Raw genomic sequence first — 144179 nt, forward strand, 5'->3', positions numbered from 1 at the left:
AGTATTGTCTTCTGACAAGAGAAAAAGATAATCTATACTTCAGCGTTTCCGCCGCATTAAAAGTACACACACTACTGCAGACAGCTCAAACTTGTACATCTATCTTCATTGTTGCAGTTCCTTTTTGGAAAATTTGCCCGATTGGGACTATGTAAAGAAATTAGGACACTGACGACATTATCCCTCGTAAGTAAGTAGTCTTGTCATAAGCCGCCTTGTGGTCATAGTGAATAGGGAAGATGCGCTTTCTTTTTCTTTTCATTTGGGACATAAATTATCCTTTTCCTTCACTTTCTAGACATTTCTGTTTTCTGAACTTCATCCAGTAATAGTAGATCGATTTTTTGCGCCTTAGAGGTAAGCTTGCAGACATGACTAGTGGTTAGGTACCTCACATTGAAAAAAAGCAATTGTTGCTAGTTAATAAGACTGTGTTGTTTGTTTTTTGCAGTTATTTTTGGTCCTGAAGAGAGCCCCTTAAAAAGAGGACTCGAATTGTGTCGACCTTGCGTATTTTTTACCAAACAATCTTAGGGCAATTGCTAATGGCTGCTTTTGTGCATTTTGATTGTATTGATGAATGTAAAAAAGTGTTAATATTATTTTTCTTTGTGTATTAAAAAGGACTATTAGTTGTAAATAGGTGATGTTTGGTGGTTATCCCTGGTTTGAGGGACGAGCGCAGCGGGTGCGACGATGGCGCGACGATGGAGCGCCGAAGGCGTGCTTAAGGCAAGCTCGTCTGCGCTCGTTCGCGCTAGGCAGAGCGCAGAGCCAGACCCTATAGATAATACCATCTACCCCACGCGCAGATACGCAAGGGATGCACTAATACATCTTAACAAAGAGTTACAAGACCCTTGTCTACACTCTGTATCCGGGGAACATCCCCACAATCGATGCTCTCACTGCCCGTATAAATTTACACTCACCGGGCCTGAAAACCCATCCCCCATCCCAATGCACATGGCTCTAATCAACTGTAGATCCCTTCCCAAGCACTCATTAGAAATCTACCAACTGCTGGAAAACCATGACCTTGACGCTCTCTTCCTAACAGAAACCTGGCTAGGACCGGACTCTGACCCCGACATTGTAAATTCCCTACCCCCGGGCTTCCTAATTCATCACATGGACCGCCCCAACGGAAAAGGTGGGGGTATCGCTATAATCTACAAAGACCATCTCTCCTGCCGACTGCAAGGCAGTCCCCTCCTAGACTGTGAAAACGTCTTGTTCTCAATTCAAGTTTCCCCATGTAAATCCATGTCGGGCTTCCTCATCTACTGCCCTCCAGGACCCCTAGGCCAATTTTGTGAATCTCTTATGGAGCACACATATACACTGGCTGCTATGCATTCCACCTGTATGATCCTAGGTGACCTGAACATGCATTTCGATAAAAAGGAAGCCAAACCAGCCGCTGACCTAATAGCAGATCTCGAAACTCTCCAATTAAAGTTACTAACCCGTCTACCTACCCACTCACTGGGACATTTGCTGGACCCGATATTCTCTAACATTAACGATCTTACTGTCCTGGACCCTATCCCGGTACCTTGGACTGACCATTTCTTAGTCCCACTAAATTGGCAGCTAACTCCCACTCCGCGCCCTACTACCCCACCCAACAAGCCTACGCGCTCCTGGTCCAAACTAGATCTAGAAAAATGGAAACATCATCTAGAGCGCTCCCCTCCTGAACTTGATGCTAACCCCATTCACGCGGACGCAGAATTTTCGACTTGGATAGGAGATACACTGGATAAAACCCTTCCAAAAAAACTCTCCAGTAAACCACGGGGTAAAGCTACCTCCCCTTGGTTTACGTGCGAAATGCGGCTTCTAAAGAAAGCTTGCAAGAGATCAGAAAGAGACTGGAGAAAAAACTTCGATCCCACAAAAAAAAATGAATATAAAAAAATCCTTCTCAACTACAAAAAAGCACTTAAAACCGCTCAAGTCAATTACTTCGAGGAGAAAATAAGATCATCTACCAACACATCGCGGGAAACGTTTCAAATAGCTAAGAAACTTCTCAAAGTGCCGGAGCCCCCCCCCTGGTAGAGCCGTCAGTTATCCGTTGCAATGAACTTGCAGAATTCTTTAATCTGAAGATTATTAACATCATCAACTCCCTCCCTTCGCCAACTTTGGATGCTTCCTCCGTTGTCGATCAGCCCTATCACACACACCTTGCAACAGCATGCCAAATGTCACACTTCACCCCCCTGACTATTGACACTATCCTTCACATACTCAACTCCATTAAAAGCGGTTGTCCTACTGACCCCGCACCACTCAACATCCTTAAATTAGTTGCGCCCACCATTCTCCCCTATCTGACTAAACTAATCAACAGTTCACTCACCCTCGGCATCGTTCCCCCTAGCTGGAAAAAAGCAATGGTGAAAGCACTGATCAAAAAACCTCATCTAGACCCACTAGAATTAGGCAATTACAGGCCGATCTCCCTGCTCCCAGGCATTAGCAAAATAGCTGAGAAGCACGTCAATTACAGCTTATCTCACCATCTTGAAACCAATGGACTACTGGAACCCTCCCAGACGGGATTTAGGACAGGCCAGAGCACAGAAACTGCAATATTGGCGGTTGTCGAAGAGGCAAGGAAAATCATGGACTCAGGAGGATCAGTGGCAGTGATCCTCCTGGACCTAAGCGCTGCCTTCGACACCGTCAACCATTCAATACTGGTCCACAGGCTCAGTGACCTTGGAATTGCAGGAACGGCCCTGGCCTGGCTTAAATCCTTTCTTGAGAACAGATCTTTCCAGGTAGCAGATGGCAACTTCACGTCCAGGCCCACGGCCATCAGCTGCGGGGTCCCTCAGGGCTCGTCCCTGAGCCCGACCCTTTTTAATGTTTTTATGTCCCCCTTGAGAAAGTCGTCACCCCTTTTGGGATCAAGCTTCTAACCTACGCTGACGACACTCAATTGGTGATATCCTTAAGTCAGCAAGACCACTCCCTCCCTAACCTCCAAACCTGTCTAACTGAAATAACTAAATGGATGAATCTTTCCCACCTCAAGCTGAACAACGACAAGACAGAGATAATGATCCTGGGCAATAAATCTCTCTACCACTCTAAATCCCTATGGCCACCCTGCATGGGTACTCCCCCCGTTCCGAAACAAGAAATTAAGAGCCTGGGTATATGGCTAGACGAAGGCCTTAATTTCTCCGCCCAGGCAAGGAAAACAACTGGAATGTGCCACGGCCTCCTACGGTCAGCGAGGAAAATTCTACCCCTACTCCCGGCACAATCCCGTAAACTCCTAATCCATGGCCTTGTGCTGTCCCGCCTGGACTACGGGAATGCCCTATATCTGGGGGCCCCCAAAAAAGCACTGTCAAAACTCCAGACAGTACAAAATGCCGCAGCCCGCATCCTCACAGGAACCCACCGTCGCTGTTCAGCCAAACCCGCTCTGAACGCCTTACACTGGCTCCCCGTCCAGGAGAGAATACAATTCAAAGCTCTCTGCACTATATACAAAATTCTGCACGGTAAGGCCCCACCAATACTACAAAACCTCATCACACCTCACACCACTAAAAGAACGCTTCGATCCTCAAACTGTAATCTAGCTTCTGTACCAAGAATTAAGAAGGCCCGCTCTGGTGGTCGATTGTTCTCATACAATGCCTCCAAACTATGGAACACTCTACCCCCAAACATCAGAGCCCAACCCAACCTTCTCTCATTCCGCAGAGCACTTAAAACTTGGCTATTCCCGTGAGGTCCACCTACAGCTTGTTCTTTGTCATTTAGCGCTGGGACGCTCACGGACAGCCATGCGCTCTACAAATCAGTAAAATAAATAAATAAAATAAATAGATGCAAACGATTTGTTTAGCCAGGTTGTGATATATATTGTTTTTGTACGTTTGGAGTTGAGTATGGACTATGAATGTGTGATGAATGTGATATGTGAGCAGAAAGTAGGAGTGATGGAGTGAGTGATGTGATTTTGTATTAAAAAATAGCATGGCTGGATAATGTATAATGTTTATTGTCGTCTTGTTTGATAAAGTTTTGTGGTTCATTCATAACGAGTAATAATTTTGAACCTCAAAGTGAAAGAAACTTGTTTGGATAATGATGAAGGCAAACAAGGTGAAAATCGCATTTGGCCAGTGGTTTTTGTGGATATCAAAGAGAAAAGAAAACGCAAACACTGATTCAGATATATCTAGAGTTGTATTCCAAAATTCAATTTACCAATTTTTTCAAAACATATAGGAAAAATATTTACAGGTGTGTCTATAGTGTCCCAAGTGAAACAAGAACCTAAATAACATGAGTGACGTTTTTGTGAAAATAGTTACAAAGTTTCAAGCTATTTTCGTTTTCAAAAGCGACCAATGTTTCATTTTTTTAAGTTGCATGGTATCTATATTGTAGTAGAATACAGTTTGAATGGTGCGCTTTCCCTTTTTCTGTCGACGGCGTTTCGACCCTATTCTGGGTGTAGGGTCTCGTAAGGACCTACAATGGTGGGGACATATGCGGGAAATGGGGATATGTTAGATTTGGCCCATCTATTGGCTGAATTGTTGTAAATGGACTAGAGTTTGGGAAAATACCTGATTGTACAATTGCTGATGTGTAGTACAGTGATTTATAACCCGGGTAGAAGTGAAATAAAGATACACACTAGGGGACCCAGCAGGTTCTGTGAGAGAGAGAAAGGGTAGCAGTGCTACAGCGCAGACCTAATTTACCTTACTGAGACCAAACAACCAGTTTCAAAAAACCACTTACCCCTAGTAAGGGTGATGATTTCAGCAATCCTAATTTATAATAATATTCAGTTGCTCAGTGTTCAGTAGAAGTGGTCGATTCTATGCAAGCGCTTCTCTATCACTCCGGATACATGCTGGACATGCTCCTTTCCTAATGCCGACCTCTTCCATATGTTATTCACTAACACCAGGTATACACTTTTTAGAATCAAGTTTAGTTACAAGTTAACTTTATTTATGGTTCTAGGTTTCTTTTTTCCTACACCCATATCTTCTTAGGAATCCTCTCTTCTATTTGGGACGGGGTTCCACTTAATGTCAAGATTATTGACTTACTATTAGCAATTGCGTTTCAACAAATTACTGTCAATTGGAAAGACTCTTCCAAAATTTCATACAGAGCCTGGTGGTACAATGTTTGCCACAATCATAGAATAGATACTGTCTTTGTATATCCACCTCTAAGGGTTACACAACTTGCTGATATGTGGTCACCTCTCACAACATTTATTGATGATAGCGCCTAAAGATGTTTCTTGACAACACCATCTCAACAGGAGGTTCCCAAACCACCCTAACCCCCTGAATGTCCCATAATTTCTTCTTTTATTTTTCCTGAATGCATATGTCAATTCTATGTTTGTTGACTACATCTCTTTTATATATTATTAGTCCAATTCCTTTCCTTTCTAAGCAACAAATTTGGATTATGTTGTATAACTCATACTATTTACTTTGTATGGTCACCTTGTTTGCTTTTCAATAAAATCACTTGAACTTGAAAAAGAAAAATGAGGTTTGGAGACATAAAATGATTGCCTAGAATCACACAATTTGGTCACGTGGGCCAACCAGGATTGATCCCAGCTATTCCTATTTCACATGTTTCCATTCGGCCAATAGATAGTTATCTCTTTCTCTCCTTTTTTTTAATTTGAAAGGTTTACTTTTTTGTTTTAGTTCTTGGTACATGTGGCTAGAGCATGTGTGAGAAGCAGAAGCCACATGAAGTTCAGCTTTTTTTGGGTAAGAATGTCCAAGAAGACTTCAAGCTGAGCCGGAGCCAGTCATCTGCTTAAGTCTCATTAGAGCTTCCAGCAGCTCTTCCACCTCTCCACAATAACACTACACTGCAAGTCAAGTCAAGTCAATATATTTATATAGCGCGCTACATACCCAGAGGGTCTCAAGGCGCTTGAAGAGGGGTGGGGAATTACTTCTCGAATATCCAGGTTTTAAGTTGCTTTCTGAATGCTAGGTGGTTTTGAGTGAGGCGAAGGTGCAAGGGAAGTGAGTTCCAGGTTTTGGCCGCTAGGTAGGAGAATGATCTTCCTCCCATGGTGGTTTTGTTGATGCGGGGAACAGCAGCGAGGGCTTGGTTGGAAGAGCGCAGCTGGCGGGGGGGGGGTGTAGAAGGAAAGACGTGTATTGAGGCATTCGGGTCCAAGTTCGTAAAGAGCTTTGTGTGCGTGGGTGAGGAGGCGGAAAGTTATCCTCTTATTGACGGGGAGCCAGTGGAGGTTTTTCAGGTGACCAGAAATGTGTTCTTTATGCGGGATGTCTAAAATGAGTCTGGCTGATGCGTTCTGGATGCGTTGGAGTTTTTTCTGAAGTTTTGCGGTGGTACCGGTGTAGAGGGTGTTTCCGTAGTCCAGGCGGCTTGTAACCAGTGCGTGGGTGACCGTTTTTCTAGTTTCGGTGGGGATCCAGCGAAATGTTTTTTTGAGCATGCAAAGAGTGTTGAAGCAAGATGAAGAGACGGAGTTGACTTGTCTGGTCATCGAGAGTGAGGAATCCAGGATGACGCCTAGATTCCGTGCGTGATCCGTCGGGATGGGTGCTTTTCCAAGGGCCCCTGGCCACCAAGTGTCGTCCAAGGCGGAGGGGGAGGTACCTAAGATAAGGACTTCTGTTTTGTCTGAATTCAGTTTCAGACGGCTATGTTTCATCCATTCGGCTACCTCTTTCATTCCTTCATGTAGGTTGGTTTTGGCGATGTTTGGGTCTTTGGTGAGTGAGAGGATCAGTTGAGTGTCATCAGCGTAGGAGATGATGTTGAGGTTGTGTTGGCGTGCGATGGTCGCGAGGGGGCTCATGTATACGTTGAAGAGGGTGGGGCTGAGAGAAGATCCTTGTGGCACGCCACAAATGACTTCAGTGGCCTCTGACTTGAATGGTGGGAGGCGTACTCTCTGAGTTCTTCCGGCAAGGAATGAGGTGATCCATTCCAGTGCTTTTCCTTGGATTCCGATGTTTCTGAGTCGTTGTAACAGGGTGTTATAACAGACTGTGTTGAACGCTGCGGAGAGGTCGAGGAGGATGAGGGCGACTGTGTCTCCATTGTCCAGTAGAGTTTGGATGTCGTCTGTTGCTGCGATGAGTGCGGTCTCAGTACTGTGTTTGGCTCGGAAGCCGGACTGTGAGGAGTCGAGGGATTTGTTGGCTTCGAGGAAGGCGGCGAGCTGGTTGTTGACAGCTTTCTCAATGACTTTGGCCGGGAATGGAAGGAGCGAGATGGGGCGGTAGTTTTTGAGTTCGGTGGGGTCAGCTGTGGGTTTTTTCAGAAGGGCGCTGAGTTCGGCGTGTTTCCAGCTTTCCAGGAAGGTGCCGGAGTTGAGGGAGCAGTTGATGACATCTCGGAGGTGTGGTGCTATGATGGAGTCTGCTTTGTTGAAGATGTGGTGAGGACATGGGTCTGTGGGGGATCCTGAGTGGATGGAGTTCATTAGGCGGATGGTGTCCTCAGTGGTGATTGGGTTCCAGTCATTAAGGATATTCAAGGGGGGTGAAGGTACGGCAGAGGGTTGGGTGGGTTGGTCTCCGTAACGCCAAAAGTGCCTTTTATGAGGAAAAAATAAAAAAATATTCCTGCTCTGCTAGGGAAACCTTCCTTATCCTTAAAGAGCTCCTCCATGTCCCCGACCCCCCAGAAAAACTTCTGGACCCCAAGGCAGCGGAGGACAAATGTGTCAAACTAGCTACCTTCTTCGATGAAAAAATCAAAAAGATTCTCGCCTCTCTTCCCGCTACCGAATCCGATTTCATTGAAGGAGATAAGGACAACTCTCCCCCGCGGATGAATTCCCCCCTGAAATCACCTGCCCCTTATCTGGTTTCCTTTGGCCCGGTTACCACGGAGGAGGTAGCCGCCACATGTGCCTCAATCAAGAGTGGCGCCCCCAGCGACCCAGTGCCCATACGGTTCCTCAAAAAAGTCACCCACACCATAGTGCCCCCGCTGACCGCTCTGATTAACACCTCCTTATCCCAAGGTGAAGTCCCTCCTAGCTGGAAAGAGGCAGTCGTTAAAGGTCTTCTCAAGAAACCTTCCCTAGATCCTGAGGACCTATCAAACTATAGACCCATCTCTCTCCTCCCATGGATTGGTAAGGTCACTGAGAAACTAGTAAACAAAAAACTGTCACAGTTCTTGGAAACTAACCACCTGCTCAAGAACTCCCAAACGGGCTTCCGACCAGGTCAGGGCACTGACACCGCACTCCTTGCAGCAGTGGAGAAGGTCAGACACATTCTTGACACAGGAGGATCAGTGGCAGTGATCCTCCTGGACCTCAGTGCGGCCTTCGATACTGTCAGCCACCAGGTCTTAACTCAACGCCTGGGAAACATCGGAGTGAAGGACAAAGCTCTGAAATGGCTCTCATCATTTCTCTGCCAACGTTCCTTCCAAGTCTGGGAAAGTGACAGCCGCTCCCCTGCCATCCCCCTCCGGTGTGGTGTGCCCCAGGGCTCGTCACTAAGCCCTACGTTATTTAACGTGTACATGGCCCCACTGGAGGAGGTGGTCACCCCATTTGGAGTGACTATCATCAGTTATGCTGATGATACACAGCTGGTGGTAACTCTATCTCACCCCAAGCAAGAACCCTCCAACCTACATGGCTGTCTCTCCAAAATACACCAATGGATGAACGACTCAGCCCTCAAGCTTAATGGGTCAAAAACAGAAATTCTGCTCCTGGGACAAAAAGGGCTCTCTCTACCTCCTAACATCTGGCCCGCCTGTCTTGGTGAACCTCCTACCCCCAAGACGGAGGTCAAGAGCCTGGGAATATGGTTAGAAAAAGATCTCACCTTCAGAACGCAGGCAAAGAAGACGGCCGGCGTCTGTTTCGGCCTTCTAAGGTCATGTAGGAAAGTGCTCCCCCTGCTTCCTTTTAACTCCCGGAAACTGTTGATCCAAGGCCTGATTGTGTCCAGGTTGGACTACAGTAACGCCATTTATCTGGGAGCCCCCGAAGCCACCTTTCATATCCTACAGAAAATCCAGAACGCCGCTGCCCTGCTGCTCACGAACACCCCGGCCAGAGCATCAGCAAAACCCGCCTTGAAGAAACTGCACTGGCTGCCGGTCAGGGAAAGAGTGGTATTCAAGGTCCTCTGCCTGGCTCATAAACTGCTCCACAACGAAGGCCCATCTGGGGCACCAAAGGAACACAATATATCGACTCTATAGTCTTTTGGGGTCGATATATCGACAATTGTTTTCTCTTATGGTCAGGATCTGAGGAACTTCTTCTTTCTTTTTTTGAACATCTTAACACCAACCAGTGGGAAATTAGCTTCACTATGCGACACAGCCTCACCAATATAGAATTCCTAGATCTAGAATTGTATGTGAAGGACAATCATCTACACTCTAAATTGTTCAGGAAACCCACTTCCTGTAACTCTATACTCCATGCGTCTAGCTTCCACCCTAAACACCAGTTACGTTCCATCCCATATGAAGAATTCCTAAGAGCTAAACGTAACTGCAGTGAAGCCAGTGAATTCGACAACTGCATTGCTAACATGAAAGACAGATTTCGTAAGAGAGGGTACTCCAGGACATCCCTCAAGAAAGCTGAATTGAAAACCAGAATCATCCCGAGACCTGATTGTTTGAAGACACGTACAGAGGTTGAGTCCTCTGACCAACATATCAGACTTATAACAGAATTCAATGCACTTAACCACATCACCAAAAAGAGTTTCAACAGACATTGGAAACTCTTAACAGATGATCCTATGCTCAAGGAATTTCTTCCAGACAGACCCTCCATCACATATAGAAAGGGTTTTACGCTGAGAAATAAATTGAGCCCCACAGTTCCCCCTAATACCATAGCACGTGACTGGCTGTCCACACGAGGCCTTGGATTCCACAAATGTGGTTTCTGTTCCATGTGCATCTGGGGGAAGCATGGCACCACAACTTTCAAAGGTCCAGAAGGGACTGTCTATAAAATCAAACACAATATCACTTGCCTGAGTAAATTCGTAGTGTACATAATCGAATGTCAATGTGGCAAGATATATGTAGGCAGCACAATCAGGGCTCTCAAAGAGAGGATCTCAGAACACATGAGAGCCATACAGAAAAGAGACCCCAGATACCCGGTAGCGCTACATATAGCAGAATGCCAACATCAGGAGGATGACATCAAAGTACGTGTCTTTGGGATTGACATGATTCCCCTCAATATCAGAGGGGGGAACCGTGAATTGACACTCAGACGTAGAGAGGCAACATGGATCATGCGCTTACAAAGCGTGGAACATGGGCTGAACTACGATCCTGAGCTTCAATACTTTCTGGGTGACTAAACAGTCACCGTGGGGACCCGTCATGTGTACACACTAACTGAATTTTCCTTTTAGCAATATTTAGAAACCCACAGCGACAAACTGAGACACCGCTAGAGAGGTTCATTACCTTTTGGAGTTGAATGATGCTACCGACTGTATGTACTGTATAATATAAAACTTAAGATGTACTGTGTAATATAACGCTGGAATCACAGCTGTAATCTGGTACATGCAATAATCCATAATATGTGTAAAGTTGTATTACAATGATTTTACGTCGATGAACTCACAAACATGTGGTGATATTGGTGCACTCACACCCTTGTGGTAACCACGTTATCCAGATCACTCTCTTCACACCAGACTGTGTTAATGGGTTCTGGCTCACAATTAGCTGCTGGCATGTGCCCCTTCGTTACCACCTAAGCCACAAAATACTAGCAAATCAGCTGTCACTTGCCACTGAACAAGTAGGGAGATTACAGCCTGACAGCCGCCCGATTTCATTACAATAATAATAAAAAAAAAATTCTTGACCGAATAGCCTTAAAATACGAAAGTATAAATAAATAACTCCTCGTTATAACAGTGGCAATTACGATGACTATACATATTGTATCGATATGCATCACCTCCATTACTAAATACTTTGAGCTAACTGCACATTTTTTCGGTAAAAACATGATAAGTATCTCGTTATAGAACCTTTCTATTATCTTCTCCCCTCTTAATAATGGCGCCCACGCTAGCACAGTAAACATTAGGACATTTTTTATGTCTACTACTTGTATTTAACTATACCTCCCCCCGGGTCACGTGTTCGTACACGAGAGACAACCGCCGGGAATCACCAGAGGAGGGATACCTGATCACGGGTAAGTCATTAGGCTTCCCCCAATCAACCATCCAACCATCTTTCCGTTTTTAACATTTATTTTTGAAGCCCATAGAACCGGGCTCTCACGCACTCATTACGTGCGCTTAAAGTAATTATTTTGCCGTCCACAGCACACCGCCAAAGAGGAGACGCACCCGTTCCCTTCAAGCAGTACTACTGATGGATCCCCTCCTGGCTTCCGCCTGAGACGCAACCGTACTCAGGTATTACTCTTTTCTCAACCTATAGCTGGATATCATTAACAGGATTGATATAGTTATTTAGTACGCCTTGGCATACAAACGATTCAAATCACAGCAACTTTTGCATAATATGATTTTCTTTTTTAACAGAGTGCCAACACTCGATGCTTAACACCGACCTTTAGGCGGGACTTAACGAGTCAAAGTGTCTATCACACGTGTCCCTATTGGATAGACGCTTCCATACCAGTTACTATTCTGATTCTAATTAACATAGTGGTAAGGATATTTTCCACGATGTTCTCAGTCATTTTGACTATTTTTAACAGGTGTCCAATTACATTCCCCTCTTCAATGCCTCCTTTATGAGTTTCTTTCCTTTCTTTCTCCCCCATTCTACCCACTTAGAATTCAACCACGAGGTCCAGACTAGCTTCAACCCTTACATTTGGAGTTGAACTTTAAGGTAATAGAATTATCATACAGAGAGAAACTGTACATGTATGGAGAGAGTCTGTTTGACCTTAACGTATAACAAATACCGCCGTTTTTCCACACTAAACGTCACGTAGACGCTCCGGCTAGATTCCATCACTTATAATTTCACAAATCACTTCACCTTAGAACACTTCCTCTTGGATGCCCAACCACCTCACAAACCTTTGGATTGTAGGATCACTGTGTGCGAGCGAACAATGACCATACACGTATTCCTATATCACCGTACTTCACCATCTGTGCACCACCACACAAGACCGATCACCCACATCCTTGTAGTGGTATTATTCCTATGTCTTGAACGACATCACTAATCACACCTACTTTGTGTGAATAAACACGCACGTCACTACTGCATGTTGGATGCACTTCTGTCACCATATGCAGTATGTCACAATGATATGACGTAAAAATGAACATGCATACATTATTTTTGTACCACCAGCCCTGAAGAGTCGTGTTGACTCAACCGTACACGACGAAACACGTGTCGGCGATTGTGACATTCCTCAAGTCTGGAGAAAATAAACCAACATCTTGCTGTAACAAGAAACACACAAAAGAATCTGCTTCTGTTCATTAATTCTCATCAGTCATTGTACTTTATCTGTGACAACATATTGTAGTTGCGAGAGCTTAGCTTTGTAATGGTTGTCGAAGCTGTTGTGGATGTCTGCAATTTTGTCGTGGAAGAATGAAGCTAGTGAGTCGCAAAGGGTTTGAGAGGGGGTGATGACGTTGGAGTTGGCAGTGGGATTGGTAAACTCTTTGACGATGTTGAATAATTCCTTGCTGTTGTGGGCGTTTTTGTCTAGTCGGTCTTTGAATGCGGTTTTCCTGGCAGTCCGAATCAATTGGTGGTGTATGCGGGTGGCGTTGTTGAAGGCGTCCCTGGTGTTGGTGTTTGGGTCTTTTTTCCAGGCCTTCTCAAGGGAGCGACAGAGTTTCTTGGATTTCTTAAGATCCTCGTTAAACCAGGGGGCGTTTTTGCTGCCTAGCTTGATTTGACGTTTTTTCAAAGGTGCTAGGTTGTCGGCAGTGTTGCTTAGCCATTGAGTGAGGTTAATGGCTGCTTTGTTGGGGTTCGATGAGTAGGCAGGGGGGTTTTGAAGAAGCGATGTGGAGATCTGGTCGATGGTGATTTTGTTCCAGTTTCTTCGCAGGGTAGGTTGAGGATGGTTGTGGGTTGTGGTCTTATTGTAAACGAAGTGAACGCAGCTGTGGTCCGTCCATTGGAGAACTGTGGTGTGACTGAAGGAAATATGTTTGCTGGAGGTGAAGATAGGGTCGAGAGTGTGTCCTGCGTGGTGTGTGGGGGTATTAACAAGTTGTTTGAGTCCGAGGTTGGCGAAATTGTCCAGAAGGGTGGTGGTGTTGTTGTCGTTGCTCTTTTCCAGGTGAAAATTGAGGTCTCCCAATAGGATGTAGTCCTCGGAGGCGAGGGCGTGTTGGGTGATAAAATCAGTGATGCCTTCAGTGAATTGTGCACGGGGTCCTGGTGGCCTGTAGAGGAGGGTGCCTCTGAGTGTGGTCTTGGGGTCGGTGTGGATCTGGAAGTGAAGTTGTTCGGCGCTAGAGAGGTTGACGTCCGAGCTGGTTGAGATGCGGATGGAGTTCTTATGAACGATGGCGATGCCTCCTCCTGTTTGGATGGTGCGATCTTTTCGGATGATCTTGTAGCCTTCCGGGATGGCTATGGTGATGTCTGGGGCTGAAGAGGCGTTCATCCAAGTTTCTGTTCGGAAGGCGACGTCTGGAGAGATGGTGTCTAGTAGATTCCAGAGGTTGATGGCGTGGCTGTGGACCGATCGGGTGTTGAGTAGGATGCATTTTAGGTGGTTGGTGACAGATCGATGTTTTGTGTTAGTGGGTGAGGAATTGGTTTTTGTGCCGTCAAACTTGCGAGAGTTGCATGTGAAGGGTCCATGGGTGTGCCAAGGTGCGGCTTGGGCGCAGTTGGGGAGTCGGCCGGGGTTTAGTGCAAGGAGGGAGGATGAACCGTATGTAAAGCCAGAACCCTCGTTAGACGTTGGCACAAGCTGGTACCAGAGGACTGGGAAGCTAAGCTAAGAGAATCTACCCCTCTCCCTTCCCTGGATCCCAAAACTGCGGACAGAGAATTTAATGACTGGCTCACCTATTCCCTAGACAATCTCATTCCCCACACTAGCACTCTCAAACATAACAAGAGGATCAATCCCGCTCCATGGTACACCCCTGCATTGAACTCCTTACGGAAGGAATGCAAAAAGTCGGAACGCATTTGGAGGAAGGATAAGTCTGGGAATAAAAAAGACGAATTCCAGACATCCATGAGAGCATACAAACTAGCACTCAGTAACGCCAAAAGTGCCTTTTATGAGGAAAAAATAAAAAATTCTTCCTGCTCTGCTAGGGAAACCTTCCTTATCCTTAAAGAGCTCCTCCATGTCCCCGACCTCCCAGAAAAACTTCTGGACCCCAAGGCAGCGGAGGACAAATTTGTCAAACTAGCTACCTTCTTCGATGAAAAAATCAAAAAGATTTTCGCCGCTCTTCCCGCTACCGAATCCGATTTCATTGAAGGAGATAAGGACAACTCTCCTCCGCGGATGAATTCCCCCCTGAAATCACCTGCCCCTTATCTGGTTTCCTTCGGCCCGGTTACCACGGAGGAGGTAGCCGCCACATTTGCCTCAATCAAGAGTGGCGCCCCCAGCGACCCAGTGCCCATACGGTTCCTCAAAAAAGTCACCCACACCATAGTGCCCCCGCTGACCGCTCTGATTAACACCTCCTTATCCCAAGGTGAAGTCCCTCCTAGCTGGAAAGAGGCAGTCGTTAAAGGTCTTCTCAAGAAACCTTCCCTAGATCCTGAGGACCTATCAAACTATAGACCCATCTCTCTCCTCCCATGGATTTATAAGGTCACTGAGAAACTAGTAAACAAAAAACTGTCACAGTTCTTGGAAACTAACCACCTGCTCAAGAACTCCCAAACGGGCTTCCGACCAGGTCAGGGCACTGATACCGCACTCCTTGCAGCAGTGGAGAAGGTCAGAGACATTCTTGACACAGGAGGATCAGTGGCAGTGATCCTCCTGGACCTCAGTGCGGCCTTCGATACTGTCAGCCACCAGGTCTTAACTCAATGCCTGGGAAACCTCGGAGTGAAGGACAAAGCTCTGAAATGGCTCTCATCATTTCTCTGCCAACGTTCCTTCCAAGTCTGGGAAAGTGACAGCCGCTCCCCTGCCATCCCCCTCCGGTGTGGTGTGCCCCAGGGCTCGTCACTAAGCCCCACGTTATTTAACGTGTACATGGCCCCACTGGAGGAGGTGGTCACCCCATTTGGAGTGACTATCATCAGTTATGCTGATGATACACAGCTGGTGGTAACTCTATCTCACCCCAAGCAAGAACCCTCCAACCTACATGGCTGTCTCTCCAAAATACACCAATGGATGAACGACTCAGCCCTCAAGCTTAATGGGTCAAAAACAGAAATTCTGCTCCTGGGACAAAAAGGGCTCTCTCTACCTCCTAACATCTGGCCCGCCTGTCTTGGTGAACCTCCTACCCCCAAGACGGAGGTCAAGAGCCTGGGAATATGGTTAGAAAAAGATCTCACCTTCAGAATGCAGGCAAAGAAGACGGCCGGCGTCTGTTTCGGCCTTCTAAGGTCATGTAGGAAAGTGCTCCCCCTGCTTCCTTTTAACTCCCGGAAACTGTTGATCCAAGGCCTGATTGTGTCCAGGTTGGACTACAGTAACGCCATTTATCTGGGAGCCCCCGAAGCCACCTTTCATATCCTACAGAAAATCCAGAACGCCGCTGCCCTGCTGCTCACGAACACCCCGACCAGAGCATCAGCAAAACCCGCCTTGAAGAAACTGCACTGGCTGCCGGTCAGGGAAAGAGTGGTATTCAAGGCCCTCTGCCTGGCTCATAAACTGCTCCACAACGAAGGCCCACCAATCCTCAAAAACTGTATTACCCCCTATAGACCTACCAGAGCACTCCGATCGGACCACGAAAACCTCATAGTGGTACCCAGAGTGAAAAAAGCTCACGCAGGAGGTCGCCGCTTCTCGGTGCACACAGCGAAGCAATGGAACGCGCTCCCTCTGAAACTAAAAACAGAACCGAACCTCCTCCGCTTCAGGAAATCGCTCAAAACCCTTCTCTTCCCATAAACCCTCCAATTTCCCTGCACTCCTTCTCCTCTTGATTACTAGGTATAGCGCTGGGATACTCACGGGTGACTACGCGCTCTATAAAAACCTTAAATAAATAAAATAAATAAATGCGGGTGGGCTGGGACTTAAGGGAACCAGGGGGTCTGGCGCTGGGCGCGGTCCTGGCGCGGACGGGCGTAGACGGGCTTACCTTTGGCGCACCTTCGGCGCAACTGGGGCGCGACCGCTGCGCGTGAAAGCTGCGCGAGAATGCATCTGTCATATATGGTTGGAGGAGGGGGAGGGGCGAGGGAGGGTCAGCAGGGAGGCGGGGCGGGCTGTGGGGGTCAGGCTCTGAGGCCCCAACAACAAACAACAACACGCGTAAGATGGCGGCAGCGTGGGGAGAAACGCAACTGGAGGTAGGCTGGGGCTCAGGTGACTGTCTGTGCTAGCAGTAGGGTCGCGCTATGTCAATTAGCGTTAGAAAATCGAGCGCTGTACAAACAATGCCCTCAAAGCTTTCCTTTCTGTGCAACAGTGAGCGCCGTGTCAGCAGTCCCCCAGAGGCTTTAGAAATGTCCCAAAAGGAGTAAATATCCCTCGCGCTGCAGCGTTAACCAGAGTAGTGGGTTAAATAAATATCAATGGCAGAGGCAAATCATACAAATGCAAAAATCTAGTGTGCCCGTTTGTAAAAGACTAATTTGCTGCACAACTATATTGCTTCTGAATTGTGTTGCGTGTTTTTTATACTAAATAAACAAAGTCCATCAATAAACTTTAATAAAGCGGTGTTCGTTTTCAAATTCAAAGCTTAAGTGTTTGGTAATAACTAAAGCATATTGACTAGCATGTGTATGATTACTCAGCCAGAACTCCTACTTGCCCTTTTCATCGTCGCAATGAAACTATGTTTACATTCAGTTTGTATAAATCTATTGCTGTTATGTCTCTCACAAATGTGTCTACCGAATTGTTGTTTTATTTTCACAAGCTATTTACAAATCTGTACAGTGATGCTGATTGTTTGTTAAGCCCTGAGTTCATCTCATTTGTCATGTATTAGATTCAGGAACATAATTTGCTTCTCTTGCATTAGATTTATGGTTTTATACTTAGAAAAAGTGCTGGTGATCAAATCCAGTTTATTGAACTTCCTTGCGTTCAAGTGGACCACATGCAATCGTAGAGAAAAACATTAAGAACTGCAAAATGGTTTTAGTATTCAGTACTGATGTAATTTTGTTATGATTGCTCTGCTTGCAACATTATGTTTGTTCAGTGAATGGATTGCCCTATGACCTTATGCAATTTGCAAGTAATGTGCCAGGTCAATTCCTGCTTTTGTAATACTTTCATGACAGCTTGGCATATCGCTATAGTGATTTCTTTCAGCGTACCATCCATCAGCCTTGAAAGGTTACAGGGGCGCCTGTAAATTTGCTGTAGAATTGTTTTCAATATTCTCCATCCCTCTTATGTTGAGACATGCTGGGTTTTCATCTTATAAATAAACTTGTATTCAAAGTAAACCTTACTGTATGTTATTTTGTCTGCAATCTCAGTGTTTTTTTATAAATCTGAAACTTAATATGCTTTGTTTGCTTTTTTGTTTAAAAGAAATTATGTTACCATAACAAATAGGGGCCGATTACGAACTCAGTCGGAAAGCCACCATCACATCATCGGTTTCAAAACTGAGAGCCTCATTACAATGGAGTCTGTTGGTTTTGAAACCGGCCGGACCTTCCGCAGGCTCTAGGAGATCGTTTACAAGTCGGAACCAGCACGTAATCCATATGAATGGTGGTTTACGGCATCTCGATTACTATGCTTTGTTTCCTACAGGCTTTCCATGCCGGGCTTTCTGATATAGAAAGTCTGTCGGAAAGCAAGTTTGGGGGTCCCTATGAGGTCCTCCTTCTTTCTAGGGCCTCTGATTAGGGGCAGAGGGGGAACCTATGATGCCCCCCTGTAGATCCCTGCAGCGCATGACAAGCCCCTTGATTTGCCTGCAGGGATGAACACAAACTCCCTTTTCTATATGGGAGCTAGTACTGCAGCCAGTTTCCAACCGCAGCACCATTTCCCATACAGAAAAGGGAGCAGGTGCCTCCAAATATTCTTCAAACCCACACTCCCATTTGTAATAATGACACTATGGATACTTCTACACATTAGTAACCCCTGCATGACCAGAATAGTATGTTTGTCAATCATGTATTTGATCTCATTTTTAAAATGGTAAAGAACTTAACTGCAATGTTTAATTAAGTTTGAACATAATTAAGCATTGTCAGTTTAATGGAATACTTGTGAAAAGATTTGAGGGGGGGCAATGATTTTTTTTCCCAAGGGAGGCAGCAGTATTAAAAAGTTTGAAGACCACTGATCTAAGGTGTGGCACCCAGTTACAGTACTTTTGAATGATGCTTTTTAGGAAGAGCACAGGGGTTTCAGGGAACCCACTGGCATCTTCTTGCAGGTGGGTGCAGTCGCACACTTCACGCGACTGTGAAGGGATTATTATCCATTCTCAAACAGCAAGTTGCTCTCCTTGCATTGAAAGGCAGCATGGCCGTTTGAAACTACGTCTTCATCTTTCAGTGGTAGGCTATTTAGAGTGCAGGTGGAATCTGAGGCCTGTACAAGGGATATCTAATTTTTGTTATACACTGCATGGTCTCAATCTGTTGCAAGGAAGACCGCTGCTGAATGTAAGATAAATGTGACCTTAAACAGCTATATCACATTTTCATAGTTTACACCTCAAAATGATTTCTGAAGTAAAATGGCTCTATTTGCATGTTCGGCCCCCCATTGTTTGGACTTCTGCTGCTGGTGTTCTGACTCTGTGCATTGTGAACCTGCTAAACTGTAATGCCTGATTGGCATATTTAATGTACGAATAAGCCCCTAATATATGGTACCAAGTGTACCCAGGGCTAGTAAGTGAAATGTCACTAGTGGATGGCAGCACCTTCTGTGCCACCACTACAGGTAGAATGTAAAACATGGCTCTAGGCCTGCCCCTGCAGCCATGGCTGTGCTGGGTATAAACTACCATTTCAACCTGTCAAAATATAGCTTTCAACAAGCCTAAACTTTCCCTTTTGATACTTATGAGTCACCCCACGGTAGGCCTTAAATGCCCATAGGGCAGGGTGCATGGTATTTAAAAAGTAGGTCATGTATGTTTAATGTTTTACATGCCATGACAGTGTAAAACATCCACAGTTGCTTTTCACTGTGGCAAGGCTGCACTCCTATAGACTAAGACTGGTTTACACTATTACATTTCATAAGAGCTAAAATCCATTTAGAATAGCCAGAATAAGGGTTCAAGGACTCATTTTAAACTAAAAACAATTCAATGGTAAAGTTGGATTTTGTTTTACTATTAAGGAACAAACACATTTGGAAGGGTATGTTACCAGACCCAAACGAAAAGCTTTGCTGCCAGTGTCCAGTGGTCAACAGATCCCTGATGGCTTCTCTGGAGTGAGATGTGGATTGCTCCCAGACAGTGTACAAAAAGCTTTGGGTGTGGGGACGTGTCCTTCTTCCTTGAGCAGGATTGCCTTGGGGCTGCCCCCGTCCCTTTTCTGTGCTTCAGAGATGCCTACAATGTCACTGGCAGATGTTGCTCACACCTATGTCTGCATCCCTTTAGTCTTCAAAGTAAGACTGGCTCCAAACTCAATGGGAGGGGCAGCTGTCCAAGTACTCATATTGAGTGATTACGGGTAGGGTTTGCTCATTTCCCTGGACATACGTCTAGGGTAGGGACATGAGCACTCCAAAATGGATGAACGGTTCTTTAATGTTGGTTTTTTGTAGAGGAATGCTGTGTGAGAATATTTACTGCCAGGAAGTGCTGCAAAAATGGATAGGGTTGTTCCCGGGAACTTTTTCCTGATTTGCTAGGGAGTGGGTAGGGGCATCCCACCCACAAGGCATAAATGTGATACACATGCATACCATCTTCACAACCCTACTAGACCTGTGGAAGACAGAAGAAGGACTGCACCTGCTGTTGAGACCTGTAATGAGAACTTCTAAAGGTTGGACCTGCCTCTAAATGCACTTAGGACTAGGAAGTGGACAGTTGGCTGACCTGCTGTGGAGCTCAAGGGTTATAAAACCTACAAGAAGCCTATTTTCCTGGAAGGGCCCACCTGCCCAGTTTCAACTGAACTTACCCTGGACCTTGCTGCTGCTTCTTTTGGCCTAAGCCTGAATTCTTAAGTGCTCTTCTTGAGGTCCTATAACCCTTGTCTTGTGTCAGAGTGTGCTCCTCCTGCCTAACACTAAAACCTGGAACTTGGAAAATGTTTGCAACATTTCTGCCTGGAGAGCCATCAGAGGACGAGCAACAATCTTTCAGGTGATCCGCTGAGGGTATTTCACTGGTGGGCCTGACTCCTCTCTAGCTCCCACTAGGTTCTCCACTTGATGTCAGAATCCATCAATGCTAAGGCTGCTTCAACTTCATCCCACAGTTTTCTCGATGCTGCCCACAATGAGGATCCGATCGATGCCAAAGACCTCTAGGGTGCAGAAACCTGAACTTCCCCCCTTTCATCAATGACATCGATGACTGCATCGTGGCCCTGCCCTCCAGCAACTTGCCAACATTGAGCCCTGCTTTGTCTTCGCCTGCAGTTTTGTTTCAATGCTGACATACCCATCAATGATCTGTCAATATCCAGAAATATTTCTAAGAAAAGAAGGTAACTCTTTGACTGGGATTAACCCAGTCCCTCTATCCAACCTTGCAATGGTTTCTAGTTCAATTTAGCATTCACCAAGTGAGTTTGCCTCTGCACCAGTTGTCCTCATGATGAGTGTCGAAGCTGTGTCACATGGAGCCACAGGGTGAGTTGGTCAGTCTGCCCTTCTTATTATTCAAGAGTAGTGAATCCATGGTAGACCCAGGTACTGAGGATTTTCAAAGGTTATTTTAATTTAAACATCCTTTTTCACTGCTGCCCATGTTCCATAGAACTCACTCAGCTTTACAACAAGAAGTCTAATGGTATTTTACAGATTCTTATTCAATCAGTAAATGTAAATGAGGGTGTGGCCAGGTGAGGCAGGGCAAACACAAATCATAATTATGGAAATGGGATGTAGGATTTGGGCTATGTATGTTATGCATGTATACTAAGTATCTTAGAATGTGAGCATTAAATATATGCAATGTAATGTATTCTTCAATACGGAGGAAAACGTACACTACAGCATGCCAACATCTACATCTGCTCAGGGACAATGACATTTCACACAGCTGTATAATGTGTGAATAAACGCAGGTGTTTTCTGTATTCCACCCCGTAAACTGCTAGATGGTGGCCACAATTAATCATGTAGGAACCAGGCACACCTTTTTTCACCAGGCTTCTTTTATGAATGAATGAATGAATAAATGAATGAATGCACACATATATAGCACATGACTACCCAAGGGCTACCCATGTATTTTCTTGTTGGACACAGAAACCAGTTGCTTCGCGGCATTGAGCAAAGGGGGCAGAAAAAGGAATTTATTTAAGAAATATTTATTACAAATGGCCTGCTGGTGCTGTCATTCCTTCAGCAAACGCACTATAAAAACTGCCTTATATGATGCAAAGACATACAACAAAGTACTAGGGGGAGTGGGGTCTGTAATGGATATATACCCTTTCAGTACACATTCCAATGCCTAGACAAACGCTGAAATTCCCAGTCATTACAGATGTGCTGTGCACTGCAGTGCACACAATGTGTGGGCAGTTTGAAGAATTGAAATAATTTTCCCCTTTTACCTCAGTTTTCCCTTTTAACGCCTGCTTCAAGGGGGCATTATATTTCTTTCTGCCAAGCGCAGTTTGCCTGTCTTAGTTGCAGATGTGGCTGGTGACATTTGTAAGGGGTGGGGATAAATGATCCTTTAATAAGCGCACTGAGCAAGCCACCACTGAGAGGCAGTCTCTCTCTGCCATGGGGAAATTAGGGAGGGTTCTGACATTTATCAGTACAGTAACATTGACACTTGTGGCAAGATATGCTAAATGCTCATTTTTCAATGTTTTTCTATAGTACCTATTTTCTATAATGCCAAAGTGTATAGATTTCACTGGTGCACCAGGTGCATTGACTAGAGCCCAGAGGCTTGCAGGGACACCTGAAGCCAGATTAATGCGGTATCGGACACTTGAAAGAGCTGCCAGGAGACCCATTCTCTTCCTCTACTAGAGCCCATGACACAGTGGCTACACCACTGATAATGTTTGCACTGGAATGAGGCCCAGAGAAGCGTTATATATTGCCTCACCTCCAGGTACAAATAGGCACGTGGCTCACATCCTCTTGTACTCTGGAGACAAGAGGAGCAAAAATATGGAATTATGGGGAGATGTTTCAAATTACAAAAACATTTATGCCTTTTGCCACCAAATGGAAATATAAATAAGTACTGCAGCAGTATTTTAAAGAGTAGGCAATAATAATCATGCTTAGGTATACATCATATTTAAACGAAGCTCGACAATATAAGCTAGCTGCTCAAATTCAGATTTTATGACTCATTGACCCTTGACCCAACCAGACAGGTCGCTCCCCCTCCGCACAGCACTGCCTGTGTGTCCCCTGCCTCAGTTGCCGCTACTGAGGAAGTTCGAGGCCTTCCACTACCCGCAGGCTACCACCTGCGCCTGCGTGGCCAGTGGTTGGCCTTAAGTTTGTTTGTCATTCTCATTCCATTGTATTGCCCTCTCATGGTGTCTGTGACTGCTGTTGTCTGTCTCCCCTTCGTTGCCTCCGTGATTCTGTGCCTGTTTGTTTCTCCCTCTGTCCCCTTCACTGCCCCCGTGATTCTGTGCCTTTTTTCTCCTTCTGTCCCCTTTGTTGCCCCTGAGATTTTGTGCCTTTTTCTCCTTCCGCCCTGTGATTCTGTGCCTTTTTCTCCTTCTGTCCCCTTCGCTGCCCCCGTGATTCTGTGACTTTTTTTCCCCTACTGCCCCGTGATTCTGTGCCTTTTTTCTCCTTCTACCCTTGTGATTCTGTGCCTTTTTTCTCCTTCTGCCCCTGTGATTCTGTGCCTTTTTTCTCCTTCTACCCCCGTGATTCTGTGCCTTTTTTCTCCTTCTGCCCCAATGATTCTCTGCCTTTTTTCTCCTACTGCCCCCGTGATTCCATGCCTGTTTTCTCCATCTGCCCCTGTGATTCTCTGCCTTTTTTCTCCTTCTGCCCGAGATTCTGTGCCTTTTTTCCTCTTTGCTGCCCCCGTGATTCTGTGCCTTTTTTTCTCCTACTGCCCCGTGATTCTGTGCCTTTTTTTCTCCTTCTGCCCACGTGATTCTGTGCCTTTTTTCTCCTTCTGTCCCTGTGATTCTGTGCCTTTATTCTCCTACTGCCCCCTTGATTCTGTGATTTTTTCCCCTTCACTGCCCTGTGATTCGGTGCCTTTTTTCTTCATCGCCCCCGTGAGTCTGTGCCTTTTTACTCCGTATGCCCCTGTGCTTCTGTGCCTTCTTTCTCCTTCTGCCACTGTGCTTTGTGCCTTTTTTCTCCGTCTGCCCCCGTGATTCTGTGCCTTTTTTCTCCTTCTGCCCGGCGATTCTATGCCTTTTTTCTCCTTCTGCCCCCGGAGTCTGTGCCTTTTTTCTCCATCTGCCCCGTGCTTCTGTGCCTTTCTTTCTCCTTCTGTCCCCATCGTTGCCCCCGTGATTCTGTGCCTTTTTCCATCTGTCCCTTCGCTGCTCCCGTGATTCCGTGCCTTTGTCTCCTTCTGTCTCCTCCAATACCCCTGGGGTTTTGTGCACTTACTTCCATTCCCGCTGCTGCGTCCCCGTAGCCCCACCCCCCTGACTGCCCATACACTGTCCCCGCCTTCCAGTTGCTCCTCCCTCCCACATCCCCATATAGGCCGGCCACTGCGCGGTGAGGAGAGCCACCCTTGACCCCACCAGGTAGGTCGCTCCCCCTCTGCGTGTGTCCCCTGCCTCTGCTGCCGCTGCTGAGAAAGTTTGAGGCCCTCCACCACCCGCAGGCTACTACCTGCCTCATCCCTGGTGGCCAGTGGTAGGCCTTAGGTTTGTTTGTCATTGTCGTTCCATTGTATTGCCCTCTCTTGGTGTCCGTGACTGCTGTTGTCTGTCTCCCCTTCGTTGCCTCAGTGATTCTGTGCCTTTTTGTTTCTCCCTCTGTCCCCTTCGCTGCCCCCGTGATTCTGTACCTTTTTTCTCCTTCTGCTCCCATGATTCTGTGCCTTTTTTCTCCTTCTGCCCTTTGATTCTGTGCCTTTTTTCTCCTTCTGTCCCATCGTTGCCCCTGAGATTTTGTGCCTTTTTCTCCTTCTGCCCCGTGATTCTGTGGCTTTTTCTCATTCTGTCCTCTTCCCCCGTGATTCTGTGCCTTTTTTCTCCTTCTGTCCCCTTCGCTGCCCCCGTGATTCTGCGCCTTTTTCTCCTACTGTCCCCTTCGCTGCCCCATGATTGTGTACCTTTTTTCTCCTTTTGCTCCTGTGATTCTGAGCCTTTTTTCTCCTACTGCCCCCATGATTCTGTGCCTTTTTTCTCCTTCTGTCCCCGTGATTCTGTGCCTTTTTTCTCCTTCTGCCCACGTGATTCTCTGCCTTTGCTGCCTCCGTAATTCTGTGCCTTTTTTTCTCCTACTGTCCCCGTGATTCTGTGCCTTTTTTCTCCTTCTGCCCTCGTGATTCTGTGCCTTTTTTCTCCTTCTGCCCCCGTGATTCTGTGCCTTTTTTCTCCTTCACTGCCCCTGCGATTCTGTGCCTTTTTTCTCCTTCTGCCCCCAAGATTCTGTGCCTTTTTTCTCCTTCTGCCCTGTGATTCTGTGCCTTTTTTCTGCTTCTGCCCCCGTGAGTCTGTGCCTTTTTACTTCTTCTGCCCCTGTGATTCTGTGCCTTCTTTCTCCTTCTGCCACCGTGCTTCTGTGCCATTTTTCTCCTTCTGGTCCCATGATTCTGTGCCTTTTTTTCTCCTCCTGCCCGGCGATTCTGTGCCTTTTTTCCCCTTCTGCCCCGTGAGTCTGTGCCTTTTTTCTCCTTCTACCCTGTGATTCTGTGCCTTTCTTTTTCCTTCTGTCCCCTTCGTTTCCCCATGATTCTGTGCCTTTCTCCATCTGTCCCCTTCGCTGCCCCCGTGATTCTGTGCCTTTGTCTCCTTCTGTCCCCTCCATTGCCCCTGGGATTTTGTGCCCTTGCTTCCATTCCTGCCGCTCCGTCCCCCGTGGCCCCACCCCCTGACTGCCCATACACTGCCCCGCCTCCCTGTTGCTCCTCCCTCCCAACTCCCCATATAGGCCGGCGTTGCGCGGTGAGGAGAGCAACCCTTCACCCCACCAGGTAGGTCGCTCCCCCTCTACACAGCACCCCCTGTTTGTCCCCTGCTTCTGCTGCCACTGCTGAGGAAGTTCGAGGCCCTCCACCACCCTCAGGCTACTACCTGCCTCATCCCTGGTGGCCAGTGGTAGGCCTTAGGATTTGTTTGTCATTGTCATTCCATTGTATTGCATTCTCTTGGTGTCAGTGATTGCTGTTGTCTGTCTCCCCTTCATTGCCTCCGTGATTCTGTGCCTTTTTTTTCTACCTCTGTCCCCTTCGCTGCCCCCTTGATTCTGTGCCTTTTTTCTCTTTCTGTCCCCTTCGCTGCCCCCATGATTCTGTGCCTTTTTTCTCCTTCTGTCCCCTTCGCTGCCCCCATGATTCTGTGCGTTTTTCTCCTTCTATCCCCTTCGCTGCCGCCGTGACTCTGTGACTTTTTCTCCTTTTCTCCCCTTCGCTGCTCCAGTGATTCTGTGCTTTTATCTCCTTCTGTCCCCTCCATTGCCCCTGGATTCTGTGCCCTTGCTTCTGTCCCGCTGCTGCGCCCCCCACAACCCCACCCCCCTTACTGCCCATTTGCTTCCCCGCCTCCTAGCTACTCCTCCCTCCCACCTACCCAAATAAGGCGGCTGCTGCACGTCTGCCCCACTGGCATGCCAAAGGTGTGCCTAAGGAAAGCCCGTCTGCGCCCGTCCGTGCCTGGACCACGCCCAGCGCCAGAACTCCTGGCCCCGCGCCCACCACGATGACCGCTGCCGCTACTATTCCAGCACACTGCACACCCTCAACCTCGAACGGACCCACACCTGCATCAAGGCCGCACCGAAACGCACAGATGGTCCCTTCATCTGCCGGAACTGCAGCTACACAAGCATCAGAGCCGCCGAACCACCTGCCAAGAAAAACCTCAACCACTTCAGAAGCATCCTACTGAACACCCGCTCCGCATGCAAGCACGGCGTTGAGCTCTGGGAACTGCTTGACACATCATCCCTGGATGTCGCCTTCCTGACAGAGACCTGGATGAACGACTCCTCCGCAACCGCCATCGCCATAGCCATCCCAGACGGCTACAAGATCACCCACAGAGACCGCACCAACGGAGTTGGAGGAGGAATCGCCATTGTCCACAAGAACAGCATCAGGGTCTCGACCAACACCGACAACACTCAGCACCGCTAAACACATGCACTTCCGGATCCACACAGACCCCAACACCACCCTTAGAGGTACCCTCATCTACAGACCCCCCGGACCCGACCCCAATTCAACTAATCCATTGCCGACTTCATCAGCATGCATGCCCTGACCTCAACCGACTACATCCTCCTCGGAGACCTGAACTTTCACCTTGAGAACAACAACAACAGTAACTCCACCACCCTGATTGACATCCTCACCAACCTTGGACTGAGGCAGCTCGTCACAATGCCTACCAATTCCGCCTGCCACACTCTCGACCCTGTCTTCTCCTCAAGCTCCCACATCTTCTTCAGCCACAACGCTGAACTCCTCTGGACTGATCACCGCTGCATTCACTTCACCTTCCAGAAACCCACCACACACCACCTAACCCAACAGATCCCCCGCCGCTGCTGGAGCAAAATCACGGAAGACCAACTAAACGCAAACCGCGCTCTCAGCTCACCCACCGACACCTCCAACATTGATGCCGCTGCCTGCAACCTCAGACGCTGGGTCAACGACTGCACCAACACCCCCACCAGCTGAAGAAACCCACCCACAGAGACACCAGCAAGAGAGCTAGCTGGTTCACCCCAGAACTCCTAGCCTCCAAGCTAACCTGCCGGAAACTAGAGAAGAAACGGTACAATGAAAAGACACAGGACAGCCTAGCAGCCCACAAAGACGCCCACCGCAAACCCCATCACCTCATCAGGTCTGCCAAGAGGACCTCCTTCAAAGACCGCCTTGACAACAACGCACACAACAGCAAGGAGCTCTTCAACATCATAAAGGAACTCTCCAACTCCAGCTTCAACTCCAACGACATCCCGCCGTCGCAAGCTCTGTGAGACTCCCTCGCCACCTTCCTCCACAGCAAGATCGCTGACATTCACGACAGCTTGAATGCTCAGACAGCCCCAACAGACATCGACACTCCAGACACCACAAACACCATTGACCATGACCCCCTGCCAGCCTGGGCCAATGTGAACATAGATGACACCATCAAGACCATGAGCACAATCCACTCCGGCTCCCCGTCAGACCCACTCCTGCACCACATCTTCAACAAAGCCAGCAGCTCCATCGCACCCCACCTGGGCAACGTCATTAATCTCTCCTTCGAGACCGCGAATTTCCCAGAGAACTGGAAACACACCAAGATCAACACTCCACTCAAAAAACCCAAGGCAAACCCAAGAGACCTCAAGAACTTCCGGTCCATCTCCCTGCTTCCATTCCCAGCCAAGGTCATCGAGAAGAACGTCAACAGACCGCTAACCTGATACCTCGAAGAAAACAGCATCCTGGACCCATCCCGGGTTTCGCAGCAACCACAGCACCAAGACTTCCCTCATCGTCGCCACCGGCAACATCAGGACCCTGCTGGACAACGGTGAGACCGCGGCCCTCATCTTCCTGGACCTCTCCGCCTCCTTTGACACCGTCTGCCACTGCACACTACGCACACGCCTCCATGAGGCAGGGATCTGAGACAAGCCCTGGAATGGTCCACCTTCTTCCTCTCCAGCAGGACAAAGAGCATCCGCCTCCCCCATTCCGATCCGATGCCTCCAAGATCATCTGCGGCGTACCCCTGGGATCATCCCTCAGCCCGACACTTTATAACATCTACATGGCCCGGCTCACACAAGTCGCCCAACAGCACAACCTCAACATAATCTCCTACATGCTAGACTGCAGAACATCTTGAAATATACGGTCAACTGGATGACCGCTATTTCCTTGAAGTTAAATCCAGATAAAACTGAGGTGCTGCCAATTACCATCTCTGGTAGCCCTTGGAACGAGCTTTTCTTGCCGCAGGAATTAGGGCCGTTTCCATAACCAGCAGTGGATGTGAAAAGCCTGGGCATCCACATAGATGGTAAATTGACTATGATGAAGCAAGTGTCTTCAGTTACTGGAACGTGTGTAGGCCTTTTAAGACAACTCAGGAACATTTCTCATCTTTTGTCCCCAACAACTACGAGGCGGGCCGTATCAGCCATGATTCTGTCACGCCTAGACTATGGTAAATTAACTGTACTGTACCCCAGCATCAATTGACTAGATTACAAGCAGTCATGAATGACGCAGCTAGGTTGGTATTTGAAAAACCAAGGAGAACAACTGCAACACCATTACTGCGTAAATTACACTGGTTACTAATCAGACAAAGAATAACGTTTAAAGGACTCTGTATCACGCACAAAGCCCTATATGGTAACGCGCCAAGTTACATTAAAGTTACATTAAAGCACGTTTGGTCCCCTACACTCCCAGTAGGGCGCTCCGTTCAATGGACGCTACTCTTTTGGCACGCCCACGTTTCAGACTTGCTACCATGGGTGGGCGTGCATTCTCAAAGGCGATTCCAGTGGCCTGGAACAACTTGCCAATATATCTGCGCAAAGGATCAGGCCTCCTGCACTTCAGGAATATGCTTAAAATGGGGCTCTTCCGGGAGGCATTGGGCTTGATCTGAGGTTGCTTTGCTGCAGGAACATTCTGTGTGTACATTTGGACAAGCGCTTAGAGACCCCTGAGTGATTATGCGCTATATAAATCTACATAAATAAAATAAATAAATAAATACGCCGACAACGACACTCAACTGATTCTCTCCCTCACTAAGGACCCCCTCACCACCAAATCCAACCTCCACGAAGGAATGAAGGCCGTCGCCGACTGGTTGAAGATCAGCCGACTGAAGCTGAACACAGACAAGATGGAGGTCCTCATCCTCTGCTCCAACCCTTCAGCCTGGGATGACTCTTGGTGGCCTACGGCACTGGGACCAGCCCCGATACGCACCGACCATGCACGCAACCTTGGAGCCATCCTCGACTCAACACTCTCCATGACCAAGCAAGTCAACGCTGTCTCCTCCTCCTGCTTCAACACCCTCTGCATGCTCCTCAAGATCTACAGGTGGATCCAGACAGATAGAAGAAGAACAATCACCCGGGCCCTCGTCAGTAGCAGACTCGACTATGGAAACGATCTCTATGCGGGAGCCCCGGTCAAGCTCATCAAACAACTGCAACGCATTCAAAACGCCTCCACACACCTCATCCTCGACGTACCACGCCACAGCCACATCACCACTCACCTGAGACACCTCCTCATTCACGCACACAAGGCACTCCATAAGACTGGCCCAGCCTACCTCAACAGACAACTCTTCTTCTACATCCCCAACCGCCAGCTCAGTTCCGTCGACCTCACCCTCGCCACTGTCCCTCACAGTCAAAGAACAACCACCTTCGGCTGATCCTTCTCCCACCTCACCGCCAAGACCTGGAACACCTTCACACTAAGCCTACGACAGACCCAAGACATGCTGACCTTCAGGAGGCTACTCAAAACCTGGCTGTTCGACCAGTAGCTCCCCCCCTTTTTTCCCCCAGCGCCTTGAGACCCTCACGGGTAAGTAGTGCGCTCTACAAATTCTTGATTGATTGATTGGTTGATATGATCCTCCGCAGTGGTTCAGTCAGTACACAGGAAATAAAAGACCCTGGGCAGGCAGTGTCTTCACATTGAAGATGGACTCCTGAAAAGGGAAGCTTAACTTCTACAATACATGAGGGGATGGTGGTATCATACAAGACTTCAATGTCTGTTGCTCTTAGACAGCATGGGCCACATGTACAAAGCTTTTTTCCATTCGCAAATTGGCCAAAAATGCAAAATCAATTAACCGAATAAATGCTTTTTGAAATGTACAAAGCAAAAATTGAGGTTCAGTAACTTGTTACTGAAACACAATTTGGGTTTTGCAATTTGGTATTTGGAAGAGGCATGTTTAGGGCATCCCTTTCAAATACTGAATTATATTGGTATGTACAAATGTTATTTGACCGAACTGCAGTTGCAAAACATTCACACTTTACCACCAACTCAACTCAAAGTTAGTAGTAATGCATTTTCAAACTGTACGAGGCCCCGTGGGACCCCTTCCCCTTTGTGAATGTTGGGAAAACATTTTTTAAGAGAAGACATTAAGGGCCATATGTATGAAGCTCAAATGGGTTTGCAAACACCGAAATTCTGTGAATTTTGGCGTTTGCGACCTCATTTTCGCTAAATGGTATGTATGTAGCAAATTTGAGTGCAAAATAAGGAATCACAAATTTGCGATTCCTTATTTTGCGATTGCATTTAAGGAATCGCAAATTTTGCGATTCCTTAAATGCAATGTATGAAGCACCCAAGTTGTACGATTTCTCATTAAGAAATCGCAAATTACCACCAACTTGAAGTTGGTGGTAATTTGCGATTTCTTTCACAAAAGCCCCATTTATGAAGGTGCCATGTGGCGCACATACATGCCCTTATGGCTGGTATGTGTGCCATATGCGCACACATGTGATTTTCAGGGGTTCATCAGGGTGTCCTTATGACACCCTTGCACCCTTGAAATTATTCTCAAATTGCAATTCTCAAATTGCGAATCGCAAATAGAGAATAACTTCACATTCATTCCTATGGGCCTCCTGGCCCTTAGAAATTAATGGGAAATTATTCCTTAATTGCGATTCACAATTTGCTAATCGCAATTAAGGAATTATAAGAAATCGCAAAAAAAAATTATATTCTCCATACATACCAATTTGCAAATCTCAAATAGCGCCAATCTGGATGTTGATACATCTGCTCCATAGGCATCCCTTACGGAAAACAGATTACATTGCAACAAAAAAAACTTTTATTAAAGCACAGTTACAGACATGTTGGTCTGTTAACTTCAGCAGGCCACCATCCCTGTGATGGCTGCGATTCCTAATGGGCCACAAATAGCGAGCTCCCTCATTAATATTCATGAGGTAGGTTAATTTTTGACCTACTGGGAATAGCAAGTATGAACCAAAATGTTTCATACATAAGGAATAGCGATTTTCAAATAGAGATTCGTGTGAAATCGCTATTTGGAAATAGCTATTGCTATTCTTTGTAAATGTGGCTATATATTCCTTCAGGACCAGTCTCATCATTGCTGCAGCCCTCCTCCAATAATATCTATGGGATGTGATAAGGTGAGCCTGGACAAGCGCTGTGGGGTGCCTTTCAGAGCCTGACTGCAAGAGCATGCTCAGTGTGAAGGACAGGCAGCCATGTACTTTTAGGATTGCTTTTAAGACTGAGGCAATGCATTTTAACTTTCGAGAATTGGAGGGTTGCAGCCAGCTTGCCCTATAACATAAGCCACCACTGCTTTGTAAAATGGGCTTTGTTTCAAAAACCATGACTATTTGCGTTGTTCCACCTAAGTCCCAACACAGTAATATAACCTTGAAGTAAGGAACTCTCTCTGTCCCCTATGCCGGCTTGTACAGCTCAAGGGAAGTGTGGATAAAGATGGGAATAAAATGTGAATTGCCATACATATATTTATTGTCTATACACAGAATATTAAAAGCAGTGAAAAGTCAGCGGCCAACTCCATGCTGGTATTATTTGCTTTAAGATATTTTGCTGGCAGCATTAGAGACATTAACATACCCTATCTAGCTGGAAAACGTTCATAGAGCTTGAGGGCCCTTGGAATTGCTAGTTCCTAAAAATATTTACCACAAACATAGGCCATTTCTCACACGGGATCTTATATGATTTGTGGGTGTTACTGTATCTCACTATTTCTTTATCATTTTGACTTTGGCCAAACATAGTAATGAAAATGATGATACTAGCATGCCAGAATCAAGACCATTCTTCGATATGAATATAGACATAGCATTACCGAGGACTAGCCTGATCGCCGCCGTGAGGGGAACGGCTAACCCTGACACTACTGGGACATCGCCACTTGCCGTGAGGGAAATGGCTTGCCGCTCTGCGCTCCTCGCGCCCCACCAGCACCATCACCGCCACAGGGGACTCCATCTCCCAGGTGCCCCGGCAGCTGTGGCGCGAGAGTGACGCCAGCAGAGCACCCGGAGGCGCGTTCAAAGATAGGAGCGCCGAAGCGCTCAGTTGGAGAGTGCTAGACATAGCATTACCGAGGACTTGCCTGATCGCCGCCGTGAGGGGAATGGCTAACCCTGAAACTACTGGGACATCGCCACTTGCTGTGAGGGAAACGGCCCGCCGCTCTGCGCTCCTCGCGCCCCACCAGCACCATCACCGCCGCAGGGGACTCCATCTCCCAGGTGCCCCGGCGGCTGTGGCGCGAGAGTGATGCCAGCAGAGCGCCCGGAGGCTCGTTTAAAGACAGGAGCGCCGAAGCGCTCAGTGGGAGCGTGCTAGACATAGCATTACCGAGAACTTGCCTGATCGCCGCCGTGAGGGGAACGGCTAACCCTGACACTACTGGGACATCGCCACTTGCCGTGAGGGAAATGGCTCGCCGCTCTGCGCTCCTCGCGCCCCACCAGCACCATCACCGCCGCAGGGGACTCCATCTCCCAGGTGCCCCTTTGGCTGTGGCGCGAGAGTGACGCCAGCAGAGCGCCCGGAGGCGCGTTCAAAGAAAGGAACACCTCTCGCCCCGCGAGTCGCGCGCAGGAGCGCCCGGGCCAACGGCGGGCCTGTTTAAGCCCGTTCAAGGCCGGAGGAGGCCGGGAAGGGCCACCCCCTTTTTCATCACCCACTCAACATACCCCTGTGAGTACACTGTTAATGTTCACTATATAGTTGTCTGGGATTTCTTCTTGGATTGTGCTTCTTCCCTCAAACAATGTCTACCCGAGAGACCAGAAGTAAAACAGCTGCAGGAGGGACTATCAACGGGCACCTTGGATAACTTTATCATCAGGGCTAATACCTTTATTGATCAAGGGATTACACTAATGGAGCGTAGGGTGTCCCAAGACCTGGCCTTGGCTAAGAAAAGATCATCTATGGGTCCATTTGCGACGGCTAAAACCCCAGTCCAATCTAACCATGCGGGTCTCATAGATATTCAGGCAGATGTACATGCAGTTAGATGTAGCCTACCCAACACGATAGACCTCTCAGTCTCCCATTTATTATGTGCCTCTGAACTAAGTACTGATTTAGAAAACACCCTGGACCTAGATATTAACACCACCCAGGATGACATAGTGTTACTACGCTGAGAGGCAGGAAGGAGGGTGCCATCCCTAAATCACACAAACAAAATAAAGGGATGGGAAGAGGACGACACCAGAAAAAGTCTACTAAGGTCGTTGCCCCTAAACTAAATACAAATCTCGACCCTCAAGCTAGTGATGTCATAAGAGAGCCCGGGAACACCAGGAATATAGAGGGCTCATCTAGTCCGGTTGGAAACAGGGGGGAAACGGCTGACACCCAAATCCTAACAAAGGTAGAGGAACTATTTAAACGCTACCTTTCTCCCATTGAGAAAAGATTAACCCAGATTGAAAAAAAACTAGCTGATTTTTGCACTAAGCCTAATAATCAAAAAACACCTGGGGCCCAAAAAGCGGGGAGCAACAAACCAAACCCTAACAAGGCTATAATACAAGCCCCTAAAAACTATGCACCAGTAGTGGTGAACGCCAATACCAACCAGGCCCCTGTTGTTGAGAATAAAGCTGAAAAGGAAGGCATAACTATTATAAGCTCAGCCCCACCCCGTGCAGGAGACACACCTCCCAGGGAACATACCACGCAGTTAAAGGGGAAAAAAACTGGTGAAGTACCAAATAGAGGAAGAGTCGTGAACCTGCCCCCGTAGGCCACACCATATGTGGTGGTCATGGCAGGGGTCCTAGAACTGGAGAATTCCCACAAGGAAACCAACTGGTCGCTATTTAATAAGGTTCGTCATTGGCTCAACCAAAATCGACCTTTGCCCCCACATCGTATAAGTAAGATCCTGTCAGTGCGGAGGGTGGCATGGCTGGGGTATCAGAGAAAAACCATTCAGGGAGACTGTGTGCTGATTAACTTTGCAGATCCACACATTGCCGCCCAAATCTGTTCAGGAGACACACAGGACAGGTTTGATGGCATAGCCACAAGGCGACTTTCCTTTTTTTACCCACAAACGAGAGGGCCCCCTCGGGACACTAGAGGAAATAACAATTGGTATAGAGTAGGTAACCAGGACTGGGGCTGGAATCAGGAACCCTGGGGGGAGCAGCCACCACCAGTGCCAGTTTTCAGGGATAATTGGGGTGGCTTTCCGATTATGAACAGATTTAGCTGCCTAGATATGGTGGATTGACATACAACTCCACCAAGTCCTCCAAATAGGGAAAATATGACTCATATAGCTGGGACAAATTGCGATTCAGGGCAAGAGAACCTTATAGGTGTCAACTGTCATGACAGCAGTAGAATTGTACACTCCCAAAGCCTCTGGGAATATTGGTGATATCAATCTACCCTGAGAAATAGCTAACCCCATAGAAGAAGTAAGCGACCCAAATCCATGTGTGCAGGTTGGGGAAAAGGGAGCAAACAATGACGTTTCAGTTATAGGCCATAAGGTGATTAATCTGCTATCTTGGAACGTGGCTGGGCTTCAAAAAAAGATGGCTTTACCCGAATGGAATGCGTTCATCGAGAAGTTCGATGAATGCATGTTCCAAGAAACTTGGAGCCTACTTCCAGTGCATAAATCGGCTATGCAACATTCTTTGTGCCCGCATTAAGGAGCGGCAGGGGTAGACCTGCGGGTGGACTTCATATCTGGGTAAAAATTGGATTGAACTGGGTCATTTCCAGCCATGAAGTAGCGACTAGAGATATCCTACATATATCATTTGCAGGGCATACTAAGGAGAGTAGGATACACCTATTCAATATCTATTCTAGATGGTGTACGGGGGATACAAACCCATGTACCCTGTAGGTTTTAGAACAGGAATTAGCCAAATGCCCACCAAACTCTAAAATCATAGTGGGAGGGGACTTTAATTGCACATTTCAACCCCTAGCTATGGAGGATCCCCTGGGTAAAGAGGTGAAGGACTCCAGAGGGTCTATACCAGCCCTCTCATTAGCGCCAATTAGAAAATGGTCAGCAAGGGCAATACAGATCAATGCCCTGACCATGGAATTTAATCTAAGAGCACTAAATGGCAGGACAATCTCTGATCGTGCAGGAGCAATGACCTTACACAGGCTTAGTGGCCAGTCCAGGATAGATTATATCTTACTGGACGTCACACTGTGGCGCGACTTAATAGACATGGAGGTCGTACCTTCGCAGGATAGCCACCACAACCCCCTATGTACAAAGTTACGGTGGGGTAAATTAAATGGAAATGGGCATAATGTCCCTTTGAGGACAATCAATGACGTCATCCCTTATAATGGTAATCGTAGGTTGAAATGGGAGAAGGCTCAGCTCCAGGAAGGAAACCTGGAGAAGATTAGGGACCATGTAACTAAATTGACATTAGAGTTGGAGAACCTTGAACCAGGAAGTGCTAGCGCGCCAGGGTTGGCCTTTTCCTCGGCTTATAAGAACACGATAGAGGATGTACGACAATACTTTGTAGTTCAGGGTAAAAGGGGAAGAGCGAATAATACACCAGCTACAACCAGCAACCCGTGGTATTCAGATGAGTGCAAGGTGAAACGGAAGGAGCTAACAGCCGCCCTGCTTCAAAAGTATCCAACACTAGTTAGAGTGGCTAGGAAGGATTATGCGAGGATGTTAGTTTTGGATAAACGAGAGTGGGAGGAACAATACTGGCAGGATCTTAAATCTGCTGCCAATAAGAAAAATGCCACGCTGTTCTGGGATTTGATTATTAAAACTAGGCGGCATAGTACACCACCTATTGTTAACCATATAACGGTACACCAATGGCACTCCCACTTCTCTGCACTGTACGGTGGGAGAGAAGTGTTAGGTTCATCCCCCCCCCCGATCCAGAAGCTAGGATTCAACCCCAACTGGAGTTTGAGGAACCTTTTCTGACCTCCGAAGTAATTCTGGCGATTAAACATCTGACCCCCAGGAAGGCAACTGGCCAGGATGGGATACCAGGAGATCTTCTTCTGAATGATCCTGATGCCTGGGTCAGACTTATTGCCGTAATAATGAATCTGATCGCCAAGGGATACTCATGGAAGGGAGCAGAGGTGGTAACAGTCTACAAAAAGGGCCCTAGAGATGACCCTCCTAATTACAGACCGATCAGTCTGATTGATGTGATCCAGAAGGTGGTTGGCAGGGTCATCATTTCAAGGGTGGGTGTCTGGATGTCATCCCCTTTTGTATCGCTTTGTTCGCCCTAAGTGTGGCAGGGTATGCTCAGACGTGAGTCCCTTGTTCACTTGGCCACTGGATTCAAGATAGCCTGGCTGATGAGGATTATGAATCCGAAACCGGTCCCAGGATGCTTGTTTCCGGTCCAGGGAAGACATGGCTTGGCAGTTTGGGCTGCACTGTTTCCATGAGGTACAGGGTCAGACTGATTTGCATATAGCCATGTCTGAACTGGGGTGGCTGAGTGAACTAAAGAATGGTGATGGATTAAACCCAGATCAGTTGACTGGGGGTGAGTGTTTGATTTGTTCAAACGCTCCGTCCATCATCCCCTTTTGTATCGCTTTGTTCGCCCTAAGTGGGGCAGGGTATGCTCAGACGTGAGTCCCTTGTTCACTTGGCCACTGGATTCAAGATAGCCTGGCTGATGAGGATTATGAATCCGAAACCGGTCCCAGGATGCTTGCTTCCGGTCCAGGGAAGACATGGCTTGGCAGTTTGGGCTGCACTGTTTCCAGGAGGTACAGGGTCAGACGGATTTGCATATAGCCATGTCTGAACTGGGGTGGCTGATTGAACTAAAGAATGGTGATGGATTAAACCCAGATCAGTTGACTGGGGGTGAGTGTTTGATTTGTTCAAACGCTCCGTCCATCATCCCCTTTTGTATCGCTTTGGATGGAAGAGGAGCACGTTGTCTCCCACTTTCAAGCAGGGTTTCGCAAGAAGGTGGGCACAATGGACCAGGTCTTCCATTTCTTTGCGATCTATTGGAAGGCCGTGACCATCAACAACGGTAGCCTTTATTTGGCATTCATAGATCTCAAAACGGCATTCGACCTGGTTCCACGGACAAGGTTGTGGGACATCCTGGAGAAGATGGGTTTCCCAAAGGCTCTTTTGGGTTTTATAGTGAAGCTACATGAAGGGAACTATGCAAGGATCAGAAGGGGCACCCAGGGACAACTGACAGAGAGGGTGTCCGTGAGGAGTGGAGTCCGCCAGGGATGTGTTATGGCTCCGACCCTTTTCTCCCTCTTTGTGAATGGTGTGGTGGATCACTTGAGGGAGGAAGCGGCAGATGCACCAACCCTGGTGGGGGAAAAAACACCTACTCTACTCTTCGCGGATGATACCATCTTGATCTCCAAATCCCCCATAGGTCTCCAAAAACTCCTGGATCGCTTTAGTGAGCTTTGTATTGATAGAGGTCTCACCATCAATACCTCTAAAACATAGCTTATGGCTATTTCACCCTCTAAGAGATTCAGGAATAAAATTTTGCTTAATTGTGTCCCTTTGGAGCTGGTTGATTCTTTTGATTATCTGGGAGTCAGGGTAAATAGCCGGATGAGATGGAAAGATCACTTGGCCAAAATGTTACTAACCACAAAAGAGTCTCAGGGGTGCTATTTAGGGAACAGCGGGAGTCGATGAGTAAACCTGTGGCTCCGACCCTAGCAATAAATGATGGCCAAGTATTACCGGCAGCTCTATACGGTTCTGAGTTATGGGGGTTTGAGAACATAACGGAGCTAGCCACATCGGAAAATAAATTCATGCGAGATCTGGTTGCCGTCCCAGTCTCCACCCGCTAATTCCGCTGCGGCTAGACCTGGGTAGGCGCACCCTTAAAGATAAAGTACGGCTGCGCCCACTACTTTTTTGGGTGCGACTAAGAAGGACCCAGGAGCTACATAATTATGCTGCAGCTCTAGATGAACTTATCTTGCTCAACACAGGTAACAAAATTAAGTGGCTGTGTAACCTGAGACAGCTGGTGGTGCAACTGGGCCTAAGCGAATCTTGGTTGAGCCAAACTCCGCCCCCTAAGGCAGTGATTAAGAAACTCTATTGGGACTGGGTACAGGAAACGACCATAAGTAGGAGTGAAGGGGGGCCCATCTCCCAGTGATTTCTGGAGATCAAATGGACAAGAAAATTGGAACCCTTCCTTGACTTTATAGAGAAACCCTCGGACAGAGCACTTTACCTCAAATTCAGGCACAGGACTTTGCTGGTGAATGACTTTTCTTCTGGGTGGAAAAGTAAAGGTGTTCTCCCTAAATCATGCCCCAGCTGTGCAGCCCCTAATGAGTCAGTAGCACTTTTTTTGTTTGCCTGCCCGGCGTATAGGGTCTCAAGGAAAATATGGTTAAAACCGCTATGCATGGGGCTGGGCCTCAGATGTCACAAAATGGCCCTCTGGGTCCTCCGTACTGACACACCTTCTACTGCTGTGGTGTGTGGGGTAGCCAAATTTCTGGGTAGTGCATGGCAGACCCGTACCAGGAGGGCCAAGCGTCTCGCTCATCTAACCTAACCGACGGACAGCATTAGGGCATGAAGTGCTTTTTATGGTTTTTAAATAACCAGCTTTGAGCTTGAGTAGTATATGAGGATGTTTGTAAATATATGAGTGTTGTGCCCCTACTCTTTTATGTTTTTTAATGTACTGTATAAACTGTGTACTTTTATGATGAATTTTCCATCGAATAAAGTAAATACAAAAAAAATATATAGAATTACAAGAAAAAAAAGATACAATATCAATACCATTCTACAGTGTAGAAAAAACAGTCTCTCCATAAGTTATGCATTTTAGACACTAGTTTTATTACTAAATAGTAAATTATTTCCAATTCAGTCATTCATTTGATTTACTTAGTCCCCGACGTGCTAGGGACCTCGATCCTCATTGCTGAGCCCTTGTTTATATTTGGGTTAGCTTGCAATTAAGTCTTCATAACTTTTTTCCGCACAAAATAGCCAAGTCAGATTTGCCTTTTTACACATGAAAAAATAGGGAAAGTGTGTTTAAAAAGGTATATGTTTTTTTTAACAAAATGTCAGCAACAAAAGGTTTGCTGTGATACGATCACCCTCACCTTTCAGGAAATGGCAGTGTTGTACAAAAAAAGGTGCACAGTCAAAATATCGATTCTCTAATATCGAACTACAATAATATTGAGTTCTAAATATCGAAGGTGAAGAATATCGAGGTCAAGAATATCGTTGGACAGAATATCGACCCTAAGGTAAGTAATATCGAATTTTTTTTATATCGATGTAAGTAATATCGAAGTTAGTAATATCGATATCAATTATATCGTTGTCACTAATTTCGATGTTACTAATATCGATATTTGTTTGTTGTTATGTATTTTATTATGTATTTTATATGTATGTGTTATATGTTTTTGTTAAGTAGTTTATTTGTTTTAAATTATATGTGTACTATTTATTATATATTAAAAATGTTATTTTTAATTTAATTTTATGTTTTAGTACTGGAGCGGGTTGTGGGTTTATAGGGGAATAGGGTGGGAAGTAATGTAATTATATTAAATTATTTATATATTTTTAGTAATTGTAAATGAATTTTAATACATTTTTGCGTTTAAGTTCTATAGCGGGTTGTGGGTTTATAGGGGAATAGGGTGGGAAATAATTTATTTGTAATTAAGTAATTATTTATTTTTGATTGGTATAGATACATATTTTATTTCTAATTGATTAATAATTGGTAATTAATTATTTTAATTGGTAGTTCATTTTATTAATTGGTAATTAAGGTTTGCAATTTGTAATTGCATTTTTAATTCCTAATTAATGTTTTTAATTGGGTATTAAGGTTTGTATTTGGTAATTAAATTTTTTAATTGGCAATTAATTTTAATTGGTAATTAAGGTTTGTAATTAGTAATTACATTTTTTAATTGGCAATTAATTGTTTTAATTAGTAATTAAGGTTTGTCATTGGTAATTACAATTTTTAATTGGTTAATTTTTTTAATTGGTAATTCATTTTTTGTAATTGGTAAATAATAATTTTATTCTTAATTAATTTGTATTAATTGGAAATGTATTTTATTAATTGGCAAACATTTTTTATAAAAAATATTTTTTATTCAAAAATAAATGTACTGTTTACCATTTTTTAATTGTTAATCAATTTTTCATGATTAATATGTTTTTTGTTTAGAAAAATATTTTAGTGTTCAATATTATTTAGTTATTTATATTTATTAATTAATATGTATTGCTATGTATTGTTCATTTATTGTTAAATAATTATTTAATTGTAATTATGTTTTTAGTAATCATCAATGGGGATTAGCAAATGATGTAGTTATTTAAAAATAAATAATTGTATAATTTTATTTAGAACAATTATTTATAAGTTTGTTATATATAATTTCTACACTATCCAATGCTTTCCCTACTGTTGCACCCTCTGTAGTGGGAATATAAATGTTTACCCCTACGCTATCCAACGCTTTCCCTACTGTTGCACTCTCTGGAGTGGGAATAGTAATTTTTACCCCTACGCTATCCAACGCTTTCCCTACTGTTGCACTCTCCGGAGTGGGAATAGTTATTTTTACCCCTATGCTATCCAACGCTTTCCCTACTGTTGCACTCTCTGGAGTGGGAATATTAATTTTTACTCCTACGCTATCCAGCGCTTTCCCTACTGTTGCACTCTCTGGAGTGGGAATAGTAATTTTTACTCTTACGCTATCCAATGTTTTCCCTACTGTTGCACTCTCTGGAGTGAAAATAGTAATTTTTACCCCTACACTATCCAACGCTTTCCCTACTGTTGCGCTCTCTGGAGTGGGAATAGTAATTTTTACCGCTACGCTATCCAATGCTTTCCCTTCTGTTGCATTCTCTGGAGTGGGAATAGTAAATTTTTACCCCTACGCTATCCAAAGCTTTCCCAACTGTTGCACTCTCTGGAGTGAGAATAGTAATTTTTTCCCCTACGCTATCCAACGTTTTCCCTACTGTTGCACTCTCTGCAGTGGGAATAGTAATGTTTACCCCTATGCTATCCAACGCTTTCTTTACTGTTGCACTCTCTGGAGTGGGAATAGTCATTTTTAATCCTACGCTATCCAACGCTTTCCTTACTATTGCATTCTCTGGAGTGGGAATAGTAATTTTTACCCCTACGCTATCCAACATTTTCCCTACTGTTGCACTCTCTGGAGTTGGAATAGTAATTTTTACCCCTACGCTATCCAATGCTTTCCCTACTGTTGCACTGTTTAGAGTTGGAATAGTAATTTTTACCCCTACGCTATCCAACGCTTTCCCTACTGTTTCATTCTCTGGAGTGGGAATATTAATTTTTATCTATACGCTATCCAACGTTTTCCCTACTGTTGCACTCTCTGGAGTTCGAATAGTAATTTTTACCCCTACGCTATCCAACGGTTTTCTTACTGTTGCACTTTTTGAAGTTGGAATAGTAATTTTTACCCTTACGCTATCCAACGTTTTATATAATTAATTTTAAAAATATGAAAAGTATATATATATTATTTTTTTTTACTTTTTATTTATGTTTTTGTTTTATGTTTGTAAATGTATTTGTAATTTATAATATTTTTTATTAATTTATAAATTAGTAAAATAATTATTACAACTTATTGTTAAGTACATATATATTATATATTTTCTGTATGTATTTAATTAAATTATTATTATTATATATATATTATTTATTCATTTTAAACATTATTAGATATTTTTAACTATGTTGATTTTATTTATTTGTGTTATTTACTTTATTTTAGATTTATATATATATTTTTTAAAAACAATATTTTTAACATCGATATTTTTTACATCTATTTTATATTTTCGTACTTACCATGTTGTAGATAGGATATCGATATTCTTGCCTTCGATATTTTTGCATCAATATTCCTGTAGGTCGATATTTTGTAGGTCGATATTTTGTCAGTGATCCCAAAAAAAATCATTGTTTCTAGGTGTAGTCTATATTTCCCATTTCTGTATTTTCTACCTCCTTGAAGTTTGAAGGGGCAAGTGGTGTGAAACCCACGAGCGAACCTGAGAAACTGTAACTTTCTCAGAAGAAGACGATATATATTGAAACCAGCAAGGGACCATTACCTATCAAATCAGGTAATTTTGAGGCAGTTTTACAAAATAAGAATTTGTATACTCCCTGAAGTCAATAGACAATAAGACATTTCCTACAATTCTGCATTCCCAGACTTCTTCTTGGTACCCCACTTGTTTGAGAAAACTTATTGACTGTGAGGAAAAAAAACCCTAAGTGGCTTATTTACAAGCCCCATGCGCCACTTTTGCATCATTGTTAACATGGGAAAAGTGACACAAAAGTGGCGCAAGGGGCTTGTAAATCTGCCCCTAAATTTCCACATGCAAACAGAAAATCTTTTCCTTTAAAATCCAAACATTTTTGGAATGTGTTTTATTGCAGTATTAAGGCATTGGATAAGCTTGCATGTCGTGAAACCTACCAACCTGGACATTTCTGAAAACCAGAAAAATAGTGTGGTGTTGCATGCACGGATCCAATAGTATTTTCTTTTCCTGAAATACCTGGCAATATCAAACTTTCAGTCAATTATTCAGTACTTGTAGAGTGCATCTTTTCACCCCGAATGTATCCAGGAGCTGTGGTGTTGCTGGTCCCACTCGTAAAGCTAGGTTTTGAGTCCCCTTCTGAAATTGGTGAGTGAGGGTTGTTTTCAGGTCTATGAGTAGGTTGTTCCACAAATTAGTTGCAAGGTACGAGAATGAACGACCTCTGTTGTATCATCGGTGGATGTGAGGAATGAATGCAAGGACGAGGGAGGTGGCGCACAGCTGTCTGGCCAGTTGATGGCATTTCAGACAGTGGTTAATGTAGGCTGTTCCCTGGCCATGGAGGGCCTTGTGGGCATGTATCAGCATTTTGAACTGGCATCTCTTCTGGAGAAGAAGCCAGTGGAGGTTCCTGAGGTGGAGAGTGATGTGGGTCCATTTGGGGAGATTGAAGATAAGTCTGCCCATTGCATTCTCTATGGTCTGGAGTCACTTGAGGAGTTGGGTGGTGGTTCGACATACAGTGCTTTTCCATAGTCCAGCTGGCTGGTGACAGTTTATCTGGTGTTAAAAGGAATCAATCTGAAGGATTACCAGAGCATGCGGAGGGTGCAGAAGCAGTTGGAGGAGACTGCGTTGACCTGATGCTTCATGGTGAGTTTGCTGTCCAGGACAATGCCAGGTTTGTGGGTGAGGTCAGTACAGGGGGTGGAAGAGTTCAGGAGGCTACCAGGTATTGTCCCATAGATAGGTGTTTTCCCAAAAATCACAACTTAAGTCTTGTCCTTATTCAGTTTCAGGCAGTTGGTCCTCATCCAGTCGGCGACACTCATCATGGCATTGCAAAAGGTTGTTCTAGTAGTGGGAGGGCCTTCTGTGAATGAGAGGATGAGCTGGGTGTAGTCTACATAGGATATGATGTTGAGTCCATGGGTTCTGGCGATGTTGGCCAGGGATGTCAAGTAGATGTTGAACAGGAAGAGACTGAGGGAAAGTCCTTGGAGGGTGCCACAGATGGCGCGCTTGGGCTCTAAGGTGAAGTGCAGAAGGTGGATTTGTTGGGTGCGTCATCTGAGGAAGAATGCATCCATTTGAGAGCTTCTTCCTGGGCGTCGATGTGGAGGAGTGTGTTGCTGAGAGGTTGAGGAGGATCAGGACTGCTGTTTCACCCCGATCAAGGAGGGTTCTGATGTCTGTGATCAGGGCAGTCTTGGTGCTGTGGTTGGAGTGAAAGCCATATTGAAAGGCGTCAAGTAGGTTGTTTCTTTCTAGGTGTCCAGAGTGTGACAACTTTAGCAGGAAGCGGGAGCATTAAGATGGGGTGGTAGTTTTTGAGTTCAGAGGGGTCAGTGGAGGGTTTCTCCAGGACATTCTCAGCAATTTTTCATGCTTCAGGGAAGGTGGGTCTGTTGATGGGTGTGTTGAGAATGGAGGTGAGTGCACTGCTGATCTATTTGTGTCCAGGGTTAAGGATGTGGTGGGGGCTGATGTCCATGGGTGCCTGAGTCCATGACATTCTTGGTGGTTGTGGTGTTCTGCGTGGTGACCAGGTGTCTGAGGGTGATGTCCGTTGGTGTGAAGAGTTTGTCGATGTCAGTGGGTTGCAGATCAAAGTTGCTGTATATGGCAGATTCCTTTTTGTGGAAGTAGTTTGCTAGTATGTTGCAGAGTTCTTGAGTTGAACAGACTGTGTTCTCGGTGGTTGAAGGGCAAGAGAATTCTCTGACGATGCTGAATAGTTCCTGTGGGGAGTTTGGAGCTTTCCGCGATGTGGGCCGACAAGGTGTCTCTTTTTGGTTTCTTGAGGCATTGGCGGTATTTGTTGAGTGCAGACTTAAAGGTGGTGTGGTCTATGGGGTTTCTGTTATTGCGCCAATGTCTTTCTAGTCGCTTGCAGTCATGTTTGGTGCAATTGAATTAATGCCTCCAGAGGACCCATAAATATATTGAATAAGGTGGTCCTTAGTAAAGTGCCCCATCAGGCCCACATTCAGATGTTTAGAGCCAGATGAAATGGCGGAGACCATCACAGACTGAGCTCTATCCTTGAAGAAGGATTGTAGCCACCTCAAAGGTTATCCACCAATACCGATATGTGCCAGATTCCGAAGCAGAATAGGATGAGATATAGTGTTGAATGCTGCCAACAGGTCCAGCAAAATCAAGCTAGCATTGTAACCCTGATCAACAACATTTTAATATTCTGCCACTTCCAGCAAGGCAGTTTTCATGCTATGAATGGGGTGGAAACCCGATTGAGTATGGTGAAGGAGACTTTGGTGTTCCAGGTGCTCTGACAGATGGAAATTAAATAAATTCTGAAACATTTTCATGGTGGCAGGAAAAAGGGAAATAGGCTTAAATTAGCAAGAATTCTGGGCAATGGAACAACCATAGCCTATTTCTAAAGAAAAAGGACCACTGCTGTTTTAAGAGAAGGGTTAAACAGGGTGTTTAACATAGGATTAATCACAAGCGGAAGCTTATATACTAGATGGGCAGGGGTCTAAAGGGGTTCCTGACCTGCAGCCAGTGCTTAATTTGAGGCGGTTGTTTTCGGTGCTTGGCACCGGCACATAAGTGGCAACATGGGACACTTATAACAAATTGCAATATGGTGAAGCTGTTTGTCTAAATTAGGGATGAAAATAAAAACTGTTCCGGAATGAAGTCCTCTGGCCCCTATGTTTGGGAGAGTCTCTAACTCCAAAATAAGAAGTGAAAAGCCTTAGATTAATTTTGGACAAAGACTTAACCATGGCCTCCCAGGCAAAAATAATGGCACAGAGTTGCTATGGCTTTCAGCGATCCCTTAGGAAAACACTCAAATTTATTATTTATTTATTAATGTTTAGAGATTTATATAGATCGAACGTGACCCAAGGGTATCAGAGCGCTTCACAGTTACATGAGGTAAATAGTTTAGAATACAGTAGGTATAGCTGCATTAGTATATACATTTTCAACAACAAAACGTTTAGATCAGCTTAATGTACGAAAGGTATAACAGTGGTTCCAATGTGTACCTTTCGTATGTTTAACATCACTACTACAAAGATCCATTAACTGGAAAACTGTACAGTCTAAGAATCTATGCAGCTAACTTATTAGTTTATCTTTACATTTTTCTTTGGTTAGTTTTGGTGTCTTTATGTTTACTATGCATCCCTATGTGGCAGGACTGTGTTACGTCTGTCTATTTGCTATGATGCAGATGATGCTCCGTCTTGTCTAGGAATAGAACTTGCTCATTAGGATGTTCTTTGTTTCCCTCTTGAAAGTTGCCATGTTCTGAATTTTTCTAATGTTTGGAGGGAGAGAGTTCCAGATTCTGGGGGCCACTCCGAAGAATGCTCTGTAATACGTTCTCTTCTTCTTAAAGATGGGCGATTTCAGCAAAAGGTCTCCCGCACTCCAGTGGTCTGTCAAAAGACTGTGATTCAAGGCCTAATACTTTCTTGTCTTGAATATGGCAACTCTCTTTATTTGGGTAGCCCATCATAAGTGATTAAAAAGCCTCAGGTTATTTAGAACACTGCAGCACAAGCTTTGTTTGGCTTGCCCAAAATGCATTGAGCACACCCAGCTCTTGCTCAACTTCACTGGCTACCAGTAGCGAAAGTATAGAGTGTCAAACCCTATGCATTGGACCCTTTTCGTCCTTAAATCAATTTTATCCTATCACCCTCCCCGAGGCACTGAGAGAAATACAAAAATGCAAATCAGAGGCCCCTGATGACCCCTGTCCACCTAAGCTTTGGAAAATGATGTTGGATGCAATTGTAGTACCACTCCTACATATATGGAACACGTCCATCAAAACCGGCACGTTCCCTGATTGCTGGAAACATGCCACACTTCTCCCTTTAAGACAAAAGCCCAACGGTGCTTCGGACGACCTAAGCAATCTCCTCCCCATTTCCCTACTAGCAGCCCCAGGAAAAATGCTCGAAAAGCTGATTCAACGTCAGCTAGCAGCTTCATCGAGGAAAAAGGAGTTTTACATGAAACACAGTCAGGTTTCAGGACCGGTTTTAGCACCGAGTCGGCCCTAATTGAGGTTGCTGAGTCAATCAGGTGGTCCTTAGATTCAGGAGCATCAGCTATGCTGGTGCTCCTGGATCTATCAGCCGCATTTGATGCGGTGGATCACGGCAGATTGCTGTTACGGTTGAAGGACATAGGCCTGGAAGACAAGGCACTGAGCTGGCTCCACTCCTATCTCACAGATCGGTCCCAGAAAGTGGCGCTGGGCACCTTCTCCTCTAAGCCAAAACGCCTTTGGTGTGGTGTCCCCCAGGGGTCGGCACTCAGCCCGCTGCTTTTTAATGTCTATCTAGCCCCACTTTTTACCTTGATTGCCAAATGGGGGGTCAAGGCGATTTCGTATGCAGATGATACACAATTAGTCTTCCCCTTTGCAGAGGTATCGGAGGCAGCTTTTAGTAAAATAAGGGGCTGTCTTCGAGATGCGGCTAGCTGGATGAATACAAACAAATTAAAATTGAATGCAAGTAAAACGGAGGTGCTATTTTTCGGAAAAAATACACATCCCCTTCCCCCGATCTGTGGTGGCCTCCTGAAATGGGTCCAGCACCATCCCCAGGAACCCATGCAAAGAACTTAGGAGCAAGAAGGGACGAGAATCTCTCCTTCTCCTCTCGCATACAGCAGGTTACCACCGGATGCCTTCACAAACTCAGAAACCTCCGAAAATTCCTTTCTTTTCTTCCAGTTGAGTGTCGCAAAGCGGTAGTCCATGCGACAGTCACATCTAGACTAGACTATTCAAATGGCCTCTACCTTGGTCTGCCTAAATATCTGGTGCAACGCCTGCAGATCATGCAGAATGCGGCTGCGAGACTGATAAAGCATATTCCCTTCAGATATCATGTCTCTTCGCATCTGCACGAACTTCATTGGCTCCCAGTGGCGAACAGAATAAAATTCAAAGTTCTCACCCTGGCGTTCAGAGCACTAAAAGGGACCTGCCCTAACTATTTAAAACTCAGACTTTCCCGTTACCATCAGGAGCGACACCTGCGTTCTAACTCTTTGCTTCAGTTAATCGTCCCACGAGCTAGAAAAGCTAGACTTGGGGGCAGGTCCTTCTCTGCTGGCATGGTGAAACTCTGGAACGCCTTGCCCTCTGCCATCCAATCTGCTATGACAGAAGCTAGCTTTAAGAAGCTCCTAAAGACCTGGCTCTTTATGCAGAAAACCTAGAATTTCTCCATGGCTCTTGCTTACTGCTGAAGTACTCTTTCAGCGCCGGGACACCTCCTTGAGAGGTAGCTGTTCGCGCTATACAAGTATCAGTATTATTATTATTATTATTATTATTATTATTATTAAACACTCACCCAGCCCACATATCCTGCAACACCTAATCACTCCATACACAATTCCAAGAGCTTTGAGGTGCAACAAACTCTTCTTTCCTGCTGTTCCTAGAATTTGGAGAGAGAGAGGTGGAGGTCTTTCATTTGCTTATCTAGCTTCCAAACTTTGAAATTATCTGCCTGTGCAGCTTAGATCAAATAGAAATCTGTTAAGTTTTAGAAAGCAACAAAAAATGTATCTTTTCAGATAACTCTGTGCATGATCCTATTTTTACTGAAAGCACCAGAAAGACCATCTTGGGTAGCTGTGCGCTCTATAAAACATTTAACATATATCAATCAATAAATCAATCGATCATCATTTATAAAACACTGCTACTCACCCAATAGGGTATGAAGGAGATTGTAGGTCGCAGAGGCTTATTCGAACAGCCATGTCTTGTAGGCCACTGGGAAATCTGGAAGTGGTGTAATGGTCTGGAGGTGTTCGGAAATGCTATTCCAGGTCTTTGCTGTGATGTGAGACTAGGATCATTCTCTACTTCTTCTTCGATAGATGTGGGGAAGATTGGCAAGTGAAAGTGGGGAGACGCGCAGTCTTCTGGATGGTTAATAGAAGTTCAAGTGGTGGTTAATGTAGCCAGGTCCTTGGTTGTGTAGAGCCTTGTGTGTGTGGGTCAGCAGCATGAATTGGCATCTCTTCTGTGCAGGTAGCCAGTGGAGTTTCCTGCGGTGTATTGTGAGGTGGGTTGATCGGGGAAGTCTAAGAATGAGTTTGGCTGCAGCGTTCTGCATGGTCTGAAGTCTCTGTAGGAGGTGTGCAGCAATTCCTACATAGAGGACATTGCTGTAGTCCAGTCGCCTGGTGAGGAGGACTTGTGTCACTGTGTGTCTTGTGTGTAAAGTTAGCCTCTGGACAATCTTATGTAGCATGCACAGAGTGAGGAAGCAGATGGAGGAGATGGCGTTGATCTGGTATTTCACAGTGACCTTTTTGTCACTGATGATTCTAAGGTTTCTGATGTGGTTGGAGGGATTGGGTGCATGTTCTAGGTCTGTAGGCTACCAGGAGTTGTTCCATGTGTTGCTGCTGTTGACAGATCAGTACTTCTGTTTGTTCATTTTCAATTACATGCAGTTGGTCTTCATCCAGTTGGTGTAGTTTTTTATGCATCTGTGGAAGATGGTTCTGGTGGTGGTGGGGTCATAGTTGAGTGAGAGGTTGAGCTAGGTATTGTCTGGGTAGGAAATTATGTTGACAATGTTGGCCAACTGGGTCCTATATGCATTGAAGAGCGTGGGGCTGAGGGCTGAGCCCTGGGACACACAGTAGGTGATCTCCATGGGTTCAGAAGTGAAAGGTGGGATCTGGAGTCTTTCAATTAGTGTGTGGTGAGATACGTTGTCAAAGGCTGCCAAGAAGTCCAGGAAGATAAAAGCTGCTGTTTCTCCAGTTGAGAAGGGTTCGTATGTTGTCAGTGGCTGCGATCATGACATTTTCGGTATTGCTGCAGAAGCTGGATGGGGAGGTGTTGAGAAGCTGGTCCTGTTTCAGGAATGTCATGAGTTTATTGATGATGTTCTTTTCCAGTACCTTCACTGGGAATGGGAACAGGGAGATTGGACAGCATTTTAGCCAGGGCCAGCAAAGGGTTTTTTGTGTAGTGGTCTGAGTTTGACATGTTTCCAGGCATCGGAGAATGTTGCACTGGTGATAGATATGTTTCGTAGTATGGTGATTTCCTGGCCATTCCTTTGTTTTTTGAGGTTGAAGATGTGGTGCAGGCATGGGTCTGTGGGAGCTCCTAGAGTGAAGCGTTTCATGGTGGAGGTGGTGCAATAGATGGAGAGGATATTCCAGGTGGTCAGTGTGTGGTTTGTGTGTGTTACAGGGGTGGCATATCTGTCAAGAAAGTCTGTGGTTGTGGGTTGGGGTTCTAGTTTCTATGTATGGAAGCAATCTTATTGTGGAAGAAGTAGGTGAGATTGCCGCACAGCTCCTGCGAGGGTATGATTTATTTTTCACTGGCAGCTGAGTTAGAGAATTACCTAATGATACTGATAAGTTCCTTGGTTTTGTTGGTGTTAGTTGTCATGCATTCGGTTTTTGTTCCCCTCAGCAGGCAGTGGTAGAGGTTGAGGAAGGTCTTGAAGGCTTCCTTGTTGGAAGCTTCCTTGCTGGTGTGCCATCTCCTCCTAAACTATTTGCTGTCTTGTTTTGCTGTTCTCAGTTTTTTTGGGTGTACCTGCTGGCCCTTTTGGAGGATTTTCTCTGGATGTTGCTCTTGAGGGGGGGCGATGCTGTCTGCACACCTGGTGATCCAGGCATTGAAGTTTTTCACTCCCTATTCAAGGTTAGTGGATGTAGAAGGGTTGGAGTTTTTGAGAGTGTTTGCACAGCTCGTCTCTGAGATTTTGTTCCACCTCCAGTGGAGGGCATTCATCATCTTGGGGGTGGCAGTGTGGGGGCTAGAGATGCTGAAGTGGGCAATGGAGTGATTGGTCCATGTGAGTTATGTGACATGACTGTATTTGATGAGGTTGCTGGAGTTGAAAATTGGGTCCTGAGTGTATCCTGCTGTTTGTGTATGGTCGTAGATGATCTGGGTCAGTCTGAGGCTACTTATACTGCATGAGGTGTGCAGTGTTTTTGCTGTTGGGGTCATCGATGTGGAAATGAAGGTCACAGAGGAAGATGTAGTCCTTGGAGTCTTAGGCTAGGGGTTCAATGAAGTCTCAGTTTGTGTTGCAGAAGTTTGAGCACCGGCCTGGGGGTCGGTATGGGAAAGTTCCCCTGATGGCTGTCTTTTTGTCCATGTGGAGCTTAAAGGTGAGATGTTCTATTGGGGTGGTGGTGTTGTCAGCGGTGATGGTTCACTGTAGGCCCTCTTTGTTGATTTTGACTGTTCCTCCACCAGGCTTGCTAGTGTGGTCCTGGTGAGCGGTTTTATATCTGTCAGAGATTGCTGTCGCAATGTCTGGGGCAGATGTGGTGTTGAGCCATGTCTCAGTGAGTGAAACGATGTCAGGTGTAAGGGTGGCAATAAGGTCCCATAATTCAGTGGAATGATGGCATAGTGAGCGTCTGTTGAGAAGGGCGCATGTGAGTTGATATTTTTTTTCTGGTGGTGTGTTTGGGGTGGGGCAGGTGGGTGGACTATGTGTGCAAAGGCAGAACAAGTACCAGTTAGTGCAGGTGAAAGGTCCTATCTTGGAGCTTGGGTACACTCTGTATTACCAATGCATCAAAAAAGGACTCTCCAGATTATTAGAGTGGCACAACAGTGACTTGCCCACACACTCTGAGTCACCAAAAGGTCACAGAAGGTACTCTCCATTGTAATTCTGAAAAGATGAGCCTTCTGAGTCACATGTCTCACATCAAAATACCCATGGGTAAAGCCAAAGGAGCTTCTGAGATTTGCCTTTGAGAAGCTTCATTGACTTTTTCTTTGGGATCCAACACAATTTTGGTCTAGAGCTAGGACAGGCACCTTTGTACATTTTTGTGTGCATTTAATTTTTTTATTACAATCCAAAAAAGACTTAGAAGTGTTTTTAACTATTGAAAATCGCATATGTTGTTTCCACTGTTTTCATTATTGTATTCAGCCAATCTCTTGGAGCCACAAAAGGCCAGTATTTGAGATAAATCATATTGGTTGGCAGGACATTTTGTATGGACGGTATGAATGGCACACTACAGCAACCTACATTCCCAGTACTGCAGATGGTACTAGATGAAAGGCAGTAATTCTTTTATACAAGTATCTGGTAGAGGCATCCAAGGGTGATCAATAGAAATTCTGAGAAGAAAACAGCTGATATTAAAACAGGTTATTGCAGAACACATACTAGGTGTCTAGAAACGCATGATTTAAACTACTTAAAACATGTGTTTTTGTGTGTATGTGTGTGTGTATGTGTGTGTGTGTGTGCATGGGTGTGCACACTTGTGTTTGTCTTACCATCCTTTGGTGGGACTTGGCTGTGATAATACTCTCATGCTGGGAGGACTTGATTGCAATGTGGGGACTTTATTTACATGAAGCTATTGGATTTAGACTTTTTGGGTCTAAAAATTTTAAGTGGTTTTTATAACATGAATAAAAACTATTTGGGCAAGTTTTCAATCCGAAAATGCTTCACTATTGCCATTTTATAATTATGTGCAATTTAAGAATGATGGTGCAATGGAATGTGATACAAGTAAACTGATTTGATTGTTTTTGGCAAGCAAATAGAGGCACCAGTGCCTATTATTACATGTTAATACTTGCAAAAGAAAAAGCTGAGTCTTTATATTGCTTTGCCTTTGTTTAAATATTAATATGCACAGTGGAATAGTTTTTTTTAAATGATCGCTAGATGAGTTGGGGATTGGAATTATTTTACAGTAGGGGCTACATTCTTACAGGTTGTGAACTGAAGCAATGTTACACCCAAACCATTGGGAAGTTTATTTATAACAGAAAAGGCAAGTTCTTCTAAATATAGTGAACCTCTTAGAATATATTTTCAAATAGCTCCACAATATATGTAAGTACATTTATAGCATTTGAACTGCTTAATGTAAAAACTGTTCTTAATGTTTTTTAAATTTTCATTCCCAAGGGTTGGTGAAGAGCAATCATGACAAGCATTAGCAAAGCCAAAATGTCTCGCCTATACAAGAGCTTTTGGATTTGCAATGTGTTTTAGCCATGTTGTGTCACTGCAGTTTAGCATGGCTAAAAGTTAGTGGCATGGAGTGGTGTATCATAGAGTGAAGAAGAGTGTGGGAGAGTTGAGGTGTGTAGAGTGGGGTGGAGTGGCATAAATTGGAGTGCCGTAGTTGGATTGTTGTGAAGTAGAGTTCAGTCGAGTGGAGTAGTGTGGAGTAGAGTAGATTAGAATAGAGTAGAGTGGTGTAGAGTGCAAGTGTTCTTTTTCTGTAATGTTTTGATTTTGCTTATGCTCTCTTCCTCTTTGATTGGCTTACCTTTTTTTTTGTTCTTATTAACCTTGTAAAGATACCTTAAGTTTGCTTGTGTATATGGTAATGTCTATTTCAAGCTGAATAATAATAATACAAAAAAAGAGTGGTGTAGAGTGCTATGATATAGAAAGTCGTTGAGTGGGGTTGCATGGAGTGTGGCCTAGGCTATGATTCTAAAGGTACTCACCAGCTGCACAGTCCGTGAGTGGTGTGCTTATCTGCTCTGCACTCCATCGCAGCCGCCGCGGTCCGGTGAGTTGAAGATGGGTCCAGTCCTCGAGGGATCCCATGTACAGGCTGGCATGTACACGGGCTGAACGCGAAAGAGAGGCTATACCTAAGATACGAGGTGACCGAGGATATTGCTTCAAAGCGCTATTGACATATTCCGGACTGTGTAGTCCGTGACACAGCCTGATTTGGATTTGACAAGAGAGGCAATTTATGGAATTAATGAGTATTTGCCTTTATTTAAGACTGAATTGTTGTTTAAATTGATTGACACGTGGAAACCAATCACTAGATTTTGAAGTTTTTATCTACTTTATCAAGAAACTGTGAGGATGGAGGTAACTAAAGCTTAATAACTCCAGCGAGGCAATATACCTGAGAGAAGCCAAAGCCCTGACGAAGCCGTAGGTTCCCAACCACAGCGAAACGCGTTAGCACAAAGGGATTGGAGTGTGCTTAAAATAAAGAAAAGAACTACAAGAGCCCCACTGATATTCTTTGTGGATTTTTTGTGATATTTACAAAACTGAGACTTTGAATTGTGCATGCGTGCTCCAAAAACGATTGTCTGAAGCTTTTCAATGTCTGATTGAGTTTAGGGAGGAAGGTAGTTCTCTTCCCTAATTTTGGATGCACCGGAATATTTTGCCTTGCAAAGGGATATCAAGTGATAATTACTATATGAGCTCCCCTCCATCCCAAAAGTTTTGTATGTTTTTAGGTGATGCCCAGCTCTGTAATCCAAACTAGATTTAGTTCAGGTTAGTGGCAAGAAACTTAATTTGGAATATAATGACTAGATTTTAAAGCCTATGGGCCAGATCAACGACCTGTGAATTTTGAGACTCACAAGTTGTGACAAATTGAGAGTCGAAAAATTCAATGTGCAACAGTGTCTGTGACACGGTTTGCGATTTCCAATGGGGTCATAAATTGCATGCCTCACAAATACTAATGAGGCTCTAACAATATGCGACTCAATTGGGAATGGCTGGCACTCCCGGGGATGGCGGCCTACTGGGGTCAGCCGACCACCATGTCTGGGACTGCTTTTAAATAAAGCAGTTATTTGTTCAATGCAGCCTATTTTTCTTAAAGGAAAACGAGATGCATTCAAAAATATACAAATTTAACTTTTCCGTTTAACTCTTTATGGACAGGCAGTGTCCAGGGGACCAATGCCTGCCTTTAAAAAATATTTGTGCATGCATTCACTAATGGCAAGGGGTCCCTTGGGGACCTCTTCCCATTTGAGAGTGGCTTACTACCCTCCTGAGAAGGATGTTAAACTGCAAGTGTTTTGTGACAGCAATTGCTGTCGTAAAACATTGTTTTTGGAGTTACTATTAGGAAGGGACAACCTTGAAATGCCCCTTGATAATAATGAGTCACCAACCCTATTTTGTGAGTCGCTAATTATTTGTGACTCGCAAAATAGGTTTTGTACATGGCCTACATGTTTTTAGTGGTCACAAACGGGTCTAACACCCCTTTGTGACCACAAAAAATGGTTGTACATCTGGCCCTAAATTCATTACAGAAAGTTTTGGGGTGAATTTTAAACTGGTATGAATTATTGAATTGTCTCTAACGATCAACACCTTATAGAACATAGTCATTACATTTTCCCTGTTTAAGTCTCGAATACCAGTCCAGTGGATCACAAATAGCCTATTGACTGCATTCATGTGTGGCATCATCAGGCAAGATTTTATCATACAGAAAGTCACCCACTAAAATGGCATATGGATTTTGGTCAAAGTCTATGAGCAGAGTTGAGGACTGGCCCAAACCTGACCATCAACAAAACCATGGAGGCAGCAAAGAACACCCCCAGTCATCTCACAACCTTGCCTACCACCTGACTCCCCATGACCCACTTTGGCTCTCACTCCTTTTTTACCACCGCCTCAGAAAAGGCAGTAAATAAGAGCAGGAAAGACTGAGAAAATAGAGATGACCAAGGTAGAAAAGGAAGGGGCTGTTTGGTTATTTTAGAATCTTAAGACAAACCTCATAATTGGATGGTGCAGTTGTACAGAAAATTATTGGGTATTAGACTCAAAACAAATTTCAACTCAAATACTGTTTCCTGAACCTCGTAAAGTATTCTCCATAATGGGTATTTCAGACATCAACACCTGCCAGTGCACGCTGCTTCTTCAACCATTCAGGGAGGCTATTTCAAATCTATGGAATGCTGGCTCTTACACACTTGGGTCTGAAGCACTGTTAGGCTTTTAGGGTGTGGACTTATGGAATCATCTGGATTGGAAGACACAATCCCTAAAAATGATTATAAAGATCTACCAACCACTAACTCTGTACAATGCAACATAGCCCTATTATTTGCTGGGTGTCCAGCTACAATCAGATTGGGGTTCACTACAAAGCTTTATGGGCGTTCTCTCCAGACATTCTCCTACTCTATCTCTATCACCTTTCTGTGTCTGGAATGCTGGATACCCCACATCGTGAGATCATGGCTTCTGACACCCTTGATATATTAACGAAAGAAGTTAGTGCCTGATTTAGAGTTCGACAAACAGGATACTCAGTCATAAAAATAACTGCCAAATTACAAGTGGATTCTAGTCTATGGCACATGTAATACGGCAGAGAGATGCCCATCATGTTACTGACTGAGTATCCAATCCACCACACAAAAAAGAAGCAGCAGTTTGAAACTTGAAGACCAGCTGAATAATACCTTAACTGCGGCCAAGACATGCGGATTCTGTATCAGAAGAGCATGGAGTTGGAGAAGGGACAGGCAAGACACTGGTTTTGTTTTACAGAAAACAAATTAGGAGGGTGCTATGCTGGGCTTACTCTAGTGCTTTCTTTCTCTCTTCCTGACCTGTGGAACCACACCTTTCCTCTACTCTTAGCATTCTAAAGAGGATATAAGACATATCCCATCTTATTGAGAAGTAGAACATGCCTCTTCTCATCACAGCATGCTTCTTCTGTCAAAAACGTGCCTGCCAAGTCATCCTGAAGCCAGAAAACATGCACCATAAGAATTTAGAGAGCAGAACATTCATATCTTGGCAGAATTCTATCAGGGATTAAACCTGAAGAATAAATACTGTTTAGCTTTGTGGCCTATCCTGCAGGAGTGGAAGGTTCAGACAACTGGATGAAATCAAACACAACAATACACAAACGTATATGCTTTTAGGCCACCCAAGCTCAAAGTCTCCAAAACGCCTGGCAATGGGCATGCTATCTCAGCCCTGTGTATCCCATGCTACTACACAGGTGTCTCCTTCAGAATGAATTCATAGCTAAAGCTAATCTCCAGCAGCATGCATTTCCAAACAACAGAGTAGACATATAGAACCCCCTCATCTCAACCAGAACCGCAAACTTTAGTCAAGGGGAAGGGGACAATCGGATTCAAAGCATGCCATTTTTGGGATAGTGGCACCTTACATGAGTAACCCTATTGGAGGCAAAGTCTGATTTTGAAAATGTAATGCCCGTCAGGATGAACAACTCAACCCTGTCTGCCACTCATAGAGTCATATCAATGCACTGAAAGCGGAGGCAATGATAAGGTTTCCCCACACCTGGTCAGAGTGCCACTTGATAGTCATCTTATAGATAACACGCTCACAATCACTTACCATCACCACTTCTGTTAGTCAGTCAGAACTATGGGCTTCTCTAGTGACTAAAGTTAGAGGTTTTCACAAAATAATTTCCAATGATTGACACTTGCGGTTGGAAAGGACCACGTTAACGGCCACGTCATTTAATATTGTCCAGACACTGCAGAAACAGAGTACAGGAGTTAAACTAACAATACATATAGACTGATATGTCTTCTCTATGTGGCTATATATATATATATATATATATATATATATATATATTCACTGAAAAAACCATGGGTTATAGACCATATATTGTTAGGAATTAGCATTTACAAAACCTTATTTTACTCACACAAAACCATTGAAATTTCATATATAGTTTGTTGCACTAACTATATATCGCGCAGCCGCAATCCACTGCTGATCATGTCACATATTACATCATTCATGACATGATCAGTGACATCACTGATGACATCACTGATGACATCACTGATGACATCTCAAATGACATCACTGATGACATCTCAAATGACATCACTGATGACATCACTGATGACAACATCCAGTGACTGTATGTTTCTGAAAAGTCAAAATATGTCTTACATATTGAAGAATGAGTGGATGTATAAGTGTCTGGATGAAGGATTTAGTAGGTGCATGACTGACTGTATGAGTGAGTGAATAAATGTGTCTCACTGAGTGCATGGGTTAGTGACTAAACTGTCTTAATTTGTGCATCATTATGTCTGTTGTTCTGTAAACTGCTGCGTGTGTTGATCAGTAGCTATATGAGTAACTATATGGGTTATTGATTGGTTGCCCAAGTATTTGTATGGGAGACTGAGTGTGTGTGTGGGTGGCTGGGAGGTGTGTGACTCTGTGCATAGATGTGTGAGCAGTTGATTCACTAGATGTATGGGTTCAAAAGGGCATGTGGAAACAGCTGTATGGGCGGTTGACTGTCTGCATGAGTGTATTGGTGAGTGAATGGATATCTCAGTGCTACATTTCAAAGTAAGTACATATGTAAAACACAGTACATGTGAGAGTTGACATATATAAATAACTGTGCATAAGAGCCAGTGAATGTGTGAGTGGCTGTATGGATCATTGTGAACTTGTATCAGGGATTGTGTAAGAGAGTAAATATGTGTTAGTATATGTTTGAATACGTAAGGTGTGTATAACTGTATAGTTGAGGAAATGGTGGTGTGATTGATTCTTTGCATGACTGACTAGGTGTGTGAGTAACTCCATGGATGAGTGACAGTCTGTGAGTGTCTGTTTACACTGAGTGTATCTAAGGTTATATTAGAGTCTGAAGAAGTTCATCGTATTATCACATGAGTGATGCCATCAGTGATGTGATCAGTGATGTCATTTGAGTTGTCAACAGTGATGTCATCAGTGATGTCATTTGAGATGTCATCAGTGATGTCATCAGTGATGTCACTGACCATGTCATGAATGATGTAATATGTGACATCATCAGCAGTGGATTGCGGGTGCGCGATATATAGTTAATGCAACTAACTATATATGCGAATTTCAATGGTTTTGTGCGAGTAAATTAAGGTTTTGTAAATGCTAATCCCTAACTATATATGGTCTATAACCTATGGTTTTTCAGTGAATATATATATAGAAATAGTTAGGACCGAGTTTCCAAAGGAGATCCACAACATTCTATTTGGAATAACTTTGGCGCTGGTGCACGAATCGTCGCAAATTTCTCCAAGACAATGGCCTGCTTGGTTCCTCTCCTTTCTCGAAAGTTTGGAAGTGATTCATCAAGTGGTGACCGAGAAAAAAGGGGGGTCCCAAAACGTGTTTTCCCCATGCAATTTTCCATAGGGACCTTTAGCCAGGGCTACAGCCCAAACGGCTGAACGGAATTACACCAAATTTGGCAAAGAGGTAGAGTTTGGTTCGCAAATTGTGCTTTTTGTTAAATGGTGTAAATCCTTTCAGCAGTTTCTGAGAAAATTACAAGTAAAATCATAGCGATATCTAGAGACGAAGTACCGCAAGCGTACGGAAATCCGTACAATTAAGAGCACAAGCCTGATGATGATTGGGTGTCAACTGTCTGTCAAAACTCCAAACCAGGAAGTGTTGGCAGCCATCTTGTTTGTTGCTAGAACCGAGTCACAAGGAAACAGTAAAACAAAGTTGGGAAATAAGGAAAGGGGCAGGGTAGAAACATCCTGACCCTCTAGGCTTGCTCAGAGGGTCGTACATGGATTTTTAGGCTATATGTAAAAAAAAAGCATAGAAAAATCACAGATTACACGTACGAAAATTCGTACAATTACGAGCATGAGCTGCATGCTGATTGGCTGTCAACTGTCTGTCAACACTCCAAACCAGGAAGTGTAGGCAACCATCTTGTTCGTCGCTAGAACCGAGTCAAAAGAAAACAGTAAAACAAAGTTGAGAAATAAGGAAAGGGGGCAGGGTAGAAACATCCTGACCCTCTAGGCTTGCTCAGGGGGTAGTACATGGATTTTTAGAAGAAATAGAAAAATCGGGGGGTACGCGTACAGAAATCCGTACAATTACGAGCACGGGCTGCATGTTGATTGGTTGTCAACTGTCTGTCAATGCTCCAAACCAGGAAGTGTTGGCAGACATCTTTTATTTTGAAGTATGCGGGGGGCTCACAGCCCTCCTACATGCCCCGGGGACCGCCACCTTCCTGGGGCAGTAATATTTAAAATAGGGGGGGTCCGTGATGGCGCGGACCTCCCAGCCCCAAGGACTACCACTTTTCTGGGCTTTTTAATGTTGGGAGTGGTAGCGCGGCCTCCGTCCTGGAGCTCTTGATAGCTCTGGTGACCACCATCTCTCAGGGCCGACTCCTGCAGTGTCCCGGGGTGCCTACCCCCGGGACAACGCTGTTTGCTATTGTAGGACAGGAGCGCTGCGGCTCCCATCTGCTGTCTCTTTCAAGTAGGAAAGCAGATTGCTTTTCGTTAGAGAGAGCAGCATGTAAGCTGCTCTCTCTGAGAAAGCAATGCCGGCTCTCGAAGGATGCAGGGAACCAGCTGGGACAGCTGGGACCGTGGAGGCATTGGGGGTTCCCCCCACGGTCCCCAATGTTATTTTTTGAGTCCCGGGGGATGGGGTCCCTTTGCAGCTCCTTAAATATTCGTACATATAATTTCTGCAAAATCCTTTTTTGTGTTGGGGAACAGAGTATTACTCCAGTGACTTTGTCATCCATGTATCTTTTTTACTTTTCCTTTATTTGAATTCTGTTTTATTTACAGTATGTTTCTACCTCTCTTCAGAATGAGTTCCACAGCGTAGCGTCCGTTGCAGTGATCTTAGCTTTTTTGTTCTTTTGCCTACTTACAAGTTTGTGTTCAAGATTTGGTGTCCTATTTGTATAGCTTTCCTTTGTGTATCTTTTGTGCAGCCTTCTTTTGCGTATGTTTTTTTGTATCTGACTTTGTTTATTCAGTGCTTCATCCAGTGTTCTGAATATAGCAGTACATCTGTAGACATGTAATTTACTCCTTTCCTTTGCCTCCCTCCACCCTAATTGACAACGTAATGGGGTGAGTCAAACTAAGGCACTGCTGTCGTCACTGTTTTAAGTTTGCAACACAGTAGGTAGGATAAATAAATAAATAAAGCACTTGACACAATGCAGAGTGACACTGTATTTATTGTATTTAATTTTCGAATGTTTTCAAAATAAAATACACTCATGTACAAAATATTGTTGTTTTATTTGCAAGATAAATATTTAACATAGTTCATATGAATCACCACACATGCTGATATATCGGTAAAGATATGTTTTTGTACAAGGACCTACAACATAAGAAATTCAGTATGGAAAATCAACAAAACAATTTGGAAGACAGTTTCAAAATTAGTAACAATGTCATAGAACAGCTGAACATACTTTTTACAAGTAGCGAGAATGAAGAGGAAGATATAAATGCTGCAGATATTAGCTGTGATTTCCTAGACTAAACCTTAGATGTTGATTTTCTGGAAGCATTAGATGACATCGAGTATGATCATATGACTTTTAAAATTGATAATCAGGAACATAAAATACATGATGAAATTATTTTAGAAGCTCTATTAAGTTATGAGATGTTATAAGAATACATTTATTAAAATGGTTTGAGACATTCTTCATGCAGAATAGTAATCATTCAGCTAGTACTGAAGTACTCATGTTGCAAATTGGGCCTTAGGTTATGGACTGCTTCAAACCCCTATAGTCTATGTATGCACTCTTCCATGCACCGGCAAATTTGTCTCTTATACCTTCAATTGCCCAGTCTGTTCCCTTACACTTCCAGGAAACACTATCACACTTCTAGAAAGGCAGCAAGTGTGCAAATTTCTTAGTGCCTTCGGCTGGGGTAGTTGTTACTACAAAAAGGCTCGATAAAGGGCCTGCACTTTGAATACGAATATGAAATAGAAGAATACTTAATAACCAAAGCCAAGAAAGGCAGCAAGTAGATGTCTGTATGTGTGGATGATGTGTTCATTGAGTGGAAGATCAATAATGTAAAAAATAAGAAAGGCTGCAAGTGAGCAAATTACCCAGTGCCTTTAGCTGAGGAAGTAGTTAGAACAAAAAGACTCGATAAAGGACCTTGACTTTGAATCAGAATATGAAATAGAAGAATAGTTGATAACTACAGCCAAGAAAGGCAGCAAGTAGGTGTGTGTACGTGTGGATTGATATGTTCATCTAATTTTTCAATTTGTCCAGATGTGGAATCTCTTCTTCTACAGTTATTTCTTCTTCTCTCAAATACATATTTTTATAGTATTGATAATTTTTCCCAGATACAACGTTGCTTTTTTCACTTTCCTAACATCCAGTAATTCTTGCCAGATTTTCTTACTCCTAGTATGAACGCCATTAACTAAAATACCTAGAGGTTTATCTTCAACATTTTGTACACCAATTGTTTCAATATTTTTCACTGTTGTATCAATACAGATATTGTGATACATATTATCCAATTTGAAGAATAATTGATAATCCAAGTCAGGAATGGCTGCAAGTGTGGAAATTTCCCAGTGCCTTCAGCCGGGGAAGTAGTTACATCAAAAAAGGCAATTTGTTTGCAAAGAAAATATTGTTCCTGAGTTTGTAGCTACTTTTAAAATAATTGATAACCCCAGTCAAATTTCCCACTACCTTCGGCCGAGGTAGTAGCTACATTAAAAAGGCTCGATAAAGGGCCTTGACTTTGAATCAGAATATGAAATTCAAGAATAATTGATAACCCCAGCCAAGAAAGGCAGCAAGTGTGTACATTTCTTACTGCCTTCGGTTGGGGTGGTTGTTTCAACAAAAAGGGTTGATAAAGGGCCTTGACTTTGAATCAGAATATGAAATTGAACAATAATTGATAACCCATTGCAATTCACGGGTAGTAGTTACCAAGAAGGCTCAATAAAGGGTCTGTACTTTGAATTAGAATAACAGACAGAAGATTTGATAACCATATACCTTACTGGCTGTTTTTTTTATATTGGTAGACTTTTATTAAGCTTTTTATCATACAAGAACGGCAGGAAGTGCGCAAATTACCCACTGCCATTCATGAGTAATAGTTACCAAGAAGGCTTAATAAAGGGTCTGCACTTTGAATTTGTATTACAAGAAGAATAATTGATCACCCCAGCCAAGAAAGGCAGCAAGTGTGCAAATTTCCCACTGCCTTCAGTCGGGGTAGTAGGTACAACAAAAAGGCTCAATAAAGGGTTTAGGCCCACATGCATCAAAGCAAAAACCGGTCGCAAATGGGCAGATTCACAGAATCGGCCCCTTTGCGACCGGTATTTTTGCATTTGGAATGCATCATCCCAAATGCAAAAATCGCAATTTAAAGAATCTCTAAATTGAGATCCCTTAAATTGCTATTGCATTTAAGGAATCCCAAATTGAGATTCCTTAAATGCAATCAACAGCTCACTCCAACAAGGAACCATACCTGACTCTCTCAAAGTTGGACAAGTCACACCTTTACTAAAGAAACCTACAGCCGACCCATCTGATCTAAACAATTACCGTCCCATTACCAATATTCCCACTCTACCCAAACTCCTGGAAATATGCGCACAACTACAATTGACTAAACACATTGATCAGTTTGATCTCCTCAACTCTCATCAATCAGGCTTCCGAGCAGGACACAGTACAGAAACTGCTATGACTCACATAATTGACGGCGCCCTTCAAATCCTCGATCAAAATTATACCTGCCTCCTCATCCTTCTTGATCTCTCCTCAGCATTCAACACCGTTAAACATGAGAATTTACTAGAACTTTTAAACACAAGAATGGGTCTATCTGGGACTGTTCTCAAGTGGTTCACTTCCTTTCTACACAACAGGTCGCAGAAATTCAAGTGCAACAACCTGATGTCCTCACCAATACCTGTATCGTTAGGCGTCCCCCAAGGATCCTCCCTATCCCCAACTTTGTTCAACCTAGTTATGGAACCTCTCACCACCTTGTTACAAGCATCTAATGTACTCTTTCACATGTACGCCAATGACACCCAACTACATCTCAAATTACAATCCCCCAAAGACATTGTACTCCTGAACTCAACGATCAGAAGCACCCAATCCTGGCTTGCCGATAATCATCTCAAACTCAATGCCCTGAAAACAGAGTTCCTTCTGATCTCACCTCCCGCGTCGATCTCTACCACTCAAACTTGGCTTAAACACCTAACTGCACTCAATGTCCAACCAACCATCGTGGACTCAGCAAAATCTTTAGGCATAACACTCGACACCAATCTCAACATGCAGCAACACATCAGCAAGGCAACTAAGGGAGCGAACTACCAAATCAATACCCTGAGGAAACTTAAACCCTTCCTCCCAGCCAAAGACTTCCAAACTGCAGTACAAGCACTAGTCATCCCTCGAATAGAATATGGCAGCATCGCCCTCTGCGATCTCCCTCTAACTACTACTGCACCCCTAAGAGCTTCTCTAAACACTGCAGCGAGACTCATCACTGGGTCAAAAAAACACTCGCCTATCTCCCTTGTCTTGAAATCCCTGAACTGGGTGCCTTTTGAAGCCAGAATACATCTGAAAATCGCCTGCATGACACACAAGGCTGTACACCTGAGCTCACCCGGTTACCTCACCCAGAAGCTGACAATCTCTGGCGGCTCTAGAAACACTAGAGGCACAAACAATCTTCTGCTAAAACCTCGAAGATTCCGGAAGGAAAAAACTTATAAACGCTCCTTCTCAGGAATGGCACCCAGGATCTGGAACTCACTCCCTCCTGAAACCAGACTCATCTCCTCCATCACACTTTTTAAGAAAGAAGTAAAAGCTATCCTCATGGCTAAATACACTTGATTTATGAACGTGGATTCTTAAAGTCTCTGCACCGATCTGTATTATCTGTTCGATCCCTTCGATTATTCATATTACTTGTATTATTGACTTACCAGACTGTCTATACCTATTTGTACTATTTGCTTTATTGATGTACCTGTTTTACTATGCTCCCTCATGTACATACCCCACCCCGCTTTTTACCTACAACTACGCTATACCTAATGGCCTGTTATTCACTCTCCTGTTGTTATTCTATGCTTTGTAAAGCGCTCTGATATCTGCAAAGATCTTGTTCTCGCTATATAAAACTTTCAAAATAAATAAATAAAATAAATGCATCAAAGTACAAAAATTAGCGATTTCCCTAATAGGAGTAGCAAATTACCATGAAGTTGAACTTCATGATAATTTGCAAAAACTTTGAAAAATGCACTTTTGTGCATTTTTCAAAGATTTATGTTGTGCACACACATGCCCTGAGGGCATGTGTGTGCGCAACATATGTGCACAGATCCATTTCAGGAGTGCAACAGGGTGTCCTTTGGACACCCCTGCACCCGTTAAATTGCATTCTCAATTTACGATTCGCTCATTGCGATTTGCAAATTGAGAATGTCTTCCCATTCATTCCTATGAGCCTCTAGGCCCATATGAATGAATGGGGAGGTATTCCGTAATTGCGACTCGCAATTTGCGAATCGCAATTAAGGAATATTAAGAAATCACAATTTTTTTAGCAATTTCTTCATGCATAGCCTTTTGCTATTCCTTTAAAGCGAATCCTTATTTTTCGCTAATAAGGAATCGCAAATGGCATTGTTGATGCATGTGGGCCTAATACTTTGAATCAGAATATGAAATTCAAGAATAATTGATAACTCCAGCCAAGAAAGGCAGCAAGTGTGCAATTCTTTACTGCCTTCGGCTGGGGTAGTTGTTACAAGAAAAAGGCTTGATAAAGGGCCTGCACTTTGAATACGAATATGAAATAGAATAGTTGATAACCATAGCCAAGAAAGGCAGCAAGTAGGTGTGTGTACGTGTAGATGATGTGTCGATTGAGTGGAAGATGAATAATGTAAAAAATAAGAAAGGCTGCAAGTGTGCAAATTACCCACTGCCATTAACGGTTAGTAGTTAGCAAGAAGGCTCAATAAAAGGCCTGCATTTTGAATTTGAAATACTTGAAGAATAACTGATAACCCCAGCCAAAAAAGGCAGCAAGTAAGTGTGTGGATGATGTGTTCATTTAATGGAAGATTAAAAAGGTAAAAAGTTAGAAAGGGTGCAGACGTGCAGAGTAACCACTGCCTTATCAGGGAAGTAGATATGTGGATACCCAACCCATTACACAGACTGTGCATCACAAGAAAGGATGGAAGTGTGGAAATTCCCCTCTGCCATTCACGGGAAGTAGTTACCAGGCGCACCCTTGATGCCGGAGGATCCTCGATCCTGGTCCTCTTAGATCTCTCCGCAGCTTTCGATACGATATCTCATCAATGGCTAGCGGAGAGACTGATTGAGTGTGGCATCGGGGGCAAAGCCTTACAATGGCTGAAGAATTTTCTAATGGACAGATGGCAAACCACCACACTTGGTCCATTTGTATCAAAAAATAAATTTCTGTTGGACAAAGGGGTGCCTCAGGGCTGTTTCCTGAGCCCCACCCTTTTTAATGTGTATGTGGCCCCCTTGGCCAAGATAGTCGAATATTTCGGCTTCGAGATAGTCTCGTACGCCGATGATACGCAGCTACTATTCCCCACTAAAAACATCATGGACGAGAAATTACGCTTCTCTGGTGGTATGCTAGCGATTGAAAATTGGATGAAAGAGCGGTGTCTACAGCTTAACCCTGGGAAAACTGAGCTTATGGTCTTAGGGAAGTCTGCCCATCTTTGGACACCGGAATTGTGGCCTCCCCAATTGGGAGAAGCGCCTACGCCATCCCCCTCAGGGAAAAGCCTGGGAATCCAGCTGGATGTCATGCCTAATATGAAAGACAACGTCAAAAACATCGCTGGGACTGGCTACTATAACCTGCGTCTACTACGTTGAATTATTCCCTATCTTCCATTAGAACACCGTAGAACTGTAGTGCAGGCTATGGTAGTGAGCAGGCTTGACTACGGCAATGCCTTGCTGGCTGAAATAGGCGTAACTACACTGGCAAAACTGCAGGTAATCCAGAATACCGCCACCAGAATGGTACTGAATGCCCCTTCCGGATCCCCTTCCCTCTCTCCACTTAGATAATTACCCTGGCTTCCAGTTCAAAAGAGATCTATCTTCAAGGTATGCTGCCTCTCCTTTAAAGCGCTCAGAGGCGAGGGGCCAGCATATCTTTATAATAAACTTTCCAAACAATCACATAAATGCAATTTAAGATCTAATGCCTTAGCTCTTCTGAAGATCCAGCGTTTTCGGCTAACCCGTACAGGTGGCAAAGCTTTTTCATACATAGTCCCCAGATACTAGAATTCGCTACCGGTGGCCCTGAGAAAATCCAGCACATACCTGCATTTCAGGAAACAACTAAAAACATTTTTATTTTAAGCTAGTCATGTCATTACTCTCTTCCCTGTCTTGTGGTTCTGGATTGCCTTCAGCTGGGGTAGTATCTACATGAAAAAGGCTTGATAAAGGGCCTTGACTTTGAATCAGAATATCAAATTGAACAATAATTGATAACTCCAGCCAAGAAAGGCAGCAAGTGTGCAAATTTCCCACTGCCTTCGGACGGGGTAGTTCTTACAAAAAAAAAGCTTAATAAATGTCTAATGACTAATGTTGAGGACAGCGATGCTCCTGTTTCTTTTTTTTGGTGAGGTTGATAGACTATTTCACGTAACAGAAAATTTCATCGCAATAAATGCATACAAATTTAAGTTGACCAAAATCAAGATTTATATATGAGTATGGACTGCTTCCTGAAGATGCTGTTGCAGCAGTTGATGTGCTTGGAGCAGCAGGAAGGGGGTTGCTCTTCAATCTTTGTGTTGCAGCTCAAGCAAAGTTGTTGAGGTGCAAGTTCTTCACGTGTCGCACTATATTTGCTGTGCTAAAGAAGTATTTTTTGGATGGATCACCCTTTGAAAGAGTTGTTTGGCAAATTTAAAAGATTATTTTTGCAGTATTAACCTTTGGCTTAGGGTAGTAGGTACAACAAAAAGGCTCGATAAAGGGTCATGACTTTGAATCAGAATATCAAATTGAACAATAATTGATAACCCCTGCCAAGAAAGGTAGGAAGTGTGCACATTTACCACGGTCTTCGGCCGGGGTAGTAGCTACAGCAAAAAGGCTCGATAAAGGGCCTGCACTTTGAATAGGAATATGAAATTGAACAATAGTTTATAACCTCTGCAAAGAAAGGCTGCAAATGCGCAAATCTCCCACTGCCTTCGGCCGGGGTAGTTGATACAACAACAAGGTTTGATAAACAGCCTGCACTTTGAATAGGAATATGAAATTGAACAATAGTTGATAACTCCTGCAAAGAAAGGCAACAAGTGCGCAAATTTCCCACTGACTTCTACCGGGGTAGTATCTACATGAAAAATGCTTGATAAAGAGCCTTGACTTTGAATCGGAATATGAAATTAAAGAGTAATTGATAATCGCAGCCAAAAAAGGCAGCAAGTAAGTGTGTGGATGATGTGTTCACTAGCTCCTTACACAGACTGTGACAAGAAAGGATGGAAGTGTGAAAATTACCCTCTGCCATTCACGGGAAGTAGTTACCAAGAAGGGGGGACTGAACAACTGCGCCAGGGGTCATACCTGCAGCATGCCACCTTCACGCCGCCTTCCTTGACATCCCTGCTTGCCTCCGCCGCCGCAGGACACACGCGGCCGCCGAGAGGGGCGAGCAAGGAGAACTACAGCTCCCAGTGTGCCCTGCTTCGTGGGGACGCCGACTGCCAGCTGGGGCTTCCGCCGGGAGGCGCATAAGAACAAGCCTTTCCTCCCGCTGAGCCCGGGCAGAGGGCGGGCCGTCTGTGGCCGTCAGGGGCCAGAAGAGGCCGGGCTGGGCCACCCCCCTTTATTTGACAAATGGGTAAGCGTAAACATTTGGACCTGAGGGACAGGGGGCTAAGGATGCTAAAGTTCCCCGCAAGGCTGACACTATCATCTCATATCTCACATCAGCGGTAGGAGCTATTAATCAGAAAATAGCCAACGCTGAGAAGGAACTGGAACTGGGCAAAGTTTCTAACCCCACTGATACTGAACCCTCACACCCAACGGTGGTAACTCCTATCAGCCCCTCGGCTGAGGGGTTGCCTGTCAGTACCCCAGACATTACCAACTTACCAGAGCAGCATATAGAGAATGTGAGTTTGGGTCAGAACATGTCCCCCAACAATTCCAGAAAGAAACCTAAGAAAACTGGGAGGCAAGGCGTTCCCGCTCTCCATCACCAGGACCTTGTTAAAGACATCTGCCTAATCATGGGGGATAAATTGGAAGCCTTGGTTACTGCTCGCCTTGAGCCAATATTGGAAGAGATTGGTAAAGACATTGTGGACTGCCTGAATAGCTGTCTGGCAGGGCTGCTAAAGAGGTGCGAGCGAATTGATTCCTTTATTAATGACTTTCGAGCTAAAGAGCAAATGGGTAATGATGTAAGTAAATCTAATGCCACTGCTACCATGGAGCCAATGGAATGTACCACGGTTAAAATAGCCCCATCTAATGCACAACTGCAACAAACATTTGTTCCACCAACCCAACTGTCAACATCATCTCGCGTGCCTAACCATGGCACTAGTAACCTACCCACTACACAGGAAAATAATATGTCAGGTTCTAACACCTCCCAAAATTTACTTAATTCCAGTTCAACTAGCACAGTTAGACTGCATTTACCACCTCAAGCAGCACCCTATGTAGCAGTAATAGCCGGGGTTCCATCTTTGCCCCATAAGGAGAAAGAATCTACCAAGGATCTCCTACATAAATCTAGGGAATGGTGTAAACAATATTCTAGTGGTGAACTTGATATTACCCCCTATATCATTATGGCCAGAAGAGTTGGGTGGGTAGGCCATGGGGATAAGAACATCATGGGAGACTGTATAGTCATCAATTTCTCTGAGAAAGAATTGGCAGACAAATTATTTTGGGATGGATCGTTGATAACAAATAATGCAATTAGACCACTCCCTCTGGTGTATTTCTATCCACCGTGGGGGGGTCCAAAGGCCACTTCATCCACACAAAGGTTACTTGGGAACAAAAGTAGTCCTACTCTAGGGCCATGTCATTTTGCTATGCAACCCAAAGATGGGCCCTCAGTACCTGCCACTCAGCATGCTCCACGAATCACGACACTGACATAGCATCTGAATAACAAACACAAAGAGGGTGTCCCTTTATCTAATCGTTATTCCCCACTTTCACCCCCAGATAACATGGTTTGACTAGAGAAGACAAATGAAACTAACCAGATCCCCTTATTGACACGTGGGAAGACCTGTAGGATCCTTAGTTGGAATATCGCAGGATTAAGATCTAAGGCTGAAGATGAGAACTGGCTAACTTTCATCTCATCTTTTGATATTATTACACTACAGGAAACTTGGGATACAGCCAATAATTTTGAGTTAGATGGATCCGCTCATTTTAATATTCTTGCCACTCCAAGCGTGTCGGGTAGAGCAAAAGGCGGCTTATCTATATTACTCTCACTTAATTTGAAAGGGAAAGCCAAACAGCTACAGACTTGCTCCCCACACTTCTTGATTGTAGAATTGTCAATGACAAATTTGATCACCATTTTATTGATTAATTTTTATAATTCTCCTGAATTCGTCAGCTCTAATCAACTTTTTGTATTACTTGAGGAATTTTTGGAAAACTACAAATTATGTAAAAATGGTTTTGAGATTATTTTGATGGGTGACTTCAATACTCATCTCTGTAGTAGGAACTGCATTGTTGAAGATAAGGGTGGTCCACCCCTCGCGCTCTTTACACACTTTGAACATACAAAAGGCGGGGAGGTTTTGGAGAACTTTTTGGCCACCTATAATCTCTACGAATCTAGTTGCTGTCCACTAGGTCCAAGACCAATAACATACAAGGGGAAAGATACAGGCTCAGTCATAGATTTTATTTTTGTCTCCTCCTTTATTCTGACTTTTATTTTTAGCTATGGAGTAGTAGACTCTATTTTTAGCGATCACAATCCTGTGGTACTAGAGGTCTCACAGGACGGATTCTTAGATTTTAAAGATCTTAAAGATTCTGGAATTCAAACAGTGACAGATCTAATAACCAAAGATAAGGGGAGAAGGTTAAAATGGTCCAATGTAACACCGATTAGCTTCCTAAAAGAAGTTCTAGCAAAAGTTGAAGAGGAGGTAGGCATTTGTCTGGATCCCCTTTCCCCTAATGTCATTATGATACAGGCCTTTAATCAAGTATGTCAACAAGTTAACAATGACCTAACCCTGAAATCAAAAACTGGGGGGCAGAAAGGTAAACGGTGGTTCGATTCTAATTGCTCAAGGGCTCACTCTGCCCTTTTAAAGGCACTAAAAGAGTCACCAAGAAATAAATCCACCATAATACAACTGAGGAAGGCGTACAAACAGGCCATTTACAATAGGAAGAAGGACATCAAGTAACAGGCATGGATGGATCTCCAATCACCAGAGGTCCTCCGGGATAGCTCTAAATTTTGGGAAGTGATTAACCATCCATACTTCTCAGGAGCAGATAGTCATCCCGTGGAGTGTGTTATATCTGATGACCTGTGGTTATCCCACTTTGGCAATATTTACAGTCTGCCTTTATCTGAGCAAACACACAATTACTCGATTCACCATAATGCCGATATAATTGAAGCCTTTGACCCAGAGGAAGTCGAAAAAGCCATAAATGATACATCTAAAAACAAGGCGCCGGGCCCCGATGGGGTCCCTGCGGACTTGTAGAAGGCAGCACCTAAATTTTGGTCAAGGATTTTGACGAACGTGTTTAATTCCGCCAGGACAGGTACAATCCCACAGTCTTGGGCTACATCTATTATCGTACCGATTTTTAAAAAAGGCCTAAAGAGTGACCCTGCCTGCTACAGACCTATCTCCCTCATTGACTCTGCAGTTAAAATCTTGGGCAGAGTCATTCTGGGGAGGTTAACATCTTGGTTGGGAGGCAGGGGAATCTTATCTAATGCACAATATGGTTTTAGGCCTAAAAGAAGTACACTGGATCAGTGCCTTAATTTGCATTTGATCATCAGCAAATATACAATAGTTAAAAAAGGGGCCTTATACATGGCATTTATGGATCTCTCCTCAGCCTTTGACCTGGTTAACAGGTCAAGGCTTGATCATCAGCAAATATACAATAGTTAAAAAAGGGGCCTTATACATGGCATTTATGGATCTCTCCTCAGCCTTTGACCTGGTTAACAGGTCAAGGCTGTGGGGGGTCCTTTTGGAAATGGGCATAGAAAGATCACTAGTGGGCTTCCTGGCTGACTTGCATCAAGGTTTGGAGGCATCGGTTAGAGTAACCAAGGATGGTAGATGGACTAAACCTTTTAACTCGGAGAGAGGAGTGAGGCAAGGATGTATCCTTGCCCCTCTCGTCTTCACACTGTATATAAACTCACTCGAGTTGGTGCTCTCTACCTTGGGGGCCGACGTTCCGCGTGCAGGAGAGATTAACATCCCGGTCCTCCTGTACGCGGACGATGCGGTCCTCTTGGCACGAACAGGTGTTGCCCTTAACAAGTTATTGGCCTCGTTTGGGGACCTTATGACCTCCTTAGATTTAAAAATAAATACGCAAAAATCGCATGTTATGATTATGGGACTCAGTGGTAGGAAAAAGAAACCCATAACTCTTGTTTGCAAAGGAGAGGAGGTACACAGGGTCCCTTCTTTTATTTACCTGGGGGTTTTATTTGATGATAAAGGTACTTGGAGTGCTCAACATAAGGCCAAATCAAACGCAGTGAGTAGATCTGCTGGAGTTTTGCCAAGAAATTTTGCCAAGAAATTGGGGTCACGACCAACGACTGCTATTCTTAAAGTGTATAACGCCAAAAGCATGGCAATCGCCACCTATGGGGCCTCAATATGGGGATATACAAATCCAGTCCTCATTCAGAGGGCCGAAAACATGTTTTTTAGATCATTACTCTCTGTCCCCCAGTCTACCCCTACATTTACTATCCATTCAGAGCTTGGTACTGGGTATGTCTCTGACATTATAAAATCCGCCCCTTTTATTTCTTGGCTAAAAACTTGGCTAAACGAGGAAATCTCATTAAATCATAAAATCCTCGAAGACTGTTTAAGTATGGATGGAGCCTTAAAGATCCCATGGTTGACGTACATAAAAACTATGTGAGCCAAGGTGGGACGTATTGATCTTTTTAACTCCCCAGAGGGCATCCAAAAGGAGGACGTCAAGACGATAAAGACATCACTGATAAATCTCTTTATAGCAGAGCGGGAGGAAATAGAATGAAAAAAGATAAAGGTCAGAAGAAATTTTGCTCTTAAAACTGTTCCAGGCCCAGAACCATACCTGGTATTTGTTAATAAACCATTTCACTGCTTTCTTCTCATTAGATTTTGTTTGAATTTAATACATTTTCTGTTGGGCACATATCACAGATGGGATACACCTGATAACAATAAGCCATGCGATTGTGACCATTTTTCAACTCAGGACACACTACATTTTATTATGTTTTGTGATCACTACGCTAAAATCAGAAGAAAATATCTTGTTCCCATCCTTAAAGAGGCTGGCTTTTTACAGGTTAGGCCAGCGCTCCTATTTTTTCAACTCTTGCACAATGTACAAATTACCTTCCATGTTGCTAACTTCTTAGTAGCAGGAGTTCGTATTAATAAAATGCGTAGTAAAGGTGCCAATGGACTAATTGTTATGTTGTTATGTTATGTTAAATGACTCTTGTAACGCGCACTGTCACCAAAGGTTTCCTGGCGCTCTTTATAACAGGATGGAAAATGAGGAGTTGACACTGACCAGATTAGCCTAGGGAGGGGAAGAGAAATGTCTTAAGCAGTTTTCTGAAAATAGAAAGGGAAGTGCTTGACTTGATGAAAAGAGGGAGGGAATTCCAAAGGCTAGGGGCCAGATGAGAGAAGCGGCGGCCACCGTACTTCTTGGTTTTGACTTTGGGAGCAACAAGCATGTGAAGGTGAGCAGAGCGGAGGTTGCGTGACGGGCGATGTGAGGTGATTAAAGATTGCAAGAATGCAGGACTAGTGCAGTGCTGGGCTTTGTAAGTGAGGCAGGCTACCTTAAAGGCTGACCTTAGTCCCAATGGCAACCAATGAAGTCGATGTAGCAGGGGTTTTGCCGATTGCCATTTAGGGATTTTATAGATGAGCCGGGTCGCCTGGTTCTGAACCACCTGGAGACGATACAGCAGAGACTGAGGGAGGCCATGGTAGATGGAATTGGAAAAGTCCAGGCGGGAGAGAACCAAAGAGATGACAAACTGAGTTAGAGCAGGAGGAGGTAAAAGATGGCTAACTTTGCGGATCTTTCTCAGCTGATACATACAGGACGAGATGACAGCGCCCACTTGGGCTTTCAAGGAAAGCTCTGCATCAATGATCACGCCCAGAGTTTTCACTGATTTGACCGACGGTGGAAGGGGGCCAAATTCTGTGGGCCAGAACTGTGGCCCCCAGTGAGCAGAACTGGAGCCGGGAAGGAGCAGCTCGGTAATTATAAATGAAATACTCTAAACGCATCTATAATAGATACCAAGATGTTTTAAAATGTTTTAATACTTCTTTTTAAATAATTGGAATGTATTCTTTAATATACTGATTGTGTATATGTTATTCTAAAATACTTTCTGATGATTTGATATATGATTTATCATGTAGATATTATATGTAGATATTTTTATACTGTCTTTTTTATACATTGTGAATTTCATGAACTGTATCCTGTGTCTTTTTATGATTCTCAAAAATCGAATAAAAGTGATTGACTGACTGACTACCAAGAAGGCTGAATAAAGGGCCTGCATTTTGAATTCCAATTACTTGAAGAATAACTGATAACCCTAACCAACAAAGGCAGCAAGTGTGCAAATTTCCCACTGCCTTCAGCCGGGATAGTAGCTACAGCAAAAAGGCTCGATAAAGGGCCTGCACTTTGAATACAGATATGAAATAGAAGAATAGTTGATAACCATAGCCAAGAAAGGCAGCAAGTGTGCAAATTTCCCACTACCTTCGGCCGGGGTAGTAGCTACAACACAAAGGCTAGATAAAGGGCCTTGACTTTTAATCAGAATATGAAATTTAAGAATAATTTATAACCCCAGCCAAAAAAGGTAGCAAGTGTGAAAATGTGTTACTGCCTTCGGCTGGGGTAATTGTTAAAACAAAAAAGCTTGATAAATGTCTAATGTCTAATGTTGAGGACAGCGATGCTCCTGTTACTTGTTTTTGATGAGGTTGATAAACTGTTTCACGTAACACAAAAGTTCATCGCAATAAATGCATAGAAATTTAAGTTTTGCTGAAGATGCTGTTGCAGCAGTTGATGTACTTGGTGCAGCAGCAAGTGGGCTGTCCTACAAGCTCTGTGTTGCAGCTCAAGCAAAGTTGTTGAGGTGCAAATTGTTTACGTGTTGAACTATATTTGCTGTGCCAAAAGGAGTACTTTTTGGATTGATCACACCTTGAAAGAGTTGTTTGGCAAATTTTACAGGTTACTAATGATTGGTGTGTTTCAGTTAGTATGTGTCTGGACTTCGCTGGAATCTTTAAGGGTCACATTAGGGCTTTCATAATGCAGAAATACTTTGTACTTAGTGACATCCAATTCTATTTTATGATGAACGGTTGAATTCTACATCCGCCTTTGGGACTAGTGGGAGGGTAGCATTTTAAAGTGTTTGACAGGTTACACTGCATGTGTCAATGCAGATAAAGAAAACTTAGCATGGTTATGCATGGGCATCCTCTCACACAAAACATAGCATTCAGCATTCAGGATTGTAAAAGCTTGCCATAGGAATGACTGATTAGTTTATATTTGTCAGTGAGAAAAGAAAAGAAAAACAAGTACGCTTGTTTTACATTACAGATATATAGACCTGAAAGACTATGCATGTAAATCCATGAAATCTTTTTTGAAGGTATGGAAGAAAGCAGTGAAAGGGTGTTTAGAAGCAATACTGTCCAGCATAAAAAGTGCATGATTGTTCTTTTTGTTGAGTCTAAACACACCTTTTGGATTATGCCCATGGAATAGTGGTGTAACTATATCATAGATTCTGTTGTCAGATATCTACCTTAGTGATAGTGGAATTACCACTACTTTTTAGACTACCATTGAACAATCATGTGTAGAGGAGCCGTATTGCTTCTTGGCCTTCAAAGAGGAGGAAGATTTACATTTATATTTCAACACCTAAACAAAATAATTGCTGAATTTCAAAATGAAAATTAAGTAGGAATGTTAGATGAAGTCTGGTCCAACTCTAAAAGGATTGTGCAAATCGTGACAGCTGAAAGAAGTGTGTCTCAACATTAGTTTTTATGATAATTCAGACACAACACTAGATTGCAGGAGTGTGCAAATATCTAGTTAGACATCTTGCATGTGATTATATGTTACTTAAAAACATACATTTTGTACATATCTAACCAGTAAAAGGTAAGTAAGATTTACATTTGGTTTTATAAAGTCACCAGTGCCACCCTCTGGTTCATCACTGCCACCCTCTGGTTCAGCATTACCCCCTCTGGTTCATCACACCGCCCTCTGGTTCACCACTGTAGATTATGGGGGGAAAGCACACCTGCCCAGCCTCAACTGAGATAAATTAATTTGGGGCTGGTTAATGTGTCACTGATTTTGAGCCTCAAGTCTGGCACCTGCTTCCTTAGCTGTAAGTGCTTCCTGTTGCAGTTTAATTTTTTTTACAGGAGCATTGTGCCATACTTGTACCTTTTCTCTAACCCTGCTTTGAGGGTCAGAGCAAGGTCAGAGAATAGTTGCAAGTAGGCAACTGAACTCTGGAGGGGCCCCTCAGGAAGCTAAGTGCTTTCAGTTTTCCAAAATTCGTTTTTCTGCCATTTCGCGAGATTCGCGGGGAGCGAATTTGTTTGAAATCAAACTAGCAATCCGAGAATTCGTGCGAATTTGCGGATTTCTTTTTTTTGCGTGTTCGCGCGTTTTTTTGCTTATTCGCGGACCACTTGCAGCGCACCGACCCTGAGGTTGCCCATGCGGTCGTGTATGGGCGTGGCCATCTTGTTTGCGTGACGTGTTTCTGTTTCCGGCCGCTAGTTGGTATGCTCGCGTTGTATGCGGTGCGCGATTACGTATTCGCGGGCGTTGTTTGCGTGCTCGCAAGGGAAATATCGCGTGAACTTACCCACGAGGTCCTGAATAGGCGCGGCCATCTTGTTTTTCATTCATTGCTATGGTTCTGTGCATGCTTTCTAATCCTCCTTTCATCTGTGCAATCCTTTGTTTCTTTGGAATTTGTTTTGATCTTTTCTACTCTATATCTATTTCTTTTTTTTCTAGATCTATATTTTGTGTTTATTTCAACTTTTCGTTATTTTTAAAGCTACTTTTTAAAAAAAAAATGTTTACTTTACTTTTTCCCTATTCTTTCCTTTTTTTTTCTTCCTGCTGTACAGGACCATGGCAAAGGGAGCCGGAAAGGATAAGGGGAAGGGTCCTGCACCCCGTACCCGGCTCCCATGCGGGCGATTGCGGGGGAGAAAGTCAGAGTCCGGGAGATCTTTAGCGTGGAGGAGGTGGCCGCACTGGTTTTTTATGTCCAGCGCCGCCTCCCCAAGACCATCGCGGCAGGCGGCAGGATCGCTGGCCGGTACGGGCTCCAGGAGCGTCGGAAGCGGTGGGAGAAGGTGTGCCGGGCCATGTATCAACACTCTCGGTCAGGCGCACCTACAACCAGGCCACGCACTGGCGGTCCGACATCCTGGATCGTGAACGCGACCTGCTCGACCAGAAAGGCGTCGAGATCCCTGGGCTTGGTGAGTAGTAGTAGCTATTTAATCACTACTCTGTTTTCTCCTGCTCTATGTGTTATCATATTGTAAATTTTTTTTTGTTTCTGAAGAGCAATAATGCTGCCGATTACATTGTAGGTAAATTATGTTTCAAAATGTTCTCTGATTGCATTTCAGGTTCACTGCTCTCCTACTCAGTGGCGGTGCTACTATGCTTATTTGTTTTTGATTTTTTGTGTTCATCTAATTGGCCTGAGTAATTATGTAGGAGTGTACTTTACAGAACTGCGTAATGCTAGACACCAAGGGGCAGATTTACAATTACTGACGCATCCCTGCCAATAAGCAGGGATGCGCCAGTAATTGTGCGCCACGCCTCCACCACCCATGGTGCGCCGCATTTACAATGCGGCGCACCATGGGGCAAAAACGACACAGAAGCCTCACGTATCTGTGCCCTAAAGTCAGCGCATTGCTGGAGTTGCGTCGCAACCACAACGCAGCTGCAGCAATGCTCTTGGGTGCCCTATCTCCCAAATGCTGCGTCAAGCCGTACGTCTGCTTCAAGCAGCTGCAGGGTTTAGAGTGACGCAGCATTGGCCTAAAAGTGAATGAGTGAAATCTTGTAGATTTCACTCAGCTACTTTTAGGATGCGTTCCTGCGCAGGAACGCTCTCCCTTGCGCCGGAACACCCCCTGATGGCACAGGGCTTTACAACGTGATGCATCTCCCAGATGCGTCACGTTGTTAATATACCCCGCACCATGGCCCCTCTTTTGCGCTGCCGCTGCGTCACAAAAGTCACACAACGACGGAGCAAAAGAGACACAAGGGACTTGTAAATCTGCCCCTAGAGACTCAAGTCCAGTCCTTCCTTTGTACACCTGCCACTAATAAGCTTGGTGGTGGATTAATAGTTTGAGTATTTTAATGACTGGTTATGTAATAGGAAACTTACTTTTTAGTGTTCTCACTGGTCTGCAATCACAATGGACTTTGTCTGTCACTTCGCGTGTTGCGGAGTGCTGTCTGCCAGTCCTAGTCAAACCTTTTTGTAGTTGGTTTAGTGAGTTACATAACTTTCCAAGTCGACGGTCCGCGAATCCAGCAATACTAATATCCTAGTAGACCACACCAGTTAGGTCAATGAATGTAGTGTAATTGTTGTCTATTTGCTATTTCCCCGAAATAATTTGTTATTGTTCTTTTGAAATGTTTGATTTGGTTGACAACAATCATCCATGTCTGGGTCTTTCTTTCATGTTGTACATCAGCTCCCCCAGGGGCAAGAGGACAGAGGAGGAGGAGGTAGCGGCGCCGGTGGACAAGGACCAAGAAGGCCAGGATCAGTCCGGCGAGGGCTCCTCTGCTGGCCCCAGTAAGTTTTCATGTTAATATTAATAATTATACTTCCCTACCTTTTAGAGTACCTATTTTTTACTAACGTTCCTCATTTGATTTTTCCCACATCGTCTTTGATCTTCTTTTAGACTGTTTCTAAATTCTTATCCTGCCTCTACTATGACTGCCTGTGGTACTACTAGATTATTATTATTAGTCTGTCTGTGTAGCTAACTAAGCTTGCACAGTTGGCAAAAGGTGTTAAACGAAACTCCCCTTCTATTCATCAATAGCTCTATGCACTGAGTGCAGTCCTCTGGGTTGTCCATAAAGTCTTTTGAATTCTTCTAAATGTTTATGCTTTGACAATTCCCAACAAGAAACTGTCAATGACCACCAAGAAAGAATAAGATACTAGTTTACTTTTTGATTGGATAGGAGGACAATCCATACTACTATTGTTGCAGGGACAATTCTGCACAAACAGAACTATGGACACTAAATAGTGCATTGTTTATCAATTTATAATAGGCGCAGTTAGACTTTCCACATACCTCAGTCATAACAGAATTTGAACCCCCATCTCCTCACTGACTAGCTAGTGTGACAGAGTCATTTAGCTCCCTAATTCATCGATGATTGATCCCCAATGATGATTATCCAACCCAGGACATAAGACTACGGAGTCAGATTCTAGAACTGTCAGAGCCACGGACTCATGCTTGCAAATTGCAAACCCTTTCGCTCACTCACTCATGACTAAAAACCACAGAGTCTATGTAAGTTTTAAAACTTTATTAAAAGTAAAAACATTTATTAAAATCAAGTTCATCATACAGCATAAACGGTGGATTGAAAATGGAAAAAGTGCTAAGTGATTTCACACATTAATTGTGGGCGAAACCTCAACTGGTTGGAACTTCAAATCTTCTTTGTGGTGCTGAATCATTGCTGACTCCGTCCTAGTGATGATGATCTGATGTTGCTCTTGTTCTTAGAAGGGAAGCTTCTGTTTGTTATGAAAAAAACGGTGCATGTTAAAAAGCAAGCATTCATCAGTTGTGCCAAAAACTGTAGCAAGACAAGCAACACCCTTCCCTGAAAAAAAGTGCAATTTTTAGTTTTGACTAGAAGGTCAAAATTATTACATTTCTTTGTGTAGTCGTAGTGACATTTTTTCATTCCTAGACAAAATACTAGGGAGTGGTGTATATGGCATCTAAGAATCTGAAATGTATTTTCTAGGCGGAACATCGGCAGAACCATCCACCAGTGCCGGGGCCAGTGCGGAGGTGGGCACTCCTGGGGCGGAAGCCAGCGGAACAGCAACAGCAACAGCCAGCGGAAGCTGCTGTGGGGGGATGCCACGGTAGTGGCGGAAAGTGGTAAGCTATTATATTCCTTACTTATTGAGATAGCAGACTGCAGAGTGTGCTCTCTGCACGGGTGTATATTGTACAGTCCAAGTATACTATACTGTTAAGAAGACTTACAAATTTAGAACTAAGGGGCATATTATCAAGGGGGTTTATCTCTGCTTTTTTGGCTTTAAAAGCCAAGAAAGCGGAGATAAAATTATCTCCCTATTGCCTAGCTGCCGCTAACACCAGTTAGCGACAGCTAGTAGGAGATATTGACCATCTTGGGCCCCACTTTGCATGTCAGTGATATTTATCACTAATGAGATGCAAAGAGGGCGTGCCAAGATGTTAGCGACTGAAAACAGTCGCTAACATCGCTATCTCCTATTACCAACTTTTGGAGATATTCGTGCTAAGCGGGAATATCTCCAAAAGCTAACACCTGCCCTGAGCAGTCCTTAGCCATGTTATCCAATGGGAGGTGGATAACATGGCTAAGAGCATTAGCTCGCTAATGCATGAATATCGCTGACTTTTCTGCGATATTCATGCTTTGCGGCGATTTTTACTGCATTTGCGTTAAACCTTGGTAATACCAAGGTTTATTTGCGGTAAAAATCGCCGCAGCGCTGCGGTAAATTTTTGTCTCTAACCAAGCAATAGCGATAATTATCGCTATTGCTTGGTAATATGCCCCTAAGTTTTTATTAACCAGGTAGTAGCCTCCTCTAAATTGACTTCAACTCAGCTGTGAAAGTTTTTTTGAGAATCTAAGTCAGATCAGAGATGAACTTAATAGATGGGATGAACGAAAAGGGAAAGAAGGGTGTAAGTAAGTGTGGAAGGACGAGCGAGTTAAAAAGTAATGATGACTGGCAAAGAATGATACGTGTTTTTGAATGCTGCCTGAGGTGGCTGGGAATATGATGCATAGCCGGTTGAACGATGAAGCAAGGATGGGTGGAAGGAGAAAGGAAAGAGGACTGCCTGGGTGGGTGAAACAGAAACTGTATGTGTGTGCAATATATCCTTTGGTTGAAATTCAAATGCAAGTCAAGCACGGATGCATGGCTTGCGGTTTCCAAAATAAAATGAAAAAGTTGTTTTCCCGTGAGAAAAAGTAAGGTTTGTCCACTTGAGATATTAAGATGAATGATTGACATTTACTTTGAATGGATGGATGCCTGGATCATGGTACTATCTGACTCATAGATAGCATATGTGTATGTAGAGAGAGTAGACGGTCACTGGATGAACTAAGTGTTACTTTGAAGAGCAAGTAACACCGCACCCACACGTCCGTTCCAGTGTAGGAAAGGCAAGAAAAAGAAGTTGTAATTTTTCCGAATACTACCATGAATAGTAGCAGTACTTTGTATTGCTAGCACAGCATATATCCGGCGATTACGGGGGCCACTCACTACCTCTGTTAATAATTTTAGTACAACTCTGTCATTCATGTGTGGCTGTCAGTGTTCACTCAATAAAAAATAAATCACCTAAAGTCATCCCATATGTAATCAAATTCATATCCTGTGAAGGGATAGATAATCATATTATTTATCTTCTTCATTATCCTTTTCTAGTAGTCATTCACACTGTAGGGTGAAAGTTAAATTAATTAACAGTAGCCCTTGTAACAGAGTATTCTCAGTGCCACCCGTAATAGAAAAGTAAGAGCTTCACCCCCTGCATGTACTGGACTGGTACAGTAACGCAAGCCCATGTCATCATGGCGTGCGTCTGTTTTTCTCGGGTGCAAGTTGACTGCGCTGGCATTATGCCGGCTTCCAGAAGTTTACGTACCAATTTCGCTAAACAAGAGAGAAGAAGAATAAGACTGGTGTACTGTCATAGTCGACCTAATGTAGTGAGTCCATATTGCTCATAAAATTGATTCCAATTCTCCAGTGGAGAAGTGTGGCTCAATGGTTAGAGCGGCAGACCCTGATGCAGAAATCTGGCCCGGGACCAGGGTTCAATTCCCCTTCTTGGTGGGTCTTGGGCTCAAAAATTCCACGGACCTGATAATTCTCACCTCGGTGCCTATTCCAATCATGGAGTCCCACTCTGCAACTCTGGGCAATAGCTTGCTTAATCTCCACAATGGCCCCCACAACGCTAAGGATGCCTGGCCTCCACCTTGGGGGTGCTCAGGAGTGGACGCCTCACAGGGAAAGCCGGGATGGGTTCCACAGCGGTATTCGTACAAGCGCCTTGAGACCCTTGCGGGTTAGTAGTGCGCTATACAAGTATCAATTTACATTTACATTCCTGAAACTCCCACTAACGTTAGAGCAAGGCTGAAGAAGTGGAAGGTTAGATAGATACAGGCCACAAATGTTATGTACTGTGCTTGCAAGTTGCTAGTTCTACCGTGACACAACTTTCTGCTGAATTATTTTGTGTTAATCTTAAAGAGCATTGGTTACAGACTATGTTTTTCTTTCTTCATGTAGAAGCTCTTTCCAAACTGTCACGGAAGTAGTTGGCTAGACGGGCCCGGCAAAGGAAACTGGAGGCGACTGTCGCCGAATATCGGCAGCTAGTGGCCCAGGAGGAGGAGGAAACGCAATCACAGACCACCACAACATCTACAGGGACAGCTGCATCCTCCTCCATGCTCCCTGGGTCAGCCGGTCAGTGCAGGCCCCCAACGGTACGGCGCCGTGGTACCGCAGCCACCCGCCACCGCCAAGCAGCCAAAAAAATCAGCTGCCCCCCACAGCAGGTGCAAGGCACGCGTGCACCGCCTAACACTCAGGGTGTCCTACCTTGAGCAGGAGCAGAAGAAGCTGAGAATCCTGCTCAAGAACCTCCGCAAGGAGCATGACCACCTGGCCCAGAAAGTACGCCGCCGGCGGCATTAGAGAAGGAGAGACTGTCCCTTGCCCATTTTTTAAAGACTTTTGGGGGGTGGGAATTGGGAGTTGGATTTTTTGGACTTTGGGGACTGTTTATTTCACTGACATTCTTTGGGGTTAGGGAGTGGGGGTGGGTCGGGTCTTGCGGGATAGTTTATTTTTGTTAGGGATATAAATAATTATTACTTTCAACTTAAACATAGTATACACGTTTTTACTGCAGTTGAGGCTGGAGGGGGGGTTAACTGTAAGTTTGTTTTCTGGAAACTTAAGTGGCTTCTTGATTCAAATTGTTTAAGTAATTGCCCAAATGTTTACAAAAGTAAGTGCCTCTGACAGAGTTAGTGAATTCAATTGTCCTAGGACTTTACTAGTACTACCGCCAGTCTCTCGTCTCTCATACTACTCCATTATTCTTGCTCCCCCCAAACACTTATCTTACCTGTAATTCGTGTTTGAAATTAGGGCTAGGCACAGGGCTGGCTGCATGGCAAATGACGATTAAGGTTGGCAATCCTTGGCGGTTGAAATGTCATCATTGAGGTGGTACTAGCGGTGGTACACAGTGGCAGTTGCAGCATATGAAAAAAAAGACATTGAAACCTTGATTGGCCTTAGCGGAGCATTAGAACGGTACGATAGATACTATAGCAAGTGACAGTACACTAGAACAGTGCCAAAATGTAGCCTTACAAATGCCAAAGTATTGAAAGTATAACTACTACTTGCATGGAATTTGACATTGGCTACTACTACAAGAAATAGTACTGAAGGTGAAGGACACAGCAGCGTAATCATTTGCCACGTGTAGGAGGAGGATGTTCTTCATGATCAATCCATTTCATGGCGCCCATGAAAATCTGCTTTGATTTGCCAATAGTCATGGGTCTGTGTCAAGCTGACTAAGATTATATCCGTCGATTCCTTCACCAGCCTTGAAATGTCATTCATTTTCAGTTGCTATGACCTTATCCTCCCCAGCAAATGTGTGGAATTATTGCTGTCATTTACTCACACGTCAATGAAAACCACACAGCCCGGGGTAAGAGGGTTAGGGTTTGGAAATTGGATGGGAATGAGGTTTTTTGGGAAAGTTTTGTTGTGAGAGAGGAAAAAAACACAGCATGAACAAACAACAAATGAAGATAAACAAATCTTTGGATACAAAGATATCCATACAGGGGCATAAAGGAAGTGCTTGCACTTCTGCAGGCATGAAGTTGATTGCTACATGGATGGGTAGGTTACTTTAACTAAGTAGAACTTTCTAATGAATGAAAGAATGCGACAGTACAGGGCTGCAGTAATTATGTGTTTTCACTTGCCTTTCTCTGCACTCGGAGAAACACTTTGTTCATTAAATTAGTTTGAAAAATAGCAAAGTAAAAGTATACAATGGCTGGAGGGATGAATTTAGAAGCAGAGAGCAAAGAAATGCTGAGTTACACTCAAAGAAGTTCACAGCAATAACATTACTTAAAAGATAAGAAGAAATGAATGGATACTGTTACGGTATGTTGTTGTACATGTCCTGTTGAATTTGCGAAGTTGCATGCATCAGGCCATTCCTCTTATTTGCGGTACTCCTCCGTTCCATCTGACGCTCCGTCGATCAATGTTGGTGACCAGAAGATACCCTGTCCACTGCCTGCCTGGCGGTGGCTGAATTGCGGGTCACTAATGTGAAGCCTGACTTCATCCTTTGTTCCATTGCACAGGGTGAAAGCCGCCCTGTAAATGTTGATGGAAAAACAGGAAGTGATATTAAAACACCACAGAGAAAAAAATATAAGGTACGTACGCTGTGTAGTGCAAAAAGTCACACTTTCAGTTTTAGAATCGACAGTACAATAGTTTCGAAAGGGCGTACTCAGAGTCTCCTTTTGAAGGATAAATAGGTATGTGCGAATTTTGCGGATCTTTCCCCTCAAGCTAGGTGTAGTGTAAACTAAGATTTTAGAACAAAATTAGACCTTCCCAGCAGTGCTCACAGACGCTAAAATGTAGAATACCCCCAATCAGACCCCGAAAACGTGCGATACTGCTACCTGTCTGAGGCCTCGTGGAAAATGGTGACAAAACGTACTTTGAAAGTAAAGAAGGCCCAAATCGGAAATCCCCCCTTTCCCACCATGGATGTTCTTCAAACCACTTGCAACCAAAATTAGAAATTTCTCGACAATTGCTCCACCAAGAGTAGACCCCAGAACCCAGTTGGCAAAATCTCGAACACCCCCAAACACATGCAATACTGCTAACCCTAACTAGCCCTAAGTTAAAAATAGTGTCAAACGCTTTCTTCAACTATGCCCTAACTCCCCTTTGCCACCATGGATTTGCTTCAAACCTCTTGCAATCAAAAGTATCCATACCCAGCGTTGCTCCCAGACCCCAAAAACCAGGACCCCCCCCCCCCAAACAGCACCCAAAAGAGAAGCAAGTGAGCAAAAACGCAAAAAATGTTTACCTCTGATTTTCTCCAAAACACTTTTATCCGGAATTAGACATTCCCAGCAATGGCCCCAACCCAGATGGAAACAAGTAGAAGACCCCCAAACAGCCAAAAAGCAAAAATCCAAAAATGGGGACTTAGAAATTTTTAGTCAAATTTCCAAAATCACTCCACACGCGCTCTGCAGCTAGGCGCTAACTCCCCTTTGCCACCATGGATTTGCTTCAAACCTCTTGCAATCAAACGTATCCATACCCAGCGTTGCTCCCAGACCCCAAAACCCACCCCCAAACACCAGGAACCCCCCAAACAGCACCCCAAAGACAAGCAAGTGAGCAAAAACTCTAAAAAGTGAAAAACTTTTTCACCATGTATTTTATCAAAAACACTTTTATCCGGTATTAGACATTCCCAGCTATGGCCCCAGACCCGTCAACCCAGGCGGACCCCCAAACAGCCAAAAAGCAAAAATACAAAAATGGGGACTTAGAAATTTTGAGGCAAATTTCCAAAATCACTCCCGGCGCGCTCTGCAGCTAGGCCCTAACTCCCCTTTGCCACCATGAATTTGCTTCAAACCTCTTGCAATCAAACGTATCCATACCCAGAATTGCTCAAAGACCCCAAAACTCACCCCCAAACACCAAGAACCCCCCAAACAGGCCACCAAAAACACAAAAGTGAGCGAAAACTCTAAAAATTGAAAAACTTTTTCACCATGTATTTTATCCAAAACACTTTTATCCGGTATTCGACCTTCCTTGCAATGCCCCCAGACCCGTCAACCTAGGTGAAAAAAAGTAGAAGACCCCCAAACAGGCAAAAAGCGAAACTGGAAAAACTCACACTTTGAAATATCTAGGCCTCATTCCAAAATCACTCCAAGCGCGCTGTGCAGCTAGGCCCTAACTCCCCTTTTTCACCATGGATTTCCTGAAAAACAAATGCAATCAACATTAGACTGTGCCAGCAGTGCTCCCAGACTCCAAAACCCACCCACAAAAACCTGGAAGCCCCCCAAACAGCACCCCAAACACAGGAAATTGAGCAAAAATGCAAAACAAATGTCACCATGGATTTGGTCCAAAACACTTGATTACGGTATTAGACCTCCCGAACTATGCCCCCAGACCCCTGCAGCCACCCTCAAAAAAGCAGAACACCCCCAAACAGGCAAAAAGCAAAAACGGCCCGCTACCTTCAATTCAGTCTAAATACGCTGTGCAGCTAGTTCCTAACTCCCCTTTTCCACCATGGATTCCTGATAAACAAATTCAATCAACATTAGACTGTGCCATCAGTGCTCCCAGACTCCAAAACCCACCCACAAAAACCTGGAAGCCCCCCAAACAGCACCCCAAACACAGGAAAGTGAGCAAAAACGCAAAACAAATGTCACCATGGATTTGGTCCAAAACACTTGATTCCGGTATTAGACCTCGCGAGCTATGCCCCCAGACCCCTGCAGCCACCTGCAAAAAAGCAGAACGCCCCCAAACAGGCAAAAAGCAAAAATGGGCCCACTACCTTCATTTCAGTCTAAATACGCAGTGCAGCTAGTTCCTAACTCCCCTTTTCCACCATGGATTTCCTGATAAACAAATTCAATCAACATTAGACTGTGCCATCAGTGCTCCCAGACTCCAAAACCCACCCACAAAAACCTGGAAGCCCCCCAAACAGCACCCCAAACACAGGAAATTGAGCAAAAATGCAAAACAAATGTCACCATGGATTTGGTCCAAAACACTTGATTCCGGTATTAGGCCTCGCGAGCTATGCCCCCAGACCCCTGCAGCCACCCGCAAAAAAACAGAACGCCCCCAAACAGGCAAAAAGCAAAAACGGGCCCACTACCTTCATTTCAGTCTAAATACGCTGTGCAGCTAGGTCCTAACTCCCCTTTTCCACCATGGATTTCCTGATAAACAAATTCAATCAACATTAGACTGTGCCAGCAGTACTCCCAGACCCCAAAACCCACCCACAAAAACCTGGAAGCCCCCCAAACAGCACTCAAAACACAGGCAAGTGAGCAAAAACGTAAAAAACATTTCACCATGGATTTGGTCCAAAACACTTGATTCCGATATTAGACCTTCCGAGCTATGCCTCCAGACCCCTGCAGCCAAAAAGCAAAAATGGGCCTACTACCTTCCATTCAGTCCAAATACGCTGTGCAGCTAGGACCTAACTCCCCTTTTCCACCATGGATTTCCTGAAAAACAAATTCAATCAACATTAGACTGTGCCAGCAGTGAGTGCTCTCAGACCCCAAAACCCACCCACAAAAACCTGGAAGACCCCCAAACAGCACCCCAAACACAGGCAAGTGAGCAAAAACGCAAAAAACATTTCACCATGGATTTGGTCCCAAACACTTGATTCCGATATTAGACCTTCCCAGCTATGCCCCCAGACCCCTGCAGCCACCCGCAAAAAAGCAGAACACCCCCAAACAGGCAAAAAGCAAAATTGGGCCTACTACCTTCAATTCAGTCCAAATACGCTGTGCAGTTAGGCCCTAACTCCCCTTTTCCACCATGGATTTCCTGAAAAACAAATGCAATCAACATTAGACTGTGCCAGCAGTGCTCCCGGACCCCAAAACCCACCCATAAAAACCTGTAAGCCCCCCAAACAGCACTCCAAACACAGGCAAGTGAGCAAAAACGCAAACAAAATGTCATTATGGATTTGGTCCAAAACACTTGATTCCGATATTAGACCTTCCGAGCTATGCCCCCAGACCCCTGCAGCCACCCGCAAAAAAGCAGAACACCCCCAAACAGGCAAAAAGCAAAAATGGGCCTACTACCTTCAATTAAGTCCACATACGCTGTGCAGCTAGGCCCTAACTCCCCTTTTCCACCATGGATTTCCTGAAAAACAAATGCAATCAACATTAGACTGTGCCAGCAGTGCTCCCAGACCCCAAAACCCACCTTCAAAAACCTGGAAGGACCCCAAACAGCACTCCAAACACAGGCAAGTGAGCAAAAATGCAAAAAAAAAATTCACCAAGGATTTAGTCCAAAACACTTGATTCCGATATTAGAACTTCCGAGCTATGCCCCAAGACCCCTGCAGCCACCCGCAAAAAATCAGAACACCCCCAAACAGGCAAAAAACAAAAATGGGCCTACTACCTTCAATTCAGTCTAAATACGCTGTGCAGCTAGGCCCTAACTCCCCTTTTCCACCATGGATTTCCTGAAAAACAAATGCAATCAACATTAGACTGTGCCAGCAGTGCTCCCAGACCCCCCGACCCAGCACCGCAAATCTAGAACACCCCCAAAGAAACCCCCAAAAACTGTTTTATTCAAAACATGGCAAATTGCGCTGTTCACAAAAAACAAACAGCAATTGGTTTCAACAGAGACAGACAGCCATTGCTGTCCACTGCATGCCATCTTCTCATTATTCATTACCTCTTCTACTTTTTGTCCGCATCTTCTTCGGAAAGTGAGGGCCCACAGGGCAGCCTCTCCTTTAAATTTCAGAAGTAGGTCTGTCAACAATCAGCAAGCATGTAGTCAGTCAGTTATTTCAGTCCCACTTGAGGGGACTCGTCTACGAAGACAAGTTTGTTTTTTCTCCATAATCCATCCATATACCTTGAGGGAAATTGATAGGGGGAGTCTGAAGGAGGAGGATAGAGGAGCATGATTGAGTTGTGAACTTGTGAACATCTGAATGCAGACTGCGACACCTTCAAATCAATAAGGAAAATAAGATGAAGACAGTGCTGATGATGGACTTATTGTGATTAGGTGATTAAAGTTTTGTTGTGGTAAAAGTAGCAAAACAAAGGAAGACACACAGGAATAAAAGTGAATAAGTACGGAAAAAAAGGAAGTAATTTTCAGGCCTCGGTGTCAGGGAAGCAGAGCTCATCCTCCAAGTCTACGAATTGAGAGGGGAGTAGGTCTGGTGACCGAGAAGAACTTCCGTCGGCGTCACCTAAGTCGGTGTCCTCTTCTTCCTGCGTGCATTCACGTATTTTATAATCAGGTGGTATGAAGTGCTGATTCATCTTGATTATTGTTAACCTCTCCACATTTTTGGGCAAAAGGCGGGTACTTTTTGAAGTAACAATGGCACCAGCAGCACTGAAAACATGCTCAGAAGACACACTTGCGAGTGGGTAAGACAAATAATTTAGAGCCAGGTAGGGGATCAGTCGCCATACAGAGCTTTTCGTATACCAATATCCCAATGGGTTCTCATTATGACAGACCTCTGTTGGGTCATCCAGATAGGCCTGCACCACCGACTCAAGGTTCTCCAGGGTTGATCCACTTTGCGTACCATCTGCGACCTTTTCATCAGTGGACCGAGCTAACCCTTGCTGAGTTAGCCAATCCACTTCCGACAATATTTGTTTGCGGCCTAATGCAGGTGAGGATGATGATATGGTTGCTGGTGTTGTTAACGGCTGTGAGGGAAAGTGACTCCCTTCGGCCACGGATTGAGAAGTGGAACTTGATGCCGGATAGCCAGCTGATTCAGTTGTACTTGTGCTGCCTCCTTGAAGGTTCTGCCGCTCTCTTTCGAACCGAGTGGCTGACACAGCTAGCCAATGTTTGTACTTTGAAACATCTGCTTCATCAAAAGGAATGAATGCTTTGCTAGCCACTGCCTTTTTGTACAGTGGATCAAGAATAGTGGCACAAATGTAATGTTGTTCTGTATGTATCTTTTTAAGCCTTTCATTGTCAAGTAGGTGCCTTAATAACTTCTCCGCCGAATCATATGCTTCTCGCTTTTCACCATCATCTCAGAACATTGAACACACCTCCTTCAGTTGGTGCTCTAGCATGCGCAACAATGGGATAGCTTTGCTCAAAGAACAGTCCTCCCTGCTGACTTCACGCATCAAGAGCTCAAAAGGACGAAGCATGTCTGTCAGGCTTGCAATTAGCTTCCATTCCTCCAACTCTAGCCTCATGTCTTTATGAGTAGAACCCAGTTTAAAGACATACTCATGTATTACCTCCCACTGCTCAGACAGACGCTCAAGCTTGAGTTCCAATGTGTTGCCACCTCCTGGATTAGTCCTTTGACTGGCAGTTTACGTTCATATTGAAGGCTCCTCAGCTGCTTCCGGGCCTTAAAAGAATGGCTGAAATGTGTGCAGATTCTTCGGCAGATGGTCAGTAATTTGACGACTGGCGCTTCTGTTTTCAAGAAGGCTTGCACCACGATGTTAATACTGTGCCCCAAACACGGCACTCTGAAATAGCCATTGTGCTCCATGGCCTTAACTATATTACTGCCATTATCCGTGGAAACATAACCAACTGTGCGATTTCTTGGATGCAGCCATTCATTGACCTTCCTGTTAAACTCCTCCAAAAGGTTAGGTGCAGTGTGAGATTTCTCAATAGCAAACATGCCTACTGTTGCATGTTTGCGAATAGCTTGAAAAACTTCCTCTGTGTCAACATCTTTGTGTTTTAACTGTTTTTCGACTCCTGCAAAAGAGACCCAGTGTGCAGTGATGCACATGTAATCAATGGCTTGGCAACCTGTCCACATGTCTGTTGTCATGTGGATAGTGTGAACAGCATTCTTCAGAATAGCTGTGCCAATCACCTCCAGCACATCTTGATGTAGTGCTGGAACAGCAACCCTTGCAAAATAGGACCGGCTAGGAACCTTCCATTTAGGGCAGACTGTTGCCACCAATTCACGAAAACCCACCCCTTCCATGAAAGAGAAAGGGAGAAGGTCCAGCGCGAGCATTTTAGCCAGCTTGGCGTTATACAGACGCACCGTTGGGTGGTTGCATTCAAATGGCAGTTCCGACCAAAACATGCTGGTAATGGTGGGCTGGACCATTTTACGTGATGATGATGATGATGATGATGCAGACTTCAAACCAGTTAGGCTCCGTGATTTCGATTTTGGCATTGGTGTCTGTCCCAGACTCTTATTGTGCCTCATACATGTTGCAGGGGTAGAGGGTGTGGGCGCTACCACTGCAGTGCTGCTGCCAGGGGTACTGGGTGTACCAGAAAAAATGGCTGTCGCTTCTTCACTTCCACCCTGCACGATCAGCCTCTCATCATCATCAGATGCAGTATCAAGGGATACATTTGGATTTGTTTGGCTTCCTCGATGTCACTTAGGTGCTTATACCACTGGATAGGGTGGTGTTGTTTGAGATGACCTCTCTGGCTTCCGGTACCATAGTTGGTACCAAGCTTACCCCGACTAACTGATACTTTACAAATTGAACAAATGACCATGTTTTCCACCTTTTTCTAACAGTAAAGAAGTCCCAAACTGGGGACTGGAGATGTCTGCTGGTGGTGGAGGAGCTACTTTGACTTTCAATGCCAGATGAAGTGGAGGATAGGCGTGGCTGAATTTGTTTCTGTAGTTGACTTACAGCACCACTAATTGAGGTAATGGAGGTCGAGCTGGATGGAGGTCCCTGCCGGACCTTCTGATGAGAAAATATGGAAGCTGTAGGTCGTTTTGGTGTTGTAGTTAACTGCGTTGGTGGTGGTACCAGTGCCACGCCACACACACGATCATCCCGCTCAGCAGCCATTCGGGATAGGGTGAAAATGTTAGTCTGCTGCATGCCCAATGGGGCTGGAGTGACGTCTGTGATGACTGGGTCGTCATCAGACTGTTCATCAGCAGCACAAGACACCACTGCTTGTTCGTCGTCATCACCCATAAGTCGAAGCCTTGCGGGAACCTTCCTTTTAGGCTGAGCTACCTTTGTCGGCTCATGGCGTGCCTCACTCTCAGACTGCATTTGTGGGTTCCAATCAAGATCAAGGTCATCAGAAAGAAGGGGGCTTGAAGAAGAACTTGTAGTAGTAGTAGCCTTCCTTGACCTTTTTCTTGGTGGGGATCTGGTTGACAATGGTGGATCATCATCAGGAGGAGTGCCTTCCTCGGATGATACCTCCACTTCAATATCAATTTCCTGATGTGCCCCTACTTCTGGAGGAACAAGCATTGTAGGCAGTTGTGCCGCTCTATGAACCTCTACTTGCACCTCTCCATGCACCTCTACTTGTGCCTCTCCTTGTGCATGTACTTGCGCCTCTCCTTGCCCATGTACTTGCGCCTCTCCTTGCCCATGTACTTGCGCTTGTACTAGTTGCACTTGTGGTTGTCGTTGCAGCTGTGGTTGTTGAACACTTGCCAGCTGAGTTACATCCGGCGTTGATTGGATGGTACTATCTTGTGATGAGCCAACATCACTGGTTGATGGTGATTGAGAAAGTAAAGTGGCTGCCTCAGCAGCACTCATGGTCTTACACCTAATTTGGCGTGGTGGCACTGAGCCCAATGAAGCGTAGATGCTGCTTCCAGCTTGGTCCCCGGCAGGCACCGCTGCTGTTGCAGGCGTAGTTTTTTTTCCCAAAAAAGGTGTCGGTTGGCATACCAGTTTCCTTGGTAGGTGGTGTCAATTGCTTCTTCGGCTCCTTCTTACTGGCAGTGGCACTGGCAAGTTTTTTCGCTGAGGCGCTATGGCCAACTTTCTTTGGGGCCATCTTCTTGAGATGTCAGAACAGCAGGCCGCAGTTGGACGAGTTGCAGAGTTGTCTTGTCTGTGGCCACATGTGACGTCACGTGACGTTGTGCTGAACACACCGCTGCAGGACATCTTCCTGGCACTGGTGGTTCTCTTGTGCACCTACAAGCAATGGAAGCCAGAGGAACATCAGTTATACATCCCAAAAAGTTGAAAAACACTCAAAAATCACCACAATCCCATGCCATCCATGCCTCAATGACACCCCACAGAAAGATTAGGCCCATGCACCACTGAGTACCCCTAGGCATAAAAGTTGAAAGCAAGGCAAACTGGGTGCAGGCCTGAACACACTGCCTGGCTTCAAAATGGCCCCTTGACCCCCACCATATGGCCAGGCTCTGCCTGTACCAGGCCTCAAAATGGCCCCCACCCACATGGCCAGGCCCCAACAACACCCCAAAAATTCGAAAAACACTCAAAAATCACCACAATCCAATGGCATCCATGCCCTCAATGATGTTTAAATTCAAGACACCCCACAGAAAGACTAGGTCCATGCACCACTGAGTACCCCTGGGCATAATGGATAAAAGCTAGGCAAACTGGGTGCAGGCCTGAGCTCACTGCCTGCCTTCAAAATGGCCCCTTGACCCCCAGCACATGGCCAGGCCCTGCCTGTACCAGCCCTCAAAATGGCCCCCACCCACATGGCCAGTCCCCAACAACCCCCCAAAAAATCGAAAAAAACATAAAAATCACCACAATCCCATGCCATCCATGCCCTCAATGATGTTTAAATTCAAGACACCCCACAGAAAGATTAGGCCCATGCACCACTGAGTACCCCTGGGCATAATGGTTGAAAGCAAGGCAAACTGGGTGCAGGACTGAGCACACTGCCCGCCTTCAAAATGGCCCCTTGACCCCAAGCACATGGCCAGGCCCTGCCTGTACCAGCCCTCAAAATGGCCCCCACCCACATGGCCAGTCCCCAACAACACCCCAAAAAGTCGAAAAACACTCAAAAATCACCACAATCCCATGCCATCCATGCCCTCAATGATGTTTAAATTCAATGCACCCCACAGAAAGACTAGACCCATGCACCACTCACTACACCTGGGCCTACTGGCTAGTGAGGCTTTACAGGCAACCCAAATTTTTTTTTTAAATCAACATATAACAGTGAGCTAAAATTCCATGACATAAAGAGAATTAAGTTAAAAAAGAATTTCACAGAAACAGTTGTATCATGCACCCATGACTAATGCTGGGCCTACTGGATGCTGTGGCTACCCACCACAATATATATTTTGTTAAAGTTGTGAAAAAAGTTTTAGAACTGTAGTTGCCTCAACTGCAATGCTCCAAACAAACAACACCAACTTACTTGTAAAATCTCAAGTCCAAAAGTGTTCCAAACTCCAAAGTCCAAAAAGTCCTCAAATACAAATCCAGCAGCAGTCACAGAAAGTAATCCTTCCAGCTCAACAGCCAAATGAAAAGTGACCAGTACATGCACAAAGCACTGGGAGGAGCCTGCTGGACAGGAACAGGAAGTTGGAGACTCTGAGGCACTTCCTTCCTCCCACCCCACCCCAAAAAATGGACTCCTGCACCAAAAAGTGCAGTCAAATGTCAATCTGAGGAGTTATTCTGATCAAAATCATCATTTTCACAAGGTTTATGCTTCCTGCAGTGGATTTCTTGTGCAGAATTGCAATATTTGCAATTTCGGGAACTTGAGCTGTTCAAACCTCCCGCCGGAAGTCAGCTGCACGCCGTCGCGGGCATTTATTATGTACTCGCGTTTGCCGTGCAAGATGGCAAGCCGCAATGACGTAATTGCGTTCGAAAAACTCTCGCGCGATCACGCAGCAAGATTGAAAATGGCGCAGCACATGCAAAACCGGGAGAAAAACAACTCGGCAGGCTCAGAGTCAACGCCCCGCGCGCAATATTGTATTTTTCAAGCACGACCAAGCAAAATAATTCGTAGCTTGCAAATTTGCAAATTATTGGGTAAATTCGCGCGATTCGCGGATCGCAAAATCGTCAAAAATTTGCAAATTCGCCCGCAAAACGGATTTTACGCCCGCGCTTACCCAAAACGTGTTTTCCCCATGCAATTTCCTATAGGAAACTTTAGACTTAGCTATAGCCTGAACTGCTTAACAGAATTACACACAATTTGGCAAAAAGGTAGATCTTGGTTCAGAAAGAACCCTTTTTGTTAAATGGTGTAAATTCGTTCAGTAGTTCCAGAGAAATTCAAAATGAAAAAAGTTTAGATATCTTTGGCCGCACCCTCCCGATCACGAGCTTTATGCTAATTGGCTGTTAACACTCCAAACCAGGAAGTGTTGGCAGCCATCTTGTGCCTCTGTAGAACCGAGGCACAAGAAATCAGTGAAACAATTGTGCAAAACGGAAAAAGGGGACAGGGTAGAAACACCCTGACCCCTCAAGCCTGCTTAAGGGGTACCACAAGGACCCCAAGGGCCCCAATATATATATATATTTTTTTAAATCGTCAGAATCCGTGCAGGGTGCAAGGATCAAGCCGAGAAAAAAAATAGAAAAGCACAGGCTCCCGTGGTGAGTTGTAAGTTGGGGAATTAATTCTCTTTCAATACTGAGGGTCCCTGAGGGCCAACTAGCCCAACAGGCATCTCCAGTATGTGCCAGGGAGCTGCTATGCAGACATATGTTTAGAGGCCATGCCCCTTTTTACACCTCTCTGCAATGCAGCTCTGTGGCGCTTACTGGAGGTACCTAATGGGCTAGTTTGAGCCTAGGGACCCTTAGGATTCAAGGGGACCTAATCTCTCAACTTAGAAGGGCCACAGGGCATGTTTACACAGTGGAATCAAGAGGATTTATTTCAGAATGAGTTCCTAGCGCAAGCAATGTAACATCTTGGCAGACGCGTTTCAGAGATTTTGCTTTCCTTAGTGCCTATTACAATGGCAGGTCCTCAGCTGGTAGCCATTTGGCTGTTCCCTTGGCCACTCCCCATATTCTTAATTGAGGCAACTCCTCTGCCTTAAAGCAATATTTTGTCTTGTGCTATTGAGACAGGCTGCTGCATGTTGATATTTGAAGTCTGTGTGTGGATCCCCCTTGAGTAAGTGGGAAATCCAAAATACCAGGTGGCTTCCCATCACTTTAGCCACCGGACTTCACTCTGCTGCAGCTTCCTGTGGAAAATTGTGCCCTTGTTGAGACCGACTGCTTTTCCCTCGCAGGCAAATGCTGCTCCTCTCTCCCCATGCAGTGTTGTTAACACACGGTGGTGCTTTGATCTGCGCCGGGGGCAACACGTTGCATTCCAAATACAAAAGTCTAAAGGCTGCTGGCTGCCGAGTTGCTCCAGAACGGCAGGGCGTGTCAGTTAAGCCAGTGCCTGCAATACTGGCATAACATGCAGTCCAAATCCCCACTCACTGTAAAGAAGGTTCTGACACCACCAGAACGAAATCAAGAGGATTTATTTCAGAATGAGTTATTTGCGCAAGCAATGTAACATCTTGGCAGATGCAAATCAGCGATTTTGCTTTCCTCATTGCCTGTTACAATGGCAGGTCCTCACAGCTGGTGGCCATTTGGCCAGGGAGCTGCTATGCAGACATGTGTTTAGAGGCCATGCCCCTTGTTACACCTCTCTGCAATGCAGCTCTGTGGCGCTTACTGGAGGTACCTAATGGGCTCGTTTGAGCCTAGGGACCCTTAGGATTCAAGGGGACCTAATCTCTCAACTTAGAAGGGCCACAGGGCATGTTTACACAGTGGAATCAAGAGGATTTATTTCAGAATGAGTTCTTAGCGCAAGCAATGTAAAATCTTGGCAGACGCGTTTCAGAGATTTTGCTTTCCTTAGTGCCTATTACAATGGCAGGTCCTCAGCTGGTAGCCATTTGGCTGTTCCCTTGGCCACTCCCCATAGTCTTAATTGAGGCAACTCCTTTGCCTTAAAGCAATATTTTGTCTTGCGCTATTGAGATATGCATATATATATATATATTTATTTTATTTTTATAATGTTTTAGTGAATGTCTTTTTTTGGGATTTAGATTTTTTATATTTTATTAATTTAGTAATGTATGTAATGTTTTGTAATTGATTTGTGAATATGTTTTATGTTTCCTATAAATATATATATATATGTGATCAAGGGCATTGGGTTGCCTGAAACGCGTCATGGCAGTGGTTCACTGAATAAACAAGAAATTACACCTAATCTGGGTCTGCGTTCGTCATTTGGTTGGTGCAGCAGTGTACCAGGTGAAGTAAGCGGCATATATAGCCACAGTATTTCGAGTGCGGCTCATGTCTTTCTGCTAGAGGAGAAGTTGTGTACATATATATATATATATATATATATATATATATATATATATATATATATATATATATATATACATATATATATATATATATATATAAATATATATATGATCAAGTCCGGTCATCAGCTGAAACGCGTAATGGCGGACGGTGTGTGGGATTATACAAACAAAACTAGCACACAAGTTTGGTCTACGCTTCTTATTTTCCCCTTGGAGGGGATTATCAAACAACGAGGATTTCATATATATATATATTCACAGAAAAAACCATAGGTTATAGACCATATATAGTTAGGAATTTGCATTTACAAAACCTTGAAAATTCACTGAAAAAACCATAGGTTATAGACCATATATAGTTAGGGTTTAGCATTTACAAAACCTTATTTTACTCGCATAAAACCATTGAAATTTCATATATAGTTAGTTGCGCTAACTATATATCGCGCACCCGCAATCCACTGCTCATGATGTCACATATTACATCATTCATGACATGGTCAGTGACATCACTGATGACATCACTGATGACATCTCAAATGACATCACTGATGACATCTCAAATGACATCACTGATGACATCTCAAATGACATCACTGATGACATCACTGATGACATCTCATTTGACATTACTGATCACATCACTGATGATATCATTCATGTGATAATACGGTGAACCTCTTCAGACTCTAATATAACCTTAGATACAATCAGTGTAAATAGACACTCACAGACTGTCACTCATCCATGGAGTTACTCACACACCTAGTCAGTCATGCAAAGAATCAATCACACCTCCATTTCCTCAACTATACAGTTATACAAACTTTACTTATTCAAACATATACTAACACATATTTACTCTCTTATACAATCCCTGATATAAGTTCACAATGATCCATACAGCCACTCACACATTCACTGGCTCTTATGCACAGTTATTTATATATGTCAACTCTCACATGTACTGTGTTTTACATATGTACTTACTTTGACATGTAGCACTGAGATATCCATTCACTCACCAATACACTCATGCACACAGTCAACCGCCCATGCAGCTGTTTCCACATGCACTTTTGAAACCATACATCTAGTGAATCAACTGCTCACACATCTATGCACAGAGTCACACACCTCCCAGCCACCCACACACACACTGAGTCTCCCATACAAATACTTGGGCAACCAATCAATAACCCATATAGTTACCCATATAGCTACTGATCAACACATGCAGCAGTTTACAGAACAACAGACATAATGATGCACAAATTAAGACAGTTTAGTCACTAACCCATGCAGTCAGTGAGACACATTAAAACACTCACTCATACACACAGTCATGCACCTACTAAATCCTTCATCCAGACACTTATACATCCACTCATTCTTCAATATGTAAGACATATTTTAACTTTACAGAAACATACAGTCACTGGGTGTTGTCATCAGTGATGTCATCAGTGATGTCATTTGAGATGTCATCAGTGATGTCATCAGTGATGTCACTGACCATTTCATGAATGATGTAATATGTGACATCATGAGCAGTGGATTGCGGGTGCGCGATATATAGTTAGCGCAACTAACTATATATGAAATTTCAATGGTTTTATGCGAGTAAAATAAGGTTTTGTAAATGCTAAACCCTAACTATATATGGTCTATAACCTATGGTTTTTTCAGTGAATTTTCAAGGTTTTGTAAATGCAAATTCCTAACTATATATGGTCTATAACCTATGGTTTTTTCTGTGAATTTCATTGGTTTTTTAAAAGCTAACATCTGTAGCTGTAAAATGTATTCTTCTTTAAATCCCAAAATGTATTTTAGATGTTTATTGATAATTTTTTTTTAAATATTTTTTTTCTTCGCTTCCGGTAAGCGAACCGGGAAGCTTTCCGTTAGCTCATCCTGATGCCGCGATCTAGTACGCGAACCGGTAAACGTTTCGTTAGCGGAACTGTGACGCGTCGCGGAAGCGCGACGTATCACGTTGTCGCGTAATGCGTCTTATGACGCGCCGCGTTAGCGCTCCCGGAAGTGCTCCGGACCGCGAACCGGAAACGATCCGGGACGCGGCGCGCACCGCGTAACGTAAGCGGAACAGGTCATGTGACTTGTTTATCAAACTTTTTATTGGTTCATTTCACTTTTGGTTTCCAAATGATGTATGACTAGGTCATGTGACCTAAAAATAACACTTTTCATTGGTTCAAAACTTTTGCTTTTCCCAAATCATGTAAACCCCTCCTTCTTTCCTCACTCTGACTTTCATCTTGGTGAGAGAAAGACCATTTTCCAATATTACAGCAATGGCTTCTATCCTTGCTTCAGCTGGTGGACCCCCACCACCACCTCAACCTCCTCATGACAAGAGAGGACCACCATCACAATTCATCTCCAACAGAGAGGAGGAAGAGGAGGACCTAGAAGAAGAGGACACTGATGAACCTCAATTTATTCAGGAGTTGCCCCGTGTTTCCCGAAGGAAAACAAGTTTTATATGGCAGTTTTTCTCAATCCCTCGAGGGGAGAAGAAGGTTAATGCCAAATATGCCACCTGCCTAATCTGCAAATACAGATTATCTCGAGGCACTGACAAGAAGTATAGTATGGGCAACTATACTATGCATCGCCATATGGCCAGGTGGCATCCATTAAATTACAGCCAGGCAGAGTTAAGGGACCTTCAAGATAATCCCCCGACAACTCCTGTGGCCAGATCAACATCAACTATATCTTTGACAGGAAGAGAGGCACAGGAAACTGTGCCAAACATACAGCCAAACTTCAAGCACATGAAGTTTACGTGCATATATTGTGGTGCTATGCTCTCATGTGGGAACATGAGCGTGAACTTAATCAACTTGGTGTTTGAAAACCATAAGTGCCCTAACCCACCCAAACAGTAATTTTTTTTTGCTCCTGTTGAGCCCTTTTTAATGCCTGTTTTTTTGTTGTTTCCCCTCCATGAAAAACACAAAAAAAACATAAAACTGTTCTAAAAATACAAAAAAAAAAAAAATGTTCAGAAAAAAAAAAAAAACATAAAAAAAAGTTCTTTTCAGAACTACCTCCCCTTTCAATTAAAATTGCTAGAATGTTTAGCACTCTGGCAAGCTCTATTTCTTTTGGTTCGCTTTCCGGTTCGCTGCCCGGTTTGCGAACTTGAAGCGAACCAAAAAAATATTTTTTTTTTAAAAAAAGAGTTAGTATAAGGGAAGTAAACAGAGAGTAATGTTAAAAGAAAGACAGCTATACGGAGTAAACCAGAGATACTGTTTAATAGATCTATTTATTAATTCAGGATGACGATAAGGTGTGATCTCTCCTGAGGTTTGTTTAAGGTGAGACCTACTCAGGGTTACAGATCAATTTTACACTTGTTGAAGAATACAGAGCAGATAATGCATGTGAAGGCCTACCAATGAAGTAAGTCATGTCCTCTTATTACATCATTCATGACATGGTAGGTGACATCATCAGCAGTGCATTGCGTGTAAAAAGAGTAGAAAACATTTACCTTATAATTCTTGTTAACTTTTTAAAATATTTTTTCATACTTTCAATCTGTAAAAGAGAGAACAAACATTTCCAAATAATGAACTTGTCCAATGCGTAGATGCAGTTGATTTTCTACTAAAGGATGAAGAAAAAAATGATCACGATTTTTTAGATTTTCTTTTAAATTTTGAAAAACAAAATGAAAAATAAATTTTAATTTCTTAATTCAAAAATAAATTTAAAATAAACAAAACAAAAAAAAACAACAAAAACAACAAATAATTAACATACAGTATTAGAAAAGTCTATCATTCTTTTATCCTTATAGTACGCTGCCCAGAACGCTTTCCGGTTCGCGAACTTGGCGCTTACCACGCAAAAAAAAAAAAAAAAATTATTTTTTTTACCCTCCTGGGCCCTTTTAAAACCTCCACATAAAACCTAGGGGGTCAACGAGGATCTACTATGCCCCCTTATGGTAATTTCCCCCTTTGTTTTGGCCTCCTCTTGTCTCTCGATCCTACCGAGAGACAAGATGGCGGCCGCTCCGGACTGTTTAGAATGTTGACAGACACCAGAGAGCCAATCAGCTTCGCATCGCAAAGTTCCGATACGCGAAAAGTTCGCTAACCGGATCGCTGCCCGGAGCGCTGTTACAGATATATATCTTGTTTTAAACGTTAATTTCTCAAAATCCACTGAAGCACATATATTAAGACCTAGCAAAGGCACATCAGACTAACAATCCCTACAATTTTGCCAAGTTTGGTGGAAATCCATTCAGCCGTTCGGGCTAAAAGTGAGGCCAACCGCCCTATGGAAATTAACATGGGAAAAACGCGTTTTGGGACCCCCCTTTTTTCTCGGCCCCCCCTTGCCGAACACCCCCCAAATGTTCAGGGGCTGCTCAGAAACAAAATGTGCCATTTTCCAGAAAATTTCAGCCAATTCCGTCCACAAACGCCAAAGTTATTAGACATAGAATTTTCAGAAATCCCATAGGGAAAAAATCCTAACTATATATACCTACTGGCGACCGCCAGTAGGTAATATATATATATATATATATATTCACTGAAAAAACCATAGGTTATAGACCATATATAGTTAGGAATTCGCATTTACAAAACCTTATTTTACTCACACAAAACCATTGAAATTCCATATATAGTTAGTTGCACTAACTATATATCGCGCACCCGCAATCCACTGCTGATGATGTCACATATTACATCATTCATGACATGGTCAGTGACATCACTGATGACATCACTGATGACATCTCAAATGACATCACTGATGACATCTCAAATGACATCACTGATGACATCACTGATGACATCTCATTTGACATTACTGATCACATCACTGATGATATCATTCATGTGATAATACGATGAACCTCTTCAGACTCTAATATAACCTTAGATACAATCAGTGTAAACAGACACTCACAGACTGTCACTCATCCATGGAGTTACTCACACACCTAGTCAGTCAATCAAAGAATCAATCACACCTCCATTTCCTCAACTATACAGTTATACAAACTTTACTTATTCAAACATATACTTAACACATATTAACTCTCTTATACAATCCCTGATACAAGTTCACAATGATCCATACAGCCACTCACACATTCACTGGCTCTTATGCACAGTTATTTATATATGTCAACTCTCACATGTACTGTGTTTTACATATGTACTTACTTTGACATGTAGCACTGAGATATCCATTCACTCACCAATACACTCATGCACACAGTCAACCGCCCATACAGCTGTTTCCACATGCACTTTTGAAACCATACATCTAGTGAATCAACTGCTCACACATCTATGCACAGAGTCATACACCTCCCAGCCACCCACACACACACTCAGTCTCCCATACAAATACTTGGACAACCAATCAATAACCCATATAGTTACTCATATAGCTACTTATCAACACATGCAACAGTTTACAGAACAACAGACATAATGATGCACAAATTAAGACAGTTTAGTCACTAACCCATGCACTCAGTGAGACACATTTAATCACTCACTCATACAGTCAGTCATGCACCTACTAAATCCTTCATCCAGACACTTATACATCCACTCATTCTTCAATATGTAAGACATATTTTAACTTTACAGAAACATACAGTCACTGGATGTTGTCATCAGTGATGTCATCAGTGATGTCATTTGAGATGTCATCAGTGATGTCATCAGTGATGTCACTGACCATGTCATGAATGATGTAATATGTGACATCATCAGCAGTGGATTGCGGGTGCGCGATATATAGTTAGTGCAACTAACTATATATGGAATTTCAATGGTTTTGTGTGAGTAAAATAAGGTTTTGTAAATGCGAATTCCTAACTATATATGGTCTATAACCTATGGTTTTTTCAGTGAATTTTCAAGGTTTTGTAAATGCTAATTCCTAACTATATATGGTCTATAACCTATGGTTTTTTCAGTGAATTTTCAAGGTTTTGTAAATGCTAATTCCTAACTATATATGGTCTATAGCCTATGGTTTTTTCAGTGAATATATATATATACATACATATATAAACATATATCATCTGTATATCTATATAAATACAAACATAAATGCATGCATACATATACTTATATGCATTTTAGGGTTGTTAGGGCATTTTCGGGTGTATTATGTTGCTTTTTTAGGGCTTTTGGGTCAATTAAGTAGGGTTCCCGGAGCCTAGGGCTGAGGGGCCGGTTCAGTTTCGTGCGTATTGGTGTTGGCAAGGTTTTGAGGGATTTTGGCGTTTTTTGGTCGAGATTTGGCCGTTTTATGGCTTTTTTTGTGTTTGCGGGGGGCGCGTATTCGGGTTGAAATTCGTCCCCGTTCCAGTGGATGGATTGGGCTGATTTTTGGTGAGATGTTAGGGAATCGCTGGAACTAGTGTCCAGCCAAGTTTGAAGCGGATCGGAGCAGTGGAAGTGCTTTAAAGAGCAATTTTTGTGCGGAGTAGCGAATTGTCATGTTATTCAATGGGAGTTTTTGGTGCGCATGGAGAAGGTGAATTTGGGGTGTTCCAGTTGCGCTAGAGGGACGGGGCTTGGGTGAGCTGTAGGGAGAGTGGATCGGCAGGTGTGCCGAATTTTTGGGATTTGTTGGCCGAAGGGAAGGGTGTGCTTGGGCAAAGTCGATTTGGTGAAAACGGTGCGTTATTTACATGAAAGTTGAAAAAACACTAATAAAAGCAAAGCTAAAAAGCCACCTCATTACAAACAGAATGGCTTTAACTTAAACGAGGGCGAGATCTATTGCATTTTCAATGCTTGTTTACTTTGGTTCCATCAAGAAGGCATTCAGATGTGTCACACATTTGCCATAAATTCTGAATGTTAGCACTCTAGTTGCACATTAGATCACTGTAGTAAAGCTACTGCTCACCAGGGACGTCTGCTGCTGGTATTCAAAGTGCATGTTTCAGTCTGCATGTCAGAATTTTTTTAATGAAATAGAAGAGGATTTGAGAAGTCACTCAAAATGATCCCTAATTTTTCTTTCTGAAGCACTAATCATACTTTCTATGGCAAAATTAACCCCCTCATGTTGTTCCTTTTTAAATTGAGTGTTTTCAGACTTACCACTTCGTTCCAATCAAGATGGCTTCTGGTGTGCCATACTTTTGTCATAAGTAAGACTGTTAGCGCTCTAGTTGTTCTTTAGAACACTCTGGGACATTCTGTCATTGGGCTATACTTGGGGTACATCTGGGTGATATTTGGGCTACATTTAGGCTCTTTTGTCTCTGGTGGCCATCTTGCGAGACTATGTCAGAATTTTTTAATGAAATTGAAGAGGGTTTGAGAAGTCACTCAAAATGTGCCCTAATTTTTCTTTCTGCAGCACTAATCATAATTCATATGGCAAAATATACCCCCTCATTTTGTTCCTTTTTAAATTAAATGTTTTAAGAGTTACCACTTTATTCCAATCAAGATGGCTTCAGGTGTGCCATACCTTTGTAATAAGTAGGACTGTTAGCGCTCTAGTTGTTCTTTAGAACACTCTGGGACATTCTGTCATTGGGCTATACTTGGGCTACATCTGGGTGATATTTGGGCTACATTTGGGCTCTTTTGTCTCTGGTGGCCATTTTGGGAGACTGCATGTCAGAATTTTTTAATGAAATAGAAGAGGATTTGAAAAGTCACTCAAAATGTGCCCTAATTTTTCTTTCTGCAGCACTAATAATACCTTCTATTGCATAATATACCCCCTCATTTTGTTCCTTTTTAAATTAAATGTCTTAAGAGTTACCACTTTATTCCCATCACGATGGCTCCAGGTGTGCTATACCTTTGTAATAAGTAGGACTGTTAGCGCTCTAGTTGTTCTTTAGAACACTCTGGGACATTCTGTCATTGGGCTATACTTGGGCTACATCTGGGTGATATTTGGGCTACATTTGGGCTCTTTTGTCTCTGGTGGCCATTTTGGGAGACTGCATGTCAGAATGTTTTAATGAAATAGAAAAGGATTTGAGAAGTCACTCAAAATGTGCCCTAATTTTTCATTCTGCAGCACTAATCATACTTTCTATGGCAAAATATACCCCCTCATGTTGTTTCTTTTTAAATTAAATGTTTTAAGAGTTACCACTTTATTCCAATCAAGATGGCTTCAGGTGTGCCATACCTTTGTAATAAGTAGGACTGTTAGCGCTCTAGTTGTTCTTTAGAACACTCTGGGACATTCTGTCATTGGGCTATACTTGGGCTACATCTGGGTGATATTTGGGCTACATTTGGGCTCTTTTGTCTCTGGTGGCCATTTTGGGAGACTGCATGTCAGAATGTTTTAATGAAATAGAAAAGGATTTGAGAAGTCACTCAAAATGTGCCCTAATTTTTCATTCTGCAGCACTAATCATACTTTCTATGGCAAAATATACCCCCTCATGTTGTTTCTTTTTAAATTAAATGTTTTAAGAGTTACCACTTTATTCCAATCAAGATGGCTTCAGGTGTGCCATACCTTTGTAATAAGTAGGACTGTTAGCGCTCTAGTTGTTCTTTAGAACACTCTAGGAGGCTGCAGTAGAACACAAAGGAATCAACTGACAGTCTCTGTCCTTGTTGGATGTACATGTTTTACTGAGAATATCAGACTGCATTTTCACATGACTGAGAAAGATAATGTGAATTTACAGAAAATATGCTTTCAGTTTAGCTTATAGATCCCCTTCCAAACCACTGTGGGAAAATCATGAGATATTAGTTTTCTTTCAAACAATATTCATGATATCACAGCAGAAGGTTTTTTCACATGGTAAAATCACCTTAGAACCCACCACAATTCCTAAAACGAGTATGGTACCATCAACAAATGATTTATAATGTAACTAAAGTCCTAAAACCCTCTATTAACTACAATGCTTTTTAATGAGGTGCTATCATGTATATTGGTCCCAAGATGGCTGCCAACACTTCTTGGATGAAGTGCTGACAGCCAATCAGATCAGATGTGTGGTTAGGCTCCGCCCAGATATATATATTTTTTTGAACCTAAATTACTCAAAATCCACTGGAGCACATATATTGAGACCTAGCAAAGGCACATCAGGCTAACAGTCCCTACAATTTTGCCAAGTTTCGTGCAAATCCATTCAGCCGTTCGAGCTAAAAGTGAGGCCAACCGCCCTATGGAAATTAACATGGGAAAAATGCGTTTTGGGACCCCCCTTTTTTCTCAGCCCCCCCTTGATGAAACCCCCCCAAATTGTCAGGGGCTGCTCAGAAACAAAATGTTCCATTTTCCTGAAAATTTCAGCCAATTCCGTCCACAAACGCCAAAGTTATTAGACATAGAATTTTCAAAAATCCCATAGAGAAAAAATCCTAACTATATATACCTACTGGCGACCGCCAGTAGGTAATATATATATATATATATATATATATATATATATATATATATATATATTTGTTCACTGAAAAAAACTGGTTTCACACATGTTATAGTTAGCTGGACATTTCACTCATACAAAACCATTGAAATTCCCCCGTTATAGTTAGTCTCTTGAAACGGGCACAGTTCCCAGTGCATGGAAAAGGGCTCACATTCTTCCTCTATTAAAAAAGCCTAATTTGGACCCCCAGATCACTCTAATTACAGACCGATCTCGCTTTTGCTAAAATTGTGGAAAGCATGTTCACTCCACACTCTTGAGCTACCTCGAAACCCGTGACATTCTTCATTGCACTTAATCGAGTTTTCGCTCCAACCTGAGCACCGAAACTGCACTGCTGAAAGTAACAGAGTCAATAAAGGAGGTTCTGGACAATGGAGGGAAGGCAATGCTGGTCCTGCTTGATTTATCGGCGGCCTTTGATACCGTCCCTCTCAGGCGTCTTCTTTCAAGACTCCAGGAGATTGGACTGAGAGGGACTGTATTCAATTGGTTCATGTCCTTCCTTTCTCATCGCCATCAATCGATATGGGCCCGTTCACTGCCACCATACCCTCGTTGAACGTGGGAGTGCCTCAGGGGTCGGTGCTGAGCCCCACTCTTTTTAATATTTATTAATCTCCATTAGCCGATCTGGTTGAATCTTTTGGCGCCCGGATTGTCTCTTATGCTGACGGCACTCAGCTCCTGTTCACCTGCGATAAGAACATCGATTTCGCAGGTGATTCCATACGAGCTGCCATTTGAGATGTTATGAGTGATATCATGAGTGATGTCACTGACCATGTCATGAATGATGTAATATGAGACATCATCAGCAGTGGATTGCGGGCGCGAGAGTTATAGTTAGCTGAACTAACTATAACGGGGGATTTCAAAGATTTTGTATGAGTGAAATGTCCAGCTAACTATAACATGTGTGAAACCTATGGTTTTTTCAGTGAATTTCTAAAGTTTTTTAAATGCTAATTCCTAACTATAACGTGGCCGAAAGATATGGTTTTTTCAATGAATTTCTAAGGTTTTTTAAATGCTCATTCCTAACTATAATGTGAATGAAACCTATGGTTTTTTCAGTGAATTTCAAAGGTTTTGTAAATTATCATTTTTAAATGTATTAAATGTTATTTTTTTTATACTGATTTACTACATTGTTTTGAACTATTTATTTTTAGATATTTTATTTTTTAAATTACATTACATATTTTTTATATAAATTGAAAAAATATGTTTTTAAAAATATTGAAATTGTAATATTTGTTTGTTTTATTTTATATTTTTTGAATTTATATATATTTTATATAGCAAGAAATGATATCCTACGGAAGGAAATTCAAGTTACTGTAAGTATGGTTACAATTACTTTTCAGGATCAGTAGTGGGCTGAAAGATGCAGCACTGAGGTCTCTCCTGATAACAGGTGAGAAAATCGGAATTCATAGTTTGGCTGATTTTAGAGGGTTTTTTTAAAGTTCCAAAACGCCATACTTAGAAGAATTTCCAATTGAAACCAGTCAATGTTAGCCTATAGAAGGAAATTCAAGTTACTGTAAGTATGGTTAGAACTACTTTTCAGGATCAGTAGTGGGCTGAAAGTTGCAGCACTGACGTCTCTCCTGATAACAGGTGAGTAAATCGGAATTCATAGTTCGGCTGATTTTAGTGGATTTTTTAAAGTTCCAAAACTCCACACTTAGAAGAATTCCCAAGTGAAACCAGTCAATGTTAGCCTATGAAAGGAAATTCAAGTTACTGTAAGTACGGTTAGAATTACTTTTCAGGATCAGTAGTGGTCTGAAAGATGCAGCACTGAGGTCTCTCCTGATAACAGGTGAGTAAATCGGAATTCGTAGTTCTGCTGATTTTAGAGGATTTTTTTAAAGTTCCAAAACTCCACACTTAGAAGAATTTCCAAGTAAAACCACTCAATGTTACCATATGGAAGGAAATTCACTTAGCAGGTAAGTAGTGTTATCATTACTTTTTCTTACTCAGTGGTGGATCCTGGATCCAGCACCGATGCATCTCCTGTAAACAGTTGAAAGAATGTGTTCAAGTCATACAGGCGATTTTTAAGGAATATTTTTAGTTTGTGAAAATAGACAGTTAGCAAGTTTTCTGGTGAAAACCAGACAATGGATACCCATGGAAGGAAATACAAGTTACTGGTAAGTATGGTTAGGATTACTTTTCAGGGTGAGTGCTGGGCTAAAAGATGCAGCACTGGGTTATCTCCTGATAACAGGTGAGTAAATCGGAATTCGTTGTTCAGATGATTTTAGGTGAATATTTTAAAGTTCCAAAACTCCACAAGTGAAACCAGTCAATGTTAGCATATGAAAGGAAATTCAAGTTACTGGTAAGTATGGTTAGAATTAGTTTTGAGGATCAGTACTGGGTTTAAATATGCAGCACTGGGGTCTCTCCTGATAACGGGTGAGTAAATCGGAATTCGTACTACATCCAGTAAGCACCACTGAGCTGCGTAGCAGAGAGATGTAAAAAGGGGCACAGCATGCACCACCTTTCTGCAACGCAGCACAGTGGCGCTTCCTGGAAGCACCTGGTGGAGTACTTGGCCCCCATGGTCCCTCAAGTTTGAAGAAATCACTTCAGGCCCCGTCCCTCCCCTTCACCACTGTCTAAACGCGCCCTGTCACCGTTCTAAGTTGAGAGATTAAGTCCCCTTCAATCCTAAGGATCCCTAGGGTCAAACTAGCCCACTAGGAACCTCCTGTAAGCACCACAGAGCTGCGTTGCAGAGAGGTATAAAAAGGGACGTGGCCTCTGAACACCTGTCTGCAACGCAGCTCCCTGGCGAATACTGGAGATACCTGTTGGGCTATTTGGCCCTCAGGGACCCTCAGTAATGAAAGAGAATTAATTCCCCAACTTAAAACGCACCACGGGGTGCATTTGCACACTGATGAAGGAAGGGGGCGAGGCCTGAGGTGACATGTCTGAAAACAACCCCTGTGGCGCGTTTTAAGTTCGAGAATTAATTCCTCTTCATTCCTGAGGTCCCTTGTGTGCCAACTAGCCCACCAGGTACCTCCAGTAGGTGCCAGCGAGCTGCGTTGCAGAGAGGTGTTCAGAGGCCACGCCCCTTTTTACAACACTCTGCAATGCAGCTATGTGATGCTTCCTGGAGGTACCTGGTGGGCTAGTTAGCACCTAGGGGACCTCTGGATTGAAGAGGAATTAATTCCCCAACTTAAAACACGCCACCGGGTGTGTTTGCATACACATCACCTCAAGCCCTGCCCCCTACCTTCACCACTGTGCAAATGCACCCTGTGGCGCATTCTAAATTGGGGAATTAGATCCACTTGAATACTGGTGGTCCCTGGGGGCCAACTAGCCCACCAGGAACCTCTAGTATGCGTCAGAGGCTGCGTTGCAGAGAGGTGTAAAAAGGGGCGTGGCCTATTTACACATGTCAGCAGCGCAGCCTCCTGGCGTATACTGGAGGTTCCTGGTGGGCTAGTCCGCCCCCAGGGACCCCCAGTATTCAAGGGAAATTAGTTCCCCCTCTGCAAACGCGACTGGGGGCGCCTTTGCAGAGTGTTGCTATCCGTCACCTCAAGCCCCACCCCCTACCTTCACCACTGTGCAAACGCGCCCTGTGGCGTATTCTAAATTGGGGGATTAAAACCCCTTGAATACTGGGGGTCCCTGGGGGCCAACTAGCCCACCAGGAACCTCCACTAACTATGCACCAGGGGGCTGCTTTGCAGAGAGGTGTAAAAAAGGGGCATGGCCTCTTTACACGTCCCTGCAACACAGCCCCCCGGCATATACTGGAGGTTCCTGGTGGGCTAGTTCGCCCCAGGGACCCCCAGTATTCAGGAGCTATTAGTTCCCCCTCTGCAAACGCCCCAGGGGGCGCATTTGCAGAGTGGTGCAATCCGTCACCTCAAGCCCGCCCCCTACCTTCACCACTGTTCAAACGCACCCTGTGGCACGTTATAAATTGGGGGATTAAAACCCCTTGAATACTGGGGGTCCCTGGGGGCCAACTAGCCCACCAGCAACCTCCACTATGCGCCAGGGGGCTGCTTTGCAGAGAGGTGTAAAAAGGGGCATGGCCTCTTTACACTTCTCTGCAACGCAGCCCCCTGGCATATACTGGAGGTTCCTGGTGGGCTAGTTTGCCCCAGGGACCCCCAGTATTCAAGGAGAACTAGTTCCCATCTGCAAACGCACGAGGGGGCGCATTTGCAGAGTGGTGCAATCCGTCACCTCAAGCCCCACCCCCTACCTTCACCACTGTGCAAACACACCCTGTGGCACATTCTAAATTGAGGGATTAAGTCCCTTTGCATGCTGGGGTTCCCTGGGGACCAACTAGCCCACCAGGAACCTCCACTATGCACCAGGGGGGTGCATTGCAGAGAGGTGTAAAGAGGGGCATGGCCTCTTTACAAGTCGCTGCACTGCAGCCCCCTGGAGTATACTGGAGGTTCCTGGTGGGCTAGTTCGTCCCCAGGGGCCCCCACTATTCAAGGGGAATTAGTTCCCCCTCTGCTAACAAGCCAGGGGGCGCGTTTGCAGAGTGGTGCAATCCGTCACCTCAAACCCCACCCCCTACCTTCACCACTGTGCAAATGCACCCTGTGGTGCGTTCTAAATTGGGGGATTGAGTCCCCTTGAATACTGGGAGTCTCTGGGGCCAACTAGCCCACCAGGAACCTCCACTATGCGCCAGGGGGCTGCGTTGCAGAGAGGTGTAAAAAGGGGCGTGGCCTCATTACACCTCTCACCTACTGCACGGATTTACACCATTTAACAAAAAGCATCATCTGCGAACAAACTCTACCTTTTTGCCAAATTTTGTGTAATTCTGTTCAGCAGTTCGGGCTGTAGCTCGTCTTAAAGGTCCCTATGGAAAATTGCATGGGGAAAACACGTTTTGGGACCCCCTTTTTTCTCAGCCCCCACTTGACAAATCACCCCAAAACTTTCAGGATAGGAGTGGAGCGGAGCGCCCCATCTTCTTGCAGAATTTCACTAAGATTTGTCAACCAGCGCCAAAGTTATTTCAAATAGAATGTTGCGGATTTCCTATGGAAACTAGGTCCTAACTATAACTGCCTACTGGCGACCGCCAGTAGGTATATATATTTTGCAAACAATGAATCCTCGATTTGAGATGCACTCCACAACAGATTGATTCAGAAGAATCTTTTATTTAGGCTACCAGCATTTCCACAGTCGGAAATATTTCTTTGCCTAACGCTTTTCGGAACGGCATGCTCCTTGGTCACAGGCACTCAGTGGAACTACCCAGACATTTGGAAAGGCCAATTCACCAGCATGTAATTAGGTCCGCCCTCCAATGGGCCACAGGTGAGTCCAACTGTTTGATGCACGCTGGAACATAAAGTGCCTCTGTGGCCCCCATATTTGGATCATCATAATCATCAGTAATGTCATCAGTGATGTCGCTGACCATGTTATGAATAATGTAATATGTGACCTCATCAGCAGTGCATTGCGGGGGCGTGAGTTATAGTTAGCTGAACTAACTATAACAGTGGAATTTCTCTGGTTTTGTACGAGTGAAATGTTCAACTAACTATACTGTCAATGAAATCTGTGAATTTCGAATGTTTTTTAAATGCTAATTTCTAACTATAACGTGCCTGAAACCTATGATTTATTCAGTGAATTTATATATACATATATATATATCTATATATATATAAATCTATATATATATATATATATATATATATATATATATATATATATATATATATATATATATATATATATATATATATATATATATATATATATATACACATATACATATATACATATATGCATGTGTATATATATATGTATGTATATATACATAAATAATTAATCCTTCCAGTAGCATGTGGGTCATGCCCCTAGCAACATCGTCGGGCCCCCAACCCTGCAAGGTGACTTTGGCAGACTGGGACGGAGAGTCCTGTAATTTAATCAAACGAAAAAGAAAGAAGCCAAAAGCCCAGTCCGCACACCAAACAGCATTTATTCACGATAATGAAGGCTGCATACAAATAATCTCAAATCCTGATGCGATTCAGCAACAATGCCTAGATTCTGCTTATTTTGTCTCTAATTCCGGAGGAAGCCTGCAGATACCAGCTCAGTTAGAGGCTGCTCCCCACCATTAACCTTCCAAAAACAATAAAACAAGCCAAGGTTTTTTTTTTAAATTGACTTGGCTCCTTGAAGAAACCCTGAAACATGCAGGTTCTTTTCAATTTATAAGGTGTGCGTGCACGTCACCGCGTTGACATGCGAAACACTGAACCAGACCAGTAAGCTTGTTTGCTGAATAAAGGGTCACGCTGAACATGCGCAGCCCGTTCTGTTGCACACACTGCCTGCTGTAGAAAGTAAGCCACATGCTGGGGGCGTGCTGACGGAGACATGCGTCAAACAAGCACAGGACATCCGTTGGGAGTCTTGACGACCAGGCATGCTCGGCCCGACTCATGAAGCTCACATCTATCAGCTGGCTTGAGCCACTCATCCCCTAATGCCTGACTCGCTCTTGCACCAAGAACTGTTTTAAAGTTAATTTGCCATCCTCGACCCTCTATTACATAGCAAGAGAGTACCTTATGAAGGGTTGAACCCAAACCCTTAGTTGAAGTTGCATATATTCCTTTCTATGCATGTGCTGGGTTTCCTGAGGAAGTCACACTCACACTTTGTCACCCAGCAGGCTGAAGCAGTAAGCTTGCCCTCTGTCAACTGTTGTAAATTAAGTCGCCCAACTCACATGAAGCCTTTCGGAGTTCGTTTATTCAGCCCACAACAACGTGACTCCCCCTCACTAGTTTCAACATAAACTGACTTGCATTTCAAACCATAACTTTCTAACATCATCAAGGTTCTGTTATATCAATACAAATGTGACACACACCCGATAGATATGTCGCTCTGTATGGCTCTTAAAAGATGAAAGATGGTTCCAGAGCAAATAAGCCTTAATCTTCCCAGCCAATCTAAGCACTGCTCTCATGCTGTTTATAATACTAAATAGCTTAAGAGCAGTGCCAGGATTGGCTGGGTAAGGCAAGCACAACACTGATCTGAGACCGATGGGGCTGTGTCTCTGCCATTCCATCTGCCTCATAACATTGCTTTTGGAAGCCTGAACTCTGCATACTAGGCTGGCCATCGTGAAAACACCAGTCGAGTAGACATACGCAGTCCAGTTTTCATAACCTCAGCTTGTCCTGGACGTCGTTGGAAAGTGATGTAGCCTAGACCTTCAGTGGAAAAACGACTGACAGAATGGGTCATTTTTAGTTTAATTAGGCTATCGGCCTGTGGGAGCTCCCAGTGGGAAGGCAATAATACCATGCTCCTATAGAGAAACCTCCCCTGTTCGCAGTGTTCACTAACACCCAACACCATACACCCTCACACATACACACCCAAGCAATGTTGTTTTCCCAGATCAAACATGCTTATCAATCTTAGATTTTTTCCACCCACCAGACAGTAAAAATTAATTCCTAAACACATCCACTTTCGCTATCTAAACAAAACAGTAATTTTCACTGCCAAGGAATTATTTGCATAGCAAAAATAAGTTGGTAAGTTCTACTTTCTCAATGCCTCGGTGAATCGGATTTAGTGTGTTCGTCTTTTGATCTGAGGCCAGAAAAAAGGCATACTTGAACAGTGACCTACTTTCTGTTCAAACTTTCCGATGAGAAGCATAACTCAAAGTTAATAATATATTTGCTTACTTCCAGTTTCTATGAATATGTAATATTCACTTTTCATTGTCAAAAGATATCAGTACCTTAAATTATAATAACTTTAGCAAGAAAGTGCACGTTAGCAAAGTGAATCCAACATTCATTCCATTTGCTTTCCTCCTCAGGTGTGTTATTATTTTGTTTTGAATTTCATGCAGAGAGCAATTGGGTGTTTATGCCTCGGCACGGGGCAGATAAACAAATGATTTCTACAATTATGTGACAGCAGACAGCAATAAAGGCATTATACCAACAATATGATGAAATTAATATATTGCATTAACAAGGATATCACAGTCATTATCTATGCTATAGGAAATGCACAAATGCATAAGAGGGTGTGGGCACACAAGGGGATAGGCATATGTGCTTTATATCTTTTCAACCTAATGTGTCTCCTGAAAAAAATACACATTTGAAAGGCGGGATTAAGAAATATGGAATGAGGACACTACAGAACCTTTATGCTCCCATTTGTTTTCAATCTACTCTTACACTTCATAAATGGATGTTCTATGGTCGGAAAGAGAAACAAATGTGGAACGTGTAATATCTACTATAGGCTACAGTATGTATGTATACATTGTACAATACACATATGTAACAAATCAAGCTGCCATTAGAAGCACTGATTGTTCCCTTTTGCAAAGGGAGTGACATCATGCATAGTTTGAACATAGTAAAGTTCACCCTTGGTACCACTTGCAGCCTTCATACAGCCTCTTATTTGCTGCATAAATGACAGGGATAGGCAAATATCGAAAACTACAGGCAATAAACAGTGTTCATAAAGCCCTTCTAATTTTCAGGTCATGATGCTACTTTCGTGACTCATGACTAGGGATATTAAAAGCTATGCCATTGTAACCAAGGGGTTAAAAGACTGCAACAGATTCTACCAACTAATATCTTTGCATATCTGGTGTCATGAATGTGTAGTTATGGAATATTATAATTCAGAATGTCAGTTGGATGCTGTGCAATGCTGTTTATCTGTCCCTCATGGTGAAAGAGAAAGGTTGCCGGTGCTGGGACCATTTAAGTGCAAGAGGGGCTTGGCGGCGCTGGCGTGCTGCAAGTGTGGCAGAATGATTGCCCAGACGGAAAAGCGGAGTTGGTACCTCCTGATGCATACAGGAGCTAGGGAAATACCTTGGGTCCCCTCTTTACCTATACCATGTTTGAGCAGCTGATTATGGAGTGAGATGTGGAGAGGAGGTAACTGGATGCCCTGCTGCTAAGATGATCTGGAGAGTTTGCATATAGCCATGACACCAAATAGCCTGCAACAACGTTGTTCCTTCTGCTTTGTCTACTAAAGACTCTGCTTGTTCATTGATGCAGTGGGTGTGCCATACACTACAAGTGGTGGAGCACACGGCTGCCAGGCATCTCATTCATAGTACTTTAGGCTGTAAAGAACAACGAGTACATGGACATCTTCTGGACATTATTTTTTGATGCCCCCCTTTTTTTATTTGGTTGGACAATGCTGCTTGGACCCCCCAAGGAGGCAGGACTGGGCGCGGATCATACGCAAGGCTCAACCACCTGGGAGTGCCTGTTGGTGGGAGATACCACATTTGATTTCTGATAAGCTGTGCTCTTCCTATAACCTACCTCCTCATATGCTGTGTCACAGTGGGCCTGACAACACTAAAGGTGTCAAAATCAAAAAGGACTAGCTATATTAGGGGGAGGGGGGGACTCAATGAAGTACGCGTGCCGGCAAACCTGTTGGTTTGTTCATGAAGCCCTCACCCACTGGGCCCAGATCGCCTGGCACTGCACCAGGGACTGACTGGTACTAATTATAAAAACTGCTAAACGTCTATCGGATGCTATAATGACCGAGATCCAAGCAACAGAAACCCATTTCAAAACCACACTCAAGGGTTTTAAGAAAAAAATAGACGACCAGGACCGGGAAATGGCTGAGTACAAAGAATATCTAACCCAGACTAACGTAAAGAAATTCGAGAAGGATCTGAAAAGATTTAGCTACTCAAAAACCTACCCCTATGCGGACGATAACTACACTGCTCGCAGAAGAGATTCTGACAGCTCCGGTGACAACAGCTCCATCCCGAGCAACTCCAGCACAGGATCCAACAAACCAAGAGGTAGAGGACGGCGAGGACAACATTGGCAACAACCATGGCAGGGACCCCCACAAAATCACAATTTCGGGCCCCCCCAATGTGGACCAATGCAACCTCCATACTTCGGTTACCCACCTCTATATGCACCAGGCCACATGCCCTTCTACCAAGGCAATCAAAATCAGAGGTATCCTTTTTTACCCCAGGGCCGAAGACCACGCGGAAAGAGAAGGAACACCGCACAGGTCCAATGGGCACCAGAAGAGGAACCAGTGAGCTCGAACACAAGGAAAAAATCCAGGGAACAGGCGGGACCGAGCAAATAGTATCCCCACGGATCACCAGCCCATTAGTCTTCAACATCTCAAGCACACAGCTCACTAATGAGGAAACGGAAGTCCTGAATAAAGGCCTCTCCTTCGTCCCCACAACCCGACTTGATACCTTCAAGCTACATGTAGAACTAGCCGAGTTCTTGAGGAAGCTTAAGCTCAAAGTTTTCTTTGAAAAGAAAGAAAACACAGGCAACAATCATGATGAGACCCCCAATTAGACAGGCCTCAGGGTAAAGTCCCATTTCATCCCACCACCAGCCAGCATTCCAGTAGAAATATCTACCTTTAAACAGGCAGTATACACAGATGTAGAAAAACTGCAACACAGGAACACCTTCAATAACCTGTCCCACCGAGAACGCGAAACGATCAAACGCTTACAGAATGACCCATCCCTCATTATCAAGCCTGCGGATAAAGGGGGTGGCATAGTCCTGATGGACAGAACGGACTATGACAAAGAGTGCTGCAGACTCCTGAGCGACACCAAGTATTACAAATGTCTCAAAAAAGATCCCACTGAGGAGCTACTCAACACCATCAACATCCTGGTTAAAAATGCCAGCAATGCAGAACAAATCTCAAAACAAGAAGCTGATTACCTGTGTACCAAAAATGCCAGAACCCCGTACTTCTACACAGTCCCCAAGGTGCACAAAGGAGTCACTCCTCCACCAGGGAGGCCCATCGTGTCAGGGATCCAATTGCTTCTAGAACCATTGTCACGATTCTGTGATTTCTTTCTCAACCCCCTGGTTCAAAAGACCCCATCATACATCAAAGGCACCAAACACCTCCTCAACATCATTAAGGACACAAGCTTCGACCTGGCAACTCAACTCCTTTTCGGACTTGACATAGAGAGCTTATACAGCAGCCTGCCACAAGACGCCACACTGAAGGTACTACATGATGTCCTGATAGAAAACACCTGGGACTACCAAACCCCCCGAAGCGTCATCATTGACTGCGCCACCCTCGTGCTAAAAGAAAACTACTTTGAATACGAGGGTAAATTCTATCTGCAGACCAACAGAACTTCCATGGGAAGTGTTTTTGCCCCAAGCGTGGCAGGACTTTATGTCGCCCACCACATACAGACCCACATACAACCTCCAACCAACCCATACTCAACCAAAATAAAAACATGGCATCGCTACATCGACGATATCTTCATCATCTGGGAAGGCAACCAGGAGATGCTGGACAATTTCCTACTTTGGATCAACAGTCAGGACAACTACTTACGATTCACAAGCACTAGCAGCCCACCTGAACTAGCCTTTTTGGACCTTAACATCAAAGCAGACCAAGACGGCTTAACCACCACCATTCTTTACAAACCCACAGCAAGGAACTCCTTCCTTAGATTTGATAGCTTCCACCCAAGACCCCTGAGGGAAACCCTCCCCTATGGGCAATTTTTGCGCCTCAGACACAACTGCAGTAACATACAGGACTACAAGCAACAATCCACCGCCCTAGTTCACAAACTGGAGGATAGAAGGTACCCCACCAGGATCATTAGAACCACCTGCAAAAGAGCACAAAACCAAAATAGGGAGGCACTGCTTGAAACCACCGTCAAACCACCTGAGGAACCCACTCTCACCTGTGTGACAACATACAATACTGCATCCAACTAGGTTTCCAACATTATCTAAAGAAACTGGAGGATCTTTAACTCAGGCACCAGAAACTGGGAAAAACCACAGTTTGCATACAAAAGAGCAAAAAACCTTAAAGATCAGCTTGTCAACACAAGGCCCAGGTCCAACCCCGCCCCGGCCGACTACACAATACTCAACGCCTGGGGCCTACCGAAACTCACAGGCCACCAGGCATGTAACAACTGTAGCGTACCTCAATTTGGAACCGGGCAAAACATGGATGCAACGCCAGTTCACAAACTGCAACTCATCCAACCTGGTATACCTTATAACCTGCAGATGTGGCCTAAGGTACATCGGGATGACTACCCGAAAAGTCAGAACTAGAATGACAGAACACAGGAGCACCATCCGGTGTGGTAAGAACATAAGTAAATTGACGGACCATTTCTTGTCCCACAACCACACCCCTGTCTACCCACACAGTGGGCTTGAATGACTCAATCCCATGGAAGTCACTAACCCCCTGAACAATCCACTCTTGTACAGCCTTCCGCTAGACATACCTACGGAGGCTCCCAAATGTGAACACCATGCCATGTGTCCCAACCAACCTTTTCTTTTCCCTACTAACAGTGCAACCCAGCATAGCTATTCATACCCTCGTGCATAATATCAGCACCCAAGCCTACATGTAGACACTCTGTGTACAGCATACTATATAAAACACTGTATACACATAGATGTTTTTCGGTATGCCACCGTTTTTCGAGCAAGCCATCCTTGCTGCCGGAGCAAAACAGCGCTATCTTCTGAGCATTCTCTGCTCCACAGCCTTGCCAGCAATAGACTTCAAATACGTATACGCCCATGCGCAGATCCGGAGGCACTCCTTGTCCTTCCAACACTGTGGTGCGCATGCGCTAGAAACACTGTTCACTCGTGCATGCGCTCCGCAGCAGAATGACGAGGCACGTAGCGCAAGCGCATCCCTCCTTCTATTTCCATACTTATCCAGGTGAAAGCAATAAACGGGGCTACTTAAACACGACCGGCGGGCCTCCGCTTTTCATTTCGGGCACCGCAGAAGGACGACAGGTCCAAGGAGAATCTAGACCGGCAATTCCGTGAGTAAATCCAGCGCACTACTGCAACAACTGGGGTAAGCTGTTGATATCTTTTTCCCTACAGGTCGGATGTAACCAAATACTCTCACAACCTTCTTTCAGGGTCTCTTTCTGTGCCAGGTGACCCAAGGAAGCTTTTTACAGCAAATAGCCTGTGTGAGGATAATGTACTTTACTTACCTGTACCTCACCATGCTAATATCCGCTGATTAGCTCACCACCACTACAATCGGTTTTAAGATAAAACCCACGCAGGTTATGTCTCTGACATGACTACACCCTAGCCGAATATAGGTCGAGAACCCACCTTATAAGTCGGCAAATGATGTGGAAATCATCATAACATGCTAATATGACTCTACCATATACGTCTGTCTACGTCTTACATGTTTATGTGTAGCAAAGCAAGAGGGAATCCCCCTCTAACATATAACGCACCTTAGGGAGTGCGACACATAGCAAAATAACACAATCACTATAATTTAGTGATTTTATTTATCTGCACCTTTTTCACATACTCACTTGGTCCTGAGGAAAGCCAGTTTTAAATTAAAAAAGGCCTGGCTGAAACATGTAGACCACACAGGACGCAGGAAGTCATAATTTGCACTCCAACATGTCCATTTGCCTTTTTAGTAGCTAACAGGGGCCCAGTAATTAAAGTTTATCTATTTACCCTCGGGTACTGGGACCCAGTGTATCGCTTTTTAACCTTCACTTTCTCACTCACTACACTGCACACTCAGCTAACATACCAGCTCCGCAGTAAACTGGTGTCGAAGCACACCCGGGACACACTCGGTGTCACTGTGGTGGGCCCGATGATGAAGCATGCCACCAACTAGGTTGGTGGGTGAGGGCTTCATGAACAAACCAACAGGTTTGCCGGCACGCGTACTTCATTGAGTCCCCGTCTCCCCCTAATATAGCTAGTCCTTTTTGATTTTGACATATAATCCTGGGGATTCGGACTAGCTTACCTAGTCCTCACTCTCTCCTTTGATTTGGCAACACTCAAGGTGTGCCCTGGGCATACATCTTTTTGCCCCTGTACAAATCGCATCAATAAAAAGGGACTCCTGAGCTCAATACTCTGCCTCCCCACAGGCAACATGGAGCAAACACACGGGCGTCAAACCAAATTGCTCTTCGAGGCCATCAGATCTGCTTGTGCTCCCGGTCTCTGCTTGGATCAGGATTGCGCAGAGGATAAGCCCCTCAGGATATGGATGACACATTGGAAATAAAAACACTAATCATTGCCATGAAACACAGCCTTACAATCATACAGGATAAAATGGATACAATGTGCACCAGACTGGCTTCCACCTCGCACAAGCTGGAAAAGCAAGATGGCCACTTAACTGAAGCAGAACAAATGATTTCCACAGTCGAGGATAATGTCTCAGCATGCATCAAACAATTACTAAACATGGAGAAGGTTCTCAAGATTATATCTGTGAAAAATGAAGACCTAGAAGCTAGGTCTCGTAGGAATAACTTATACAACTTATACAAAGGAAGAATGGAGGAATATGTAGAGTGATTGCCTACTACATTATTTGGTGTAGAGGCCTTCTCAAAAATGCTGCTCGTTGAATGTACCCATTGTGACCAATCCTTGCTAGACTGCTGAATTATCGAGACTGGGATACTGACCTTCATTTGGCCAGCATGATTTACAATTTGAAAGCAAAACAGAGGCTATTTATCCAGATTTCATCACAGCTGTCCAAGAGGCCTATAGAAAGTTTGTACCCATCAAGCAAAAACTTAGAGCTGCATGTGTGCCCTACGCAATGCTGTGTCCAGCTAGACTAAGGATCTCCTATAAAGAGAAAGATACATTTTCCACCTCCCACAGCAGACCACTAATCTGCAGTGTCTAGAGCAACCTCACATATATCTGAGCCGGGCTGACTGGTAGGCTTTCAGACATTGAACCTTTGTTATAACACTCTTTAACGTATCTGCTTCCATATAGTTAATGTATTATAATGGTGAGCTAAGGCACATATCTGCCTGATGTCCTTGCATATCGACTTCTGATGGGGCACTAGAGGTGCTCATAACCCTCCTGGGTGCCCTTGTTCCTATCGAGGAGGACCCTGTCTGGCTCTTTGAATGTTTCCCTACAGGATACTCTATAATTGTTCTACAACTTGGTTACTAAGGGCTGTCTATTTTTTATTTCCTACTACTGCTGGCAAATCTTCTACAGCCCTTTTTTATTTCTCACCACTCCTTCTCATCTGTTAACCAACTCTCTCTAGCTGTCTTCTTTTTTTTAAAGGTTTTTAAAGCTTTATTTGAACCTATACGATACAATACAATGAAATTAAATGACTGATAGCATAATAAACAAAATCCAACAAATCAATGCAATAAAAACAATATCCAAAATCACACATACATAAAATCTACCTGCAAATGATAACAATCAAATGAAAAATAGATTTGACCAATCAAATGGTTGGAGAAAAAAAGGTTCCTAGTAAACTGTGCCCATACAATATTCAGGAAATGGGTGTACCAATATTTCTGTACTAACCAGGAAAAAGGAAAATAGCTCAGTCAGGTGCGCACAAACAGAAATCCCGCAGGGGAACATAGTGGGGGGAAATGACAGTGGGTCTAACAAATGCTTCAGTGTCCAGAATTGCAACAACGTCTACAGTTTCAGGTGGTAGGTGTGCACTAGCTGAAGAAACCTTAGAGGCGATAAGAGTCTGCTGCAAGTGTGTGCAATATATACACCATATATCCCAAGGCGTAGAGGTGCGGGTTGGAGCATAGCATACGTCTGAGTTTCCAAACTACAGTAAGCCAGGCTCCTTGTCCAGGCAGCTTTTTGGGGCCTCGTCTTCGCTCCCCAGTGGACCGCAATCTCTCTCTTGGCGAGTAGCCAATCTCTCTCTTGGCGAGTAGCAGAGCAATTGCTACAAATCGCCAGTAGCAAAGTTTAATATGATTGACCAGGCCCAACAGGCTCAGTCTCAGAGAGGGCAGAAGCGGTCCCTCAATTATTTTTGCGATGTCTTGAAATATTTCCTGCCAGTACGATCAAATGTGAGAATCGGACGAAGACCAAGTGAATAAAGTCTGCGTCCAGCGCATTACACTTCGGGCAGGAGGAATCAAATTTGGCCAGTGGTTGTGGAGTGATATATGTTCTATGGATACATTTGAAATGGAGGAGTTTGTGTCTGTGATTGAGGGATATTCTATGCATTTGGTGGAGGCAGTAGGTCCAATCTTTGTCTGTCAGGGGTTGACCTAAATCACCCTCCCTACGCTGCTGAATCTATCTGTCCCGTGCTGTCTTGAGTGACATGCAGGCTTTGTACAATTTAGTGACGAAGTGGGCATCGCTGTCAGTAGTAATAACCAGGGTGAGCGGTGTGAAGTCCGGATATGGGGCAGAAAAAGTAAAAAAAGTGGTGCACAAAGTTCCCTGCAGTCGAGCCATATTAAAATTGTCCAAATGGGTCATTCCTGGGAGCTAGGTAAAGTCTGACAATTTACGCGTGTGGCCATCGGGGAACAAGGAGCCAAAAGTATCTAACCCTAGGTTAGTGAGGGTAGTTTGGACATGCCTTTCCACAGTGAGGAGAAGGAATTGAGAGTAAAGAGGGCCGGAGCCAAGCTTAAGGTTGAGCTCACGCCATGCCCAGCATGTGGAGACAGAGGCTGGATATCCTATGAGTCAGTGGTAATACCTTTAGGGAGTAGTGCCGCAAGGGGTGTCGGGGCTGCCAACTCCCTGTCAGGCTTTGTATAGGAAATCTGATAGTCGGGATGAAACCAATGATGTGTGTATTGGGACTGTGCCACTAACAAATAAAGTCAGAAATCAGGAACCACAAACCCTCAGTAAGGCAGTGTAAGTGTGTACCAGGCTACCCTCGGTCTGCGGCCTGCCCATATCAAGCAAATGAGGAGGCCGTAACTGTGCAACGAATGCGTTGGTGAGGGGAATAGGTATGGTACAGAAAAAATATAGGAAATGGGGCAGCACTTTCATCTTAATCAGCGCAATGCGGCCCGCAATTGAAAGGGGTAGTTGTATCCATCTTTCCACCTGCAGGGTGAGGTGTTCCAGTGCTGGACAGTAATTAAGTTGTATGACTTGCTCTTTCTCCCTATGCAGGTGCACCACGAGATATTGCGTGGTTTCCTTGGCTACCTGTATTGGATACTCTGTCTCTTCAGTCAAGGCCGCCTCCGTAATAGGAAACAGCACCGATTTCCCTGAGTTGTTTCTTAGGCCTTAACGGCTCTAGCTGTCTTCTTTACCTCTCCTCTCATTCTTCTCTTTCTTTTTACTTCCCATTATCTCTTGGTTCTCTTCATACTTCAATATTGTTCATTACTGCCACATAGGTGATACTCTTCTTATATCATCACAATGGCTGTTAATCTGTTACAGATTTGGTGGGTCTGGTTTAGGCCTCCAGAGTGGGTGGAGGGGAGAATGGAAAATGTTTGACCTATTTTGCTGTGCACATAAATGACTGATGGTACTGCCACACTACTCCCATCCCGTAATGATCAAGCCTAAGTTAATGCTATGTTCCACACGTGACTTCTCACTTGTTTCAAGATGACTGCCACTAGCCCAGGTGCAAACCTCACACTCATGAAGTACAATTGCCTAACCTGGAATGTTAGAGGTCTGGGTGACCCACGCAAATAGAGCTATATACTTGCTTATTCAGAGAGATGTAATGTACACATTGCCCTATTGCAAGAATCTCACCTAAGAGATACAGCTCACACTACCTTTGCAGCCCATTGGGCATGTCACAGGCAATTTGCCTCATTCTCTTCTTATGCACAGGCAATTGTTGTCCTCATATGTAAGGGCATACAAGACACTCCACTAGGAGCGCTCAATGACGATCAGGTGCAATATACATTGATGTGGGGTCCTCTGGCCTCCACTTTGATTACCATGATTAACTACTATCGCCCTAACAAAGATGACCCGACATACTTTGACAGGCTATGGGGGAAGATTATGGATATTGGCTTCCCACATGTTGTCTGAGGAGGAGACTTTATTGTTACATTGGACACGTTCATGAACAGATCACACACCTCTACCACATACCATAGTACAGCATCTAGCAAAGTCAGAAACATCATGGAAGACCATGATCTCATAAACACGTGGAAGGCACTTCACTCTGCGATTAGGAAGGGCACCTTTTGTTCTGCTGCATATAACAGCTGGTCGAGGCTGGGTTATTTGCTGGTGTCCAAAGCATGAAAATCTGGATACACAAGGTTACGCAATTAGCACATACATATTTTGACCATTTACCTATACTACTGGAGCTATGCCCTTTGGCTGTTGACCCTGTGTAAAGGTGGTGAAGGATATCTCCGACTCTGTTACTGGATTCTCCATTCCATGAGGAGCTACGTCAGGATGTTGTGTATCGATTTATATTCCGTATGAATTTTCCGATTCATGCCCTTATATAGGTACAATTCACATTGACCTTATATAGGCATAGAAACCGAGTCCTTATTTAGGCATAGCCCATGCTAACCAAATATATGCATGGCTACTTACATCTGTTCATCTACGTCACCACGATTTCTTGGAAAACCAGACTCTTAAGCCGTTAGGGACATCCACTTGCTTGAATATTGATTTCTCCAAGAAACTCATTATTATGCATGAACATCTATTTCTTAGAGGTTCATTCATGACGTTCATATGCCCAACTCTTACGTCAATACTGGCATTCCTAAACACCTTCAAGGTATAAATATACCTTCATTTGCTATAGCAAAGCATGGTGTGGTTTGGTGCAGTTTGACTACCTACTTGCACAACGCAGCTCGCCACAGCAAGTACCGAAGGAAGCCAACTCCCCAGCTGACGCACTGACCATAAGCTGTCATCCTCCTGCCGAGGAACCAGCTCCAGTGATTCTGACTCCCCTTGCGGGGTGCTGGGAAATCGAGTTCCGGGAAAGAGATACCAACCTCTCTCATTCTAAGGTATGGAGCTGATTTGAACATAGAGAAGCCTTTGGCAATTTTTGGCAAAACTAAACCTATGCTAAACTAGAACCTACTTCTTCCCTCATACTAGACCTATATTAGGTACATTGGGGCAGGCATATTTTAGAAGCACCAGTTGAGTATTTTAGCCTGTGTTATTTATGTCTGTTTTTTATATATGGTATTTTAGGCCTGGTTGAGAACCAGGACACCAGCACGCACTACTCAATGTACAATTTGAACGTTAATACATTTATTTGAAGTTTCATCAACAAGTCAACTTAAATCAACATAACATTTAAATCCATGTTACATTTGTTGGAAGCGCATATTAATTAATCAACATATACAAGACTGTAATTGATTCTGTGTTATACATCACAATGACATTATATTTGATATCCACCCAATGCATTTCGGGGCGTGAGCCCCTTCGTCAGGGGTCTGTGTATATAAAAAAAGGGAGAAAAGAGAGAGAAAGGAATCTTGTTACTAATGATGCACTATCATCAATTTGAATGAATATTTGCATTATTTATGTTTCTTACCACAAACTAGGTGGAGGAGTATAGCGTTTTACATTTCTGAATGAGGATGGTTATTATCTGTGGATAAGGGAGAACTGCATATAAGTATGGTGGGTTTATGTGAATAAAATTGTGCGTTCTAGAGCACTGGTTGAGAATTGGATTTTACCTGTGCGCTTGGGTTAAAGAGGGCTGCGAAAACAACAAAGTAATAAGAGGCAATATTAGAAGTGGAAGAATCTAGGCTATTCACATAACAGCAACGTGAAGTTGAGTTGATCATGAGATTATTAAATGTATCAACGACCTCACCTGATATATGTTGACTTTAAACAGGGAGCCTATGTGAGAGTAGACAGAATTATGGTCAAAAGTTGGCACTTGTTTAAAGGTGACAGAAGACGATTACTCCATATGGTGTCAAAGTTTACCTGCGAGTCCTACCGGTAGCGCGTCGGACTCAGCTAGTGCTCAAAAAAGTCAAGAGACCTGTCGGGAAAAAAATAGTGTACCTTAAAATACTGGCCAGCGTATAATAAAGTGGAGTCGCGTTACGGTTAGCGAGCTTTGCGTGGGGTTCCGAAGGCAGCCTTACCGAAATGAAGTGATTGAGGGTCCCGTCTCGGCGTCTTGACTGGCGTGCGTGTGATAGCGACTTGTCCTTCTTTTAATCGGAAGTTAGACTTCCGTGTAAAAATGAATAACGGACTGAATCACGGAATAACGCGCTGTGAATAGTGGGTTATCAGGGTTTACAATGTCGCCATTTATAAGGTGGATAAGTATTAAAAAACTCTCAGTTAGTAAATCAGTGAGTTACGTCTGATAACATCTACAACATATTATTTAGGCTAGCGTTCGGGCGGTAACGTATTACTCCATATTAGAGTGTGTCCTAAGAAAGCAACGTACTCTGTTTAGATGCACGGAGCTTTATTAAGAAATTAAGAAAATAAATCGTTTGTCGCCATGCTGATGTGGTGTCCTAAAACCACTTTGTCTGTTTGAGTGCACAGCACTCGGTTGGGTGATAGTTTGAAGATTTATGCGCTATGGAAGTTATGCGATAGTGAAGTGATCAGTGGTAAATTGCAAAGCAAAGGAGAAATAAAGAGAAAAAAAGAGAAAAGAAGTGAAATTCTGAAAGTTCAAACTAGTCAGTTCTTACAACATAGGCATGTCCATAACATATGTGTGTCAGTTAACCATAATTTCTGTTGAACAGAGATGAAATGTATTTAATATCCTCTGCCTATTTACACTCTAGGACCAAAAATCATACTGCATAGTAAACTAACTCTCTGTATTGAATGAAGAAAGTGATGTGGTAGGAACATAATGATGACTGAAGTATATGGCGACTAGTTTATGTAACTTAAAGGCGAGATTGGATTAGAGGTATGCCTTATTGTGTCTGGTCAATTAGTGTTCTAGAATGTTGCTTAGAAATGTAAAAGTTTGCGGTCGTTTGATTTTTAGGTATCTATAGGAAACATAACAAATCCAGTTTATCATTCAAACCATTCGGGATAAGGGTTTGCAATCGTCGAATCCAGTAGGTTTCTCTTTGAATTAAGATTTTAGCATTGTCCGTGCCCAGTCTTTGGGGAACTAGTTCAATGATTTGGAATCTCAGTTGGGCGATAGAGTGCCCTGCTTCAATCCAATGTTTTGCGAGAGGTGCAGTCAAATTCTTGTTTCTGATACGACTTTTATGTTCTGTCAGCCTGAGTTTCAATTTTCGGTCTGTTTTGCCGACATATATTAACCCACATGGACATTTTATGGAGTAGACCACGTGTTCGGAATTGCAGTTTGTTGTGTGTCTTAACTGGATTTTTTCGCCCGTGCGTGGGTGTAGTAGGGTGTCTCCGGTGATCACATTATTGCAGTTTTTGCAATTGTAGCATTTTTGAGTTCCTTTGTGGGTCTTTTTTGATTTCGTGTCGTCAGTGGTAGATTTACTCAGTAGTTCTTTGAGGTTCTGCGACCTTTTATATGCGAACAGTGGTTTATCTTGAAAGAGTGTTTCGAAGTCTTTTTCAGCTGTTATGATTTCCCATCTTTTGCAGATTATCCTTTGAATATCTTTTGAAGCAGATGAGTACTTTGACACAAATACCATTCTTTTGTTATCGATTTTTGTCTTCTTTTGTAGTAAGTTTTTCCTTGGTGTGCTTTTTACTTTTCCAAGATGTTCTTCAAGCAATTTATCAGGATATCCCCTGTCTAGGTATCTTTGCCTTTGTTGTTCTAGGCTTCTCGTGCAATCAGTTTCATTTGATGATATTCTTTTAATTCTCATGAATTGAGAAATTGGGAGGTTGTTTATGAGGTGCGTGGGGTGGAAGCTCTGATAAAGTAATGCTGTATTTCTGTCCGTTTCTTTTTTGAACAATTTTGTTTGGATTGACTCATTTTGAAGTTCCACAAGTACATCCAAGAATGGAAGTGCTGTATCACTGATGTTGTGGGTGAATTGTATTCGTGGGTTAGCTAAGTTCAGACTCACAATGTTCTGTAGTAGTTCTGCGGTTGAGCGTTTCCATACGATGAATATGTCATCGATATAGCGCTTATAGTAAACTATACCTGCTTGCCATGTTGGGTCTTCCAATATGTAGTCTAGCTCGAATTTCGCCATAAAAATATTGGCGTAGACACAGGCTCCTGGAAATCCCATGGCTGTACCTGTTTGTTGGATGTAGAAGTTGTCCTTCCATACAAAGTAATTGTTCAAAAGACAGAATTCGAGCAGTTGTAGTATGAGATATTTTAATTCATGAGGTATTTCAGATCTCAGTAGTGCCCATTCCATCGCTTCTATCCCTTGTTTATGGGGAATGGATGTGTAAAGCGAGGTAACGTCAATGGAACAGAGTGTCCAGTCTTCTGTGTCAGCCTTTTTAATATTTGTTAAGCTCCTCAGAAAGTCTGATGTGTCCTCTATGTAGGTGATCCATTTTTGCATAAATGGTTGCATGTGTGCGTCTATGAAGATCCCCGGGTTTTCAAAAATTGAGGAACAGCCTGACACGATTGGCCTGAAAGGAGGGTTTTCTAAGTTCTTGTGAACTTTCGGAAGAAAGTATATTTTTGGTCTTCGTGGTGAGGTTGTTGAAGGTAACGTTTAGTTGAGTTATCGATCCAATTTTGTTCCTCCGCTTTGTCCAGGATGTTATCTAGGGTTTTAGACATATTTGTAGTCGGATCTTGGTCTAGTCTGGTGTATGTTTCAATATCGTGTACATGCTCATCACCTTTTTGTATGTAGAAGGTGGAATCCATTAGAACTAGTGCACCTCCTTTGTCAGCCCTTTGAAATGTGAGGTCTTTGTTGTTGGCTAATCTTTGTAGAGCGCTGTATTCCGCTCTAGTGAGGTTTCTGTTTTTCCTTTTGAATTGGATGTTGTTCATGTCCGCTTTCACTAGAGTTTCGAATGTGTCGAGAGTCTTGTGAGATATAGGTGGCATGAAATTGCTCTTAGGTTTGAATCGTCTGTCTGTTTCCATGCTATCTGTAGCTGGGTTTAGGACTGTGAAAAAATATTTCAGCCTCAAGACTCTCATAAATTTGAAAAACGCTACTTCCGTTTCCAGGGCATTCGTATGATACGTAGTAACAAATGTTGTACCTTTGTTCAAGATCTTTTTTTCGAAATCGGAAAGAGTGTGGTGTGAGATATTTATTATGAGATCTTGGTCTGACTTCTCAATCCTGTTTTCTTCAATAACTCTCTGTCTTTCTCCCGTTGTTTTTCTCTTTCCTTGTCCTCTTCTCGATTTTTTTCTCCAGTTATTGTTGTAGAGGTTTCTGGAGGTTTGCTTGGTGGTGGATCCGTTGCTAAAAAAGAAGTCGATGGTAGTCCAGTGGCGGCGCTGTTGGAGTCAGAAGATTGCGCTGTAGGTTTTTGTGTTTGTGTGGTTGTTATAGGTTGCCTTCTTGTGCTTACTTCGCTATCTGAAACTACGCTCTCATCCGAGGAGGTTGGTTGTTGTCTTATGTTACTATTGAATCGTCGTTTAGCGTACACTTCTGCCCATGTGTAGGCTTCGTTTAATTTATAGTCGATGGTGTCACGTTTAAATTTACGTAGCTTGACTTCTTCTAGTTCCTTGCCGTATTTATCCAATCGTGTGTTGATGTCTTCTAGTGTCCTACCCCATACATCATCTTCAATTCTTTCCGATAAGTCACGTTTAAGGTTGTGTATTTCCTCTTCTAAATCTGCTATCGTCTTAGCCAGTTCTTCGACTAATAAAAGTATTAGATCAAGAGAGCATTTGTTGAGAATTTCGAACCATTTCTCCATGAACTTAGGGTTGTTGTTCAGTCTGTATAGCATGGGTCTTATAGCTAGTCTGAGTCCTCTGGGTATACGCTTAACTCGGTGATATTGAATAAGCGTTGTGGCGTGCAGACGTTGGTTTAGCTCCCGTCTGGTAAGATATTCTAATTGCTTGAGTTGTTGTGTGATTGTACCTCCTTGTGCATCAAAAGTTTTGGATTCCTTTATCAATTTGTAGATTTGGTTGGCGTCATCGGCAGTATAGGCTTTGGTGTTGGCTCTGTTGTCCGTAATAGCCGCAATTGATTCGAACGACATTTTTATGTTATTTGGTGCTAGTGCCCTATGGTTGCAGTGAAATATGAAATGAATTTGGAAGGGCAACTGCACTCTTTTAGATCAGTTTTAAAGCGTTAGATCGGTATGTGTGCTGTGTTGGTATATAGCCTGCAGACTATGACTTATGAGGTATTTTAGGCCTGGTTGAGAACCAGGACACCAGCACGCACTACTCAATGTACAATTTGAACGTTAATACATTTATTTGAAGTTTCATCAACAAGTCAACTTAAATCAACATAACATTTATATCCATGTTACATTTGTTGGAAGCGCATATTAATTAATCAACATATACAAGACTGTAATTGATTCTGTGTTATACATCACAATGACATTATATTTGATATCCACCCAATGCATTTCGGGGCGTGAGCCCCTTCGTCAGGGGTCTGTGTATATAAAAAAAGGGAGAAAAGAGAGAGAAAGGAATCGTGTTACTAATGATGCACTATCATCAATGTGAATGAATATTTGCATTATTTATGTTTCTTACCGCAAACTAGGTGGAGGAGTATAGCGTTTTACATTTCTGAATGAGGATGGTTATTATCTGTGGATAAGGGAGAACTGCATATAAGTATGGTGGGTTTATGTGAATAAAATTGTGCGTTCTAGAGCACTGGTTGAGAATTGGATTTTACCTGTGCGCTTGGGTTAAAGAGGGCTGCGAAAACAACAAAGTAATAAGAGGCAATATTAGAAGTGGAAGAATCTAGGCTATTCACATAACAGCAACGTGAAGTTGAGTTGATCATGAGATTATTAAATGTATCAACGACCTCACCTGATATATGTTGACTTTAAACAGGGAGCCTATGTGAGAGTAGACAGAATTATGGTCAAAAGTTGGCACTTGTTTAAAGGTGACAGAAGACGATTACTCCATATGGTGTCAAAGTTTACCTGCGAGTCCTACCGGTAGCACGTCGGACTCAGCTAGTGCTCAAAAAAGTCAAGAGACCTGTCGGGAAAAAAATAGTGTACCTTAAAATACTGGCCAGCGTATAATAAAGTGGAGTCGCGTTACGGTTAGCGAGCTTTGCGTGGGGTTCCGAAGGCAGCCTTACCGAAATGAAGTGATTGAGGGTCCCGTCTCGGCGTCTTGACTGGCGTGCGTGTGATAGCTACTTGTCCTTCTTTTAATCGGAAGTTAGACTTCCGTGTAAAAATGAATAACGGACTGAATCACGGAATAACGCGCTGTGAATAGTGGGTTATCAGGGTTTACAATGTCGCCATTTATAAGGTGGATAAGTATTAAAAAACTCTCAGTTAGTAAATCAGTGAGTTACGTCTGATAACATCTACAACATATTATTTAGGCTAGCGTTCGGGCGGTAACGTATTACTCCATATTAGAGTGTGTCCTAAGAAAGCAACGTACTCTGTTTAGATGCACGGAGCTTTATTAAGAAATTAAGAAAATAAATCGTTTGTCGCCATGCTGATGTGGTGTCCTAAAACCACTTTGTCTGTTTGAGTGCACAGCACTCGGTTGGGTGATAGTTTGAAGATTTATGCGCTATGGAAGTTATGCGATAGTGAAGTGATCTGTGGTAAATTGCAAAGCAAAGGAGAAATAAAGAGAAAAAAAGAGAAAAGAAGTGAAATTCTGAAAGTTCAAACTAGTCAGTTCTTACAACATAGGCATGTCCATAACATATGTGTGTCAGTTAACCATAATTTCTGTTGAACAGAGATGAAATGTATTTAATATCCTCTGCCTATTTACACTCTAGGACCAAAAATCATACTGCATAGTAAACTAACTCTCTGTATTGAATGAAGAAAGTGATGTGGTAGGAACATAATGATGACTGAAGTATATGGCGACTAGTTTATGTAACTTAAAGGCGAGATTGGATTAGAGGTATGCCTTATTGTGTCTGGTCAATTAGTGTTCTAGAATGTTGCTTAGAAATGTAAAAGTTTGCGGTCGTTTGATTTTTAGGTATCTATAGGAAACATAACAAATCCAGTTTATCATTCAAACCATTCGGGATAAGGGTTTGCAATCGTCGAATCCAGTAGGTTTCTCTTTGAATTAAGATTTTAGCATTGTCCGTGCCCAGTCTTTGGGGAACTAGTTCAATGATTTGGAATCTCAGTTGGGCGATAGAGTGCCCTGCTTCAATCCAATGTTTTGCGAGAGGTGCAGTCAAATTCTTGTTTCTGATACGACTTTTATGTTCTGTCAGCCTGAGTTTCAATTTTCGGTCTGTTTTGCCGACATATATTAACCCACATGGACATTTTATGGAGTAGACCACGTGTTCGGAATTGCAGTTTGTTGTGTGTCTTAACTGGATTTTTTCGCCCGTGCGTGGGTGTAGTAGGGTGTCTCCGGTGATCACATTATTGCAGTTTTTGCAATTGTAGCATTTTTGAGTTCCTTTGTGGGTCTTTTTTGATTTTGTGTCGTCAGTGGTAGATTTACTCAGTAGTTCTTTGAGGTTCTGCGACCTTTTATATGCGAACAGTGGTTTATCTTGAAAGAGTGTTTCGAAGTCTTTTTCAGCTGTTATGATTTCCCATCTTTTGCAGATTATCCTTTGAATATCTTTTGAAGCAGATGAGTACTTTGACACAAATACCATTCTTTTGTTATCGATTTTTGTCTTCTTTTGTAGTAAGTTTTTCCTTGGTGTGCTTTTTACTTTTCCAAGATGTTCTTCAAGCAATTTATCAGGATATCCCCTGTCTAGGTATCTTTGCCTTTGTTGTTCTAGGCTTCTCGTGCAATCAGTTTCATTTGATGATATTCTTTTAATTCTCATGAATTGAGAAATTGGGAGGTTGTTTATGAGGTGCGTGGGGTGGAAGCTCTGATAAAGTAATGCTGTATTTCTGTCCGTTTCTTTTTTGAACAATTTTGTTTGGATTGACTCATTTTGAAGTTCCACAAGTACATCCAAGAATGGAAGTGCTGTATCACTGATGTTGTGGGTGAATTGTATTCGTGGGTTAGCTAAGTTCAGACTCACAATGTTCTGTAGTAGTTCTGCGGTTGAGCGTTTCCATACGATGAATATGTCATCGATATAGCGCTTATAGTAAACTATACCTGCTTGCCATGTTGGGTCTTCCAATATGTAGTCTAGCTCGAATTTCGCCATAAAAATATTGGCGTAGACACAGGCTCCTGGAAATCCCATGGCTGTACCTGTTTGTTGGATGTAGAAGTTGTCCTTCCATACAAAGTAATTGTTCAAAAGACAGAATTCGAGCAGTTGTAGTATGAGATATTTTAATTCATGAGGTATTTCAGATCTCAGTAGTGCCCATTCCATCGCTTCTATCCCTTGTTTATGGGGAATGGATGTGTAAAGCGAGGTAACATCAATGGAACAGAGTGTCCAGTCTTCTGTGTCAGCCTTTTTAATATTTGTTAAGCTCCTCAGAAAGTCTGATGTGTCCTCTATGTAGGTGATCCATTTTTGCATAAATGGTTGCATGTGTGCGTCTATGAAGATCCCCGGGTTTTCAAAAATTGAGGAACAGCCTGACACGATTGGCCTGAAAGGAGGGTTTTCTAAGTTCTTGTGAACTTTCGGAAGAAAGTATATTTTTGGTCTTCGTGGGTGAGGTTGTTGAAGGTAACGTTTAGTTGAGTTATCGATCCAATTTTGTTCCTCCGCTTTGTCCAGGATGTTATCTAGGCTTTTAGACATATTTGTAGTCGGATCTTGGTCTAGTCTGGTGTATGTTTCAATATCGTGTACATGCTCATCACCTTTTTGTATGTAGAAGGTGGAATCCATTAGAACTAGTGCACCTCCTTTGTCAGCCCTTTGAAATGTGAGGTCTTTGTTGTTGGCTAATCTTTGAAGAGCGCTGTATTCCGCTCTAGTGAGGTTTCTGTTTTTCCTTTTGAATTGGATGTTGTTCATGTCCGCTTTCACTAGAGTTTCGAATGTGTCGAGAGTCTTGTGAGATATAGGTGGCATGAAATTGCTCTTAGGTTTGAATCGTCTGTCTGTTTCCATGCTATCTGTAGCTGGGTTTAGGACTGTGAAAAAATATTTCAGCCTCAAGACTCTCATAAATTTGAAAAACGCTACTTCCGTTTCCAGGGCATTCGTATGATACGTAGTAACAAATGTTGTACCTTTGTTCAAGATCTTTTTTTCGAAATCGGAAAGAGTGTGGTGTGAGATATTTATTATGAGATCTTGGTCTGACTTCTCAATCCTGTTTTCTTCAATAGCTCTCTGTCTTTCTCCCGTTGTTTTTCTCTTTCCTTGTCCTCTTCTCGATTTTTTTCTCCAGTTATTGTTGTAGAGGTTTCTGGAGGTTTGCTTGGTGGTGGATCCGTTGCTAAAAAAGAAGTCGATGGTAGTCCAGTGGCGGCGCTGTTGGAGTCAGAAGATTGCGCTGTAGGTTTTTGTGTTTGTGTGGTTGTTATAGGTTGCCTTCTTGTGCTTACTTCGCTATCTGAAACTACGCTCTCATCCGAGGAGGTTGGTTGTTGTCTTATGTTACTATTGAATCGTCGTTTAGCGTACACTTCTGCCCATGTGTAGGCTTCGTTTAATTTATAGTCGATGGTGTCACGTTTAAATTTACGTAGCTTGACTTCTTCTAGTTCCTTGCCGTATTTATCCAATCGTGTGTTGATGTCTTCTAGTGTCCTACCCCATACATCATCTTCAATTCTTTCCGATAAGTCACGTTTAAGGTTGTGTATTTCCTCTTCTAAATCTGCTATCGTCTTAGCCAGTTCTTCGACTAATAAAAGTATTAGATCAAGAGAGCATTTGTTGAGAATTTCGAACCATTTCTCCATGAACTTAGGGTTGTTGTTCAGTCTGTATAGCATGGGTCTTATAGCTAGTCTGAGTCCTCTGGGTATACGCTTAACTCGGTGATATTGAATAAGCGTTGTGGCGTGCAGACGTTGGTTTAGCTCCCGTCTGGTAAGATATTCTAATTGCTTGAGTTGTTGTGTGATTGTACCTCCTTGTGCATCAAAAGTTTTGGATTCCTTTATCAATTTGTAGATTTGGTTGGCGTCATCGGCAGTATAGGCTTTGGTGTTGGCTCTGTTGTCCGTAATAGCCGCAATTGATTCGAAAGACATTTTTATGTTATTTGGTGCTAGTGCCCTATGGTTGCAGTGAAATATGAAATGAATTTGGAAGGGCAACTGCACTCTTTTAGATCAGTTTTAAAGCGTTAGATCGGTATGTGTGCTGTGTTGGTATATAGCCTGCAGACTATGACTTATGAGGTATTTTAGGCCTGGTTGAGAACCAGGACACCAGCACGCACTACTCAATGTACAATTTGAACGTTAATACATTTATTTGAAGTTTCATCAACAAGTCAACTTAAATCAACATAACATTTATATCCATGTTACATTTGTTGGAAGCGCATATTAATTAATCAACATATACAAGACTGTAATTGATTCTGTGTTATACATCACAATGACATTATATTTGATATCCACCCAATGCATTTCGGGGCGTGAGCCCCTTCGTCAGGGGTCTGTGTATATAAAAAAAGGGAGAAAAGAGAGAGAAAGGAATCTTGTTACTAATGATGCACTATCATCAATGTGAATGAATATTTGCATTATTTATGTTTCTTACCGCAAACTAGGTGGAGGAGTATAGCGTTTTACATTTCTGAATGAGGATGGTTATTATCTGTGGATAAGGGAGAACTGCATATAAGTATGGTGGGTTTATGTGAATAAAATTGTGCGTTCTAGAGCACTGGTTGAGAATTGGATTTTACCTGTGCGCTTGGGTTAAAGAGGGCTGCGAAAACAACAAAGTAATAAGAGGCAATATTAGAAGTGGAAGAATCTAGGCTATTCACATAACAGCAACGTGAAGTTGAGTTGATCATGAGATTATTAAATGTATCAACGACCTCACCTGATATATGTTGACTTTAAACAGGGAGCCTATGTGAGAGTAGACAGAATTATGGTCAAAAGTTGGCACTTGTTTAAAGGTGACAGAAGACGATTACTCCATATGGTGTCAAAGTTTACCTGCGAGTCCTACCGGTAGCGCGTCGGACTCAGCTAGTGCTCAAAAAAGTCAAGAGACCTGTCGGGAAAAAAATAGTGTACCTTAAAATACTGGCCAGCGTATAATAAAGTGGAGTCGCGTTACGGTTAGCGAGCTTTGCGTGGGGTTCCGAAGGCAGCCTTACCGAAATGAAGTGATTGAGGGTCCCGTCTCGGCGTCTTGACTGGCGTGCGTGTGATAGCGACTTGTCCTTCTTTTAATCGGAAGTTAGACTTCCGTGTAAAAATGAATAACGGACTGAATCACGGAATAACGCGCTGTGAATAGTGGGTTATCAGGGTTTACAATGTCGCCATTTATAAGGTGGATAAGTATTAAAAAACTCTCAGTTAGTAAATCAGTGAGTTACGTCTGATAACATCTACAACATATTATTTAGGCTAGCGTTCGGGCGGTAACGTATTACTCCATATTAGAGTGTGTCCTAAGAAAGCAACGTACTCTGTTTAGATGCACGGAGCTTTATTAAGAAATTAAGAAAATAAATCGTTTGTCGCCATGCTGATGTGGTGTCCTAAAACCACTTTGTCTGTTTGAGTGCTCTAATATGGAGTAATACGTTACCGCCCGAACGCTAGCCTAAATAATATGTTGTAGATGTTATCAGACGTAACTCACTGATTTACTAACTGAGAGTTTTTTAATACTTATCCACCTTATAAATGGCGACATTGTAAACCCTGATAACCCACTATTCACAGCGCGTTATTCCGTGATTCAGTCCGTTATTCATTTTTACACGGAAGTCTAACTTCCGATTAAAAGAAGGACAAGTCGCTATCACACGCACGCCAGTCAAGACGCCGAGACGGGACCCTCAATCACTTCATTTCGGTAAGGCTGCCTTCGGAACCCCACGCAAAGCTCGCTAACCGTAACGCGACTCCACTTTATTATACGCTGGCCAGTATTTTAAGGTACACTATTTTTTTCCCGACAGGTCTCTTGACTTTTTTGAGCACTAGCTGAGTCCGACGCACTACCGGTAGGACTCGCAGGTAAACTTTGACACCATATGGAGTAATCGTCTTCTGTCACCTTTAAACAAGTGCCAACTTTTGACCATAATTCTGTCTACTCTCACATAGGCTCCCTGTTTAAAGTCAACATATATCAGGTGAGGTCGTTGATACATTTAATAATCTCATGATCAACTCAACTTCACGTTGCTGTTATGTGAATAGCCTAGATTCTTCCACTTCTAATATTGCCTCTTATTACTTTGTTGTTTTCGCAGCCCTCTTTAACCCAAGCGCACAGGTAAAATCCAATTCTCAACCAGTGCTCTAGAACGCACAATTTTATTCACATAAACCCACCATACTTATATGCAGTTCTCCCTTATCCACAGATAATAACCATCCTCATTCAGAAATGTAAAACGCTATACTCCTCCACCTAGTTTGCGGTAAGAAACATAAATAATGCAAATATTCATTCACATTGATGATAGTGCATCATTAGTAACAAGATTCCTTTCTCTCTCTTTTCTCCCTTTTTTTATATACACAGACCCCTGACGAAGGGGCTCACGCCCCGAAATGCATTGGGTGGATATCAAATATAATGTCATTGTGATGTATAACACAGAATCAATTACAGTCTTGTATATGTTGATTAATTAATATGCGCTTCCAACAAATGTAACATGGATATAAATGTTATGTTGATTTAAGTTGACTTGTTGATGAAACTTCAAATAAATGTATTAACGTTCAAATTGTACATTGAGTAGTGCGTGCTGGTGTCCTGGTTCTCAACCAGGCCTAAAATACCTCATAAGTCATAGTCTGCAGGCTATATACCAACACAGCACACATACCGATCTAACGCTTTAAAACTGATCTAAAAGAGTGCAGTTGCCCTTCCAAATTCATTTCATATTTCACTGCAACCATAGGGCACTAGCACCAAATAACATAAAAATGTTGTTCGAATCAATTGCGGCTATTACGGACAACAGAGCCAACACCAAAGCCTATACTGCCGATGACGCCAACCAAATCTACAAATTGATAAAGGAATCCAAAACTTTTGATGCACAAGGAGGTACAATCACACAACAACTCAAGCAATTAGAATATCTTACCAGACGGGAGCTAAACCAACGTCTGCACGCCACAACGCTTATTCAATATCACCGAGTTAAGCGTATACCCAGAGGACTCAGACTAGCTATAAGACCCATGCTATACAGACTGAACAACAACCCTAAGTTCATGGAGAAATGGTTCGAAATTCTCAACAAATGCTCTCTTGATCTAATACTTTTATTAGTCGAAGAACTGGCTAAGACGATAGCAGATTTAGAAGAGGAAATACACAACCTTAAACGTGACTTATCGGAAAGAATTAAGGGTGATGTATGGGGTAGGACACTAGAAGACATCAACACACGATTGGATAAATACGGCAAGGAACTAGAAGAAGTCAAGCTACGTAAATTTAAACGTGACACCATCGACTATAAATTAAACGAAGCCTACACATGGGCAGAAGTGTACGCTAAACGACGATTCAATAGTAACATAAGACAACAACCAACCTCCTCGGATGAGAGCGTAGTTTCAGATAGCGAAGTAAGCACAAGAAGGCAACCTATAACAACCACACAAACACAAAAACCTACAGCGCAATCTTCTGACTCCAACAGCGCCGCCACTGGACTACCATCGACTTCTTTTTTAGCAACGGATCCACCACCAAGCAAACCTCCAGAAACCTCTACAACAATAACTGGAGAAAAAAATCGAGAAGAGGACAAGGAAAGAGAAAAACAACGGGAGAAAGACAGAGAGCTATTGAAGAAAACAGGATTGAGAAGTCAGACCAAGATCTCATAATAAATATCTCACACCACACTCTTTCCGATTTCGAAAAAAAGATCTTGAACAAAGGTACAACATTTGTTACTACGTATCATACGAATGCCCTGGAAACGGAAGTAGCGTTTTTCAAATTTATGAGAGTCTTGAGGCTGAAATATTTTTTCACAGTCCTAAACCCAGCTACAGATAGCATGGAAACAGACAGACGATTCAAACCTAAGAGCAATTTCATGCCACCTATATCTCACAAGACTCTCGACACATTCGAAACTCTAGTGAAAGCGGACATGAACAACATCCAATTCAAAAGGAAAAACAGAAACCTCACTAGAGCGGAATACAGCGCTCTTCAAAGATTAGCCAACAACAAAGACCTCACATTTCAAAGGGCTGACAAAGGAGGTGCACTAGTTCTAATGGATTCCACCTTCTACATACAAAAAGGTGATGAGCATGTACACGATATTGAAACATACACCAGACTAGACCAAGATCCGACTACAAATATGTCTAAAAGCCTAGATAACATCCTGGACAAAGCGGAGGAACAAAATTGGATCGATAACTCAACTAAACGTTACCTTCAACAACCTCACCCACGAAGACCAAAAATATACTTTCTTCCGAAAGTTCACAAGAACTTAGAAAACCCTCCTTTCAGGCCAATCGTGTCAGGCTGTTCCTCAATTTTTGAAAACCCGGGGATCTTCATAGACGCACACATGCAACCATTTATGCAAAAATGGATCACCTACATAGAGGACACATCAGACTTTCTGAGGAGCTTAACAAATATTAAAAAGGCTGACACAGAAGACTGGACACTCTGTTCCATTGACGTTACCTCGCTTTACACATCCATTCCCCATAAACAAGGGATAGAAGCGATGGAATGGGCACTACTGAGATCTGAAATACCTCATGAATTAAAATATCTCATACTACAACTGCTCGAATTCTGTCTTTTGAACAATTACTTTGTATGGAAGGACAACTTCTACATCCAACAAACAGGTACAGCCATGGGATTTCCAGGAGCCTGTGTCTACGCCAATATTTTTATGGCGAAATTCGAGCTAGACTACATATTGGAAGACCCAACATGGCAAGCAGGTATAGTTTACTATAAGCGCTATATCGATGACATATTCATCGTATGGAAACGCTCAACCGCAGAACTACTACAGAACATTGTGAGTCTGAACTTAGCTAACCCACGAATACAATTCACCCACAACATCAGTGATACAGCACTTCCATTCTTGGATGTACTTGTGGAACTTCAAAATGAGTCAATCCAAACAAAATTGTTCAAAAAAGAAACGGACAGAAATACAGCATTACTTTATCAGAGCTTCCACCCCACGCACCTCATAAACAACCTCCCAATTTCTCAATTCATGAGAATTAAAAGAATATCATCAAATGAAACTGATTGCACGAGAAGCCTAGAACAACAAAGGCAAAGATACCTAGACAGGGGATATCCTGATAAATTGCTTGAAGAACATCTTGGAAAAGTAAAAAGCACACCAAGGAAAAACTTACTACAAAAGAAGACAAAAATCGATAACAAAAGAATGGTATTTGTGTCAAAGTACTCATCTGCTTCAAAAGATATTCAAAGGATAATCTGCAAAAGATGGGAAATCATAACAGCTGAAAAAGACTTCGAAACACTCTTTCAAGATAAACCACTGTTCGCATATAAAAGGTCGCAGAACCTCAAAGAACTACTGAGTAAATCTACCACTGACGACACGAAATCAAAAAAGACCCACAAAGGAACTCAAAAATGCTACAATTGCAAAAACTGCAATAATGTGATCACCGGAGACACCCTACTACACCCACGCACGGGCGAAAAAATCCAGTTAAGACACACAACAAACTGCAATTCCGAACACGTGGTCTACTCCATAAAATGTCCATGTGGGTTAATATATGTCGGCAAAACAGACCGAAAATTGAAACTCAGGCTGACAGAACATAAAAGTCGTATCAGAAACAAGAATTTGACTGCACCTCTCGCAAAACATTGGATTGAAGCAGGGCACTCTATCGCCCAACTGAGATTCCAAATCATTGAACTAGTTCCCCAAAGACTGGGCACGGACAATGCTAAAATCTTAATTCAAAGAGAAACCTACTGGATTCGACGATTGCAAACCCTTATCCCGAATGGTTTGAATGATAAACTGGATTTGTTATGTTTCCTATAGATACCTAAAAATCAAACGACCGCAAACTTTTACATTTCTAAGCAACATTCTAGAACACTAATTGACCAGACACAATAAGGCATACCTCTAATCCAATCTCGCCTTTAAGTTACATAAACTAGTCGCCATATACTTCAGTCATCATTATGTTCCTACCACATCACTTTCTTCATTCAATACAGAGAGTTAGTTTACTATGCAGTATGATTTTTGGTCCTAGAGTGTAAATAGGCAGAGGATATTAAATACATTTCATCTCTGTTCAACAGAAATTATGGTTAACTGACACACATATGTTATGGACATGCCTATGTTGTAAGAACTGACTAGTTTGAACTTTCAGAATTTCACTTCTTTTCTCTTTTTTTCTCTTTATTTCTCCTTTGCTTTGCAATTTACCACAGATCACTTCACTATCGCATAACTTCCATAGCGCATAAATCTTCAAACTATCACCCAACCGAGTGCTGTGCACTCAAACAGACAAAGTGGTTTTAGGACACCACATCAGCATGGCGACAAACGATTTATTTTCTTAATTTCTTAATAAAGCTCCGTGCATCTAAACAGAGTACGTTGCTTTCTTAGGACACACTCTAATATGGAGTAATACGTTACCGCCCGAACGCTAGCCTAAATAATATGTTGTAGATGTTATCAGACGTAACTCACTGATTTACTAACTGAGAGTTTTTTAATACTTATCCACCTTATAAATGGCGACATTGTAAACCCTGATAACCCACTATTCACAGCGCGTTATTCCGTGATTCAGTCCGTTATTCATTTTTACACGGAAGTCTAACTTCCGATTAAAAGAAGGACAAGTCGCTATCACACGCACGCCAGTCAAGACGCCGAGACGGGACCCTCAATCACTTCATTTCGGTAAGGCTGCCTTCGGAACCCCACGCAAAGCTCGCTAACCGTAACGCGACTCCACTTTATTATACGCTGGCCAGTATTTTAAGGTACACTATTTTTTTCCCGACAGGTCTCTTGACTTTTTTGAGCACTAGCTGAGTCCGACGCGCTACCGGTAGGACTCGCAGGTAAACTTTGACACCATATGGAGTAATCGTCTTCTGTCACCTTTAAACAAGTGCCAACTTTTGACCATAATTCTGTCTACTCTCACATAGGCTCCCTGTTTAAAGTCAACATATATCAGGTGAGGTCGTTGATACATTTAATAATCTCATGATCAACTCAACTTCACGTTGCTGTTATGTGAATAGCCTAGATTCTTCCACTTCTAATATTGCCTCTTATTACTTTGTTGTTTTCGCAGCCCTCTTTAACCCAAGCGCACAGGTAAAATCCAATTCTCAACCAGTGCTCTAGAACGCACAATTTTATTCACATAAACCCACCATACTTATATGCAGTTCTCCCTTATCCACAGATAATAACCATCCTCATTCAGAAATGTAAAACGCTATACTCCTCCACCTAGTTTGCGGTAAGAAACATAAATAATGCAAATATTCATTCACATTGATGATAGTGCATCATTAGTAACAAGATTCCTTTCTCTCTCTTTTCTCCCTTTTTTTATATACACAGACCCCTGACGAAGGGGCTCACGCCCCGAAATGCATTGGGTGGATATCAAATATAATGTCATTGTGATGTATAACACAGAATCAATTACAGTCTTGTATATGTTGATTAATTAATATGCGCTTCCAACAAATGTAACATGGATATAAATGTTATGTTGATTTAAGTTGACTTGTTGATGAAACTTCAAATAAATGTATTAACGTTCAAATTGTACATTGAGTAGTGCGTGCTGGTGTCCTGGTTCTCAACCAGGCCTAAAATACCTCATAAGTCATAGTCTGCAGGCTATATACCAACACAGCACACATACCGATCTAACGCTTTAAAACTGATCTAAAAGAGTGCAGTTGCCCTTCCAAATTCATTTCATTTTTT

Source organism: Lissotriton vulgaris, chromosome 6 (genome assembly GCF_964263255.1).
Source record: "Lissotriton vulgaris chromosome 6, aLisVul1.2, whole genome shotgun sequence".
Lineage (NCBI taxonomy): Eukaryota > Metazoa > Chordata > Amphibia > Caudata > Salamandridae > Lissotriton > Lissotriton vulgaris.